This window comes from Zalophus californianus, chromosome 9, assembly GCF_009762305.2.
Source record: "Zalophus californianus isolate mZalCal1 chromosome 9, mZalCal1.pri.v2, whole genome shotgun sequence".
NCBI classification, from domain to species: Eukaryota; Metazoa; Chordata; class Mammalia; order Carnivora; family Otariidae; genus Zalophus; species Zalophus californianus.
In genome coordinates this window covers 7,251,352-7,356,736 of record NC_045603.1, presented here as the reverse complement: position 1 = coordinate 7,356,736, position 105,385 = coordinate 7,251,352, and the positions used below count along the sequence as shown (strand labels likewise).

Genomic DNA, 105,385 nt, shown 5'->3' with positions numbered 1-105,385 from the left:
TCCCCCCTCTTGTGCTCTCTCTCTCTCTCTCTCATTCTTTCAAATAAATAAACAAAATCTAAAATAAATAAATAAATAAATTTGTCTTTTACCACACTTCTGTGATTAAAACCCTAAATCCTGGCCATGGCTTACTAGGCCCCTCTCCACCAGTCCCCACCTGCATTCCAATGATAACAGCTTTACCCACCTTCTTTTTCTACCCTGAGCACACCCCAATTTCTCTAACCCCATCCATCACCCTTTGTTGGGAGTAATATACTCCACTGTTTTGCTAAGCTAACTCCAATTCATCACCTCCTTAGGGAAGCCTCCCTGATCACCCAGACCAGGTAACTGCCCCTGCTGGATGGACCCACAGCCCTGTGTCCTTACCCATTATAGCACCTGTCAACCTTGCCTTTATTTAGTGTCCACCTTTCCAACCACACCGAGAGTTCTAGGAGAGCAAGTCTTACAGATGCCTTGGGTACTTTGGATACATATCTGCTGGCACTATGCCTGGCCCAAAGGTAGTGCCTGTTGAACTTAGGGATTTTTGGTGGGAAGCAACCAAAAGGGAGTTTGGGAAAAACTCTGTCATGGAGCCCATAGATTCCACAAGAGTTGGTTGTGAGAGCAGAAGCAGCCCTACAGTCTCACTGTCAATGCCCTCCAGCCAAGGACTGGCAGGAACACACCTTATAGTGTTATTACTTATTGCATCAGGGAGAATACACACCATGCGGAATGATAAGCCTTCTCAATAAGAGGGTGTTATAAAGGATTTACTGTAGGATTTAGGTTGTATTAGGTGATTTTAGGGAGGGTTCAAGGAATTGTGTGGTTTGCTCTGGATTAGATGCCATCAGGGAGTGTGAATAATTCTGTGATTGGGCATCTTTTTTTTTTTTAAAGATTGATTGATTGATTTAAGAGAAAGAGAGCGTCCAAGCAGGGGGAGGGGCAGAGAGGGAGAGAATCTCAAGCAGACTCCCTGCTGAGTATGGAGCCCAATGCAGGGCTCAATCTCATGACCTTGAGATCATGATCTGAGCCAAAATCAAGAGCTGGCCACTTAACTGACTCAGCCACCTAGGTATCCCTGTGATTGGGCATCTTAATAATCTTATCTACAAGGTGGAAAGAATGAAGTGGGGCTAAAGCTGTAATTGATAAAGAAATAGCAGTCACTCTTACTAGCCAGGATAACGGGAATTTGGTGAATTTTGTGGTTTCAATAATGTTCATGTTTTTGTCTGTGTTCAAATGGGATTAAAGAGTGGTCTTGTTTTTGTCTCGATTATCACAGATTGGCTTTGTCTGATGTTGTTATCTATGAAATTGTTTTTGTTGAACGGGAGAATACCAAGGTCCAGCTGTGAGTGTTAGGCCAGCTCCTAGCAATACCAAGTCTTAACTGATAGAAATGGGCCAGTTCCTAGCTGTCATGGGCTGCTTTTCTTTTTCTTTTTCTCACCAACTTCCTATTCCCACCGTGAATCACTGTTCTTAGTATTTAGAGCTCTGGCTGAGAAAGCCAAGTTGGCCAAGCTTAGGTCACACCTCCATTCCTTGACTGTCCTAGATCTATGAGAGAGTATCAGGTAATAAGCTGGGGTGACATTCAGCCAGGATACATCATGTGGGATACTGGGTTCTTAAAATAGAGAAATACATCCCAACTGGTTGGTAAATAGGTGATGCCCCTCTCCTGGGATGCTTAGGAACACTTGAAATGCAGCTATTAAAGGTTAAGGCCTGGCCCATCTGACTGGCTGATGCCCCTTCCTGCTCCACTATTCGATATTTTGAATATAACCTTTGGGTGAAAGACAATCTTCAGGGTAGCAGTTATTCCTCTACCAACACTGATTTATTCCTGTAACAATCCTGAGATGGGGAATGTAATTCCCAACAGAAAACCGGAATACTGTGAGCAAAGAGGAAGGAATGCTGGGTGGTCAAACAAGAATACACATGTTCAATACAGTGTTTATTATTAAATGTTTGGTATTGGATAGACAGATGGACACATGGATGAAAGTATCTAATAGGAAGAAAGAAATCATGCAGACTACAGGTTAATCACCCCATCACATAGGGAGAAATGTAATCTCTTCACTCCAGAGGACGGGACATCTAAAACAAATTCTTCTTCCTCTTAATTCCTTTTGGGCAGTTCCCCCAATGTGTCTTACCTGCACTGAGGGCACATTAGCCAGCTCTGGTGCCAGGTTCAGGAGCTGGAACGGAGGCTGAGGCTCCTTTGTGATAGCCTCAGTGACAGGGGTACTATGAGGCAGGGGCTACTTCACCCCAAACTGGCTGAGTCAACCATTCCAGTCCTGCCCTCCAACTCCCTAACATCACCTGCTCACCTAAGCTTTGTCATGTTGTTGCCACTGCTGGGAACCTGTGCTGTGGTGGGGCCATTCCAGGGCCCTGAATGGGAGCCAGTGAGGGGCCTGCTTTCTGAGGATTGCAGCTGCAGGGACCCTCGGTGCTGTGGCAACCTGCTCGTGCTCTGTCTCTTTCTGATCTGGCAGGTCCAGCACTATTGGCAACAGGTCACCAGGACCCACCCCAGCATGAAGAAGGTCATCAAGGTGAGGGGGCCCCACACACCTCCTTCCCTCAGCACCAAGATTGTCTCATTCACTTGTTACGAGGACCCTGTACTATGCCCTATGTACCAGAGATGAATCACATGGGGGAACTTAAGACTGGTCAGGGAGGGAGAGCATCACCAGGCCCCAAACCCAAGAGTCACCCTGGTCTCTCTCTCTCTCACTCTACACATTCAATCCATTTATAAGTCTTATGGGCTCTACTTGCAAACCAGATCTCAAATCTGATCACTTTTCGAAAACTTACCACAGCCCCCTGGGCAAAGCATCCCTCATGTCTCCCCTACACTGTAGCACTGCCTTCTGCCTGGTTCCTGTGGCCTCTCTCATCTAAGCACAGACAATGTTCCACTCAGCCGACAGGATGATCTTCTTTCTTTCTCTTTGTCCCTTAAAATTTTAATCCAAGGATAATACACATATACAGACTATGTGTGTATAGATCAATGAATTTTCACAAACTGAATACATCCATGTGCAGCACCCAGATTAAGAAACACCATTACTGCAGCCCAAAAGTTTGCAGTCACAACTATGCTAATTCCTAATAACAGAGACTAGTTTTGCCTGTATGAAATCATATGGTAGGTATTCTTTCACACCTGGCTTAACGTTATGCTTGTGAACAAGAACCAACTTTTAAAAACTTTGCCCCTCAAAACCCTGTAAAGGCTCCAACAGATATACTCCCTGTCAAACTCAGCATAAAATCCAAACTTCTAACTATAAGTCCAAGGCCCAGCATTACCTGTCCTACATTTCTCTCTGACCTCATCTCCCAACACTCTCTTAGTCACCTGTTCCATTCTGGGCATAGGGACCCCTTGAGATTCTTATACACATGACCTTGTTCTGACCTCAGGGCCTTTGCACTAACATCTCCTTTGCCTTCAGTGCTTTCTCCAGATGTCACTCGGTTGCCTATCATTTCATTCAGGTCTCCAGTCAAATGTCACTTCCTCTGAGAGGCCTTCTGTGACCAGCATGTCTAAAGGAGCTAGCCCCATACCCATTCTACTTTTATTTCCATCAGAACACTTTTCAATATCTAACATGTTGTATACTTGGTTATTGTGTCTTCCATGTCTGGAAGATAGCTGCCGACAAGGACTTTGTCTTGTTTATGCTGGTAACCCCAGCATCTAGAACCCCAGCCTGGCCTGGAATAAACTCTTTGTCTTTCTTAAATGAATGGCTTTAGGGAAGTGATTCCTTCTTTCCTGAGCCCAGCTTCCTCATCTGGATAATGGAGATTGTAATTCTGATCTGTGAGAATTAGATGAGACAATGTGTGAGCAAGGATTTTGCTTCTCCATTCTCAACTACAGGTGCCACCGCAGAAGTGGGCAGTGCCCTCCGTGAGACATGACACTTCTTTCCAGATGACCCCTGGATTCTTCTTTAGGCCTGGTGATCTCAGTGGCCTGGATGCTCATGTCCAACAATGGGTACAAAAGAAGAGACAGGAATACCCGAGGAGCCTCCAGGAATCATGGACCCAATACCTGTTCTCTTGGCAGCACCCATGTCAGGGTCCACCTTGGGATTTCCACACTCCTTTTGAGCCCTTCTTTTGCACCACCTCCCTTTCAAGCACCTGTATGCTCCCCCAGGACAGTTCTTGGGAAGCATGGCAGGTACCCTGGTGTCTCAGTGATGAGCAGACTCACCTGATTTGCTGCTGGTCCACTCCCAGGAAGAGTTGGTGCCACTGGAGCCTGTTGTCAGCATGAGGTCTCACCTCACATCCATGATTTTAGCCCCCTCTCTCTCAAACCTCTCTTCATCTCAGAGGGTGCAGTCTGATCCTTCCAACCAACAAGTGGGAATGTCCATCTGGAAGTCCTGGGAATGCCCACAAGAGGCCTGGGTACCAGGGAAGGAAAACCAGATGCTAAGCAGAGAGGTTATAAGGTGGGTGAAGCAGACAGAGAGCAGTGGGGAGGATGCTTGGGAGATTCAGGCAACTGGAAGGCAACTCCCAGGGAACTCTGAAATGGAGGATGGTGCAGAGACTAAGGTCCTGGCATGGAGAAGTCAGACACTAGTAATAAGTAAAACTGATGGAGATATCCTGACACCAGGGTCAAAGAATCAGGACCAGATGGGAATTGAGAATAGAGCCAAAATTCAGGAACTAGGGAATAGAAACAACAGGGAGGCTGAAGGTGAGAATCCTCCTGGAAACCAGGCACATATAGTAGAGAACCAGGAACCGTTAAGATGTAAAATTGATGCAGAGACTCAAACACCAGAGTGGGGGAACTGGGACAAAAGTAGAAATGAGGAGGCTGTAGAGACCCAGGCAGTTGGGAAGAAAAAGGAAGAGGCCAGAGGAGAGGATGAAGGAGAGACCAAGGCCCAAGAATTGGGGAGGCAGGGCCAGACTGGAAGTGAGGATGGTGAGGAAATCCTGGTTCCAGGGTGGGGAAAACAAGACAAGATTAGAGATGATACTGGTATAGAAATTCAGGCACAGGAAAGGAGGGACAAGGCTCAGGTTGGAGGTGAGAATGATGTGGAAACCCAGGAATCTGGGAGCGAGAACCTGGGAGAAGTAACACAAGAGGAAGGTATGGAGACCCAGGCCCTGGGGTGAGAAAAACAAGAATGCATTGGAAGTGAGAATGTTATAGGGATCCAGACGGTAGGGTGGGAAACGCAGGATCAGGGTGGAAGTGAGAAATCTGGGAGGATCCAAGCATCTAGGGAAGAGATCTGGAAACAACTAAGACATGAACTTCTAGTGGGCTGGAGAAACCGAGGCCTGAGAAGGGGGGAGGATGCTGGGGAAACCCAGATGTCAAGAAGGAAGAACCTCAGGGTGATAAGAGAGGAGGACTGGGTAGTGATCCAGGCGCCATGGTGGGGAGACCAGAGAACAGTAGCAAGTGAAATTGACAGAGAATGCGAGATACCATGTTGGGGGAATCAGGATCAGATTGGAGGTGAACTTAGAGCAGAAACTCAGGCACCAGAGAAGAGAGACCAGAGAAAAGATGGAGATGAGGATGGTACAAATACCCTGGCTCCTGAGGCAGAGAACCAGGAACAACTAAGACATGAAACTCATGTAGACACCCATCCACCAGAGGGGAGGAACCAGGAGCAGTTTGGAGATGAAAATAGAATAGACATTCAGGCACTAGGGAAGAGAAATCTGAGAGGGGTTAAAGGTGAAGATGGTAAAGAAACCCAGGAACTTAGGGAAGAAAACCAGGGTCAGTTAAGCAGTAAACTTAATGGCGAGCTTCATACGCCCGAGTGTAAGAATCAGGAATACATTAGAGGCAAGGATGGTGCAAACAACCAGGCAACTGAGGTGGAAAACGGGGGAGAATTAACAAGTCAAATTGACGGAGAAACCCATTCAGCAGAATGGAAGAAAGAGGAACAGGTTGGAGATGAGAATGGTGGAAACACCCAGGCTTCTGAGGCTGAAAACAGGGGAGAATTAACAAGTCAAATTGGTGGAGAAACTCATTCAGCAGAATGGAAGAAAGAAAAGCAGAATGGAGATGAAAATGGTGCAGAAATTCAAGCTCTAAAGAAGACAAGCCCGAGAGAAGGTGCAGGTGAAGATGATACAGAGACCTGGGAGCCTGGAGAAGAAAGCCAGAGCCAGTTAAAAGGTGTTATTGATAGACGGACCCATTTATCAGAGTGGAAGAACCAGGAGCAGACAGGAGGTCAGAATGGAACAGAAATTCAGGCTGGAAGTGAGGATGCTGTAGAGACCCAGAGGCCTAAGAGAGAGAACCAGGGACAGTTAGTGAAACTGGAGAGAGCCACTCACCAGGGAGGACCAATTGGGAGCAGACTGGAGGAAAGAAGGAGGAAAATCAGACATTGGGGAAGAGAAATCAGAGAGAGGCTAGAAGTGAGGATAATGGAAAGACCCAGGGACTTAGGGAAGGTCTCCAGAGACTGATAAAAAGCAAAGTTGATGAAAAGAGCTGTTCATCAGAGTGGATGAACCAGGAGCAGGTGGGAGGTGAGAATGCCGCAGAGATTGAAATACAAAGGAAGAGAAACCTGACAAGGACCACAGATGATGATGGTACAGAGACCGAGGCTCTAGGGGCAGATGACCAGGGACAGGTAAGAAGTGAAGTTGATGGAGAGACCCAGATACGAGGGCCGGGGAACCAGAACAAGGATGGAGATGAGGACGCTGCAGAAATCCAGGATGTCGGGAGCCAGAGAGAGCGCAGAGCTGAGAAGGCTGGAGGTCCTCACGTTCTAAGGGGAGGAAACGAGGAGCAGGTCAGAGGAAAAGATGCTGCTAAAGGCAGTCTCTCAGTTGACTCTTCCGGGGGCTCGGGGCTCGGATGTGGGGCCATGCAACAGAAACAGGCAGTGGCCTCCGCTCCCTGTCCTGAGATAAAGCCTCTCCTCAACTGGAATGGGGAGGGAGAGCATTTGGTCAGCCAGAGCATGGCCTCTGCCAAGAAGCATAGAGCGAGGGTCAGTCTAGCCTCCCAGCAGGCCCCACCTGAAGCCCAGAGAAGCTGACAAAGGGATAAAAAGGTGGATCCAGGGAAGACTTCTGGCCTGACTTGGAAGCTCCAGAACTTACATTCTGGAGAACTTCTGGCTGCTTCCCTGGGCCTGCCCTCTGCCTGCCCCTCTGTCTCATGTGGCCAAGCCTCTCAAGCTGCCACAGCTCTAGTGGGTCCTCCCACTGCCCTCACTGTCCTGCCCAAGTGGCCAGTCCTCAAAAAGAGCCAACGGCTCCTCCTGGAGTCCCTCATGCGACGGAACATTGCACACCTGAAGTGGGGCCTCCCCCAGCGGATCCTGGAGTCCCGTCTGCTCCTTAACATGTTAGGACCGTGCCCACTACCCCCTGCTGGGGTGAGGTTCCCTGGATTATACACAGCCTATGAGCTCCAACCACAGCAGGAAAGACCTTGTGAGGCCCAGGGCCTCAGGCCAGGCCTTAAGTCAACTGAGAGATCCCAGAGAGTTCAGCCCCTAGAAAGAAAAAGCTCAAAACTTCCTACACGGGCCAGAGCTCTAGAGAAATGTGGGTCACACGGGTGCGAGCCCTTGGGCATCTCCATCCATTCTGAAAAGCCTGGGAGAGTCAGGCCACCGGGAGGCACCAGAGAACCACGGGACGTTCAGGCAGAGGCTCCTCCTAGAGCCAAGGCTGTTGCTGCTCCCAGGAACTCCAGGCCTGCAGCACAGTCTAGGAGCTGGTGTGGCCAAGAGCCTTCCAGTGAGAACAGCATGGACAGGAAAATGGTCAGGCCAGGAGTCTCCCAGATGGCAGAGATGGCTCCCTGCAGAGTGAGGACCTCATAATCCAGGGGGGGCCATGACTACTGGAGGAAGGAGTGCACATCCCAGGAAGTCCTTAAGCCCCCCAGACTTAAATATCAGCAGGCTACACATGGGAGAAGAGGAAGCCTGGAGGCTGCAGAGGGCAGAGGAGCTGGGCAGCAGCCTTCCTCCTGTTTCACAAACACCTCCAGCTTCAAAGATAGTCTCCACTCTGCTGCAGCAAGGTTGAGCATGACCCTTCTAAACAAGGTATCTTGGTCCCAACACCTGGCCAAGCCTCAGCACTCAGCCCCCAACCTGAGCCTGAGGGTTTCTGATACTACCCCGCTTCCCAAAGTGGATGACCAACATACAAGGGAGGATAGCATTGGAGTGTCTCTCTGAAGAGAGACCTTCAGCCACCAGGTCACTGCTGTGCTGAGACTGCTCTTCTCAAGAGAGAGCGCTTCCAGGGTCAAGGGGAACCTGAGAACCTACATGGAGCCCTACAGAATCCATCAGCCCCCAAAAAGTTTGGTTTTATGAAGCATTTGAGATGTTTTCCGCTCCAGCATGGCTTTAGAAAGTAGGCCGCTGGCCCAGGGTCCTCAGAACACATAAGAGAAGGCATGAGTGGTCTGTTCACCTTCAAAGCTTCTAATAAAATTGGTTATTTGGGCCCTGTGGGGTTCTGATATTTCTGGCACATGTTTTCTGAGTGTCCCCTTTTGGAGGTTGGGATACTTTGTGGGTAGGGTATAAGCCATTCTACTCTATGGTATTGAAGGTCAACCCAATGTCATCATCTCCTAAATACATTCCTTTCCCTAGCTCCTCACAGTAGAGTTTACTGAGGTTTCAATCATGGCTCCGTCCTGCTCTGGTCCAAGCTAATTCTGATTGAGGTAGGATGCTCAAACTGAGCCTCCACTTTTTGGAGGGGGTGGTGCTCTGTACTGGACGCTGATATTTAAGTCTTTTGGTCACAAGGAAGGGAACTGATTACGGAGCATTCCCTCAGCTGGAACTCTGTTACCCATGAACATACTGCATGGAAAAACCATCTCCCCCCTCCACTTCTCAAGCTCTGTCAACCATAATTACTTGTTGCCTTGTCTGTCTCACCAGTGGGATATCCTGGCGTCAATTATTTGTTTTAATTAAGCCTGAAACTTCTGAGCCAAAAGGCATTATGTCTTATGATACTTCTGTAGGCAGCTTCAGCATGTGGAAGTAGATTCACAGAGCCTAAATCCATGAGTGCTGGAGTTGGAAATTTAATTCAGGTTTTCTCCCTCCCTCTTCTTTATCTTCCCTTCCTCCTCTCCTTTCTCCCTTCTTTTCTTCCCTTTCATTTAACTTTCCTATTAATTCATTGTAAAACCCATCCATGCTCATTGAAGAAAGTTTATAAATTCAGAAAAGGAAAAATAATCCATAATCTTATTACCCAGTTATTGTTTTGATGTTTTTCTTACTATGCATTGCTACCTGCACGGTGTTTCCCATAGCAATTCATGCTTACGTTTACAACAGCATTTATACTATGGTAGGAAGGCTCCCAATGCTCCCTACCTCCCAGTATCCTTGTCCTTGTATAGTCTCTCCTTGAGTGTGGATTAGATCTAGTGGCTCACTTCTGACAGGATACAGCAGACATGATGGAATGTAACTCCTGAGACTAGGTTATAAAGTCTGTAGCTCCATCTTGGGCATTTCTCTTGCTTCCTTGCTTGCTCCCTGAGAGAAGCCATCCTCCATGTTGTGAACTGCCCTATGGAAAGGCACATATGGCAAGGAACTGAGGAGATCACTGGAAAACAGTTGTCAAGAAAGTGAGGTCCTCACTTAGCCTTTGAAGAGCTGAATCCTGCCACCAATCAGGTAAGCGAGCTTAGAAGCAGATCCTTCAGCCCTAGTGAGTCTTGAGATAGCTACAACCTTGTGAGAGACTTTGAACCAGGGTCACTTAACTAAGCTGTGCATCAGGAATCCATATTTCTTGTTTTAAGTTGCTAAGTTTTGGGGGCATATTAGTTTTCTATGGTTACCGTAACAAGTCACCACAAACCTGATGGCCTAAAACAACTTCTGGAGGCCAGAAGTCTGAAATCAAGATGTCAGAAGGCCCTCCAAAGGCTCTAAAGGGCCATCAGTTCCTGGTTCTTTCCAGCTTCTGGTAGTTGCAGGTGTTGGTTGGCTTGTGGCACCACCACTCCACTCACTGTCTCCATGGTCACACTGCCTCTCTTCCTTTTACTCTGTGTGTGTGTCTAAATCTTATTGGATTTGGGGCCCACTGTATACTCCAGGATGATCTCTAAACATCCTTCACTTAATCACAACTGCAAAGATCCTTTTCCAAATAAGGTAACATTTACAAATTCTGGGGATTGGGATGTTTTATAAGTCTGCTCTGGCTGCTAAAACAAAATACTAGAGACTAGGTGACTTAAACAACAGAAATTTATTTTCTCACAGTTCTGGAGGCTAGAAGTCCAAGATCAAGATTCTGGTTGATTCGGTTTCTGTAAGAACTTTCTTCCTGGCTTGCAGATGGTTGTTTTCTCACTGTGTTTTCACATGGTCTTTCCTTTGTAAATGTATATGGAGAGAGGTGAGAGAACTTTCTCTCTTTTTTTAAAAAATATTTTTATTTTTAAGTAATCTCTACACCCATTGAGGGGCTCGAACTCACAGCCCTGGGACCAAAAGTCACATGCTCTCATGAGCCAGCCAGGTTCCCCTCTCCCTCTTCTTAGAAGGCCACCAATCCTATGGGATTAGAGCCCCACCCTTATGACCTCTTTTAACTTTAAATACCTCTTAAGGCCCTGTCTCCAAATACAGTCACATTAAGGATTAGGGTTTCAACATTTGAATTTGGGGGACAAGAGTCAGTCCATAGCAGACATGGAGATATATTTTTTGAAGTTCATCATTCAACCCATCACATGGGGTCATTTGTTACACAGCAATAGATAACACTCTATTGCAATAATTTGCTCATTTGTCTCCTTGACTGACCTTGAGGACAAGAATGGTCTCTTGCTCACTTTTTTTTTTTTTTAAGATTTTATTTATTTATTTGACAGAGAGAGACACAGCGAGAGCAGGAACACAAGCAGGGGGAGTGGGAGAGGGAGAAGCAGGTCTCCTGCCGAGCAGGGAGCCTGATGCGGGACTCGATCCCAGGACCCTAGGATCATGACCTGAGCCGAAGGCAGACGCTTAACGACTGAGCCACCCAGGCGCCCTCTTGCTCACTTTTGAATCCTCTAGCTCCTAGCACAGTTTCTGGCTCAAAACTTTGTCAAAAGAATACATACTTTGTTGACATTTTAAAAACATAAAGGATAATATTTAATGATATGGAAGATGTACATGATATATTTTTCTCTGGGAGAAGCAGTTTACAAACTTTTGTATGTTACTGTTGTAAAACTTTACAGACTAAAAGAAAATATATCAAAATATTATTTTTCCTTTCATTGTCTTCATTGAATATGCACTACTGCTATAATGTACTTAAGATATGTTGAATAAATGTTTTTGCTTATTGATTTTACTTCCTTTATATATAAGTCTGCATCTTTTGTGCACAGAATTTTAACGAGAACTTGTCCATGTTAATACCTACTTCTCTCAAACATTACTTCATAATGCTGCCTTGAACAATAAACCATTGTTTTCTAAACTATTTTGCTACAGAAATAATTTTTTTTTGGCACTCAGTCACACTGCTTCTAAAAGTAGGAAACACCTCCTGAACTTACCTCTTTCACCATTAGCCAGTTGCTGGACACTCAGGTGCTAAATAAATCCTTGTAATCTCTTTCTACCATTAAAAAATTAAATGATTTGGGGCGCCTGGGTGTCTCACTCGTTTAGCGTCTGCCTTCCGCTCGGGTCATGATCCCAGGGTCCTGGGATTGAGCCCCGCATCGGGCTCCTTGCTCTGCAGGGAAAGCCTGCTTCTCCCTCTCCCACTCCCGCTGCTTGTGTTCCCTCTCTCACGCTGTCTCTGTTAAATAAATAAATAAAATCTTAAAAAAACAAATTAAATGATTTGAGGTCGCCTGGGTGGCTCAATCTTTAAGCGTCTGCCTTCGGCTCAGGTCACGATCCCAGGCTCCTGGGATCGAGTGTTCCACTGGGCTCCCTGCTCGGCGGGAAGCCTGCTTCTCCCTCTCCCACTCCCCCTGCCTGTGTTCCTTCTCTTGCTGTCTCTGTCAAAAAATAAAAATCTTAAAAAAATAAATAAAAAAGAGATTACTTCCTTCCCTTCCTTTCTCAAGGCTAATGTTAGCTTTTTTTCCCCAGGACCACGACCCGAGCCGAAGGTAGACGCCCAACGACTGAGCCACCCAGGCGCCCGTGATAGCTTCTTTATAAATATTTTTCAACCTATAGTGTGGTGAAGCCAAACTCCTACGGACTCAAAGGGCAAACTGCTTTGTCCTTCGCGGGACACTCGCGAGTCCTCGCACCTATCACACGCTCTCAACGGCGACGGCTCCCACGAGATTGCGTAGCACTTGCTTTGCGCAGGCGCCTTACCCGCCTCCCCACTTTTCCCTTTGGCGCGCGACGGAGGGGCGCTCTTTCAAGTGCGCTTGCGCACACGCTGCGCGGGACAAGGTGCTGGTGTACGTGCGCGCGGAGACATGGCTGTGAGGGACACGGCCGCAGGCCCTCCCGGGCCTGGGAGGGACGAGGAGGCGGCGCTGTTCTTCGAGAAGGCTCATTACAGGCATGACCCGTGCTGGCTGCTGCCCGTGCCCCCACGCCTCTGTCTGGCCTGCATGATGGAGCTGCTGCCGGAGCCTTGCGTATCGGTGCGAACGGGGCCCCGGCATTTCCTTCACCAAGCTGGGCCTTCCCTCCCCAGACCAACTCCCTCAAACCGGACGCACCTTCCCTAAACCGGGCCCACCCGCTTCGTTAAATCTACCCTCTAAAGAGGCCTGCTCCCTCAGCAGATTGGAGCGGCCTTCTCTGCTATACTACTTCAGCCTCAGTTTGCCCCGCAGGCCGTCCTGCTCTGAGCGGAGTACCCTTTTCCAGACTAACCCCTGCGCCTGGCTCTGGGCCTCAGCTGGGCCTATTCCTGTCCGCACTAACCGCCCCCCGCCCCCGCCACCGCCCCCCAACTCCAGGACTCGCTGGCACGCATGCCTGCCTTCCCTTCCCTTCCCTTCCCTTCCCTTCCCTTCCCTTCCCTTCCCGTCCCGTCCCGTCCCTTCCCGTCCCTTCCCGTCCCTTCCCTTCCCGTCCCGTCCCGTCCCGTCCCGTCCCGTCCCGTCCCGTCCCGTCCCTTCCCTTCCCTGCCCTTCCCTTCCCTTCCCGTCCCGTCCCGTCCCGTCCCGTCCCGTCCCGTCCCGTCCCGTCCCTTCCCGTCCCGTCCCGTCCCGTCCCGTCCCGTCCCTTCCCTTCCCTTCCCTTCCCTTCCCTTCCCGTCCCGTCCCTTCCCTTCCGTGTAGCTGCCCTGCCGTTTGTTGCCCTTGCCATTTCTCCAGGATTTAGCCTTGGCTGGGCCCACGGGCCAGGGCACGCGCGGTGGAGGCTCCTCATTCCCTTCAGATTTCTTAGGGTATAAATGTGGAGGAGGGGGCTGCCCTGGTCTCTATGATGGCAGGGGTGACAGGCAGAAGGTACAACCAGGCAGAGTGGGAAAACCTTTCTAATAAGCAGAGCTGGCTGAAAAATGGGCTGCCGTTTCCCTCACTGCCTACCCACCTTTGTAGTGAGTTTTTTGTCCATGGAGGCGTCCAAGAAAAGTTTGGGGGATCACTTTTCTCTCACATTCATGAGAGGGGAATTCATGCCGTGGAGGGAAGGGGAGTGGGCTAGATCAGTGGGTCTCAAGTTTTTTTTTTTTTTTTATTCTCAGGATGCCTTTACACTTTTAAAATGTGTTGAGGACCCCAAAGAGCTTTTATGTGGGTTATATCCACTGATATTTACTGTATTAGAAGTAAAAACAATTTTAAAATACTAATTTAAAAATAATGGTAAGTCCATTTACATATTAGCATAATTGGTTTTATTGCGGCAAAATACACATGACATAAAATCTACCATTTTAAGTGTACAGTTCTGTGGCATAAGTAAGTAAAAATAATGATATTTTCCAAAACAAAAAAGATATGAAAGGAATGGTTTTGTCTTACATTTTTGCAAGTCTCTTTATTTTTTTTTATTTTTTATTTTTTTTAGATTTTATTTATTTATTTGAGAGAGACAGCACGAGAGGGGGGAGGGTCAGAGGGAGAAGCAGACTCCCCGCCGAGCAGGGAGCCCGATTCGGGACTCGATCCCGGGACTCCAGGATCATGACCTGAGCCGAAGGCAGTCGCTTAACCAACTGAGCCACCCAGGCGCCCTGCAAGTCTCTTTAATGTCTAGCTTAAAAGAAAGCTGGATTCTCATATATTTCTGCGTTTAATCTGTTGTATATTACTTGTCATGTAATCTTTGAAAGATTTCACTGTACACTTGTGAGAGAATAAGAGTGAAAAGAACAAATTGCATCTTAGTATTATATGAAAATAATTTTGATCTTTTGGATTCTCTGTAAGGGTTTTGGGCACCCTCTGGGGTTCCCAGGCTCCCCTCTGAGAACTGCTGGCTAGCTGATATTTGAGATTTCATTGAGGCCAAAAGTTCTGAGGCTGCCATTCCTGGATAGTGAGTCAGAGATAAAGAGATAACTAAGATGGTTACATGGAGGAGAAAATGAGAAGGCTAAAAATTACTGGGAATTTAGTAGGTAGATATATTTGCGGTCAAGTGCTGTTGGGATGAGGGAAATTGGGAAAGCTTTTTAGAGGAGGAACCATTTGAATTAGGCTTGAGAAGATGAGTGAGATTTGGACCAGAGGAGGTGGGGGAGCTTATCCCAAAAGGTAGGTGTTAGCAAGGATGAGTTTGGGGAGGTAATCAGAGTGTTTGAAAGGAAGTTGAGAGAAGTGAGATTGAAAAGCCAGGTTAAGATGAGTTCCTCCAAGAGTTTGAATCAAGCTAGAGTTTTGACTTAATCCCACAGGTAAAAGAGGGTCATCGAGTTTTTTTGAGTAACTCATTTATATCACTAGCTTAATGTATTATGTAGGAGGGACATGAGGGAATACATGAGATTTGCAATAGCACAGGTTACAGGCAGCCGAGATGCACCTTCACCGTTTATTGAATGCACTTTTTTTTTTAGCTTCGGCTCTCACCAATTGAAAGGGGGATGTAGTTAGTTGTACCCATGTTCCTGCTCTATCCTCAGTGCGTACGCCCTTTCTTTACCTAACTTTTGCTACTGTCTTGAGCACTTCACACAGCTACTACCCAGTTCCCTGTACAGGGAGGTGAATTGAGTGTGAAGATTTACGTCTATGTTGAATGGAAGGATGCATTTCTCTACCGACCTCTTCGAGGCTCATGCAGGGTCTGCAGAATCACTCTCCCGGACTTTTGAAGTGGAAAGGGCGCTGACCTTGGACAAGGCCTGGTTGGAGACAGATTTGAGTCCTTGGGAATGTCTCTGGGCTTCTGTTTTCTCATCTATAAAATGGTGACAATAATACCTATTTTTGCTTGCTTCACCAAGTTGCTAGGCTTAAATGAACTAGTAGACAAAAGAGTGATTTGTGAATAGTACAGTGCTCTGTAAATATAGGGTAGTGGGAACCTTAGCTCATGTATAATCCTCTGTATGAACACATGGATTCCTTTGTGTAAATGATGCCCGTTTTCATGCTCCCTTTAGGGATATATGATCTTACTATAGTCTAGGTGAACCCTCCAGTATCATCTTGCAAATATATTTAGAAATTATAATTGTTTGGGTTCAGAATGGCTGAGACTTGGTTGTTACGGAATATTTTTTTCATCTGCCCCAAGTTGGTGCGCAAGAAGCACGTGCTGTCCTGCTTCCGAGATGCTCTCTTGAGGCATGCCTCCCTGGTCATGCAGTTGGTGGCTCAGGATCAGAGAATCTGTATCCACTTCATAAGCATGCTTTTCGGTGAGATTAAAAGGGAAACTTGGCATGAATTTTGTATGTATAGCATGTATATTTGTTTTGGGGTTTGGAGAAATGGTCTTGGAAAGACAATTTAGGTTTTTTGCCACGTAACAGTCTAATTTATTAGTAAATTGTTTTGTCATATGATGAAGAAGTGATCCCCTTTCTAAGATACATGATGCATTGGATGGTAACTGGCTTTGCTACAGCTAAGAGGTTAGTAAAAGTGTGAATATGAATATGGGAAATGTGTGATCTTTCAGAAAGTCCACTCTGACCCTTGAATAGGATCAGAAGGTCCAGACTAGACTCCATTGACCTGGTGACCCTGATTGAATTACTTTCCCTCTTCTGTGCCTGAGATGGATTAAAGGTCCCTTCTTTTAATATAATTATAACGTCCTATGGAAAGAGCCCTTTCAGGGAGGAGGGGAGCTAAGTCATATTGGGTACTTTTCTCTGCTAGAGGCTTTTCAGGCTTTTAATTGCCAAGACAGTTCTTTAAGGGAGAGAAGATGGTCCCCAAGGCTAAGGGAAGTCATGGTTAACAACTGGCAGAACTGGAATTTTACCCCACGTCTATTACAGATTCCAGAGCACTCAGTTTTTATGCTGTGCCACACTGACTGTTTTTATCCTTTTAAAGCCAGAGTGGGTCACTGAAAGTCTAGGTGTTTGGTGTTGAGGATAGCATTTATCTGGGACATTGCTTAAAGCTGCTATTAGTCTAGAATTTATAGTGTACCTTTGTGGGTTTGCTTCTCTTTTAACTATTAACCATCCCCCTCTCTTCTCCCTCGGCTCCAAGGGCTGTTATGCAGTGTGGAAGGTGGGAGTGTAACAGACCTCTGTATTGAAGGTAAGGTGAAATTGTGTGTACCTAGCATTTGAAGCTGAGGATATTAGCCTGAATTGCAGCTCTGGTTATTTGAGATCTTGATGAAATAAATGTTTTATTTTAGACACATATCAAGAAAACTCAGTTGTCAGTCACTAAGCCTGCACTTCTCTCTCAGGCACCTGCTCTGTGCCAAGTACCGTATCAGATACTAGGGATATATAGACGGGTAAGACATGGTTCCTGCCCTCTAAGGGTTTACAATCTGGAGGAGAGATTGGCTGGCAAATAATGAGAGCTGATGAATACTGTTAGAAAGGCGTGTACAAACTCTGTTTTCACTCCATCCATGACACTGGTTGGTTGGAAGTTGTCTGCACATAGGTGATGGTAAAAGCTGTGGAAATGTGGGATGGGTGCCTGGCTGGCTCAGTCAGAAGAGCATTATGACTCTTGATCTTGGGGTCGTGAGTTCTAGCTTCATGTTGGGTGTAGAAATTACTAAAAAAATAAACTTTAAAGGGCTCAAGGAGAAAGAAGACGAGAGTTGGGATAGGAGGATTCTTGCAGAAAGAGCAATTGTATGAGTTAGGGTCTAGTCAGGAAACAGAAACCACACAAGTTATTTAAACAGGGAAAATTTTAATATAAAGAATTATTAACTGGGTAACTGAAGGCAAAAAGAGAACACCAAGTTTTCACAGAGGTAGCAATTTCAGAAAGCAGCTTCCATCCTTAGAGATTGGGAAACAAAAGGAGGTTGGAATTATTAAAACGTAAGTTTTCTCTGTGGAGAGGATGCTGCTTGACTGTTCCTGGGTCCATGACCATCTAGCCATACGGTTAGCAGCTGTGACAGATCATAAGTTAATAGGATCTGTATATCCCTCTGACCATCTCTCAGTCTAGAGAATGTGGACAAACAAATATACCACTTGAAGTTCTGACCACTGGCGGGAATGGGGAGATTTCCCTTCACCATTCAGCCACTCTTGAGTGGGGCTCTAATCCTAAAGCCATCCACTTCTGGTTGGTGCCAGCATAACTTGCAAATCTTCATCAGACCCCAGGAACTTTACTGAGGCGGTAGGCTCTAGATAGAGACTGCAAAGACAGAGAAGAAGGACTTGCTCCTTCCTCATTGTTTCCTGTTTGCTGCCTGTCTTCTTCCTGTTTCTATTATCCTGGAATGCTTCCTTACCTTGGAAGTGGCAGAGCCTTTCTGCCGCAGATGCTAAATCTAATTTAGAGCCTTTCTGCAGCAGCTGCTAAATCTAATTTGTAGCTTTTCCCAGACTTGCAGAGCCAGCCTCTTCTTCACCGCTCCGCAAACATACTAGCAAACATCACAAATGATTGTATAGAAGGACAGGTTTGGGGTTGAGAGATAATATTGTAGGCAATTATTGGCATGGGAACTCACCCATAATTCTGTTTTCTAGTATACGAAGGAGCAAATTGTGAGGAGGAAAAAAGTAGAGATAATATAAAATAGTAGTTTTCAACCTTAGCTTCACAGTAGACTTACCTGGGTAACTTAAAAAATATCCAAATGCTTAGGCTCTTTCTCTAGAGATTCTGATTTAATTGGTCTAGAGTGGGAGTTGGGCATTAATATATTTTTTTAACTTCCTAGATGATTCTAATGTGCAGCCTCATTGTGAACCACTGATATAAAACAATGAAGAAGCCAGAAATCCTTTGGTTTGGGTATATACACACAGTTTAATTGGGGAGATAGAAAAGACTATACTGGTAACACAAGCAAATGACTTTGAGTAGGAGGGCTATGAAAGGTGAAGTGTGAGCCAGGGGTTGTCTTCTGGTTAGTAATGCTACTGTGTCTGTTCAGTCCTCATCCAGCTTACAACTCAGCTGAAGTTAGAGCACATCATACATTGCCTGCTGGATGAGTGCCACAAAGAGGTCAGTAAATAGATGTGGGTTCTTGAGTACCCCTCAGAATCTTCAGATATCAGAGCTGGGCCCACCCTTCTTTGGATAGATAGATGGGGAGGTTGAAATATGGAGAGAAAGGGGCCTGCGTGAGGTCACTGAGTCAGTGGCAGAGCCAGCGCTAAGGCTCGGGTCTTCTGATCCTGCTCCACTACTGTTTGTAGCCTCCCTCCTTCCCCTTTCAATCTGCCAAATGCTACCTCCGTGTGATGAAGTCCCGTCTTTCTGACATAATCATCCATGGTTATTCTCTATGTCCTAAGTACAACATGGATTTTCTTGATCAATTTATCAAGGAAATATGTTTACTATGTCTTGCCTTGGTCTTTTTATTTGGTTTAGATTGTATACAGTATTTTATACTGAAGTCATTTGCTTTTATCTAAGCATCTAAGGCAGGCACCGAGTAGGTATATTTAACCTGCCTTCTCCAAGGTAGTCAAAGATACCAATTCAATAAGTAGCTTTTGCATTGTGTTTAAGATTTAGGAATAATATCAGAATCACTCTTTATTTTTTGCAAAAGGAAGACATGTTTATCTTAACCCCAAGAGCAACATGTAATTATAAATTATACTAAATTATCATTTCATTATAATTACTCTGCATATGATTAATATATCAGCTTGAATTTATAATTATATGTATCAATACTTATCATTATGATGGTGCCACTTTTGAGTACTTTCAAATGCTAGGCACTGTGTTAGGTGGTTTATGTGCAGTATCTCATTTAGTCCTAACAACCCTATGAAGTTGATACTATTATTATTTCTCACCAGAGGAATTAAGAGTCTTGCTTAAGATGCTATAGTTAGTTGCTAGAGAAGGGAAATATATACTGTTGACTCTCCCTGTAAACCATCAAGCATAGGGCCTGGCAAATAGTATTCAATAATGGCTATGATAATATAATAATAATAATAATACCTTTTTTTTTTTTTTTGCACTGATCCAGAATTCTGTCTTTATGATGTTCCCAACTTTCACCCCCCAGTTTCTGGCTCTATAGAAGACAAAATATGCTAATTTTAATTCAGTTTAACAGTCATGTCCTGAGCTAGGTACTGAGCACTCTGAGAGGAATCTGGTCAGAGCCTTTCCCCAGGATCTTCCCAGTCCAATAGGGGAGATAGACACTTAGTTAAAGAGGCTGATTACTGATTGTGTTGAGAGACAGATACAAAATAGGCTTTGGTCTGGATAGAGCAAGATACATTTCGGTGGGAGATCTGTCCTCGTCCTAATAATAGAGCAGAATGTGTTCACTTTTCTATAGCTGTGTAACATGCCCTCCATGAGAGGCAGCCTGGCCACCCTGACCCTTCTCGGCAAGTTGGTGGATGCCATCCCTCCCCTGGCAGACAAACTTGTAATGGAGCACCGTGAGTGACCTCTGGGAAAGAGCTGCCACTACCCTTTTACCTGCTTTGATCACACTTCCATCTGGGTGGTCCATTCAATATATATACCTGGGAAGTCATCACTTCTCTAGGTTTTAGTTTTCTCACCTGCAAAATGTACTCTGTGTTGGCCAAGTTGAAAAAAGTATTTATTGACTCTGGTCTTGAGCTATTTTGATTCTTTATGTTAACACAAACTAATTAAATACCTATTTTTGAACCTTCCTTTGGGTGAAAGGAGGAATTAATTTTGGAATATAGAAGTATTTTTTCTATCAGTGAGATGCAAATAAATATCTCACAGAGTATTTACCCCAGAGTAAATCACTGCACTTCTCTAAGCCCTGGTTTTCCCTTTTGATTAAGTACCCAGAAATCATTTATTAGGGGGATTATAGATTACCATTACTACCCTACTGGGCACAATAGTTTGGAGTTTCATACAGCAGTTGACATTGTGAGGTTTCCCTGGCCCCTTGGCTGTTTTATGGACAGGTGACCTGATGGAGCATCTGTTGAGAGGTTTAGTGTACCCCAGTGAGGGGGTGCAAGCTTCTGTGTGTTACCTCTATGGGAAGCTGTACTCCTCACCAGTGGCCGCTGAGATGCTTTCGGGCCATTTCCAGGAGAAGCTGTGTCCTCTCTTCCTTTCCACCCTGGATGGTGCCCAGACAAAGGAGCTACAGATCAACTGTTTGGGTAAGATGTAGGACTGGAGAGAAAAGAGAGAAAGCTTTTGAGGTTTTGCTTGAGGACTTGAGATGTTGGCTCTTTAGTGGTGGGGAAGTTTGCTGCTTTGCAAAGGGTAGAAGTCATGGTTTTGGGAGCTAAAATGCACAGACTGTGGTAGATGACTAGAGTTGGTGTGGCATCTTAAGAATGTTGCCTTTGGGCACGTGGGTGGCTCAGTTGATTAACCATTTGTCTTCTGCTCAGGTCATGATCTCAGGGTCCTGGGATTGGCCCCATGTTGGCTTCCTGCTCAACAGGGAGTCTGCTTCTTCCTCTCCCTCTGCCCCCCCCCACTCATTCTCTCTCCCTCACACACTCTCTCTCAAATGCATAAATAGAATTTAAAAAGAAAAAGAATGTTGCCTTTGGAAGGAAAAGAAGAAAGTGGCACCAACAATTTTCTATCTCCGGTTTTTACTGCCTGCCCTAGTGTATCCTGTTTTTGCTGTCAAGTTAATCTTCACACTGCACAGCTCGTGTTCTCTCCCTTTCCTATTTGAAAAATCATCTGTCTTCCCTCTGGCCTCCTGGGTGTTGTGCAGGTGTTTCTACTTGTTATTTGAGGCTCCTTAGGAGCCCCAGCGTACCCTTTCAGCCTCTTCTGCTTCTTTACACAGGTACACAAGATCTATCAAATGCTTCTGAGTAGGGAGCTTTCACATTTTGGGTGGAGCACATGGGCACTATGATTGGTGACTGGTGAGGGCCCGCTCCAAAGCAGGAGCAACAGGGAAAAGCATAGTCTAAGTGACAACAGTTTCTTTTCACAGTTTAGGCCAAGAGTTCTGTTATGAGCAGTCCAGTCACACATAGTGAGTGTTCATTTGGGGCCAGGCCCTGTGCCAGGCCCTGGGGTCATAAAGATGAGCAAACCCGAGCTCTATTCTGAAGGAGCTCATAGTCTAGTATGGAAAACAGATGTGGACAATTAGAGCCCTGTGTGGTAAGTGTTGTCATGGAGGTTGCCCAGAAAAGTGTGGGATTCTATCCAGCATTGTATTAGAGGTCCTCGCCAGAACAATAAGGCAAGAAAAAGAAATAAAAGGTATCAAAATTAGGAAGGAAGACGTAAAATTGTCTCCGCAGATGCCATCATTTTGTATATAGAAAACTTAGGAATGTCACCAAAAAACCGTTAAACAATGAATTTAGTAAAGTTAAAGGATATAAAATCAGTTGTTTTCTATACACTAACTGAATTATCTGAAAAAGAAATTAAAACAATCCCATTTATAACAGCATTAAAAATAACAAAGTACTGGGGCATCTGGTTGGCTCAGTAGGTTAAACGTCTGACTTTGGCTCAGGTCATGATCTTGGGGTCCTAGGCTTGAGCCCCACTACAGGCTCTGTGCTCAGTGGGGAGTCTGCTTGTCCCCCTCCCTCTACCCCCCTCCACCCTGCTCATGCTCTCAAATAAATAAAATCTTAAAAAAAAAACCAAAACAAACCTACAAAATACTTAGGAATGTTTAAGGAGACATGAAGAAGTTTCCAGAGGATACTTGCGGGGCTACCTGGGGTGTACTCTGGTACCTATACTCCTCTTGCCTCACCTCCTACCCCTTTCGTTTTCTAGGTTTGCTGAGGCAGCTGCTGAAGTATGATCTCTTTGTGTCTGTGATCATGAACAAGTCTGCAATGGTGGAAAGTACTGAGGTTGTTGAGGGGCCACCAGAAAAGACCTCATTGCCTTTGGTGCTCAAAAAGGTGATTGTCTTGTGATTCCTGGTCTCTAGGTTCAATAACAAGGGAACCTGAATGGCTCCTGGCCCTTGTATCACTACCATCTAAGATTGTCAAGGTGTTTTCTTCTTGACCCAAATAATATGCTGTTAGAGTACTGAAAGTACAGTTGAACCTTAAACAACACAGGGGTTGGGGCGTGACCCCCCCCCCCCAAGCAGTTGAAAATCCACTTAAAACTTTCAACTCTCCCAAAACTTAACTACTAATAGCCTGCTGTTGACTGGAACCCTTACTGATAACAATCAATCAATCAACACATATTTTGTATGTTATATGTATTATATACTTTGTTCTTACAATAAAGTAAGAAGAAAGAAAATGTTATTAAGAAATTCATAAGGAGGAGAAAATATTTGTGGTACTGTACTGTATTTATCGAAAAAAAATCCATGTGTAAGTGGGCCTGTGCAGTTCAAACCCATATTGCTCAGGGGTCAACTGTAGGTTTTATTTCAGTTGTGAATCCTTATATACGTATCTTCTCCTTAACATCTAGGCTGGCTGATAATGTAGAATACAGGCGGCAACAGAAACAAAGCTATCTCGGTTGTTTTAGGGATAAAACTCAAGCTTCCTAGCTTGGTACCTAGAGCCCCCTTTCTCTGGATCATGCTTATCCCTTCAGCCTTATTAACCCGTCTCTTCCACCCCACCACCCATGCCCCAGCCATATGTAGCTTCTCCCTGGCCTTGCATGTGCTCGGACGTCCTGTCTCTCTGCCTGTGTAGATGCTCTTCCCCTTTGCCTTTCCCCTCTCCTTTGTCTATTGATCCTTCAAGGCCTATAGGGTTCCCTTTTCCTCTTAGTTCCTTTAGGTCGAATGTACCTTGTGTCACAGCACTTACTTCACCATATTGTGGTTGATCTGGGAGTTTCTTTAGGGCAGGACCTGAATTTGGCTATACCTCTCTGCAGTGCTCAGCACAGGGCTTGGCAGAGCTACTTATCCTCATCTGATAGTGGAGATAATCATTGATTGACTAGACTGTGGGACTCCTGCAGGAAAGAGGAGGAGCCCTGATCAAAAGTGGGAAAGGGCAATTGGGGATAGATAAGGTAAATATTAAAAACCAGCTTAAACTGCTCCTCTTTGTTTCCCTGGGATGCCTCTAAAAAGGTCCATTCAGGGCCTGTGAACTCTGAGGAGCAAGTCCTGTGACTCTGAACCAGAAAATCTCATACTGAATTCTTTTCTGTGCTCATTTTGTTGCTGCCATCCTGGAGTCCATGGTAACATCTAGTTAGAACATTTGATCTCAGGCTCAGGAGGGCACAAGGTTTTGTGACCTCACAGTGCACCAAGGAAGCATAATGGTGGCAGGGACAGAGCTTAGAGAGCACTTCCCTTGGGGGACAGTGCATTGCAGAGATAGGAATCTTGGTTTAGGGGTCCTATCCTCCATTCTTATGTGGAGACTGTTATTCTCTTGACAATTTTGGATGATCAACATATTATTTTACTACAGCAACCAGCAAGGTTGCAGCTATGGTGAGATGAGTGAGGCACTTGCCTTAGGTGCAAAATTTAAGGGGATGCTAAAAAACTCAGCAATCAAGATAGATAGTATTTTAATGCAATATTTTTTTAAAAAATCAATTTGATTTTTTAAAAAATCAATGCACAAACTTCATAATGAACAAAATACCAAAATTTTAAATAAAGAGAAGACTGACATGTATCCTTTTACCTCTGTTCTGGCGTTTTTGTCAGATTCTGATGCTATTCCTTCCCGCTTTTGGCTGATAATCAACTTATTCTTCCAAAATTTAGGTCCCTGGGAATAGATTGCCAATGCTTGTGTCCCTGCTGTTGCAATGTTTATTCATTCATTTAGTCAGATACATACTGAGCGCTATTGCGATATGTCAGTCACTGTGTTAGGCACTGGGAATATCATGGTATGTAAATAGATGAATTCCTTGCCCTTGCACGGTCTAGTGGGGAAGGCAGGTTATGAACAGGTAAATGGACAAGCAAAGTAATTCTTGTTTTGCTACAAAGGAAATAAAGAGGAAATGAGATAGTGAGGAAGGCCAGCTATAGGCTGGGTGGTCAGGCAGGGCCTCTCTGAAGGGTTGATGAGTGAGCTGACACTTGAAGAATTAACGAAAGCCAGTGATCAGTTATACCTCGGCGAAGCTGTAAAAATTAATTAATTAAATAAGTAAGTAAGCCAGTGATATGAAGAATGGGTAGAAAAGCATTTCAGGCAGAAAGAATAGCAAATAAAGGCCAGAGGAAGGGGGATGCTTGACATGTTCCAGAAGCAGACGGAGGCCAATGGGATGGATGGTGGGTAGAATGTGAAGTGGCCAGAGATGAGTCTAGAGGTTAAGCAGGGAAAATTGTGCAAGTCCTGATGGGTCATGGTAAATAAGACTTTTTTTTTTAAAGATTTTATTTATTTATTTGACTGGGTGTGGAGCACAAGCAGGGGGAGCGAGAGAGGGAGAAGCAGGCTCCCCGCTGAGCAGGGAGCCCGATGCGGGGCTCGATCCCAGGACCCTGGGACCATGACCTGAGCTGAAGACAGATATTTAATCAGTGGAGCCACCCAGGTGCCCCAATTAGGACTTTTTTAAAGATAAATTTTCATAGGTAATTTTGTTTATGATGGAAAAGTAGGATTGGAGCGTTTCTTTCTCACACAATAAGGAATATACACTTTAAACCAAGAATCATCGTTTTGCGTAAGAGTTGAATATCATTTTTCTAAGATATATTCTATTTCATATTTTAGCAGCTCGGAAATTGGGAGACACTTTACCATCAATAGTGTGTCATAGTTTAATTATAGCTCTTTTTCTTTTAGTGGCGTATAAAATAATAGTTTGCCTTACATCAATAGCATCTTGAAATACATGTCATTTCCTGTATAAAAGAGAACAAGATAAAGATTAAGACTATCTAGAAGCTCCTTTCCATACTAACGGAAAGGGCGGTCCGTCATGTGTCCATTTTTAAGTCTGACACGACTGAGATGCGTTTAAGCTTGCGTCCTCAGATGTGTCTCTCCCAGATAGGAGTGTGACTTTGTCCTTTTCCTCTGAAGCTCTAAAACCGGACACACTCTCTTTTGTCTCATGATATATGTTCTACTTGCCATTTTCCCATAGGAGGCCAGTTTCTCCTACACTTGTCTGCAGTTGCAGTTAACCCTTTCCTTGATTTCTTTTTTTAAAGAAATTTTTATTTTTTTTTAAAGATTTTATTTATTTATTAGAGAGCAAGTGACCAGGAAGGAGAGGGAGAGACAATCTGAAGCAGACTCTACATTGAGCAAAGAGCCCAGTGTGGGGCTCGATCCCATGACCCGAGATCATGACCTGAGCCAAAACCATGCTTAAGTGACTGAGCCACCCAGGTGCCCCCCCTTTCCTTGATTTCTGAAAGTATCATGGGACTCCTAATAGGTATGGTGTCCCGTAGGAGTCTGGATGTTATTCAGAGTACAATGGAAATTCATTGAAATGTTTTGAGTAGAGGAATAACCTGATCTAAAACTTTGGTGGAGGAGGTGTCTGCTGTAGGGAGACTCCTAGATTTGGACATGGCTGACCTGGGTTTCTGCCTTAGCTTTGCCACTTATTAGCTGTGTGGCCTGGAGTAAGTGACTTAACCTCCATGAGCTTTAATTCCTTCCTCTGTATGTTGGGAGTCTCCAAGACCACCCCCAGGTTCAGTGATTCACGAGGAGGACTCACAGGACTCAACAGATAATCATACTCACGGCTATTATTTATTACAGTGAATGAATACAAAGCAAAATCAGCAAAGGGAAAACACATATGGGGTAAAGTTCAGGGGAAAACTAGGCACAAGATTTTGAATCCTCTCCCAGTGGAGTCAGACAAGGATGCACTTTATTCCTCCAGCAATGAGTTGTGGCAACACGTGTGAGATGGTGCCTGGCAGGGAAGCTCATTAGAGTCTCAGTGCCCAAAATTTTTATTGGGGGCTGACTGGTCACGTCAGCACCCTCTGCCTAGCACATGCCAAAATTCCAAACTTCCAGAAAGACGACAGGTATTCAGCATAGACTACATTGTTTGTACAAATAATTTAGTCACAAAGAGTCACTCTTATTGGTTCTGTGAGTGGTGGGAGCCCTCCTGAAATCCAGCTTCCCAAATCCAGGCATTGACCAACTTTACAGACGGGCCTTTCTAAGGATAACAGCCTCATGCCTGCATTGTTAGTTCTTTTCAGCACATTCTGTAAAGTGAGACTCACAGTAGAACCTTCCCATGTTATCTTTTAGGCTTGTTGCAAGCATCAAAACCAGATGAGGGCTGTGAAAGTACTTTTGTCAATGAAGGCCCAAAGCTTTCTTGGTGATGGTTTTCGTGTTCTTTGATGCCATTGTGTTCTTTTGTTCTGTTTCCCACCTGCTGTTCTTCATAGAAACCCCTTCCCATAATCCATAACTGCTGTCCCTGAGCACCATCCTTGTGCCTGACGCTGGATAGGCCCTGTCAGTGGTGTGACTGCAGTACCTCTTGTTGCCTGTTTCTCCAGCTTCTCCTCTCTAGAGATGAGACTCTGCAGGTGGCCAGTACCCACTGTATAACTGCAGTGCTGGTCCACTCCCCAGTGAAGCATGCCCCAGCCTTCATCCATGCCGACATCCCAGGTAGAGAATTCCTTCAAATCTTTTCCTCTGAAGACCCCAGAGTTCTGACTGGAGACCCTGGAGTCCCAGTAGCAGCAGCTGTCCTACTGGGGTTCTTTGATAATGCGTACTAGAGAGACAGGTTGATGGCAGGCTCAGCTGTACAGGACAGGCTGTAAGAAGTAGGCCTCATAAAGTGATTCCTCTTGCTACAGATCTCTTGGATGACCTTGAGCAATCTGTTACTGATCTTTGTCATTTACTTGACCATCTAGGAGTAACAGGTAGTGTAGAGTGATGGAAAGACCTGTGGACCAGGAAGGCAAAGGGAACTAAGGTTTTTCAAGGGCTTGTTATGACCAGGAAATACGCCCTGAGGTGCATTGTAAGTGTCGCCACATTTAGGTCCTCAACTTGGCTGTTTTATGGATAAGGAAATTGAGGATCAGAGAAGGGAAAAATAACTGGTGTAAATTTACAAGGCTAATCACTGGCAGAGAAGGGTATGCAGTCAAGCCTCTCTGGCTCTAAAATCTTCTCTCTGCATCATGCTGTTACCCATCCTGGGAATTAAGAGACCTGAGTTCCAGTCCCACCTCTACCATTAACAATAGCTCTCTCTGGGTCTCACTTTCCTCACCTGTTAAAAAGGTGAGGTTAGACCAAACCCTGAGGTTATTTTTCGGGTTTATCTGTGAATTCATGATCATGTCTCATGGAGAGTGTGTGTGAACAGATGAAGTAACAGGTGTTAGATGCTGAATAAATCCAAGGCCCTAGATTTAGTGAGGGGACTGTGATCACGCGACTGTCATTTATTGTTTTCTCCCCTCTCCCGGCCAGAGTTCCTCTTTGAACACCTTTCCTCTTCCAGCGAAGTGCTTGTCTGGTCCAGCTACAACTGCTTGATACTCCTGGCAGAAGAGCCACTCTTTTTTTCCAAGTGCCACACGGTGTACGGTTTGTAGTGGGAGTCCTACATAGTTCTGGGTAGGGTGGTGGTCAGCACTTTTTGTTGTTGTTGTTAAGTAGGCTCCATGCCCAGCATGGAGCCCAATGTGGGACTTGAACTCATGACCCTAAGGTCAAGACCTGAACTGAGAACAAGAGTCAGATGCTTAACTGACTGAGCCACCCACACACCCCTAGGGTGGTCAGTACTTTGAAGTTGGGTAGAAGTAGGAATGATGGGGGGCTAGCCTACACCTTGGAGGGGAGTGCTGGGTCTGGTCATTTCCATCAGCCCAAACTCATTACCAGATTCCATATGCAAGCCATGATATCCAGACAGTTGCCTTCGCTGATTAGCAGAAGTCTATATGTTTGGCAAGAGAAAGGTACTCCTATTAGCCCCTGAATGCATTCTTCCTGTACCTTAAGAACAACTTTACTCAGCTTTGGATTCAGTCTTTTCCTCTCCCCCAGGTAGGTGTCCGTCTAGTTAGTCCCTAAGTTTAGCTGATTCATTCTTTCATGGTTTCTTGAAACTGTCCCTTCCTCTTCCTTCCTGGTGATACTTTTTTTGTCTGGGACTTTTTATATCATGTCTGGATTTTTAGACTGGGCACATTTAGTCATTCATTTTATATTCTATATTCCTGTTCTGTGCCAGGCCCTAGGCTGGGACCTAGAGATTTAGCGATACATATAATGTGGTCCCTGTCCTCTGGAAGGAGAGAGAGATATAAACGAGCCAATTAGGGCTCTGCCAGAGGGAAGTATAGGAGGTGTGGGAGCTTAGTGGAGGCCCATAGCTCTGCGTGAGTGGATTAGGGAAGGCTTCCGGAAGGAGTGGAGGTCTGACCTGATTCTTTGAGAAGGAATATGAGTATGTCTAGTGGAAAAGGCACAACTCAGTCAATAGTCATTTACTAAATACCTCGAGTACCAGGGCCTGTGCTATGGCTTGTGCTGAGTTTCAGGGAGACAGAGATGAATCAGATAAGGGCCCGCCCTCAAAGATCTCACAGTCCCATTCCATCAGTTCAGTCTTGTCAGGGCCCCTCCATGAAGGGCCACCAGCAAATATGTGCTGTCCAGGGCCTCTCACTTCTCCTGGGCAGGCAGTGAAGGAACTACCAAGCACTGATCCCTGGCCTCTGCCATGTCATTTTGAGATAGGAATCGAGTCCGTTGTGAGGAGCCTACAGGGAAGCCTGAGGATGAACAACACAGAACTCCATAAGCAGGGCCTGCTGCTTTTTGCTGAGATCCTGACTCGGTGAGCAAAGTGATGGGGTGTCAGGCCTGTAGGGGCCAGACTGGAGAAGGAAAGAAGTGTTTATTCTGGGTGGTGTCAGTGATAGGCATTCACTTACTCATTGCTCGTTTACTATTTCTCAGGCAGCCAGAGGAGATCAAGCTCTTCCCAAGCTCAGACATGTGTCGAGATGCAGGCCGTGCTCTCCAAGAAGCAGTAAGCAGCCCTGTGCTGGAAGTGGCTGCTGAGGCAGTGAAGGCCATTTCTGCCTTTCTGAGGTGAGAGACCTAGGCAGGCTGAACTTTCTACCTCTCTATGCCCTGTGGGCCAGGTCAAGCCAGGGGAGCTTCCAGGCTGTACTTATCCTTTAGGTCAGGGAAATTTTCTTGAATTTTTTTCCAATACTCTATTTACTCTGTTCTCTCTTTCTGGAACTGCTGTTCAAATGTTGGACCTGGACTGGTCCTCTAATTTTCTTTGTTTTCTGACCGTTTTTCATCTTTTTGTCATTATGCAGTCGTTTCTGGAAAATTTTCTTGACTTTATTATCTTTCAACCCTTCTACTGTGTATTTTATTTTTACTTGCACATTTTTTTTTAAAGATTTTATTTATTTGACAAAGAGAGACAGTGAGAGAGGGAACACAAGCAGGGGGAGTGGGAGAGGGAGAAGCAGGCCTCCCGCCGAGCAGAGAACATGACCCGAGCTGAAGGCGGACACTTAATGACTGAGCCACCCACGCGCCCTACTTTCATATTTTTAATTTGGAAGAGTTCTTCCCAATTCTCTGCATGTTTTTAAAAAAAATTTTTTTTAAGGTAAGCTTTATACCTAGTGTGGTACTGGAACTATGACCCTGAGATCAAGAGTCGTGTGTTCCACAGACTGAGCCAGCCAGGTGCCCCATCTGCATGTTTTTTGTTTTTTTTTTTTAAAGATTTTATTTATTTATTTGACAGAGAGAGACAGCAAGAGAGGGAACACAAGCAGGGGGAGTGGGAGAGGGAGAAGCAGGCTTCCTGCAGAGCAGGGAGCCCAGTGTGGGGCTCGATCCCAGGACCCTGGGATCCTGACCCGAGCTGAAGGCAGACGCTTAACGACTGAGCCACCCAGGCACCCCACGCATGCTTTATTTTATTTTATTTTTTAAATTTTATTTTATTATGTTAGTCACCATACGTTACATCATTAGTTTTTGATGTAGTGTTCCACGATTCATTGTTTGCGTATAACACCCAGTGCTCCATGCAATACGTGCGCTCCTTAATACCCACCACTCGGGTAACCCACCCCCGACCCGCTCCCTCTAACACCCTCAGTTTGTTTCTCAGAGTCTATAGTCTCTCGTGGTTCGTCCCCCCCTCCGATTCCCCCCCTTCATTTTTCCCTTCTTACTATCTCCTTATTTTTTTTTTAACATATAATGTATTATTTGTTTCAGAGGTACAGGTCTGTGATTCATCAGTCTTACACAATTCACAGCACTCACCATAGCACATACCTCCTCAATGTCCATCACCCAGCCCCCCCATCCCTCCCGGCCCCCACCACCCCAGCAACCTTTGGTTTGTTTCCTGAGATTAAGAGTCTCTTATGGAGGCTCCCTGCTCCTTGGGAGCCTGCTTCTCCCTCTGCCTCTCTCTCTCTCTCTCTCTGTTTCTCATGAATAAATAAATAAAAAGTTTAAAAAAAAAAAAAGAGTCTCTTATGGTTTATCTCCCTCTCTGGTTTCATCTTGTTTCATTTTTTCCTCCCTTCCCCTATGCTCCTCTGTCTTGTTTCTTAAATTCCTCACATCAGTGAGATCATATGATACTTCTCTTTCTCTGACTTATTTTGCTTAGCATAATACCCTCTAGTTCCATCCACGTCGTCGCATATGGCAAGATTTCGTTTTTTTTTATGGCTCCCATGCAGGTCTTAAAATAGAATTTTATTCTATTTATTTCATGGATGTAATTTTTTAAACATCTCAGTCTTTTGTTTTAGTCCAGACTTTCCCCCTGTTTCAATTCTACAAATTGTTCTTTCTGCCTGAAATGCTCTTCCCTAAAATCTTTGCACAACTGGCTTCTTCCCATCATTCAGGTTGCATTCAGAGCATCTTTCCCTAACTGACACATTAGGCTGTTATAGCACCTACCAAACACTTGATGGTTCTTGTTTATTCATTTGTTTTGTGTCTCTCCCACTATGATATAATCTCTGAGAGATCAGGGACCATGTCAGTTTGTTCACTACTCTACACCTCACTCCTGAAAGTGTATGAATGAAGGATATTAAAATGGGTGGTAAGACTAAGAGATCCTAACATCAGGATGGGAAATTATTCCTTAGCAAGATGCTTGATATCTTGAAAAAAAAGTAATGGAGAAAACTTATATTTACTTATAAAATAACTTTTATTTTATTTACATGTTTTCCTTTCTAAAAATCTAACAAAGTAATATATTCAAATAATAAAAAATAAAATATACAGGTTTATAATGAAACAGAACAGTTCCCTGTCCCCACTTTCTAAAGGAAACTAAGTGTAACTCATTTTGGTTTCAGTTCTGGTGATTATATCCCTGCATCTAAACAATATGCTTATAGTGCTATCACTTTATTTATCAATTTAGGACATTATTCATTGAGTCACTGGTAAGAAAGACCAAGATTTAGGTCATATTATTTTGTCTCCTCTACATTTCCTTAGCATCTTTGCTAGTTAATATTTTATGTCTTCAATCTTTAAATAGTATACTTAAAACTTGTGTTTCTTGTTCCCTCAACTTCAAGGAGTATCTCTTGACTCCCTACTTGGTTAGCTAGATATATTAGCATCCAACTTTTCCTTTCTCCTCCCCACCATCTACTTCTCAATGTCGGTCAGCTGTACCTTTAATTTAATTTAATTTAATTTTTTTAGAGATTTTATTTATTTATTTGAGAGAGAGAGAAAGCACATAAGAGGAGGGAGGGTCAGAGGGAGAAGCAGACTCCCCGCCAAGCAGGGAGCCCGAAGCGGAACTCATGACCTGAGCTGAAGGCAGTTGCCAACCAACTGAGCCACCCAGGTGCCCCTATACCTTTAATTTTACATGGTAAAGGTTGTTAATATTTATAGTCTCTTTTGTAACCATATTTAAGTCTTTGTGATTTGACTCTAGGTTGGTTCTAAAAATGGAAACAAAAAATAACATTTACATTACAATAACTTCAGTCTGTCTCCTTTCCCCCTCTGTCCTTTCCTGGATTTGAATCTCTAAATCTGGGACATGAATCCCAGTGAGGGGGAGATGAGTAAACCAACAGGGTAACAAAAGCACAGAGGAAGAGCAGGTCAATTAGAGGTGCCCATCTAGAACTAGAAGTCTCCCAGAAGGCCAGTGCTATGAGGGACTCGTAGCACCTTCCAGGAAGGAGGAGGGTCAGGTTTGAGCTGTGCTAAGAGGGATGAGAGAGATTTAGGTTTGTGGAAGGACCATGTAGGTGGGAAAGTTTAGGGGTTACTTAGGGTACAGTCAGCAGTCTGGCCAGCAGGTTGTGTGAAGGCGAGTAATACATCAAGGAGCTGGGAAAGCAGGTTGGGTCAGAATTGTGGAGAGTGCTAAGTAGGAGGCTGGTTACTAATTTAGATGACTTTACTTTTCATGTTAATTTCCCAGAATGTTTACTGAGGTGGTCCCTCTGAGGTGGAGTGGTTCACTGGGTCTCTGGGAAGCACAATTGGAAGGGGGAATGTGGAATGAGAACTGCTGAAAAGAATTTAAAGATGGTGGGGACAGGTCTTGACAATCAGTGTAGGGTCGAAACTTAGAGCTTCTAGAAATGAAGAAGGAAAGGGGAAATCAAGCCTTAACTATGTACAGTGAACTGAGTGCCTGTTAGAAGGCCCAACAGATTACTCTCAGTGTTCAAAAAAGGCCCAGGGATGAGGGTTGACATAGATTTCTCTTTAGTTACTGCACATGCCCACCTATAACCTGTGAAAGTGACCTTATTTGGAAATAGGGCCTTTCTAGATACAGTTGAAACGAGGTCATACAGTGCAGGCTCGTAAATCCAAAGACTGGTGCCCTTATGAGGAGAGGGGGACTTGGACAGTAACACAGACGCACACCCGCAGGGAAGATGGCATGTGACGAGGTAGAAGGTGGGATGATGCAGCGATGGTGGGCAGCGATGACAGGATTGCTGGCAGCCACCAGTAGCCAAGAGGCAAGACGGGATTCTTCCCTAGAGCCTTTAGAGGAGCCAACAACACCTTGATTTCAGACTTCTATCCCCCGGAACTATGAGAGAATAAAGTTCTGTTGTTTTAAGCCATGCAGTTTATAGTAATTCGTTGCAGCATCCCTAGGAAACAAATACAACTACCTAATACCCTGTCAAGTAGTCATTCATTCATTTAACATCTTTTCAGATTTATCATCTGTTTATAATGCATCTAGCTCTATTTAGGTAAAATGAAAAGGCTGAGCTGGTCTCTGGCCTCTTGGAGCTCACTATTAGACTAGTCTATGACTCTTGCCTCCCTGAATCTATGGAATATGAAAGTTCAGATGGACCCTAAATATTACTTTCCACATTTACCCCACACTCAGAATGATTGAATCTCCAAAACTAGTTTCTAGTCTTTGCTTATAATTTCTAAGAATGAGGAGCTCACTCCGCCTAGAATTTCCCTTTTATCTCTATAGAGTTTAACTCTTAGGAAGTTCTTCTCTATTCTGAAACAAAGTCTGAGTCCTGATAACATTTCCCTATTGATCGTGGTTTTCCTTACCAAGGTAACAGAGAGCAAATTTGATCTTTCTTCCCCAAGAGAGCTTATTACTAATTTGAGGACAGTGGTCATATACATGTCTTGATGCACCTTCAGTTCTAGATAATACTTCTTTCACCAGGAGGTCCTTCTCTGTGAGAAAGCCCTCTGTCTGCTTAATAACAGCAGTAATAGTCCTAGCTGTCATTTAAAAGGCTTACTATCTATTAAGCGTCATGCTAAGCGCTTGGCATACATTATCTAATTTGATCCTTAAAAGATTTTTATGAGGAAATTACTATTACCTCTCATTTAATAGATGAGGAAACTGAGGGTATGGGAGGATGAGGAATGTGCACAAAGTCATGCAGCTAGACAAGTGTTGGAGCAAGGATTTTTATCAGATCAGATCCTGGACCCATGTTCTGATCCATCACACTGTCCCCCATTGCCTGAGAACCTGAGGGTATCTTGGAAAACCCTTACCTTACCCTAAGCCTGCCTTTGTCTGTCTGGCTGCAGGAAGGACCATCAGAATGTTCCACCTGTGCAGTACAGGGAACTGCGGGCCTTGCTTGAAGCCATGCTGAGCCGCTGTGCAGATTTTTCCCAGACCCCGCTGAATAGGAAGCCCCTGGTCAGTACACTGCATGCAGCCTGTTTCTTCTGGAGATCATGCTATAATGTGTTTTAAGAAGATAATTGTCTTACCTTTGTATGCCTCTTTATAACTTTTTCTCATGCACACATATCTATAATGAGATGTTATTTTTCTCCCCTAATGGCAGAACTGTGAAGCTTAATAATTGTTGTCCTCATCTTTGCAGATTTGGAAACTGAAGCCACAGGGTTACTTTTTCTCTAAGGTCCCAAACTAGCAAGTATCTGAGTTTGTATAGTAAATCCCAGGGTGTTTGTACCCAAACCTACTACGCTATACCACTTTGTCTTTTATATCATCCCGGCAGTTATGGTAAACATGCTCACAAAATTATGTAAGGCTGGATTCATTAGAATCTTCAAAAGAATCTGACCAATGTGCAATGTGTTGTAATTGTTGGCTTTTAATGGTCCATGGACTTAAAATATCAGAAAGGATATGGGTAATGTGAATGCTGGTTATATCTTTCAAAATTAACTTTGGAAACTAAGCTTATCACACCTGATGGGGTGGGATTTTCGTGTGTTTTGGAGCAACTGATATGGGCATTAGAGCCAGTGAGGCTAATGTCCACCAGCCTGTGACTGCTTTCGGCATATAATAGAACAAGAGCCAGTCCTGTGGTTCACAGGGAGATAGATAGTTAATGTTCCCCCTTCTGCCATTTTTAAAAGAGCTATTAGATGACTGGATTTTCGAGGATATAACCAAGATCTCCTGAAAAGTGTTAGGTTTATGGGAACACCAGACGCCAGTGGGGGAGGAAGAGGCCTGTGGTCCTCCAGGCACAGATTGGGACACAGAATAGGTACTGGACTAATAGATGCCCCTCTCTCCTTCTTACTGCAGGGCCATGCCTCCAGTAGAGATTCAGAGAAGGCCATTCTTCGAAGGGGGAAGTTCCTCCTGAGCACTCTGGAGGGATTTAGAAATGCCTGCAGGTAAGGGACTAACCCTTTGTGGTCTGAGGCAGTATTATGGAGGGTTGGGGTGCAAAAGAATCAGACTAAGGATGGAGTTCTAGAAGGAATAGTTGATTTCTGATGCTTTGCTGCATAGTGAGAGCACTTTGGCTGGGGCAGAGGTTGGGGATGTGTGTGTATGGAGGGGTGTGTAGAGAAGGTTTGAAGAAGAGGAGCTAGAGTAGGAGGTTTCCAAAGATTCCCTCCTGGTGAAGTTTTTGTTACCATACAATGAGTTTCTGTCTCATTCAGCTTTGTTCCTCTTGCCAAATAATGAACCCCTATAGGTGTTTGCTGAATGCTTGTTGGACTAATTTAGTTCACAGTAACAAATGTTTTTTGAATCTACTCTGTGTCAGGCCTGTGGCTAGACAGTGGGAGTAGAAAGATAAGATCAGATTGACTCCTGCCCACAGGAGCCCACAGTCTCTGGGGAAGAGGCAGTTTTGTATATATATGTGGAATTCATTAGTTGTCACAAATCTGGGGAAGGCATTCCTGGTAGAGAGAGCAGCATCTGTGAAGGCAAAGAGACGTGAAACAGCAAGTAGCATGGTACGTTCAGGGAAGTACATGTAGTAGGGTAGAACAGTCATGTGTTATGGGAGAGGGGGTGGGGAGCACGCAGCTGAAGGGGTAGCCAAGGACCAGGTCCTCCATCACTGAGGCCTCTTGAATTTTCTCCAGATCTGCTGATGGGAAAGGCAGGTCTGGAGAACCCTGAGCGCAGGCATCCCTCTGGGAGGATGCTTCTAACCTTTGTGTTGTATAGGTAGTAGTGGATATACTTACACATTGATTTCTTAGGTTGGCTGTGGAATTCCAGAGTGAGCCTTCAGCCCAGGAGAACCCATTTACAGCTCCCAGTGCTGAGAAGGAAGACACTTTGGAGGCCTTCTCAGAATTTCTTCTCAGTGCCTGTGACTCCCTTTGTATCCCCCTGGTGATGGTAGGTTCCCCTGAGCTACAGATAGCATGAAGTTTGGGCAGAAGGATGTGAGACTGAGCCAGGCCGAGAGACACAAGGCAGCGAGTACTCAACTGGACCTTCTGAGGGTCTCAGTGGTGTTGTTCTTCAGACACTTTTCCTTTGGTTTTAAAAACAAAGTGTGGGGGCTCCTGGCTGGCTCAGTTGGTGGAGTGTACGACTCTTGGCCTTGGGTTGTGGGTTCAAGCCCCATGTTGGATGTAGAAATTACTTAAAAAATTTTTTAAAAAACTTTAAAAAAAACAAAAAACAAACCCCAAAACTCTGAAGTGTGGTGTTTCATTGTACACTAACAGAGGCCTCTCAAGAAAAAGTAGAAAGCAGTAATAGTAAAATAATAAATAGATAGTGTTTATGGAGTGATAAATGCTTCATATTCATTACCTAATTTATCATCCCAGTGACTGTGTGAGATGGGTGCTATAATTATCCCATTTTAAAGACGAGGTTGTCATGTTCTAATAGTTGTGAAGCAAGTGCACGACAGTGCTGAGATTTGAACCCATGTGTCTTTATGATTAGTAAAGAACAGTGGTGAATGTCTATGACTCAGGCTTCACTAAGGAACACACATATATTTTGTAAAATGAGATTTGGCCGCTCTGAAGAGAGACCTGGTCTGGAAGAGCTTCACTTTGAGTTGACTTGAGATGGAGGTGGTAGGAAGAGCTGGGTCCAGAACGGCTGACTGCTTGGTTGATTTTGGGTGAGTCCTGTCCTCTTGGAGGTTTGGACATCTTGAGTGCCTTTTAGTCAGGGCACCTCCAAACACCTACTGGGAACAGTAGGTGGCAGCAGGCATAGAACCAGGCATCCTCCGGTCCTGGAGGCATAGACCTCTTGGAAGAAGGCTTTGAGGCAGCATGCCAGGGTCTTCAGGTGGGTAACAGTCAGGAGCCATGGACTGCATGCGTGCTCTGATTGGCACTCACTAGCAGTAACACTTGGGCAGTTCACGTTGGTTTCCTCATCTGCTCTGCCCTCTTCCTAGACTTATAAATTGTTAGAGTCAGATCTAGAACTGGATGATAGAATTATATTATTCTTGCTTTCTACTTTTCTGTATTTTATACATTTTCTTTAATGAGCATGTATTCCCTTTATAAATAAAAACATTTTTTTTTGTTTAAAAACCAAAGGAAAGGTATCTATAAGAACCATGTCTCTGAGATCCCAGCTTTTACAGGTAGGGAACTGAGACCCTGAGAGGGGAGGGGGTAATGGAAGGGCACACAGTGGCTTGTGCAGAGCTTGATCTGGAACCCAGGTTTGTCTCCTCTTAATCCAGAGCTCTGTCTGGTACATCAGGCCGCCTCATGACTGGGGTGTTCAGAGGTCACATGAAAAATAAATGTGAAGATAGTTTGTAAACTATATGATTATTACTGATGGCTATAGTCACAGAAACTTGAGTGTCAGGGAGGGGTGCCTGGCTGGCTCAGTCAGTAGAGCATGTGACTCTTGATTTTAGGGTCATAAGTTCAAGCCCTATGTTGGGTGTGGAGCCTACTTAAAAAAAAAAACTAAAACTTGAGTGTCACGCTGCATTATAGTTTAGAAAGTACTTTTTACACATCAGATCTCATTTGTTTCTGGGAGCTCGGTCTTGTTGTTATTACTGTTTTATTCCTTTTGGTACAGAGATCCAGAGAGGTAATGTGTCTTACACAACTTATTAAGTGGCAGATAAAAGCCTTGGATGCAGGCTTGTTACTTCAGGTTCTCTAGCTTTTCTTGTGCCCTTCAAGTGAAGGGTGTTAGTCTGTTGTTGTAGATTTGATGCCAATTTTGCTGATGCTTTCTTCTTCGGAGGCTCAGTCCTGGTGGGCTGTGTTCTCCCTCCTGGTTCTTTGCAGAGGCACTCAGAGCAGGCCACCCACCCAAACTTGATGGAAGTTTTCTTGTCGATTCTACACAACCTCTTTGTCATCGTTCCCCACATGAAGGAGAAGTTCTCCAAGAAGCTCGGTAGGCAGCAGGCAAGTGTGGAAGTCGGGAGGGAGGCAGGTGCTCACAGTATTCAAAGAGAGCATAACCTGTGGGCAGGAGGTTTATGTAATCACTCAGAGTCAATATCCATATTCTGCCCAGTGTTGGGTAGAAGGGAATACCATCCAACAACCAGAGGTACTTAAAGTAAGTTCTCAAATTTATTGATACTTCCCTGAGAATGTCAAGGAGTTCCAGTTCAGAGCCCCCAACACATGTCTTTCCACATTGCTCTCCATACTTGATATTCCCTCAGACCTCACAAGATGTTTAGCATCTCTGACTCCTGAGTGCTGAATGTCAGAAGTACCCCCAGTCATTGTGACACCTGAAAAACGTCCCACATACTTCCAGATGCCTTCTGGCGGGGGGGATGGCACTCCATGTGAAAGCCGCTGTCTAGCTGTACACCGAACTGCCTTCTTAAAATCGAACCCTAGTGGCTCTCGACTCCCTCAGCCTTTTCCAGGCCTTCTTGCATCTATTTATTTTCTTTTCTCACTAGTCATTTTTTCCTCTCAAGGGTAAACCTTCCTTTCTCACTTCTCCAATTGTTAACCCTGTAAATACTTCAATCTGCAGAATTAGCCCAGGAGTCAGAGTTAGAGTCTCTTTTATTTTCCTTAGAAAGTATTAGTGATGGTGAGAATGGGAAGGGGGAACAGCCAAAAACAGAAAGGGAGGAGAGAGAGGTAGTAATAAATAACTAATGGCGACTAACATTTATTACACTCTTACTATTGTCAGATACTGTTTGTGAGAGATAGAGAGCAAGAGCACAAGCTACGAGGAGAGCCAGAGGGGGAAGCTGACTCCCCGCTGATGAGGGAGCCTGATGCAGGGCTCGATCCTAGGACCCTGGGATCATGACCTGAGCCAAAGACAGACGCTTCACCGACTGAGCCACCCAGGCGCCCCTAGATACTGTTTTTTTTAAAAGATTTATTTATTTATTTTAGAGCATGCGCAAGCAGGAGGAAGGGTAGAGGGAGAGGGAGACAAGCAGACTCCTCACTGAGCAGGGAGCCTGTAGGTCTTGATCCCAGGACCCTGAGATCATGACCTGAGCTGAAATCAAGAGTCAGATGCTCAACCGACTGAGCTACTCAGGAACCCGTCAGATACTGTTTTAAGTGCTTTATATGTATTAATTCATTTAGTTCCCAGAAAAACTCTAGAACGTATGTACTATGATTATCTTCATTCTATGGAGGAGCATACTGAAACTCAGAGAGGTTGAGTAACTTGCCCAAGATTGCACTGGAAGTGGTGTACCCAGGATTCAAACTCAGGGAATCTGGCTCTGGGGCCTGCTTCTGCTTTCTGAATCTGTATGCAGTGCTTGCCTCTTATCATTATCATTTAAAGCCTTGCCTTTTATTCCTCTCACATAGCTTATAGTGGAAGGTTTACCACAGAGAAGTAGCCAGGGTTCAGTCATGCAGGGCTTTGTTGGTCATGTGAGGAATTTGGACTTTATCCTAGGAGCTTTGAGTCTTAAAGAAGAGGAGTGATAGGCTCAGATTTCTGTTTTAGAAATATTCTTTTTGGTTTGGTGTGAACCATGAGTTAGAGGGATGCAAGGCTGGAGAAAATAGTTCAAACTCTTGCATTAGCTCAGGTTGGTGATAGGAACTAAGGCAGTGTTAGGGGGTGTGCAACAGTTGGATATGGGGCAAGAAGAGGGAAGAGCTCAGGGTAATGCCTTGGGTTGTGGCTGCCATCTAGGTGGATGGTGGTGATTTTTATTGAGAGGAGTCTCACTAGAAGAGGATTTGATTTGGGAAGGCAGGGGAGGATGCGATCAGTATATGCCAGGATTGAGTATGTAATAAGTCTGGTTTAAACTGCTCTCTGCTTTCTTCCCACTTCTCCCAAGCTTCATCATCTTTCATACGACTAACCCTGGAACTGAAGGCCAGGTTCTGCAGCAACCTGAGGTATGTATGGTCTCAGGCAAAATCAGTGGCCAAGGAGCCAGTGTCCTTGACTGGACAAGTGGAAATTTCTGACTGGTATGGTTTAGTCAGAGGACCATGAGGGGATTGACACAGTGTCAGAATTGCTCAGCAGCTGGTGGTATGAACTGGACGTGCTTCTGTAGCTTTTATTTAATCTGGTTCTGCTGAGACATTTATTCCATGTGATACTTGGATGGGCACCTGTTATGTCAAAACCGGAAAGGCTCTTGGTAATCATTTGTCTAAAACCTCATTTTACAAATGGGGAAATGGAAGCCCTAGACGGTAATGAAAAGAAGTGTCCACCGAGAGTCATGTTCTAGTTGCTGCCAGCCCAGCATTTCCAGAGGAGAAACTTTTTTTTTTTTTTTTAAAGATTTTATTTATTTATTTGACAGAGACACAGCGAGAGAGGGAACACAAGCAGAGGGGGTGGGAGAGGGAGAAGCAGGCTTCCTGCGGAGCAGGGAGCCCGATGTGGGGCTTGATCCCAGGACCTTGGGATCATGACCTGAGCCGAAGGCAGACGCTTAACAACTGAGCCACCCAGGCACCCTGAGGAGAAACTCTCTTGTTCAAAGTAGATCCTTCAGTCTCTGTCTTGTTACGTTTCTAGAGTAGTCTTCTTTTCCTTTCCCATTTATGATTTGCCACCTGTCTCTGCATTTACTTGACAGATCCCATTTGTTACTGCCTACAGCCTGCAAGGTGACCACAATGCAGTGTCTAGGTCTCCTTGCATATTGTTGAATAGAACACCCAGTCTTCAGGAGGGGATACAAATACAGGGATCCATCTGGATTCAAAGTCACAATTTTGGATGTTTGTAGTTCTCCTTGACTACCTGTCTTGGGTTCAGTAGCTTCCCTTTTTTCCTAGTACTTCCAAGCCCTTTCCTGGCCTAGGAGCACTTGTATTTATTTGTTTGTATGTTTTGTTAAGTTGGAATTCAGTAGCCCTCCTTGATTTATTTTTTCAGTTTTAAATTTTTGTGAATGCCTATGTGCTAAGTTTTAGCTGTGGCAACAGGTTCCATATTAATTATTCACAGCTACCTCCAGAACTCTTCTTCCAGGGCCATGGTTAGAATTTCATTGGGCTCTGGCACAAGGCAGTGGCGCCCCAGTATATGGCAGGGATAGTGCTGTCCAGCCAAAGTCGCAATGTCCTCTCTTGTTCTCTCTTCCTTTCCACCCTCTAAGTCACTCAGCCCTAAACCAGGTATGTTCCAGTTTCCTCTTCTACATGAGCCTCAACCTCCTCTCAGCTCCAGAGAAGACAGGACCACCTTCCCAGGAAGGTAAGACGCTGCAGCTTGACCACTCGTCAGGTCCGTGGTGATCTTTTTACAGTCTGGATGCCTTTGTTGATAGGCTGGGCAGTGAGTTAGTATCGTAATAATTATAACCTCTTTTCTAGAAGCTGCCCAGAGGAACCATGAAATCATGGAGTGGTGGGACTAGAGGTTAACACCTAGGGAGATGAGATAATAGAATCAGAAAACAATAGAATCCAAGGTTACTGGACCCTTAGACTCAAAGGGTTGAGAAAGACTCCAAAGCTTACCAAGCCCAGTTCCTCATCCTGGCCATCTCTGTAACATCCCTTACGCCAGACCTTTCACTCTTTGCTTGTTACTTTGAGAGACTTCTGCTCAAAATACTTGGAATGGCCTGTTCCATTCCTTTGTTTCTTCAAGAAATATTTCTTGAGCATCCATCTACTCTGTGCCAGACTCTTTCCAGGTGCTGGTGATACAGTTCCAAAGTCCTGAACTCAGGGAATGAGAGCGGGAGACAAGAAACACATAGATACGATGTCAGAAATGAATAGGTGCTATGAAAACAATAAGACTGGGCAAAGGGATGGAGGATGATGGAGGGAGAAGATGCACGTTGGCTAGGTGGTCAGGGAAGGTCTCTGTGCAGAGCCGGAGTGTTAGCAGAGGTCTGAGTAAGATGAAGGAAGCACATGCAGAGCCTAGGCAGGGGGAACAGCAGATGGAAGGCCGAGAGCTGAAGTTCTTCCCTCTGTTGAATAGTCATTGAGCTCCTCCTCCATTCCAGGGAGGCCTCAGTGCTGCTGTGGATACGGTGGTAATTATGACATGTTCTCTGCCCCCCCCAAGAGTTCCTCTATCCTAGACCTCTTTTAGTATAACATAAAACAATTTAATCATTGTTTTATTCATTCATTCAGCAAATACGATACCTTCTTTGTAGTGCTCGCCATGTTTCCTCTTTTTACATTTATGAAGATGTGTCATGCCCCCCCATTTCCTAAACCTCACTGCTTCTTTTCTTTTTTCTCCAACACTGTGCTGAGAGAGACAGAAGCCCAGGTGAACATTTTCATTCCTTCCAACGTGGCTTGGCTCCTAGTTCTCTCACTATAGCAGCCACTCCTCTCTGCGTGGTGTCCTGCTCTCTGCCTGTTCAGGTGTGGTCTGGCCTGTGGAGAGACTAGCACAACTACTTCTGCCATGGTTGGTGCCACTGCACAGCACCTCCTGGGCTCACTCTGCTAGCCCCGCTGCTGCTGACAGCACCCTCTTTTTTGGGAATGGAAGGAGCCCCACATATCTGCCTCCTTAGACACTGAGGTCTTGTCAAATCTCAGAGCGCCAGGAAGAACAGCAGACCTTATTTACATGCAGACTGCTTCTTTCTTTTTTTTTTTTTTTAAAGATTTTATTTATTTATTTGAGAGAGAGAAAATGAGAGAGAGAGCACATGAGAGGGGGGAGGGTCAGAGGGAGAAGCAGACTCCCCGCTGAGCAGGGAGCCCGATGTGGGACTCGATCCCAGGACTCCAGGATCATAACCTGAGCTGAAGGCAGCCGCTTAACCAACTGACCCACCCAGGCGCCCTGCTTCTTTCTTTTATGTATCAGGAGAAAGGGTGGGTGGATGTGTGAAACTCAAGGATATTAGTTTCATTTTTACGGTAATAATCATAGTGTGCTTTGGTGGAAACAATCACTAAACTTAGAATTAGGAGACCTGGCCTGGCTCTGCTATCAAATTGCTGTGCACATTCTCCATCCTCACCCTCCGCTTGGCCCTAAGTCCACTGCCCTAGCAGGACAGACTTTTCACTTGACCTCTAACTTGGCCCCCTGCTTTCAGTTTCTCATCCTCCAACCAGTCTCCATCCATGCTGGAAAGATCTATCTGAAAACCAAGTCTTACCCTCCTAACACCCTAGCCTTCAGCTGTGGTCCCCAAACATCAGTCTGTGGGGCATTGTCAGACAGTGAGGAAGGTTCCTCTGATCCATGGTGAAATGTGGGAAATAAGGGTAATATAGTGAATTTCCTATAAAGTTGACTTTATTGAAAGTTTAAGCTCTAAAGTCTTTTCCTTTTATACTCTTTTGGTATGAAAATACCCTTTCTTTTCTGAAACAGAGGTTTCATAGGAAATCTGTTCTCAGGATAAAATCCAAATTCTTTACTCAGCATTCAAACTACAAATTACGTCACATAGCTTTTTGCAACTCCTGACACTCAACATCTATTCATTGCCGGTTTGGTCAGACGGAATTCCTTGCTGCACCCTAAACATGTCCTCTTATACCTCTGGGCCTCTGAACACCTTGCTTCCTTTGCCTAGGATTCTCTGCCCTCACTTTTCTGCTTGTTTTCTGCTTACCTTCCACAGTTCCCTTCTTTCTGAGCTTGTCCTCCCCACCCCAGGTGGTACGAGTCACACCCTTTTCCACACTTGAACAGGGCACTTGATCGCATGTCCTGTAACTTTGTGTCTCATTTTCTGTCTTTTCTCAGCCACCAGCTCCTGGAGATAGGGCCTGTGTGTCACAGCCTGGCCTAGAGTAGCCACTCAGTGAACTTTTGCCAATGAATGAATGAAGGATTGTATCCATGTTCTTCCACATGTTACCTTTAGTCTCTCCTGGCAGGGTGAAAGCTTTATAAAGCAATAGGAAACTGATTTCCTTTTATCCTGCATGTACCCTGCTACCCTGTGCAGTACTCGTCGTATAGTAGGTACTCCTGTGCTGATTAGCTGCTTTCCTGTGTTCTCTATGTGGCTTTCTCCTGCTTGTTTCCTCCCCAGAACTCTCTGCAGTATCTGCGTTCCTGCAGCATGGGCTGCCCCAGATAAGCAGCAGGAGCCCCGAAAGCCTTGCCTTCCTGTCAGATCGCCAGTATGTGGAGGGAACTGCTCGCCAGAGACAGTACTGCATCCTGCTCCTCTTCTACCTGGCCTACATCCACGAAGATAGGTCAGTGTTCAATGCCAGTGGCTGGCAGTGCATCCTGGGACCCACATCTGTGGCCCAGTTTAGTTCAATAAATATTCACAGAGGCATCTGCTCCAAGCCTGGTGCTGGGTACTGGGGACACAGAGATAAGTGAGAAATGGGTTGTATTCCTGAGGGGTTCACATACTGGAGGAGGGTTAAGGCAGAGGGGTTAGTCACAGTGTAGAGAGCAGAGGCCTAGAGTGCTAATGAGAATTTTTCAGTATCTTTAAAAAGTATTGTTTGTGCATAGAAAAAAATTTTTAATGGTTTACTTTGGTTTTAAGAATTACTTTACAGGAGCTCCTGGGTGGCTCAGTTGGGTAAGTGTCTGCCTTTGGCTCAGGTCATGATCCCGGGGTCTTGGGATTGAGCCCTGAGCCCTGGGGCAGGCTCCCCGCTCAGTGGGGAACCTGCTTCTTGGCCCTCTCTCTGCCCCTCCCCTCTTCTTCTACCCCTCCCCTCTCCTTGCCCCTCCCTGCCACTTGCACTAGCTCTTTCTTGCGCGCTCTGTCTCAAATAAATAAATAAAATCATTTTTAAAAAATTACTATACAATTTAAGGGGCACTGGGGTGGCACAGTCCGTTAAGCATCCAGCTCTTGCTTTCAGCTCAGGTCATGATCTCAGGGTCCTGAGATTGAGTTCTGCACTGGGCTCTGCTGGGCGTGAGCCTGCTTAAGATTCTCTCTCCCTCTCCCTCTGTCCCTCCCCCGTCTTTTAAAAAAAAAATTACTGTACAATTTATTAAAATTTCAAAATCAAAGGACTATTATTACTTAAGCTTAAAAAATAATTTTATTGAGGTAAAATTCACATAACATAAAATTAATCATTTTAAAGTTAACAATTCAGTGGCATTTAGTATATTCACAGTTGTGCAACCACCACCTCTCTCTAGTTCCAAAACATTTCCATCCCCCCAGAATAAAATTTCATACCCATTAAGCATTCACCTCCTCTTCCTTCTCGTGGCACCAACAGTCTGTGTTCTGTCCTTATGGATTTATCTATTCTGAATATTTCCTGTAGATGGCTCCTACAATAAATGACTTAGCATAGTGTTTTTTGAGACTCATCCGGTTGGCATAATATTTGTAGCACATATCAGTACTTCGTTCTTTTGCATGTGGCTTGTTTAGATGTTCCAGCATCATATGTTATTTGTATCTGTGAGTTCAGTTTTTTGTTTTTTTTTTTTAGGATTCCACATATAAGTAAGATCATACAGTATTTTTCTTTCTCTGGCTGACTTATTTCACTTAGCCTTATGCCTTAAGGTCAATTCATGTTATAAATGGCAGGGTTCCCCTTTTTATGGCTGAATAGTATTCCATTGTGTGTATGTACGTATCACATTTTCTTTATCTGTTCATCCACCAATGGACATGTAAGTTTTTTCTATGTATTGGCTATAGTAAATGGTGCTGCAGTTAACATGGGGGTGTACATATCTTTTTGAGTTTGGATAAATACCCAGAAGTAGAATTCCTGGATCATATGGTAGTTCTAGTTTTAATTTTTTGAGGAAACGCCATTCTCTTTTACATAGTGGGTGCACCAATTTACATTCCCACCAACAGTGCTTATGTGTTCCCTTTTCTCCACATCCTTGCCAACACTTGTTTTTTCTTTCTTTTTGATAATTGCCATTTAACAGGTGTAAGGTGATACCTCATTGTGGTTTTGATTTACATTTCCTTGCTGACAAGTGATGTTGAGCATCTTTTCATGTACCTGTTGGCCATCTGCACATTTTCTTTGGAAAAATGTCTAGTCAAATCCTCTGCCCATTTTTAAATTGGACTTATTTTTAATTTTTTTAAAGATTTTATTTATTTAACAGAGAGAGCGAGCATGAACACAAGCAGGGGGAGGGGCAGGCAGAAGGAGAAGCAGGCTCCCCGTTGAGCAGGGAGCCTGACACAGGACTTGATCCCAGGACCCCGAAATCATGACCTGAGCCGAAGGCAGATGCTTAACCAACTGAGCCATCCAGGTGCCCTATTTTAATTCTTTTTTTTTTTTTACTATTGAGTTGTGTGAGTTCTTTATATATTTGGACATTAACTTTTTATCAGATACATGATTTGCAAAGATTTTTCTCCCATTCAATAAGTTGCTTTTTCATTTTGTTGATGCTTTCCTTTGCTTTGCAGAAACTTTTTAGTTTGAGGGGCGCCTGGCTGGCTCAGTCGGTTAAGCCTCTGACTCTTGATTTCAGGTCGGGTCATGATCTCAGGGTCCTGGGATTGAGCCCCATGTGGGGCTCCGTGCTTGGCGCAGAGCCTGCTTGTCCCTCTCCCTCTGCTCCTTCCCCCTACTTGCTCTCTCTTTTTTTTTTTTTAAGATTTTATTTATTTATTTGAGAGAGCGAGAATGAGAGAGAGAGAGAGAGAGAGCACATGAGAGGGGGGAGGGTCAGAGGGAGAAGCAGACTCCCCGCTGAGCAGGGAGCCCGATGTGGGACTCGATCCCGGGACTCCAGGATCATGACCTGAGCCGAAGGCAGTCGCTTAACCAACTGAGCCACCCAGGCGCCCTCTTTTATAAATAAAGTATTAAAAAAAAAGAAAAAGAAGCTTTTTAGTTTGAAATAGTCCCCCCTTTTTTTTTGCTTTCAGTATAAGATCTAAAATAACCATCTCCAAGACCAACATCAAGTAGCCTACTGCCTATGTTTTCATCTAGAAGTTTTATGGTTTCAGGTCTTAATTCATGTCCTTAATCCATGTTGAGTAAATTTTTGTGTATGGTATAAGATAGTGGTCCACTTTTATTATTTTTTTTTTTTTTTGCATTTGGCTGTGCAGTTTTCCCAACAGCATATATTGAAGAGACTATGCTTTCTCCATTGTATATTCTTGGCTCCTTTGTTATAAATTAATTGACTACATATGCGTGGGGTTATTTCTGGGCTCTCTATTCTGTTCCATTTGTCTATATGTCTGTTTTTATGCCAATACCATACTGTTTTGATTACTCCCATGTGATTCTTTGAATGTTTTTTTAAAAATCATGTCAATATGCAAGTAAAATAGTTGGGTATAAAGTTAAAATAAAATACATTTCCATACATCTGCCAACATTAACTACTGTTAGGTACCCTGTGTGAACTTGTCTATGCATCAACAAACACATATATGCTTCTTTTTATCCAGTATACAGAATGGGATATTATATAAGGTCTTCAATTTGCCCTTTAACCTAACAATATATCTTTTTTTTTAAAGATTTTATTTATTTATTTGAGAGAGAATGAGAGATAGAGAGCACGAGAGGGAAGAGGGTCAGAGGGAGAAGCAGACTGCCTGCTGAGCAGGGAGCCCAATGCGGGACTCGATCCCGGGACTCCAGGATCATGACCTGAGCCGAAGGCAGTCGCTTAACCAACTGAGCCACCCAGGTGCCCCCTGACAATATATCTTGGAGATCTTTTCTTGTTTAGTACATGTATTAATAGGTCTACCTCATACTTTTAGTAGCTGTATAATGTATAAATTATACCTATCATCCGTTTTATTTTTATTTCTTAAATAAACATTTTACTTTGGGGTAATTATAGATTTATAGGAAAGTTGCAAAGAATACAGAAAATTCTTCACTAATTTTCTCCTGATGTTAACAAACTATGGTACATTTATCAAACTAAGATACCAACCTTGGTACATTGGACATTGGTATTTTTTCCATTTTTTTTTATTGTGGTAAAATACACAAAGAAAATTGATGTCTTAGCCATTTTTAGTGTACTGTTCAGGGGTACTAATTCATCAATATGGTTGTGCTACCATCACCACCATTCATCTCCAGAACTCTTTTCATCTTGCAGAAGTAAAATTTTCTGTACCTGTTGAATAACTCCCCATTTCCCCTTCCCAGCCCCTGGCAACCACTATTCTGCTTTCTGTCCCAATGATTTTGACTACTCTATGTACTTCCTCTAAGTAGAATTATGCAATATATATCTTTTTGTGACTGGCTTATTTCACTTAACACAGTGTCCTCAAGATTCACCCATCCTGTGGCATGTCAGAATTTCCTTCCTTTTTTATGCTGAATAGTGCTCCATTGTATGTATATGCCACATTTTGCCTATAGATTTGTCCATCGATGGACACTTGGATTGCTTCCACCTTTTGGCTGTTGTGAATAATGTTGCTGTGAACATGGGTGTACAAATATCTCTTTGAGACCCTGTTTTCAATTCTTCTGGGTATATACCCAGATTGTTGGGTCATCCGATAGTTCTGTTTTTAATTTTTGTGAGGAAATGCCATGCTCTTTTTCGCAGCGGCTGTACTATTTTACGTTCCCGCCAATGATGCACAAGGGCTCCAATTTCTGCGCATGCTCGCCAACACTTGTTATCTTCTGCTTTTTGACGGTGGCCATCCTGATGGATGTGAGGTTATTATCTCATAGTTTTAATTTGCATTTCCCTAGTGATTAGTGATGTTGAGTATCTTTCCATGTGCTTATTGGGCATTTGTATGTCTTCTGTGGAGAGGTGTCCTATTCAAGTCCTTTGCCCACTTTTGGAATCAGCATGTTTTGTTGTTATTGAGTTTTAGGAGTTCTCTATTTACTCTGGATATTAATCCCTTATTAGATACATGATTTGCAAATATTTTCTCCCATTCTGTGGGTTGCCTTTTTACTGTGTTGACGGTGTCTTTTGGTGCACAAAAGTTAAAAACCTTCATCAATCGGTTTGTCTGTTTTGGGGGTTATTATCTGTGCCTTTCTTGTCATATCCAAAAAAATCATTGCCAGATCTGATGTTGCGAAGCTTTTGCTTTATGTTTTCTTCTAAGAGTTTTATAGTTTCAGGTCTGGTCCCATTTGGGGAATATTCTTTCTTTCATATCATGTCAGGTGGGGGTACAAAGTCATTCTTTTGTATATCTGGTTTTGCCAGGACCATTTGTTGAAAAGCTTGTCCTTTTCCCCCATTGAATGGTCTTGACGTTCTTGTTGAATTTCACTAGTTTTTCCTCTGCTGTCCCTTTTCTGTTCCAGGACATTATGTTGTATTTAGTATTACCCATTTTAAAATGTTTAATTTTTTTAGGAACTTAATCTGATAGGTGAGAGATACACATGGTAGAAAATTCAAAAGGTATAATAGGATATATGCCTTTTGTATTTTACAAAAAAAAAGTCAGTCTCCTTCTCGCCCCTCTCACCCTTACACGTACAAGCACAGACAAATCCCTTCCCCAGAAAGTAGCCCACTGAACACATCAATGTTTGATGATAAAAAGGAGTGGACTGGTGGCCAAAAAAGGGACTCCTAAAGCCTAGAAGTAGCATCCTTCTCTTTCATAGTGCTAGTCTAGTTGGCAGACACTTCACCTCCTAATTGTGAGTGAGGAGTCTCTGGCCCCTAACAGGGCCTTGTATAAAGTGCAGAACCTTGTGCTGTGTGTGTATGACAATGTTTTGTAAGTACATGTAGCATGCTCTTTGTGGAAGGTGTCATGAAGCCATGGACCTGCTGGGGCAGAAGGACAGAAGGCAGAGGGAGGATGTGGCAAAACAGGGTAGCCATTTCTGTCTTTTTCACTCAGACCCTCCTTGGTCAACAGGTTTGTCTCAGAGACAGAATTGTTCGTGGCTGTGCAAAGCTTCCTCCTGTCTCTGCAGGACCAGGGTGAGCGCCCTCCACTGGTGGTCTTCAGAGCCTCCATCTATCTGCTTGCAATCTGCCAGGACAAAAACGGAACACTAGATGAGGTATGGACCAAAATGCCTGTGGCTCTTCCTCCTCCTGCTGCCCCCCTTTACGTCATGGCTCCTTGAGAGACCATGATGATGTATATAGAGAGAAGGTAGGTGGCAGAGAGAGAGAGGAAGAGAGGGAGAGAGAGAGTCTTGGTGGAATGGGGAGTGGGAGGGGGCTGACATGCAGATTTAATGAATTCTCTCAGTAGTCCTGAGAGGTAAAGATTATTATTTCCACTTTTTACAGGTAAGAAAATCAAGACTTGGGTTAAAGTAACTTTCTCTAGGTCACACAATTAATTGATGGGGGAGCCAGGACTCCAATTTAGACTTAAGCAACTCCCCAAGGCTCTTTTCTTAGTACCAGCTCTGGTTTGAGAAGGAGAGAAATGTGAGGTATATCCTTCTGTTAACAGTTTATCAAACAAGGTGGGTTGCTGGGACGCAGAATATTGTTAATCAGGCTGATCTTGGATCGCTTTGACAGTGGTTGTGTGTATACAAGTTTTCTCTTTCCAGATTCTTTATAAATTCTTATGGGTCAAGGACTATATCTGATTGATCACTGAATCTCTCGCCTCTTTCATTGAAGATTGCTTCTACTCCTTAGATATGGACACTTCAGCTTCAACCTAAGGATACTTTTTCTTCACTGACTAATAATTTTGCCTCCTTTTTTTTAAGGTTTTTTAGAAACTTACTTAAGCAATCTCTACACCCAACATGGGGCTCAAACATGACCCTGAGATCAAGAGCCACACGCTCCAACTGAGCCAGCCAGGCACTCCGTCTTTTTGATTACTGTTGGGGCAAACATGTTGTAAGCAGACCTGGTTTAATTTGAATGGAAGCAGAAAGTTGTAGTTGAAGTGCATGAGTTTTCAAGTAAGATAGACCTAGATATACAGTATCCCATTGTCTCTTTTTTGGTGATATTTGAAGCCATTGGTGATCATTCCGACTACTAATTCATTAGGGGTTGTAAAATAATAACCTTGATAAGTGCATTTTCAGAGATGTGGTAAGGTTGAAAGCTTCACTGGGGTAGGTTCAAGAGCAAATGGGAGAGCAGGAAGTGTATACAAGCTTAAAGCATCTTGTCATAGTAGAAAACCCAAACTCTGCCAAAGACTACTAGGGTTGTGCCAAAAGGACTCAGACCAAAGATAGGACAATTGGAGCTTCAAAAGGATAGTAACTACAGTGGATTGAAACATCAAATAATTCTGTCATTCACTCTTTATTAACTGGGATACTTGCATAAAAGGAAACTTCCTTTATCAACTACTCAGTTACTCTGAGTGGTAGATTATAGAGGAGGCGTAGGTTGAATGTTTGATTCTTTCCCTTTTTTAAAAAAGATTTTATTTATTTGAGAGATAGAAAGTGAGAGAGCATGAGCAGGGGAGAGAGGGAGAAGGGGCACCCCGCTGAGCAAGGAGCCCAACCCGGGGCTCGATCCCAGGACCCCGGGATCATGACTTGCTTAACCGACTGAACCACTCAGGCACCCCTGATTCTTTCCTTTTAATGACAGTTTTTACAAGAAATGAGTTGGTTTTCTAGCATTCCTCAAAGGGGACCAAAGAGATTTTTTTTTAGTGTCATTATGTACTCATGGATTTAAAAATATTTGATGTTTCAATCCACTGTAGTTACTATCCTTTTGAAGCTCCAATTGTCCTATCTTTGGTCAGTGGGAGCCTATTCAGGGTAGCTCCTGAGTCCTTTTGGCACAACCCTAGTAGTCTTTGGCAGAGTTTGGGTCTTCTACTATGACAAGATGCTTTAAGCTTGTATACACTTCCTGCTCTCCCATTTGCTCTTGAACCTACCCCAGTGAAGCTTTCAACCTTACCACATCTCTGAAAATGCACTTATCAAGGTCACCAGTAACAGATACATGACTGAAGCCAGTAACCAATGTTTGCCATTATCTTACTTGACAAATCAACAGCATCTCTTTTCTTGGAAACATTGCCATTATTTGGCATCTAGAATGCTGTGTGCTCCTGATTTTCCTCCTACCTCTCTGGCAGTTCTGTCTCAGTGTCTTTTGCTGATTTTCTCTTCTCTCCCTGACCTGTAAGTGTTGTACTGCCCCAGAGCTCAGTCTTTGATGCTTTTCTTTTCTCTTTAAATTTATTTCTTTGGTGATCTCATATAGTCCCATGGTTTGATTCACGGCTGAATTGAAAAGGATGACTCTGGCTTCTAGGACAGTAGACCAAGAGACCACGAGGTGGAAGTGCAGAAACCAGTTAGGGGGCTGCAGCAATAATGTGGACACGAAACAGTAGAGGAGGTGGTGAAGAGCATTAACTTCTGGACGTATTTTGAAATGGAGCCAATAGAATCTTGATGGATCAGTGTGAGGTGTAAGAATAAGAGCGAATAAAAGGATGTTTCCAAAGGTTTTGGTTCTGATGGGGGCCAGAGAATTGTTGTATGGAAATACCAGAGGGAGTGAGCTGGAAAATAGGGGGTGGGTGGTAAAGTGGGGTGCTTGAATTGGCGTTGTTAAGGAGCATGCTGTTCTTGGTAATGATGAAGCCTGGGGGCATGACCACGGGCAAGACTGGCTGAGGCAAGTGGAGGAGATTAGAAGGGGGAAAGAGAACTTACAGGCCGCATTCCGGAGCCAGGGAGGCGGGAGCAAAAATAGCCGCAACTCGAGAGGTTGTAGGCGAGACAGGGTTTTGGAAGAGGACCCAAGCAACAAGGTAAAGGGAGTATTCAAAGAAGAGGCACGGGACAAGGAATTTGCTGATAACTGGGAGTGAGTCCTAGAGGACACTGTGGAAGGGTTTTGGGAACCAGGAATGAGTGGGAGATGGGGACAGAAAAAGGCATGTTTTGAGCCATATGGGATGATCTGAAATTTCTGGGCTTCCTGAGGAGAAAAGGACATGACAGGAATAGTCCTGATGGCTTCAAGACTAATAATGGTGGTAAATTGGATTTGGGGGGCCTCTCTTCCATATCTACCGGTGGTGGTGTAGAAATGTAGAAGGAGCCCATGGAACTCCAGGCTTTCCCTCTAGGGTGTGAATCCATAAATGATGTATAACGTTTTGCATGTTTAAAAATTATATACAAATGGTAATATATAATCACAGCTTGATTTTTAACTCAGTTCTGTTTTTCTATTTTTATGCATTATTCAGGATTTTTTATTGTGGTATAATACACAAATAAGATGTATCATCTTGACCATTTTTGGTAAATAGTTCAGTGGCATTAAGTACATTAGTATTGGGCAACTACTGCCACCAGTCATGTCCAGAACTCTTTTTATCTTGTAAAACTGAAACTCTATACCCATTAAATAATAACTCCCTGATATGGATTGACCACTTGACACGTGTCAGGTGCCGTCTGGGCTCCTGTCAGGGTTGGGGTGAATCAAACATGTTCCCTGATCTCAGGGAGCTCCAGTTTGGCAGGAGAGACAAAAAGATCCTCTACAGGCAGGCAATAACAGTGCTCTCCTGGAGCTGGAGGACTGGTCAAGAGGTATGAAAACACAGAGAAAGAGATTGTATCTGATTATGGCATCGGGAGAGGCTTCATTGAGGAGAGAATAAAGATACAGAAACGGGCAGTTTCCCAGTCTGTCCCTTCAAGGAAGAAAGTCTAGTGTAGTGTGCCTTAGCTAAGTCATTTGAGAGACAGACTGGAGAGAAGCTCGAAAGGTAGACTTAAGACTTTAACAACATGCCCAAAAATGAAATTAAGGAAACAATTCCATTTATAATAGCATCAAGAAATAAAATACATTGGAATAAATTTAACAAAAGAAATACACTTCTGAACACTGAACATTATAAAACATCGTTGAAATTAAAGAAGACCTAAATAGAAACAAATAGAAAGACATCCTGTGTTCATGAATCAGAAGACTTAATAGCCACTTAGAAGATAAAAAAAAGTTCTGGGATACAATGTACAACATACTGACTATAGCTGATGATTCTGTTTTGCATATTTGGAATTTGCTGGGAAAGTAGAGCTTAAAAGTTCCAATCACAAGGAAAAAAACTTTGTGTGAGGTGATGGATGTTAGCCAAACTTGTGATCATTTTACAATATATACATTTATCAAATCATTACATCACATACATTATACTTATACAATGTTATATGGCAACTGTATCTCAAACTGGGAGAAAAAGACTTTATAGTGTTCAAATGGCAGTGCTCCCCAAATTGATCTGTAGATTCCACACAATCCCAATCAAAATCCCAGTTGCCCTTTCCTTCTTTCCTTTTGTCCTAAACTTCATATGGAAGTGCAAGGGACCCAAGATAACCAAACAATCTTGAAAAAGAAGAATAAAGTTGGAGGGCTCACACTTCTTCATTTCAAACTTACTACAAAACTAGAGTAATCAAGGGAGATGCTGGAGACCCAGGACCCGGAGCAGCTCTGAGGTGGTGAATATCTCTTCAAGTCTGCAATAAAAAAAATGGCCTCAAGGGCCGCCTGGGTGGCTCAGTAGTTAGACTTCTGCCTTCGGCTCAGGTCATGATCCCAGGGTCCTGGGATCGAGCCCTGCCTCAGGCTCCCTGCTTGGCGGGAGGCCTGCTTCTCCTTTTCCCACGCCCCCTGCTTGTGTTCCTTCTCTCGCTGTGTCTCTCTCTGTCAAATAAATAAATAAAATCTTAAAAAAAAAAATGGCCTCCAGTTTACAAAAAATGAGAAAGAAACAGAATGAAAAGCGTGAAAAAGTAGAAGAGGCAGAGCCTGAAAAGTTTGTGGCAGAAGAAGTACTGGACCAATGTGTAGTGAATGGGAAGGTGGAATATTTCCTGATGTGGAAGGGATTTATAGATGCTGACAGTACTTGGGAACCTGAAGGAAATTTAGATTGTCCAGAGTTAATTGAGGCATTTCTTAATTCTCAAAAAGCTGGTAAAGAAAAAGATGGTACAAAAAGAAAATCTTTTTCTGACAGTGAATCTGACAATAGCCAATCAGAGAAGGAAAGAGATGCTGCTGATAACAAGAGGCTTTGCCAGAGGTCTTGATCTGAATGAATAATCAGTGCTACAGACAGCAGTGGAGAATTCATGGTTCTCATGAAATGGAAAGATTCAGATGAGGCAGACTTGGCGCTGGCAAAAGAGGCAAATATGAAGTGTTCTCAAATTGTAATTGCTTTTTATGGAGAGAGACTAACTTGACATTCTTGTCCGGAAGGTGAAGCTCAATAATTGTGTTGCTTTCTTATGTATGTTTTTATGTATACATTTATGTGTGTATATATATGTATGTATGTGTGTATATATGGGTCTTGGTTTTTTTATTTATTAGTGTGAAGAAATAACATTCTAATGAAAAACCAGTTTGATAGGTTCGTTTTGAAGTAGTTGGAGTTCTTTTGCATCTAATAGCACTGGTTACTTTGAACAAATAAAAGCTTTCTGTAGTTGCTTCCTTTATCAGAAAAGAATATTTGAGACCATGGTATATTATTCCCCTGCATTCAAGAACACCTTTTCTAAATGTTGGGGGAAGTCTTCATAGTTGTTAATCAGAATTTGTGTTTAATTCCCATATGCCCAAGGACCATTCTGGGTTTTTTGTTGACTTGGGGTTTTTTGGTATGTATACATAAAATTACATACGTAAATGGTTTCCTTCCCTCCCTCCCTCCTTTCTTTCTTTCCCTTCCTTTCTTCCTTCCTTCCTTCCATTCATTCATTCATTCATTCATTCTTTCACATTTACCAAAACAAAAACAGCATTTCATAACCAAGGATAGGTTCATGTTTTTGGGATGCCATCATTTTCAACACCCTAAAAAATAAATCACTTGGGGCGCCTGGGTGGCTCAGTCATTGGACATCTGCCTTTGGCTCGGGTCGTGATCCCAGGGTCCTGGGATCGAGCCCCCGCATCGGGCTCCCTGCTTGGCAGGAAGCCTGCTTCTGTCTCTTCCACTCCCCCTGCTTGTGTTCCTGTTCTCGCTCACTCTCTTTCTCTGTCAAATAAATGAATAAAATCTTTAAAAAAAAGAAAAGAAAGAAATCACTTAAAGTTAGATTGAAAATTTTCCTGAAACCTTAACCTTTCAAATTTTGTAATTAATTGGGTAATTTAAATATAATAGAAACAATTTAAATTGGACAATGTAAAAGCAGGCATGTCAGAATCCATATCCATGTCTACCGTTAAAGAAATGCAAGTTTATTTGCAAAACCTCTGAAAGGAAAATTTTATCACAGCTTCCCCACCCAAATGAGAAAACTAGACAAGTCCTGGTGTGTTTTAATTAGGTAAGCAAAACTTAGTTAAATGGACATTTAAATTTTCCTTCTAGTGAACCATTCTTTTTCAAGAAGTTGAAATCCCTGTGCTGTATTGGATAAAAGGTCATGATTCATGGAATGTCTGGACTTCATTCATGGAAACAGTCATAATCGTATGGTTAGAGATGTTGGCAATTTAGGATCTTCTGAAATAAATGAGTGAACAGACTTCTGTAATCTAAATTCTTGAGCTGCATTTTGTTTCTTTACCCCAACTCATTCCTTACGTGTAGGCTCAATCTTCTCAGTATTTGGGTTACTGGTTCCGCAGAAGCCAGGAAAAACAATAACTTTGTAGTGAATGTTATCCAAGTGTATATTGGATGTTGTTTACTTTATTGTAAATACTGGTAAATAGTCATCAGTAGTTTTATATTCCTTTTATTTATTTTTTTAAAGATTTTATTTATTTGACAGAGAGAGACACAGCAAGAGAGGGAACACAAGCAGGGGGAGTGGGAGAGGGAGAAGCAGGCCTCCCGCCTAGCAGGGAGCCCGACGCGGGGCTCGATCCCAGGACACCGGGATCATGACCTGAGCTGAAGGCAGACGCTTAAAGACTGAGCCACCCAGGCGCCCCCGTTTTATATTCCTTTTAAAAAAAACTAGGATAATCAAGACTGTGTTTCTGACATAAGGATAGTCATCTAGATCAATGGAATAGAATTGACAGTCCAAAAATAAACCCACATATATTTTAAAAGGATGCCAAGACAATTTAGTGGGAGAAAAAATAGTCTTTTTAACAAGTAGTGCTAGAACAACTGGATGTCCCCATGCAAAAGCATGAACTTGGACCGTTATAGTATATACAAAATTAATTCAAAATGGATCAAAGACCTAAATGAAACAGCCCAAACTATGAACCATAAAACTCTTAGAATAGTATATTAAGGATTAAATTTTGCTATATGTGCAATGGGAAGAGATAGGTTTTTGAGGGTTAATAAATGATTCAGTACACATGCCCTTTGCCCGCTCTGTGCCAGGTCCTATGCCGGGTGAATCTGCATCAGTCTGTTCCCCCAAGCAGCTCAAGTCTAGTGTGGGAGGTAGACACCTACACTGATCATTACAACACACCCTAGTAAATATCATTATAGAGCTGGGTTTCTCAGCCCTGGCACTATTAACATTTTGCACAACATAATTCTTTTCTGTGGGAGGCTGTCCTGTGCATTGTGGGATATTTAGCGGCATCCCTCCTCTCTCCCACTAGATGCCAGTAGCACTCCCTAGATCAAGAAAATAAAAAATGTCTATAGACATTTCAAAAAAAATCTCCTGGGGGAACAAAATCACTCTAATTTGAGAACCACTGTTGGAAGGTAAGCACAGTGAGTTTTCTTCTCACTGGAGGGCACTGGGATGAGCCAGTGAAGATGTCCTGGAGCACTGAGATGCCAAGTACATTTTTCCCAGTTATGTCTTGGCTATGTTTGTTGGGCTGTGTTGGGTTCTCTGCAAGATTTATTTAGTTCCTTTCTTTTCTTTCTTTGTCTCCAGGCTGTGGTCAGTGCCATCAGAAAATTTTTAGAGGACATCCCTGACCTGCACCTGGTTTACATCCACCATCCCCTCCTGCTCAGGTTCTTCCTGTTGTATCCAGAGCTGATGAGTAGGTTTGGGCACCGTGTCCTGGAACTTTGGTTCTCCTGGGAAGAGAGCAGCTATGAGGAGCTGGATGATGTCCCTTCTGCTGGGCAGTCCCCTCTTCCTGCTAGCTTAGCAGCCCTGTTCCACATGCTCAGAAGCAGCCCCAGCATCCTGCTCATTTTGCTAGTAGGTAGACCACTTACTCATTTCTACATTCAGAGATGGTGGGTTCTCTCTCCCTGGGAGTTGGTTTACTGAGGTCAGGAGGCAACTGCAGTTGCTTCTGCCTGCCTCTGGATTTATTGCTGTTTCCATGTGAATGGGAGGTCCTTTGCCTAGCAGGTGCCTGGGTTTCTATGAATCCATACTCTTTTCTAAGTCTAATGGAGGTTTGCTAACTGAGAGATCTGTCCGTCTCTACTCCTCAGGGGACAGAACTATGAAATGCTGACCCCAGTCACCGTTCCCTCTCACCTCCCTGTCTTCTCTCAAACAGATTCTAACAAGGGTTTAATGTCAGAGGAGACCCTTGGGGCATGTGAATGGAGAATGGCTGATTGTAGAGAGACCAGGCATTTTTTATGCCATGACTCACAGGATAATGTTACATGTGCAACACACTCGGGCAAACCCAGAATTGTCAGAAATTCCAGTGTTTTTTTTTTTTTTATGAATTAAGACATTCCTATAATTCTTATCAGGTGTATCAGATAAGCCAGCTAGCTGCAGTTTCTAATACACTAGCTTTAGCTTCATCTTTTCTTCATCCACTCAAGAAAGCATGTTGGAAAATAATGAGAGTGACATTACTTTATTGTAGAGGTAACTGCTGTAAGTTGTTAATTTATTTAAAAAAGAAAATCATTTGTACCATTTGGCACCTTGTATTTAGTGAGTGATTACTAGTGGTAGGTGCCAAACTGACTTCAGCATAGGAGACATTTAGTTTAAAACCACTGCTTTCAATGATATAACCCATTAGGGAAGAGTGGGGATTCCTTTGATGTTCTTAATCATCAGCAAACATGATTTATTGAGTGTTTTTTTATTGGACTGACTTTATTAGAGTGATTGTTGTAGAAATAACACCTTCATGTTGTATACCTCACTTCCTTGAGCACATAGTTCTGTCCATATTCACACACACATGCACACGCTCCCCCCTCAGACTTTAATCTTCACCTTCCATCCCTGTGATCTCTTATCCTGGGAGGTCACACGTGTTGGCTTGATAGGGGCTGCATTCATGCTTTGGCTCAAATTCTTCCTTGGAGGAGGAAGAAAGGAGAAGGAATGGATTAAAAGTAAAGCATTAGTTCGTAGAGGAGGAAGGCAAGAGGGGTGCCAGGGAGAGTAGCAACGGACAGAGCGAAGATAACTGGATTTGCTTTGCTAGAGGAAGCATTCGGGGTTAGTTTCTCACACAGAGTAGGTTGCTGACCTGTTGAATTAGGGTTCTGGACAGAAGTCTCTCTCAAAAAAAGCAGACCTTCTGATAGAGATATTTATGGCATTTTTTTTTTCTTTTTAAACAAAGAGGTTTGGGGAGATTTTCCATAAGTCACAAAAGTTGAGATTAAAACCCATGTTTTGACTCCCTGTGTAATGTATTCTTCCCAGTAAACTGAGCTAACCCTCAGAACAAGAGAGAAAACAACTCTGATCCAGTGTTCCATCTAACAGCAGAGCTGTTTATTTGAGCAGTGGCGATACAGGGAGGAACTGGACCTAGAGCCTGCTGCATGGGCCAGGGAGGGAATCAGATGCAACAAACCACTAAGACCTGTCCTAACAGTGTGGCAGTAAAGGTCAGGCAGAGCGCTTGGGTGGCAGGGAGGGCGGAAAGATGTCATATATTGCAAGGGATTTGACAAGTGACAGTGTTAGGGGAGGATCCTGCCAGGACAGCACAGCAGCACGCAAGTGCTTCCTGTAATTCAGGGACGTGGGTGGTCTGGTGAGGTTTTGGAGCATGGAGGGTATGTCACAGGAGTTGAGGTTGGAGAAGGATAAGGAGGAGCAGGTTTTTAGAGGCTTTGATTTTAGTTCACTTTTTCTTTTCTCATACATTTATTTGGTACTTACTAGGCACTAGGCATTGGGGATACAAAGATCGTTCAGATATGGTTGGTCCCTGCCCTCGAGGGAATCACAGATGCTTGTTTCATATGTCACCTTGTAGAGACTTCTAAAGCATCCCTGGAAGGAGAGAATCAAAGAATAGTGAGGCTAGAAAAAAAATCTCAGATCATGACACTGGGCTATGGGAGTGGTAGGAGAGTCTAAGCTCCTATAGACTTACTTCTGGTTGCTCTGGTTGTCTTCTACTGGGACCCAGACTCTCACTGGTCCCTGCCTTCCTAACCCTTTCCATGTTCGTGTCCTTCCCTTTACAGCCAAACCCCTAGAAGTCTCAAAATTGTCATCTCCCTTATTGCTCCACCCATGGGCTTTTGCCTCCATAGCCACTTGAAACCATTCTTAGCAGGATCAACAGCAATGTTCCTGTGACTAACTGCAGTGGGTCAGCAGCAATGTTCCTGTGACTAACTGCGGTGGGTCAGCAGCAATGTTCCTGTGACTAACTGCAGTGGGTCAGCAGCAATGTTCCTGTGACTAACTGCGGTGGGTCAGCAGCAATGTTCCTGTGACTAACTGCAGGGCACTTTTTGGTTCTCATCTTACATGACCTATTATTATTTGACGATTGTCCACTTTTTATTGACACATTCTTGGTTTTGGCAATACCAGCTCTCTAAATTTTCCTCTTACCTCTTTTGGCACTTCTCCCAGGCTCTTTTATAGTTTTCTTTCTGGCTCGTGCTTGAAACTTGATGTTCCTCAAAGTTTTGTCCTAGGCTCTCTTTTTCCTCAGTGTCTTCTTTCTGGGCTATGTCAATAATTCTCATGGATTTGGTTGCCTCCTGCTGTATGCTGATGACTCAACTCTTCTCCATCTGTGACCTTTCTCCTGAGCTCCAGACCCATATAGCTAACCATCTATTTGACATTTCTGTCTAAAATGGAGCTCATTATCTTCCTCCCCCAAGTTTTCTTTCTTAGTCTGGGTCTTTCTAGGGTGGAGATCCCTCCCTAGATGAAGACTGTCCTAGGCCACTAGCTTCAAGGAATGTAAGTACTTAAAGGAAACAAGCCAAAGAGAAAATGAAATCTCAAGAGACCACATCCTTAGAGAGACCCTGTCTCTGGCAAACTGGAGCAGGTACCCCACCCTTTGTTGTGGTGACCCAGTTTTTGTCCTTGAATGTGAACCACCCTCACGACCCTTCCTTCCTGGGCAGAGAGGAAGGAGCCTTGTGTTTTGCTGGCCTAGAGTTCAACAGGAAGGCTCTATCCTGAGGGCTGGAAGCTACATAGAGACCCAGGAAGATGAAGACTTTTCTTTCTTTCTTTCTTTCTTTTTTTTTTTTTTTAAAGATTTTGTTTATTTATTTGACAGAGAGAGACACGGTGAGAGAGGAAACACAAGCAGGGGGAGTGGGAGAGGGAGAAGCAGGCTTCCCGCTGAGCAGGGAGCCTGAGGCGGGGCTCGATCCCAGGACTCTGGGATCATGACCTGAGCCGAAGGCAGACGCTTAGCGACTAAGCCACCCAGGCGCCCCAAGTGAAGACTTTTCTGAGCTTCATTTTCCTTGTGTATAAAGTGGAGATAACATACAGATAAATATATGGGAATAATATGTGGAAAGAATGTGTAGGGGACACTCTTGCTATCCTGTACACAGTAGACTATCATTCACTGATCATTGACGGACTCTGAATCAGAGAGAGAATGGTAATCTCAGAGCAGCTTATTGAATTGCTCAAGGTCATATAACTAATAAGGGTCATGACTATGGTTGGAGCCTAAAAGTTAATGAGCTTTTCACTAAATTAGATCCTGGAAACATCAACATCGGTGGTGAAAAAGAATAGCAAGGAACAACGTTACTGTGTGTTTATATATATAATTCTTAACATTTCTCCCCAGCTTCTAGCCATAGGAGGGGAAAAGAGTCTAAAAATATGTGTTGGTACCAATTTCTGTTTTTGATATGGGTAATTAACAGCTGAAAACAAAGCTGTTAATTGCCACTCTTATCAATGGGTGGTCTTTCATGTAGGTTGTTTAAATGTGAAAAACAGTGATGTCCCGGAAGCTCTGTTTGTTCCCTCCTTAGCCACATCACCCTACTTGATCCAACCGCATAAAATTCTGGACAGCTCTGGGCAGGAGAGACTGCAGAGTGGGCCATGTTCCATCCAGAGCCTTCCCCACTGACCCACGCAGTGGGGTGTGCCCCTTTCCCCCAACCCCGCCCCACCCTGGCATTCACCATAGTCACCAAAGGCTGAGTAGTCCTCTTCCTTTTGGACTGTTAAAATTTAACTCAGGGTTCTGAAGGACCAGCTCTCTGGTTAGGCAGCCAAGTGCTGGTGAAGGAGCAGGATCAGGAAATTGGCTTGGCTTGTTTGGGCAAATCATAGCCACTCTGGACTTTAGCCTCATACCCTGTAAAGTAAAAGCGTTGATGTAAATGAACTGAGAGTCTCTCTAATCCTCCTAATCTGTGATCGTCTCCTTCCAGAGATGTTTTCTGAGTCCCTATAAGGTGACAAAAACAAACCTCATCCTTGTTTTTCATTAACTCCTAGTATAGTAGAATTTACAGTGCCACTGCTGTCTTAATAGGCAGGCTACTTTAATCTGCCTGTTTCCTCTTTTGAAAAATTAGGGTAAGCCCTAATAACCATAACCCAGAAGAGTTATGAAAATACAGATAATATATCAACAAACATACAGCTACAGTTTGAACACATCACAGTACCTGACATTATTAGTCCCTAATTGAGCAACTGATACTGATTTATAGTTGTTTCTCTGGCAGCTGGGGACGTTTGTGAAGAGCCAAGCCCAGATGCTCCCATGTCACCCAGTGATCACATCTGGAGTTGTCTGGCTGGGTGCCCTGTAGCCATGTCTCTCTGTGGGTCAGCTGTCCTCCCTGGAGAGGGAGTCTGTGAGTGACCTTGGATTCGTAGCACCAAGCATGTTAGCCTGTCCAAAGGAATTGGCTTGTTGGAGCCGGTAGGTGCCAGGAGCTATCAGTAGGATAGTCTCTGGTGTGGCTTCTGACTGGCTTTGCCTTTAACATATACTCATTAAAATTACTCTGAAAGCAAATAAAAAGCAATGTCCTTTCCTACCTTCTGAACCCAAGGCCTTTACAGCTTGGGGCAGAAATAGCCAGATGCCATTGAAGAGAAGGGGCCTGACCTGGTCCTCGCTTCCCTTCCTGTGCCCCGAATCTGTCCTAACCCATCGTCTTCCTGCCCTGTGACATCTCCATCCCCCTCTCTTTTCCTCCCTTAAGGCACATTCAGGTCCCCTGTCCTGAAATAACCTCTTCTTGACCTTAAAACTTATATTTGTCAGAGAGAGGCATCCTGGAAAGTAGAAAGAGCTTTGAGCTTGGAGGTAGGAGATTCAAATCTTAGCTGTGCCACTAACTGGCATGTGTGACCTTTGGCATACCACATAATCTCCCTGAGTCCCTGTTTCTTCCTATTTAGGATGGACCTGTTCAACAGACTAGTACATAATAGGTGCCAAATAAGGGAGCACTCCCTTCCCCAGGTTTTGTGACACCATCATCCTGGGTCCTTCCCCAGTCCCTCTCTTTTTCACTGTCTACCTGTCCCCAACTGTGATGTCCTCTGAGCTCTGGCTTCCTTTTCTCCTGCTCAGGATCTCATCTATTCCAGCCCAGTGGACACAGCCCGCAAAGTACTAATTGTCCTAAGGACCTTTTTGAGGAAGAATGAGGATGTTGAAGTGAGTGGTCTCATCCGAGGCCACTTCCTGCTGATCCTACAGCATCTACTGGTGGAACATGGAGCCTCTCCCTCAGGAGGTCAGTCTGGAGCTGTCGGGGGCATGTTTTTACCTGAAATTCAGGAGTGGGCATCTCTGCCCTGATGAGGTCTGCTCCAGGAGAAAGAATCAGAGTTTTCTCTGCAAAATATAAATCAGGCCAGTGTGGCATCAGGCTACACTTTACCTCCTTCCTCTCATCAGAGAATGAGCACTCAATGTACTTGATATATGTGTGTGTGCGCCTGTGGAGTGCATGTGTTTATGTTTAATGTTTCTGTGTGTTTAGCATAGGTGGGTGGGTGTGTTCAGTCTATGCATGCATGTCCCCACCCTGCATGGCGTGTGCTCAGAGCTGTTTGTCACAAGAATGGTAGCCCCCAGCTGGGGAGAAGAAAGCAGGAAATAATAGGGGAGGCCAGGAAGGCAGCAGCAGCCTGTAGGGGCTGGGAAGGGGGTGGATCTGAAATGTGTTAGACGCTGCCAGTGAGATCCAGAAGGATAGTTTCCAAATCTGGAATGGGACTCCCTGGAGTCAAGGAAGTTTGATGTTTGGTACAGTTTAAAGACACTGAAAAGGTTGGCATTTGGCTTATCTTTTCCTATTTTTAAAAAGTTAAATTTTAAAATTTCCAAGCAATTAAGAGGAAGTGGGAGGAGAGCTATGGTTCACTTGATCCAGTCCTGACTGAGGATGGAAGTTTGGAGGTAGATTTAAGGGTGCCTGGAGGAGCTGAGTCCTTCTTTTTCAGGGAAGGATAAGTCACATCTAACTGATAACGTATAAGAGCCATGAGATTTCGTGGAAACATACTTGAAAAAAGTGGGCATTGAACTCAGATTTAGGTTCAAGTCCTGGCCCTGCCACTAACTGGCTGTGGGAGCTTGGAGAAGTCACTCAGCCTCTCTGAGCCTGTTTTCTTAACTGCAAAATGGAAATAATCCCTATTTCACAAGGGGGATTAAGTGAAATATTAAATTTCTGGTACCTAGCCCAGAGTTGGCACTCAATATGTCAGTTGCTCCTGTTCCCAAGGAAGAAGGCAGGAGGTAGGAGTGAATCCCAACACAAACATTTACAGTGGGGTAGGATGTCTGTCTGACCTTGGGGTGATCTGAGTATTAGGTCTCCTGACCAGCCCTCCTTGTTCCTCACAGCCTCAGGGAACCTGCCATTGCTCCTGAGCCTCCTTTCTTTAGTGCAGCTGAAGAACACGTCAGAGCAAGAACTGGACAGTATGGCCATGAAGCTTCTTCACCAAGGTGCTTGGGCTTGGGACAGTGCCTGAGGGCCCAGGGCTGGGCATGCTCCTTTATTCCATCATTCAGCCCTTTGGAAGAAGCTAGTGGGTCACTGTTCCTATGAGCTTCTTGCTATGGGACCTTTGAGATCTTTCTCTAGTTGTACTGTGAGAGTGTTTGGGAAATGAAACAAAAACAGAAACAGAACACTGTGTGTGACAAGCACAGCTCTGGAGTCAGGAATGCCTGGGTTTGTTCTCAGTCACTAGTTATGCAACCTTGGGCAGTCACTTAGCTTTAGGTTCCTCATAGGTAAAAGAGTACTACCTAGTTGATTTAGGGTTGAGGTAAGGGGTAACTAGTACCAAATGCTCACAATGCTTGGCGCACAGTAGACCTCCAAAGCAACTCTCTGTGCAGACTCCCTTTTCCTGGCACAAGCTCAGTTCTCACTCCACCTCACTCCACAACTGACTCAGGGTCTGATAATCCACTTCACAGTTCTCTAGGCCTCTTCCACCCATACCCAAACCTCATTAGGACCTTTCATTGCTGATTAATGCAGTTGCCACTTGATAGGCAGCATCCTTAGGAAGATTTATTGAGGAAATACTGAAATCAATAGGAAAAATGGTGTGTCTTCAGTACCTGTGGAGTGTCGGGGGCTCTGGCCACAGGTGAGGATGGTTCTTTACCTGGTTGGAGCCCAGGCCTCCTCATGAGATAGGTGTCAGGCTTAAAAAGGGCCTTCAGGCCTGGCCTGGTGCTGGTCCTCCCAGACTGTCTGTCAAGGGTAATACTCAGCTGGGAGGGAAGAATGCCTGTGACAAAATCAAACTGCTGTCAAAAGGGCCTCTGAAGGGGGTAATAGTGACCTGAAACATACATGTGAAATGTAACATACATTTATATATAACCCTTTTATTTGAGAACATTGCGAGTAGAGGACAGGGGTGAGGAGGGGACTGCTTGTCTGGTCACTTAGAAATCAAGTGTGATGTGGCCGCCAAAACAGTGAATGGAGACTTAGGTAGGTTTCATATTGAGGCAGTGTGGGTCAGGGGAGCAAAGAGTGCCGAATCCTAGGAGAAAAGGGATATGTTCTGTAGGTATCTGCTCTACAGAGTAGTAACTACTCTGATGAGGGCTGGGGGAGCATGAAGAGGCATCACATCTTGCCTTGAGAGGTTACAGAGGGCTTCATGGAGGAGGTGAACTTCGAGCTGAATCTTGTTTGCTGAATAGGAGTTAAGGAGTTAGCCAGATGAGGGTGATGTGAGAGAGAATATGGCAAATTCAGGGAACTGCACACTGATGGTGATGGAGTTCCCTGGGAAGGTGGTGAGGGACCCATTGCTGGAAGATTTCAGAGGCTGGATCTTTTCCTGCTAGGGGTGGCAGGTAGGCCTAGATGACCTCTGCAGACTCTCCAACCTGGAGTCTTTGCTGGCATGAATGCTGTTATAGGATGCCTTTAGATCACATAAACTGTGTAGTCTGTTCTAAGCAGTGGTCTGTTCTGAGCTGTGGGCTGCTTGCCTTCAGGTTTCTCTTCCTTGTTACTGTGTTTCTCTTCCTTGGCTGTATTACCAGGGACATTTAGTTTGTGCTTGGTCCCCAAGGCTGGTAGACTGACATCTGAAATTAGCCAGTTGAAGGCCATTATCTGAAAATTATGAGGGCTGGTGTGCATGAAACCCATGGAGTGCTATATGATGGGGTGCCTGGGCACTCTCCTGCAGTGAGCAAGCTGTGTGGGAAATGCAGCCCTGCTGACGTGGACATCCTGCAGCCCTCCTTCAACTTCCTGTATTGGAGCCTTCATCAGACTACACCAAGCAGTCAGAAAAGAGGTGCTGGGGCCCCGGCTGACACAATGAAGAGGAAGGGTGCTGGGCAGTGTCTGTGGCCATTGCTGCCACAGTTTTTTCCACTTTAGTTTTTTCCGCTTATGAAAATACATATGGGGAGGATGTTGATGGGCCAGACGGTCCTTTCTGTTTCTGATAACCTGTGGTTCTAGAATGAAGCTGGAACCCTTAGAGCCTAAAGCTGATCCTTTTGTTCATTCGCCATGTGTGCATGAAGTCCCCGTCAGGTGCTATCCACGATGCGGCACCGAGCAGGGGCTCCTGTGGAACTCATGGCCCTTGCCCCTCTACGCCATCTCCAGCTGCTGCAGTGCTCCTTAGCAGCACGGCCCTGATTGAGCTTCTGGAGAAGACTTTGGCACTCACCTGGACCGAGGTGGGCTCTCCCAGGACCACACTCCTTTGCTCCGCCTGGCTGCTCACGGCTTCCTTCTCTGCTAAGCAGCACAACGGCAGTCTGCAGGTGAGTCGCTAGCCCCTGTGGCTCAGGGGCATGGGATGGCCCACAGAGGAGTGACAAAGTTCCTGAGTTCTGGTTCTAGCTCTGTGGCTTATTAGTTGAGTAACCTTGGCAAGGTTTTTAATCTCTGAGCTTCAGTGTCCTTGCCTACAGAATGGGGAAGAAAACATCCAGGGTTGTTGTTAGGTTGGTTTATATTAATTTATACATGTATAACCTACATGCCAGGCTGTGTTCTAGGCACAGAGGAATAAGAAATAAATATGTACCCCATGTACCCCACACTTGGGACACTTATATTGTAGTCTTTAAGCAAAGCCTCAAAAGGTAAGTAAGTTTGTACCAGGCAATGATAGTAGGGAAGGGCATTCCAGGTAAGGAGAACAATTTGAACAAAGACATGAAACTGCACAAATTTAGGACAGGGTGTACATATTTGGAGACTGGTGAGGTGCTGTGTGACTAGAATGTAGGGAGTGAACTGTCAGGTTGGACAGGAAGGCAGAAGCCAGCCTGTGACCTTATAGTGCTGGGTGGTAAGCCGTGAAATGCCAGACATGTGTAAGCTGTCATTGTGATTGTTGGGGAAGGTGATGCAGGGAACAGGGGAACAGTGAACGTATCCACAGAGCACCTCTTTCCTCTCAGTCCCTCCCCACCCCCTTGTATGGGACCTTGTCATCATAGTGCCCTGCGTGAGCTCCTCTGTGGGCTGTGCCACATTCAGGTGTCTCCTTCCTGAGCCTGACTGCTCCTTGTGGATAGAAACCATCTTCTAGCCTTTGAGGTGTCTTTGCCCTGTGCCCAGCCCTGTGCCATTCAAATGCCATTTGTGTAGAAGTGAGGTCATTTTTAAAGTTTGGCCTCCAAAAAACCAAAAAACAACAAAAAAATAAAGTTTGGCCTCTAAGGTGGCATCAGGCTGTGGCAAATCTATACTATAGTAAGTCATCTGGTTGTTGCCCACAGCATCGATTTGAGACATGAACCTTTTTTGCTTTTCTGTGTGAGGTTGTTGGGCCCACCTGTACCCCTGCAGGCACCTGCCTGGGTGGGAACCTGTACCGTGTGCCTGGCTCTGCCCTGGTTTTCAGCTCACACCCAGCCAATTACCTACTAACCACCTCCGCTCAAGTCCTCCCCACTGCCGTAGCTTAGGCCTGATGGCTCGTCCTCACCACTAAAGTGGCCTATTCAGTCTCCTGGTCCCTGCCCTTTCCCTTGCTCCATATCTCCTGTCCCTGCAGCCAGTCTGTCTGCACTCTCCACATGGTCGCGGAGACCCTGCTGACTTGGCGCTTCTGCAGCCTTCCTTTCTGCCATTCTACCCTCCTTATCTGACCTCTGACCAACTGTTAGCTCTTCTCCAGATCAGCTCTGCTCTTTCACATCTCCATACTGTTGATGGTTTGACTGATTGATTGATTCTTTATTTTTTAAAGATTTTATTTATTTATTTGACAGGGAGGGAGAGAGAGAGAGAGAGAGAGAGAGAGAGAGACGAGCAAGCACAAGCAGGGGGAGTGGCAGAAGCAGAGGGAGAAGCAGGCTCCCCACCCAGCAAGGAGCCCGACGCTGGGCTCGATCCCGGGACCCTGGGATCATGACCTGAGTCATCCAGGCACCCCTAATAGCCTTTATTTTAATTAATTAATTAGTTAAAATTTAAAAGATCTTATTTATTCATTTGAGGGAGAAAGAGAGGGAGCACCAGCAGGGGGAGAGGCAGAAGGAGAGGGAGAAGCAGACTCCCTGCTGAGCTGGGAGCCTGACCTGGGGCTCAATCTCAGGACTTGGAGATCATGACCTGAGCTGAAGGCAGGCACTCAACCATCTGAGCCACCTAGGCACCCCTATTTTATTTTTTTAACATTTTATTTGTCAGAGAGAGAGAGAGGGCAAGAGCGCACAAGCAGGGGGAGCAGCAAGCAGAGGGAGAAGCAGGCTCCCTGCTGAGCAAGGAGTTCAGTGTGGGACTCGATCTCAGAACCCTGGGATCATGACCTTAGCCGAAGGAAGCCACTAAACCGACTAAGCACGAGGTGTCCCAATAGCCTTTATTTTTAAGACAGTTTTAGGCATACTGAAAAATTGATCTGATAGCACAGAGAGTTCCCAAATAACTCCCACACAGTTTCCTCTATTAACATCTTACATTAGTATGTTATCTCAATACCTTTGTACAAATTGGTTCTTCTGCCTAGAACCTGCTGATTCCACTAGCCAACAAGCATTTTTGCGGAACTGCTTTGTGTCAGACTGTGATAGATCCAAGCGGAGAAGTAATTCCTGCCTTGAAGCAGCATGTGTTCTGGGTGAGGAGAGCAGAGCGGACTCAGCTCTGAACCCTCCACTCCCAACTAACCCCTCAGTTTGGACATTGCTTTGACTTTAAAGAGCATGTTCCCCAGTGCTCATCCTCAGCTGTTCTTCACAATAGTTCTGGAGGAAGTGAAAGCAGGTGGCATTATTCCCATTTTATACATGAAGAAAATAAGGCAGGCTGGGAGAGGAGGTCTCTCTCTCTCTCTGTCTCTCTCTGTCTCTCCTGAGCTTCCAGGATGGTTTATTCAGCCCTGTTTTGATTCTGGGCTGTCTGACTCTAGATCTGTGTTAGTTGGATGGTGGGCTGAGGTGGAGCCTGAATCACAGATGAGGCCAGGGAGGCTCCCTGGTGGAAGAGTTCATTGACGATGGGGGAGATTTGGGAGAAGAAGGGTTCTCTGTGTACAGGTTAATTTGCCTCCTCACTCTCCTGAATCCAGGACTGGTGGGCTCCCGAGACTGTGTGGTCTCCTCTGTCCCCCTGGATAGAGTGGGTATGTGCAGGTACATAGGAGATATTAGGACAGGTTATTTTCTGCTCAAGCTGCCAGAATGTGGGAACTTGTGCCCTTACCTCTGCCCTACCAGGTTCACCAGACACTGTCCGTGGAACTGGACCAAGTATTGAAGGTCCTCAGCTTTCCAAAGAAAAAGGCTGCACTTCTCTCAGGTATGGCCCCAAGGGCCTCTAGCAGGAAAGGAAGAGCTTTTCCCTTAGACTGTGAGATGGGACCACTCCTCGCAGACTAGCCTGTGGTCACCCCATTATTATCTCCACTGTCTTCCCTTGTGACAGAGCTAGGTGGGAGGTGGGGAAGGAGGCAGGAACTGTGTATAAAGATTTTCTTGCTTTCAGCTGCCATCTTATGCTTCCTGCGGACAGCCCTACAACAAAGCTTTTCCTCTGCCCTTGTGGTCCTGGTGCCCTCAGGGGCCCAGCCACGACCTGCCCCTGAGAACACTGTCCTAGCTCCCCTGAGAACATCACAGGTGTTGTCCCTGGTCATTGGACTGCAGAACCTTTTGGTGCAGGTAAGGCCCTTGCTGAGTGGGACCCTGTCAGTGGAGCCTGCTTCTCCCAGAACAACAGTAGGAAAGGGTGGCTGCCTGTTAAGAACCTGGTATTTCCTCCAGGACTGGAGGATGGATTAACTGGGACTCTTAAAGTTATAGTGACAGAAATGAAACTCAAAATGGCTCATAACTGAGAAGGCCAGAGGTCAGCACTGGCTTCAGGCCCAGGTGCATCCCAGAGGCTCAGACAATGTCATCAGAACTCTGTCTCCATGTCTTGGTTCTGCATTTCTCTCAGCTTTGCTCTCATGGGATGGTAGGATGACCAACAGCAGCACCTTTCCAGCAGCAAGAGACTTTCTCTTTCCCAGCAGTCCCCAGAACTGAGTCTCGTTAGCCTGGCTTGGGTAACCTCCCAGTCACTGTGGCTGGGCCATAGGATGCTCTGGTTGGCCTGGCTTGGGCCAGCGCCCTCTCGCGGAGGCTGGGGCATATAGTCAGCTCTCTATAACTCATGTAGACTGAACATGAAAGAGGAATGTTCTGCAAAAGAAAACTGTTCACAGAAAAAGGAGGAGTGAATTTCGTGTAAGCCAAAACAATAGATGTCTACCCCAAAGGATTTTATGTTTCACAGCTTAGAGGACTTTTGGAGATCATTGTTTATCCAGCCATCGAATACTGTGAAGAGCGGTGGGGGCATGGAGATATGTCAGATGCCTGCGTTTGAGGAGTGAGCATTTGGTGGGGGGCTGCCATATAGACAAGAGGTGATAACACAGTGTGGTGAGTTTGAGGCTAAAGGGACACACTGCACTGTGGGAGTACCGGGTGTAACTAATAGGCTGGTGTAGGGTTAGTGAAGAGTTGCTGTCAGGGAAGGTTTCCTGGAGGAGGTGCTTGAGCTGGGCTGGAAAGACCACGTGACTTGTCCTACCTCCCCAAGGGCAGGGTGGGTAACAGAAATGGCATTTATCTTGATGGCAGCACCATTTTGCTCTCTGGTATGGACTCATTCCCTGTCCCTGGCCTTTGGGACACCCTTGATTCCCCAGGACTTTCTTCTCTTTTAAGAAGCTTATTGGGTATTATTTTCAAATAGGAGCTGGTCACCATAGGGTGACTGAAGCCCTAGATGTTTATGCTGCTTTAGTTAGACTCGCACTCTCTTTTCTTGCCCTTTGGAGCTTGTCCAAGGGAGACAGTCAGATTCGGTCTGATCTGATGGCAAGTCATTCATGAGACAAGAGGAGGGAGGTGGGGGGAGCCAGCAAATGAGTGAAAGGAGTTGCAGAGACTTCCTGGGGGTGGGATGGGGGCCTTGATTTGAGTAGACACTATTTGGTGTCCAGATGATTACTGCACATATATGATACGGCTGTTGATTGTGGGAGATTATATCCAAGGATTGATCCCCACTGGGCCTGTGCACAGTATGGGCAAAGTTGGAAACGTAAGGAGATAGAGGATGCCCCAGGAGTGGCCCTTTGCTGGCGCTGCGGTTGCCGAGACTTGTTCCGCCAGCACGTCTATGCACAAGGCTCTATACACTTAGCTCTCTCTGATATAAGTTCCCATTTTCCTATCAGTCTTCCCCAGTCTGTGAGCTCCTTAAAGGTAGGAACTGTGTGTGACTAATCTTTGTGTCTTGTTCCCCCTGTGGGTTCAAAAAAATCAGGAATCAGATGAGAACCAAAACATCAGCTTTATTTCTGGTAAACACTGTAGGAGAATGTAGCTGGGACTTCAGGTCATACTGGGCTTTTTTTTGGTCTGGAGTTTTTCATATACAGCAAAGGTGACAGAATTTTCGTGAGAGTCCAAGTCTAACTAAAACAGCATATACCCACCACCTAGATTCTACCATTAACATTTTAGTATACTTGCTTTATATCTATCCAAAAACAGCTTATTTTAATTCATTAATTCCTTCATTCATTTTTTATTTTTTCTTTTTCTTTTTTTTTTTTTAAAGATTTTATTTATTTATTTGAGAGAAAGAATGAGAGAGAGAGAGAGCACATGGGAGAGGGGAGGGTCAGAGGGAGAAGCAGACTCCCCGCTGAGCAGGGAGCCCGATGCGGGACTCCATCCGGGGACTCCAGGATCATGACCTGAGCCGAAGGCAGTCTCAACCGACTGAGCCACCCAGGCGCCCTATTTTTCTTTTCAAAGAGAACTTTTAAACCACCCTCTTTTCCCCCAGGCTAGACCAGGAGCCTATAGGCAGGGAAATTATGTTTACATTATGGACACTTAGCCACCTGGTTGCGATCTTAAGAGTTTAAGTTCATGGGAGCATGACCTTTAATACCTTGATCCTGTCCTGATGGCATAGACAATGTTAGGCTAGTATTTTACCTGTTAGATAAATCTCTCCTTTGGTGAGGAGCAGCCAGTTAAACGTGGGAGGAAGGGCAAATGCTTTCTCTCCAATGTTTTTGAAAGGGCCAAAGTTCTTATTGTAACATTCAGAACATAAGAGAAAAATTATTTTATACTCAATATCCAGCGTAAAGCCTGGCACCGAATTGGCATCCAATGTTTGTTGAATGAGTGAATGAGGACACAGAAATGAATATGATATGGTTCTAGCCATTTAAGTACTCAGATTGTAGGAAATACTAATAATTACAATTAATGTCAAAATAACCTATTATTTGAATCAAGAAAGTCTCTGCAGGAGAGGTTGCATTTGAACCAGGCCTTGAGTGATGAAAAACTTTCCTCAGACCAGTAGCCTAAACACTAAGGGGTTAGTGACTTCCTGTAGCACCATCACCATTCAACTCTCCTGCCCAAGAGCCTGGGTGTCACCAGGCCTGTGACACTCTTCTGTGCCTCTGGCAGTTTTTTTCTTTTTTAATCATGGTAAAATATTACATAACAAAATTAACCATTTTAATCATTTTTAAGTTACAGTTCTGTGATAGTAAGTACATTTACACTGTTGTACAAACACTACCACCTTCTTTCTCTAAAACTTTTTCATCTTGTCAACCTAAAACTGTCTCCATCAAACAATAACTCCCTATTACCCCCTCTTCCCATCCCTTGACAACCACTGTTCTACTTTCTGTCTCTATTTGGCTATTTAACTCTTCTAGGTAACTCATATAAGTAGAGTAATATACTATTTATCTCTCTGGAAGTTTTTGACTCTCCTCAACAGTCCCTGGGAAGGGGAACCACCTGGAGTAACCCATGAATTCCTCATGAGAGGCTACTGGGTCTGTGTGGGGAGTTGCTCAGCCTCGCAGTCACTGTCCCTGCCACTGCCTGATGAACAGGACCCAGTAGCCCCTTCCTCCTTTCTATCACTGACACACTCCTGAGAAATTCCCTGACCTTTTGTTTTCAGCCATAATGACCTTTCTGTCACTGCCCTTGACCTAAGGAAGTATATGGAAGAGTCACTTTGTTTCTCTGTCCTCCCCCCAGGGCTGGAGCTAAACCTCCTTCAGACCCTTCCATAGGTTTGCTGTTTAAAAATAGTTCTTTATTTGTTCAGTCATTCATACATCCAGCAAACATTCCATAGCAATCCAAGAATAGAGGAGGTGTCTCTCTCTCTCTCTCTCTCTCTCTCTCTCTCTCTCTCTCTCTCTCTCTCTCTCTCTCTGTCTTCCCAGCTCCCGGAATGGTTTATTCAGCCCTGTAATAAGGATTGCATTTATCATATTATATAGTCAGTGGTCTGCATTTCTGTCTTCTTCCGTAAAGCTGTGAATTTCTTTCTTTTTTTTTTTTTTAAGATTTTATTTACTTATTCGGCAGAGAGAGACACAGCGAAAGAGGGGAACACAAGCAGGGAGACTGGGAGAGGGAGAAGCAGGCTTCCCGCAGAGCAGGGAGCCCGATGCGGGGCTCAATCCCAGGACCCTGGGATCACGACCTGATCCGAAGGCAGACGCTCAACAACTGAGCCACCCAGGCACCCCAAGCTGTGAATTTCTTTTAGGCAAAAACTTCTGCTGCTTGCGGGGGTCAGAGGAGGCCTCACAGAGAAGATGACATTGAATTCAGCCTTGAACAGTGTCTAGGCAGAGGTAGAGGGAAGGGCATTGCAGGCAGGGAGGACAGCATGAGCAAAAGCATGTAATGTAGAAGTGTGCAGTGGGGCCTGGGGGGCAGCGAGAATTAGAAGATGACACTGAGGAGCTGGGCAGGGGCCATACCCGTCAGTACCTCACGTACCAGGGCAAGAAGTGTTCGGGGAGCCATGGAGGGCTTCTATCAGACGGAGTTTTTGAAAGATCACTGGCAACCCCAGTAGGGAAGAGGGGTGGGGAGAGAAAGCCTGAAGGCAAGGGGACTGTTGAGCAAGAGATTGTTGCAGTGACCCAAGTAGGTGACAGTGAGGCCCATTTCACACCCACTGGGAAAGCTAAAACAAAAAAGATAATATCAAGTGTTGGTGAGAATGTAGAGTACGTGGAACAGATTGTTGATCGAATGAAAAGTGATGCAGCTACTTTGGAAAACAGCCTGGAAGTACTTCAAAAAGCTAAACGTGGGATTACCATATGACCCAACAATTCTACTCCCAGGTATCATGCCCCAGAAAATTGAAAGCGTTTATCTACACAAAAGCTTGTATACAGATGTTCATAGCAGTACTATTCATAATAGTTCCAAAGCCGATGTTCACCAGCTGATGAGTGGATAAATAAATTGTATATACACACAGTTGAATACTATCTGACCATAAAAAGTAATGAAGTAGTCACATGCTACAACATAGTTGAACCTTGAAAACATGCTCAGTGAAAGAAGCCGGACATAAAAAGCCACATCTGATATGATTTCCTTTAGATGAAATGTCCAGGATAGGCGAGACGGAAAGTAGATTAGTGGTTGCCTAGGACTGGGGTTGGGGGGCAGGCAATGGGGAACAACTGCTAATGAGTAATGAGGTTTCTCTTTGGGATGATGAAAATATTCTGGAATTATACTAAAAACTACTGATCTGCACTTTTAAAAGGATGAATTTTATGGTTTATGAATTATATCTCATTAAAGCTGTTATTTTAAAAAGCAGTATCAAGGGGGGAAGAATGACAATACTGCCATAAGCTAGGGCACTGAGTGCTGGTCCTCCTCGACATCTCTGGGCCAAAGCAGCCATGCAGTATCGGCACCACTGAGGGAGTGCCGGGCAGCATGTGCAGAATCTGCAGGTGTCTGACAAAAGGTGGACCAATGGAGTGCAGTGGAAGGTGCACTGGCCAGAATCACAGAGATCTGCATAGTAGCCCCTGCCCAGCTCCTAACTCTGAAGGGGTTTAGCAAGTCAGTCTTCTTATTGATTCTCCATTTCTCTATCTGCAAAATAAAAGGAGTCTTTCAGCATTAGGTGATTTGGGCCTATGAGAACAGCTTCTGTTCCCCCAGGAATGGAGCACAGCAGAGAAGTGTTGGTTGCAGTGAGGATGGAGACGGTGTCCAGGGTTCACCATGCTGGGTTACATGGGGGAAAGAGGGCAGGTTAGTAGCAGTGGAAGGATCCAAAGAAGGGCTGTGGTCACTGGTGTGATTTGCGTGGCGCTGGAGTAGGGCAGAGCCAGGGCAAACTTCCCTTCTGCTTAGTTCTTAGAGGAACCACAGGACTGTAAGTCTCTGAATGTCTCCAGAGTAGAAATACAGTAGGTTTGTTCTGGGTTTTTCTGTGGAGATGGAGACCTTGGCCAGCAGGTGGAGCTGCAGGAAGACAGGAGGGGGCCTTTTCTCATGTCCAGGACTGTCTAACAGTAGAGCAGGCTGCCTTGGGAGGAATGGAGAAGAGTGTCTTGTGGCTGGGGGTCTCCAAGCAGAAACCAGATGTCCCCAGCAAGAACGGCTGCTGGATTCCAGTCCAGTTGCTACACCTCTGTGGAGACTTGGGAAAGGATAAGTGTGGTGTGAGCAGGGAAGAGACAGTTATCCTTGTGCTCAGACTTGGCTTTGTGATTGGGGTGGGCATGGAATGTTATCAGTTTGGAAATCAGTGAGCTAATTAGTTTTACAAGATGCGAGGTTTTGATCTCAAGGATCATTCCTACTAGAGCAGAGGTTCATGTCAGGTTAAGATTCTAGGAGACTAGGAGGTGGAGAGAGAACATTTACTGAGTGCTTGCTCTATGTAAGCACTTGACATATGGTATTTATTCATCACAACTCCTCTATAAGGTAGACATTATCATCTCTGTTTTTGTTTTTTTTTTAAAGTAGACTTCATGCCCAGCATGGAGCCCAGTGCAGGGCTCAAACTCACAACCCTGAGATCAAGACCAGAGCTGAGATCAAGAGTCGGATGCTAACCAGCTGAGGCACCCAGGTGCCCCTCATCTCAGTTTTATAGACAAGGAAACAGAGTCCCAGAGATATTAAGTAACTTACCTGAGGTCACACACTTTTAGGTCAGAATTTAAACCTAAGTGTTTTTGGCTACAAAATCCATGTTCCTTCAGTGTCCCAAGAAGTGCATCCTGTGAATAGGAGCCATTGTTACCTGAGTGGTAGTACCTGGCTTTTCCTAATGCCCAGCAGCCCTGGCTCCTCATACGTCATTCAGCCAGTCCTCACTGGGTTTACTAGGTAATATGGACAGGGGGGTCAGAGGGTGTCCCTGGGGCCCAGCGCTTGACCAGGTGGGGAAGTCAAAGCATGCTGGCCCATAACTGTGTGATCATGCGTACCTGGGAAGAGGCTGGAAGTTCCCACTGGTTAAGAGTTAATTTAATTTTTGTCTTTTTAAATATTTTATTTATTTATTTGAGAGGGAGAGATAGCAAGAGCCAGGGGAGTGGCAGCGGGAGAAGTAGGCTCCCCACCGAGGAGGGAGCCCGACAAGGGGCTCGATCCTAGGCCTCTGGGATCATGACCTGAGCTGAAGGCAGACACTTAGCTGACTGAGCCACCCAGGCGCCCCAAGAGTTAATTTTAGACTGGAGGAGAAAAGGCACAAAGCCTAGTGTTTTGTTCTAGACCTGCCATCTACTGATATGTACAGGTGTCTTCAGGTCAAGTATTTTTTTCTCTGGGCCTCATTTTCTCAGCTATTAAATAGGTAAGTGGATTAGCTCAAACACTTCAAGCTGTGTGCCTTAGAGGCCTTAGGGGCTCTGTGGAGAAAACCCAGGGGTTGTTAAAGAGGGGTTTGTTACCTCTGTAGTGCATTTCATGAAGCTGCTCTCACCCTTTATTGAGTGTTTACTCTGTGCCAAGCACTGGCTGAACACTGTATATCCATTCTCATCCAACCCTCTCAGCAACCCAGTAATTTTTTTTATCCCCAGTCAGCAAGGGTAAGTGACCTTGGCCAGGGTCACATAGATGGTAAGTGACTAAGCAAGGATGCAAGCCCAAGTCTGTCCCATATTCTTTTTTTTTTTCAATTTTTATTTTTAAAAAAGATTTTATTTGGGACATCTGAGTGGCTCAGTTGGTTAAGCAGCTGCTTTCGGCTCTGGCCATGATCCCAGGGTCCTGGGATTGAGCCCTGCATTGCATCACATTGGGCTCCCTGCTCAGCAGGGAGTCCGTTTCTCCCCCTCCCTCTGCCCCTGCTTGATCTCTCTGTCTCTCTTTCTCTCTGACAAATAAACAATAAAATCTTTTTACAAAATAAAAATAATAAAAATAAAAGATTTTATTTAAGAGAGATGAGTTGGGGGGGAGGGGCAGAAGGAAAGGGAGAAGCAGACTCCCTGCTGAGCAGGGAGCCCAATGCAATGCAACGCAGGGCTTGAAGCCAGGACCCTGGAATCATGACCTGAGCCACCCAGGTGCCCCCTTTTTCCCCCCAAGATTTTATTTATTTGAGAGAGAGCATGAGCAGGGCAAGTGGCAGAGGGAGGACAAGCAGACTCCCTGCTGAGCAGGAAGCCCCATGACTTGGGTCTCTCAGTCCCAGGAACCTGAGCTTAGGACCTGAGCTGAAGTCAGACACTTAACCAACTGAGCCACCCAGGCGCCCCTGTCCCATATTATTTTCTTTTCTTTTCTTTTCTTTTCTTTTCTTTTTTTTTAAGATTTTATTTATTTGACAGAGAGCGAGAGCAGGAACACAAGCAGGGGGAGTGGGAGAGGGAGAAGCAGGCTTCCCACAGAGCAGGGAGTCCGACGCAGGGCTGGATCCCAGGACCCTGGGATCATGACCCAAGCCAAAGGCAGACACTTAACAACTGAGCCACCCAGGCGCCCCCTGTCCCATATTCTTAACCACCACATTGCTACCTTCTGAAGAACAGTGTGAAGAGAGTTTAGCCTTTTTTGTTGTTGTTAGTTTTTACCTTTTAAAAAATCAGGTTTTTTTGAGATATAATTACATGCCATAAAATTCACTGATTTTAAGTGTACAATTAAATGAGTTTTGACAAATAGTTTTGTAAACACTATCACAATCATGATGTAGAACATTTCCATCAACCCAGAAGGTCCCCTTGTGCCCCTCTGCAGTCAGTCTCTTCTCCCCATCCCTGCCCCTCAGTGAACCTGCTCAGCTTTCTGTCACTGTAGTTTTACCATTTCTAGAATTCATATAAATGAAATCATACAAAGTGTGGTCTTGTGTGTCTAGCTTCTGTCAGTTAGCTTAAGGCTTTTGAGGTTCATATTGTCATGTGTGTCAGTACTTCGTTTCTTTTTATTGGTGAGTAGTCGTCCATTATATGGCTGTACCACAACTGTTTACCCATTCACCTATTGATTTGGGACTTCCAGATTTTTGGCTATTGTGCATAAAATTATTCTTAATACTAAAGTACAGGTCTTTGTTTGGACATACGATTTCATTTCTCGTGGGTACACATCTAGGAGTGGAATTGATGGGTCACACGACATATTCACTTTCTAATGTGTGTAACAAGTTACCACAAATGTAATGGCTTGGCACCATACTGTATGATCCCACAGTTCTCCACATCAGAAGTCTGGGTAGGTTTGACCACGTTCTTCACCCAGGGTCTCACAAGGCTGAAATCAAGGTGTTGGCCAGGCTGGGTACTTATCTGGAGAATCTGGGGAAAAAATCCCCCTCTTCCTCAGGGTCCTCTTCTAGCTCTTTAAGGTTGCTCACGTTCTTCCTTACCCGGCCCCTCTATCTTCAAACCACCAATGCATGCTGAGTCCTTTTCACACCCTCGGGTTCTCTGGTTCTTCGGCCACCAGCCAGACAAAACTGCTTTTCAATGGCTGGTGTGACTAGATTGGGCCCAAATAATCTCTCTTTTGCCATATATTATAGCATAATCACAGGAGTAACATCTGGGAGCAAAGTCATGAGATAGTCTTAAAATTCTGCCTACCACTATGAAGTATATGTTTATAGGGGAGTATATGTTTATAAGAAACCATCAAACTTTTCCAAAATGACTGCACCATTTTACTTTTCCATCAGAAGTATATGGGAGTTCCAGTTGCTCCACATTCTGGCCAACATGATATTGTCAGTCTTTTTAATTTTAGCTATTGGTGGGTGTTGTAGTGGTATCTCATAGTGGTTTTCATTTGCATTTCCCTAATGACTGATGACAATGAGATCTTTTGATATGCTTATTAGAGCATAAAATTTTGTTTGATAAAAGGTTCTGCTTTTTAAAAAAGGTTGAAACCTACTGGCTTAGATAAACTGTGAGGTTCTTACAGAGTCTATAATCTGTGAATCTCTTAGTGGAGCCCAGGGTTTAACTCCTTTTCCGAAACAGTCTATCTTTTTTTAAAAAAGGTTTTATTTATTTGAGAGAGAGAGCAGGAGCGGGGCGGGAAGGGGCATGCTCAGAGGGAAGGGGAAAAGCAGACTCTCTGCTGAGCAGGGAGCCCAGCGTGGGGCTGGATCCCAGGACCCTGAGATCATGACCTGAGCTGAAGGCAGACGCTTAACCATCTGAGCCATCCAGGCGCCCCTCCTTTTCTGAAACAGTCTCTTGAATTTAGGTAGAATGTAGGTAAATCATCAGTATAAGCACTATGCTCTATGTGTGAGTTAGAGATGAAAGCAACAAACATTTTTTTAAAAGATTTTTTATTTATTTATTTGACAGAGAGAAAGACAGCAAGAGAGGGAACACAAGCAGGAGGAGTGGGGGAGGGAGAAGCAGGCTTTCGGCTGAGGAGGGAGCCCGATGCGGGGCTCGATCACAGGACCCTGGGATCATGACCTGAGCCGAAGGCAGACGCTTAACAACTGAGCCACCCAGGCACCCCAAGCAACAAACATTTCTTGATTATCTACAGTGTTACAATCCCAAATCTGAAATTCAAATACAAATTATTCTGAAAACCAATTTTTTTTTCTTGGTTGGCACTAATACTCATTGGTAGCAAAACCTGACATGAAGGGGTTTTGTTTGTTTGTTTGCAGAAGGACCCTCTGTTGTCCTATGCCTGTGTTGGCTGCCTGGAAGCCTTGCTTGACTACCTGCATGCCCGGAGCCCAGACATCGGTAGAAACCTTGCGCATTCTCTGATGCTCCCATAGGGGTGGCCAGCCCCTGCCACCTTCCTGTCCCAGACTCCCAACCTCTGTTTTTTGATTCAGACTCATTTTGTTTAATTCTTTTCATAACATGCAAGGGCATTGTGATTTCCATTATATGGATGAGGACGCTGCAGTCCAAAGAGGTCAAGTAACCTGCCCAACCAAGGTCACAAAGCTCTGAAGTGGCAGAGCCCTTCCTGTTGCCTGCTTTCCACAATAGTGGGATATAGTCTCCCTGAGCCAGGCAGCATAGGTGGATAGAAGCCCAGGGAAGAAAGAAACTTCCAGTGGTCAGTTTGTCCAATGCCCTGCCTCTAGCTGAGCAACCCCTTTTTGAGTCAATAAGAGAAAGTCCTCTTCAGCAGTGTTCCAGGGCCTCTGGAAAAGCAGCAGTAACAACCCAGGGTGACTCATGTTTCCTATAGCATTCCATGTGGTCTCCCAGCCCTGGAATCGGTTTTTGCTGTTTACCCTCCTGGATGCTGGAGAGAGTTCCTTCCTCAGACCTGAGATCTTGAGGCTCATGACCCTGGTAAGTGCAGAATGGATGGTCCTGTGGTGTGAAGAATGTCATGAGCTGGGTGGTCCTGAAGAGGCCAGGTAGAGGGGTAGAAAGTAGAGGGGATGGGTGGGCCTACTCAGAGAATTCCTCTAAATGGCAACATCTTCTCACCCCCCAAAGACCCAGATACTCTTTCTAATTCATTAGCATGTGAAACATTGGCCAGGGCTTGTCTGCTACATCCAGATCCTATGCTAGGGACCAAAGATGTCACTGAGGCAAATGCTCTGCCTTCTAAGGGTCCCTCAGTCTAAAGAAGGAGATAGACAAGGAAACTAATAGTTAAAACATGATGTTATTAGTGGCATAGTAGAAGATATGCTAAGTGCCTGGCACACAGTAAGTGCCCATTGAATAAACAACAAAGCAGTGAGCCTGTGAATGATAGTGAAGTGAATCAATGAATAAATCAGTGGTGGTTGTGGGAACACAGAGAAGAGTACAGTTGACCACTGAATAGCGTGGGGGTTAGGGTCAACTGTGCTGACCCCCACACAGTTGGAAATCTGCACATTAACTTTTGACTCCCCAAAACCTAACTACTAATAGGCCACTGTTGACTGAAAGCCTTACTGATCACATAATCAGTTAACACATATTTTGTATGTTATGTGTACTAAACACTGTATTCTTACAATAAAGTAAGCTGGAAAGAGAAAATGTTATTAAGAAAATCATAAAGAGAAAATACTTTTACAGTGCTGTACTATATTTATCGAAAAAAATCTGTGTATAGGTGGACCTGTGCAGTTAACTCTCGTGTTCAAAGATTGACTGTAATTGCTTCTGCCAGAGCCAGGAGGGAGAGGTGAATAAGGGTGCAATAAGCATTCAGTTAATGCCTCTATTTCTTTAATGAAATGAAAACGTTCAGCAGGAAGGAAACATTTCAGGTGAGGTTTGAAGCATTAATAGGCAAAGTGGAGGAAAAGTATTCCAGGTAGTGAAGTGAAGTAGCAGGTAAATGAGTACATGCGGGTGTGTTTGGATAACCATACCTAGTCCTTTTTGGCCATGAGTGTGAGGTGCAGGGCCAAGCAGTGAGGGGAAGGATACTGAAGGGGTCAGCAGGGCCAACTCTCTTAGGGTTTCACAGTCTGCCTCATTTACCCCACTCTTCTATGACACAGCCCCACCTCCGCCCACCAACTCTGAGCTCCTGAAGGCAGGGTTCTCTGGGCTTCAGATCTGTGCCCCCAGCCTGGTGCCAAACACAGCAGGGGCACCGGAAATATCTGTGAAGGAAGGATATGCCAAATCACTGTGTGTTTGGGGCTTCTTTCCCTGGCCTAGTTTGTGCGGTTCCAGAGCAGCAGTGTCCTGTCTCAGGAGGAAGTGGGTCATGTTCTGCAAGGTGCAGCTTTGGCTGACCTCTCTACCCTGTCGAACACCACACTCCAGGCTCTGCGTGGCTTCTTCCTGCAGGTGGGTGGGAAGGGGATGCTGGGTAGCCGCTGTAAGGCCAGACTGTCCATGCCATCTTCTCTGTGGAGGATGCATGCTCTGGCCACAGCAGCCGTGGGAGGTAAGGAGTGCAGAGGGTGGAGGGTTGAGAGGGCCTGTATGGAGTGGCTGCTGAGAAGGCCTGTCTTCCCTGCCTTCTCTCCTCAGGTCCAGAGCATGGGTCTCCTGGCTGATCACAGCACGGCCCAGACCCTGCAGGCCTCCTTAGAGGGCCTTTCCCTGAGCACCTCCTCCGTCCAGCCACCCCTGGACATGCTGTATCCTTTCTTGCATCTGGGAGCCTTGGCCTGGGCAAGGTCACCCAGGCTATGGGAGGCTGTGGCATCATGCTTCAGAGGGGTGACAGTGTCTACAGCTCTGTCCTTTAAAGCATTTGCATCAGTGAGAATAATAGTGGATAGTAATGACACTGACTTATTCTGTTTAAGTTCCTACCAAGGGACTTGACTTGGTAGGAACTTGTACTATGACTTGTACTATGTCTAATCCTCACAGAAGCTAGGGCTGTTAACGTAGGTATAACTTACACCAGAGAGGTTAAATGATGTGCCCAGGATCACACAGTAATAGCATCAGGATCTGACCCCCATTTGTCTGTCTCCAAAGCCACATCACCAAACTCAGGAAGAAGCCAGTCCTTCCCCAAGAGCTTTGGAGAAAATTGCCCAAACCCAGTTGATACAGGTGCTTCCCTCAGCCCAGTGGGGGGTGCTGGCTGACTGACCTGTCCCTAAGAAAGCCTGGGGCTGTGGGCAGTGGCTAGAGGCCCTCTGGGGGTGGTTGTGGGGCTCCAGAGACAGTTGAGTCTGGGTGTTCAGTCTGGTGCTTCCTCCCCATCCCCACTGGCTACCTCCCTGGCTCTCCTTCCCTGGTGCCTGAAACAGTTCCCTGTTGAATACCTACCCTGGTGTTTGGGTCCCAGATTTAGAATTCAGCCCACTATTCCTAAGAGCACCTTTGGGCTCTGGAAGTGTGGTTCTCCCACGGTTGGCTCCACCTTTCTGCATTTTCCTCTCATGTTTTGCTGCCAGTTGCCTGGGAGGGGTGGCTGTATCCCTGTCCCACATCAGAGACTGACCCTCATAACTTGAAGGCCCAGAAAGAGAGAACTAAGACTTGGAGAAGAGAAAGTCAGAATTGTTGGGGAAATGGATGACAAATGTAGCATCTTACTCCACTGTTGAAATGGAGTCAGGAAATAAAATGATACACTCACATGTCTCTGTGGGCTCCAAAAACATTTCTGTCTCAACTTATCTTGGCTCCCTGGAGCTGATAACTCTGCCACTGGCATGGTGGATTGCTACAATGAGGAATGGATGGCCTCCTCAGGGACAGGGGATGGGATTTGTTCTGGTAACATGTAAGGAGCACCAGCTGGCTGCCTCAGTTGTACCCAGAAAATACCAGTCAGGCCACCCACGGGGCTGGAAGTGCAGAGAAAGGCCACGTGTGTGGTACCCATGTGATCCAAGTGCTCTGAGGGGCACTTTACCTGCTGCCTCACCTCAGGTGAAGGTGGAGAGAGGTACAATTTCCAGGCAAGGAAGCTGAGCAGGTCAAATCCTGTGCCTCGCTAGCTGAGCCCAACTGCTCCCTGGCTAAAGTGGGTACCTTGTGTTTCTTTCCGTGGGCCCTCCCCAGAGCTTGTATTTGATTACCACGTGTTCTTCAAAGGTCTGCTCTCCACAACTGTGCCTGCTCCCTGTGCCCAGCTCAGCCCACTGCGCCTCTGGCTCCCTGTCCGCCTGCCGAGCCCCCTGTCCCCGCCCCCCACACACCTGGGTGCCGGTACCTGGGCAGCCCACCCTACTCCTCGGGCTTGGTTGTACGGACCCTGCACAAAACTGGTCTGAACTCCGTCCTAATGAACGGGTAGGGAGGCCCCTAACGAACTAGGTTTAGAAGCTGGTGGACTGGAGAGGCGAGCAGGGGATGCACCAACTTCGCACTGCCGATTTCTTAAAAAAAAAACAAAAAAACTGCTAGTCGTGACCCACCAAACTGATCCTGTCAACTACAGTTTAAAAGACACTGTCAGCTGATGAAAAGTTTCGGTCAGGGCCCCAGTCCGCAGACGCGCCCTTTGCGTCGGGCCCAGACTCCCGCAGACTTAACTTCCTCCAATCTGACAGTGACAGAGTGACAATCACGCCCCGGCACGAGGTGGGCGGGACTAGACTCCGGTTTACGGAGCTGGGGACGGGGCGGGGCCGGAAGTGAGGTCAGCTGAGGGGCCGTCGCGGCTCGCGCTCATTGGCCGGGGGCGGTGCTTGGAGGTTCCTGCGATGCTGCTGGCGCCTAGTGTGAGGTTCCGCGCCTCTGCTGTTCGCCCCGTGGACCCTAGAGCCGGGCTGCGCACCGCCGTCTTATCCGCACGCCCCTTCCCGCACCGACCTGCCTGGTAGGTGGCGGCGGGGGTCCCGGGAGGGCGGGCTCCTGGTGGGGCTGGGGGGCAGGGACCAAGGGCCTGGTGGGGCTGGGGGGCAGGGACCAAGGGCTGCTGGGGGTAGGGGATGAGATTCGCGGCCCCGAACGCTTCTGTTTGGAAGGACTCGTTCTCTCCTCTGGGCGCCCCAAAGGCTCGGGGCAGCAAGCTGGGTCCGCGAGTCCCACGTAGCCGGCTCAGCCCGCCATCGCCATGTCACCCTTACAGAATGGGTTCAGAGTCGTGTACCCGGCCGGGAAGAGCTCTGGAAACGCACCGGGCGGGGAGCGGGATTGGGAGGCAGGGTAAGTGGGAGTAACAGAAGAAGCAGGATCCGTCTCCACGCAATCTGCTTTTTCGGTTTTCCTTTCCCACTTTTCCCGCTTCGGTCATTACCGGCTGTCTGATAGCCCCTGGCTTCAAGTTCTGCCCTAGCCCGGGTCTGGTTCCCTTGAGTCTAGAGTATGATGTTGGAAGGCAGGTTGTCCTGGGTGAACTTGGACTACTCCTTCCCATTCTTGAAGCTTCAGTTGTCTCATCCTCGTAGGGTGGCACCGGGGCGGTTCTCTGAATGACCTCTGCAGGCTCTCTGTCAATCACTGAGCGTCTTTCCCCTGGAGCAGGTGTCCTGCTAGTACAGTGGCAGCTTTGAGGTAGCCTATACTCATTTAGAATCTCATTAGCCCGGGAATAGCTGAGTGTCTTTGGGCAATCACCTCACTTTTCTGTGCCTTGGTTCCCACATTGGTAAAATTGGGCAGCTGTCATCTGAGCGTGAGGCCTCCTCTGACCACTGTGTTTCAGTGTGTGTTTCACCAGCTCCCTCATCCTTCTGTGCTTGTTTTACAAGTTGATTGATTGTTTGTTTCCCCTACTAGGGACATAAGTACCATGAATGCAGTGATTTTTGTTGGTCTTAGACACTGCTGTATTCCCAGGTCTAAAACAGTGCCTTGAATGTGGTACTTAAAAAATAATTAGGGAATGGTGCTTGAATAAGAACAGGTGGTGTTTGTGGTGCCTGTGGTTCCAGAGTGAGTGAGTGGCAGGCAGCCTTCTTACCCAAGACTGTGCCTCCTCCTTTCCCGCCCCAAATCCCTTTTTCTGTCTTTTTTGTTTTTTAAGATTTTATTTTTAAATAATCTCTACACCCAGTGTGGAGCTTGAACTTACAACCTCAGGATCAAGAGTTGCATCCTCCACTGACTGAGCCAACCAGGCAGGCCCCTTCTTCTGTTCTGAGGACAGAAGTCAGAGAGGGAGAGAAACTGCAGAAGTTTCACAACTCCCCTGACTGCCTGGGCGTCCTTAACCAGACACCTTCCTGGGGTCCAGGATGGGGTGTGTTGAAAGGGAATAGTAATGACCAGCCCCTTTCCCCAGGCATAATGCCTCACCCAGTTCTTTCTCCCTACAGCAAGGAGGGGACTTCCTTATTTCTGTTTTACAGGTGAAAAAACTGAGGCTCAGAGAAGCTGAGCACTTTGCCCCAGGGCCCACAGACAGAGGCAGAGCTCGGACTCTAGCCCAGGGTTCTAGACACTGACCCCTGTGTGCTAAGCATCCTTATATTGCCAATATTATCTGTTTTCCTCCCTTCTACCATCCCACGGTGTTTATTGTGTGTCTGGTGGTCACAGGCCCTGGGCTGAAACTGGGGCTCCAGGGCTCCCCAAAGCTGGATTCTTGGTATTTGGAGGCCATGCCATGTCAGGAAGTTGCTGTTTACCTGCACTCTTTATTTTATACAACCAAGCTCTGGATCTCACCTCTCTCTGGGTTGCTTTCCTAGCTCTAGGATCTTGGATATGGATCTTCTTCAGTTCTTCTTTGTCCTGCTGTTGTCTGGGACGGGAGTCACAGACACCCTGAAGACCTCCCTGGACCCGAGCCTGCAGATCTGTATCCTTTGGGGTGGAGGTGGGGTTAATAAGCTGTTTCTGAGGGGGTCTATAAACAGTCTTTCTGTACCCACAACCCCTTGGATTCCAGGGTTGGAGCAGACCCAGACTGTGAGAACAGGGGAGAAAAGGTGAGGTGCTCTAACCAAACCTTGATCAAATCAGTTCTCTTCTGATCCTTAGTTTCCCCATATGTTAAATGGAGAAGGCAAGGCATACTTCTCAGAGCCACAAGGGCTCTGAGGATTGTGCATGTGCTTTGCATCTTGTGGGTGAGACCCTGGGTGGAGAGTCAGGCCCTGGCATACTGGGCTACCTGCTCTGGGCCAGACCTTAGGGACACAAAGAAGAGTTAGGACCAGTCAATCCCTGGCTTTGAGGAACTCACAGACCTCACGCTGTACTCTGTAGTCCGCACTTTAATGAACCATGGCTGGGGAAGAGGGGCAGGGAGAAACATGGTGCTGTGGCTTTTGAACTGGGTCTTGAAAGAACAGAAACTCATGGAGAAGGGGGGGGGGCAGTGGCATCCCAGGTGACATGTACAGTGTAAGCAGAGGAGTGGAGGTTCTGGGAATAGGGAATGGTTGCAGCAAGTAAAAGGAAGACCATGGGGAGGGGAGGGCAGGAGCCAGGTCCTGAGGGTTGTGTTCAGGTGTTGGATATAGAATCCTATGTGAAATGGACGGAGGATAGGTTGCAGGATGCCCATGCCTCTTAGTTTGTTTCTTCCCCGGAGGTGTGGGGAGAGGGGGAGTGTCTCAGCCATGGGCATCTGTGGCCCTTGCAGATACTTGCTGGTTGGGAATGGGCCCTCTGGACTGAGGCCACTGGATTGTCCAGGCAGGAGTATGGGTGCCAGCCCCTTAACTTCATGCTGCTCAGACAAGAAGATGTTTGAGGTGAAACGGCGAGAACAGCTGCTGGCCCTGAAAAACCTGGCACACCTAAACGATGTCCACCAGCAGTACAAGATTCTTGATGTCATGCTCAGGGGGCTCTTTAAGGTGCGTGTGGGTGTGGGGCAGCTCACGGCAGGCCCAGTCTTCGATCTGGGCACTGACGGATGGGTAGGAGTTCCTTAAAGTGCTGGTGTTCACTGAGGGGAACTACATGCACAAAAGATTGGAAATAGGGTTTAAATAAATAGGACCATCTGTGAAGGGCTCTGCAAAGCCACTCAGCCCGGGTGGGGTTCCCTCAGGTGCTGGAGGACTCGCGGACAGTGCTCATTGCTGCAGATGTGCTCCCAGATGGGCCCTTCCCCCAGGACGAGAAACTGAAGGATGGTATGGTCTTCCCATCTTCCCCTTTCCTCTTCCCCACCACCTTGATCTTCTCTAGCTGCTCCTTCCCTCCTATTCTTCTCGCTCTCTTTTTCTCTGGAAGTATCCTCTTATAACACCTTCCAAGTGGTCCCCTTGGGTGTATGGATACTTAATCCATATTTCTCTGGGCATTTTCTGGGCTTCAGAGCCCGTTTCTGGGCCCCTGACATGGATATTTCCTTTGCACTGTACTGTGGTTGGGGCAAGCGAAACAGGGAGAAACCTCTACCCGTGACCCTACCTCAAGGATTCTTGCCCTTTCTACCATCCTGACCCTTGTGGTAGAGAAGGCAAGGGTTGTTCCCATTTATAGGAGAAAAAAACTGAGCTCTATTGAAGAGACTGGCCAGTGGGGGCAGTTAAGAGTGCTCTTTACTACTGTTTTTTTTTTTAATACTTCTTTTTTTTTTAAGATTTTATTTATTTATTTGAGAGAGTGAGAATGAGAGAGAGAGAGCACATGAGAGGGGGGAGGGTCAGAGGGAGAAGCAGACCTCCCTGCTGAGCAGGGAGCCTGATGCGGAACTCGATCCCAGGACTCCAGGATCATGACCTGAGCCGAAGGCAATAGCTGAACCAACTGAGCCACCCAGGCGCCCTTTACTACTGTTTTAAAGCCCCAACCCCCTTAAATCCTTTCTGAGACAAGGTGGGAAGAACAGATAAGTAAGATAATGTTCTGTGTGTCTGTTCATCCCCTCTTCCAAGAATTGTTCTGTGGTAATTCCCCCTCTCTCCGGTTAACTGGTTATATTCTAATAATAAAACTTGTTAGGTTACCCTGTCTGAGAGAGGATGAAAATAGCGCTTATATATTAAATGATGGGTACTTTACAAACACCATCTCAAATCTCCGCTCTGAGGAAGGCACTGTTGCCTCCGTTTTCCAGATAAAAGAGGGCAAGTGGTTTGCTTTTGCTAACCTGTAAACCAGGCTAACTCCTGAGTTCTTTGAGGTTCAAGATTGTTCTGAAACCCAGAGGTCCCTATTCCACTTGTCTTGGACCCAACCTGACATATCTTTGGAGGAGTCCACTTATCTCTCAGTGTGGCCTGGCCAGTGCTGGTGAGGGTTGCCTGGGCCTTATCTGCAGGTATGGCTCAAACAGGGACTTACAGTAGGGCTGGGTATGTAGTTCTATTTCATGATAGCCAAGGGCGGGGGGACCTGCTGCTGTGATGGGCACACTAACTTAGTCTGAACTGATCTGTCAACTAGAGGAAGGACATTAGTAGGAAAATTGGTGAAATTCAGTTAAGGTCTAATGATTAGTATCGATGTTAATTCCCTTGTTTAGATAGTTGTACAATGGTTATGTAAGATGATAACATTAGGGAAAGCCAAGTGAAGGAATTTTATGATGTATGATGGAAGTCTAAAGTTATTTTACTATAAATCTCAAGAAGCTTTTAAAATAAAGGGGCGCCTGGGTGGCTCAGTTGGTTAAGCATCTGCCTTCGGCCCAGATCATGATCCCAGGGTCCTGGGGTTGAGTCCCACATCGGGCTCCCTGCTTAGTGGGGAGTCTGCTTCTCCTTTTCCCTCTGCCTGTCCCCCGAGCTCATGCGTGTGCCTCTCTCTTGCTCTCTCAAATAAATAAATAAAAATCTTTTTAAAAAGTAAAAATAAAATTGGAAAGCTTTAAAAACAAAAACAAACCCTATTGTGTTCCCTGGTCATCCTAATAGACCTGCTCCTCCCATACACTGCAGTTGTGTTAACAATGGAGCCTGGCTCTGGATAGTTTTTTTTTTTTTTTAAGATTTTTATTTATTTATTTGACAGAGACATAGCGAGAGCAGGAACACAAGCAGGGGGAGTGGGAGAGGGAGAAGCAGGCTTCCCGCCGAGCAGGGAGCCCGATGCGGGGCTCGATCCCAGGACCCCGGGATCCTGACCTGAGCTGAAGGCAGACGCTTAACCGACTGAGCCACCCAGGCGCCCCTGGCTCTGGATAGTTTGAGGCCAAGTTGGGGAAGTCAGACCCAGCCAAGCTTCATGTGACACGTGTCGTCTTGTACAAAAGAGGCATCCACCTCTCTGGTCCCCACAACAAATGAGATACAGCATGGCCTTTGGAATTAAACCTGGGTTTGCCGCCCAGATTTGCCACTCACCAGCCATCTGAGCCTCAGTTTCCCATCTGTGCAATGGGAATAGTAGCTATAGCTCCCTCGAGGTGGTTTTGAGGATTCAGTGATCTGGTGGACATAAAGCCATTAACATGCACTGCACACGTGGTCAGCACCTGTGGAGAGCGGGCACAGTTCCCTTCTCTCATTAGTAGGCTTAGTGGGCTTCCGTTCTCTGAAGGGTGGCTGGGGCTGGCCAGGCGGGCAATAGAAGGGCATGTGCCCAGGCCACTCATCAGGATCCTCTCGCCAGCTTTCTCCCAAGTAGTGGAGAACACGGCCTTCTTCGGTGATGTGGTGCTGCGCTTCCCGAGGATTGTGCACCACTACTTTGACCACAATTCCAACTGGAACCTCCTCATCCGCTGGGGCATCAGCTTCTGCAACCAGTCGGGCGTGTTTGACCAGGGGCCCCACTCGCCCATCCTTGGCCTGGTAAGGACTGACTGGGGCAGAGGAGGTTCAGGAGCCCTCTGCCTGGTGGTGTATCATGAACCTTGCATCTGCCTTCAATTGGGCCTGAATGTCAGCCCTTGGTTGTGTTTTCTGTGATAAGCCTCAGGGCACCTTGAGATCCCGTCTGTGATGACCTGGGTCCCTAGGGGTCATCACCTGTTCCACATCTGCCTAAGCCTTGGGCCTGGGTCCCACCATGGAGAGAGTGGCCGTGGGTAAGGAGTCAGGAGAAGGCAGACGATGACTAACTTTTCCTCGTCCACAGATGGCCCAGGAGCTGGGGATCAGCGAGAAAGACTCTGACTTCCAGAACCCATTTAAAGTAGACCGCCCAGAGGTAAGCTGCTGGGGCCTATGGCCATGTCTACTCTGCCTCTGCTGGGTCATGGGAAGCCAGGTCATATAGAGGCTGGGGCACCGTGAATGGAGCGTGAGGGCTTTCGACTTGGAGCCAGACATGCTTGGGTCTGGATGCACGTATCATCACTTGCTCCTTGGTGCCTTTGGGCAAGCCACTGCCCCTGTCTTAGCCTCAGGCTCCCTATCTTTTCATGGGGTATGGACCCCAGCTGTGGGGGGGGCAGTCAGAGGCTGTGAACACACCCATCCCAATGTACACTAGGCATCCAACATCAAGTGGATGCCGAGGAGGTCAGGCCATGCTTCTCTGCCCTTGAGCCTCTGAGTGCTCAGCCAGGCTTCTGTCTCACATTCCTGCATATACTTTCATCCTAGGGGACTGAGATGGGCTCTGAGGGCTGAAGGCTGCAGGGTAGGGTGACAGATGGGGACACACACAGTGGGTCGGGGGGGATTCAGAGGTGGCAGGGCAGGGCAGCAGGGGCAGGAAAGGCTGGAGGACTGGACTTGACAAATCCCAGGTTCTCCTCTGGTATAGGGGAGTGTCAGGGTCCGTGAGGGGTCTAGGATTTTAGCTTGCTACTGTTTCATGGATGCTGACAGGTCAGAGACATCAGAGTTTATTACAACAAAAGCAATATCCAGACTGTTGGCCTGGTCATGTGGGTTCCCCATGTTCCCCAAGTCACCCAGGGGTGACCCAGAGGGGCCCAGGCAGATGCCGTGCATGCGGTGGGTTTGCATGAAGCTGTGAATATCACAGCCTTTATAGTGAACAGAAGCAAACCTGCTCTTTGGGGGCAGTCATCATGTCACCCTTCCAGGTTGTTCTCTGCAAGCTGTCCTGACAAATGGCCCAGACAGAGGTGATCAGGGCTTTGCTTTCTTGGTGTACCCAGTGAGAACATTCAGGGATGCTCAGGGCTGTGGTTGATTGCCTCCCCCACAGTTCACCCCTCAGCCCTCTTGGCTTAACTTAAATTTCCACATGAATGTGTTGTTCAGTCTGATTGGTCTGATAGGTAGAGGCTAGGATCAAATATGTTCAGTTTGTCTCATACTGCCATTTGATTAAGGCTGCCATCAACAGGACTCTAAGCAGCAGGATGAAGCCAACCTGCGGTTTTGATCTCAATCCTCCAGCATGGCAGACTCAGCCAGCCATGATAAGTCCTGGGCGGGCCAGTAGGTCTTATATTAGATAATCAGAACGTGGTCTGAGGCCAGTCAGTTACCCATTACCGTCCATGCAAGAGTTTAGACTGACCTGCTGATCTTTGATGTCATTGTCAATAATTACAGGGAGCAATAGATGGACCCAAAGCAGTCCTCATCCCCAGTAAAGGGACATTTCTTTTTTTTTTTTTAGAGAGTGTGCGCACATGCATATGCTAGTGGGCGGGGGGCGGGGCAGGCAGAGGGAGAGAGAGAAAGAATCTCAAGAAGGCTCCACGCCTAGCATGGAGCCTGACATGGGACTCAGGGCTCCATCTCACACCCCTGAGATCAAGAGCTGAGCCAAAATCAGGAGTTGGTTGCTTAACTGACTGAGCCACCCAGGCACCCCAGTAAAGAGACGTTTCATGGCCCACTGTTTCCCACATGTTACTACTTGATTGGAGTCACCATTATATTATCGGCCTGAGCCCTGAGGGCAATGTCCCTATGGAGTTGCAGCCTCAGTTGCCCTACTTGGCATAATGGAAGGTCACTTAGGCATCAGGAGAAGCAGATGCATTTGTATCTGTCAGATTAAAACGGTCGTACTGCTGCGTGTGTCTGCACAGGGTCACTTCGGGAGCTGCTTTTGATGGCATCAAGCACATTAGAGTAGTTCACTACCAACCATGTCCGTGTGAGTTTTCCTATCACAAGGTTGAGAGTGACGCACCCAACAGCTGATCAGATTGTCAGCTGCAGCTGCCACTTGGCTTGGGCAGATCCTAGGATTGTTTGCCAAGTGGCGGTGCTGGATCTAAGAGACCCAGATTAATTGTTCCCTCCCCAGATACTAAGATTATTGCTACAAAATCAGGGTGTCACATCCCAGGACGTATAATTCCACTTTTTCTCCAATCCTCGCCTACTCTCACCTGGACCTTTCTTTCATCCAGAAGGGTCAGATGTGAATGGGACAAGGGCATTTTTACACAACATTCAGAGACACATTGTATCTTCCATCTTGGGTCCCATGAGCCACTGTAGGGAGACCTGGAGGGAACATATTCAACCAAGTGGTCATTATCCTAATGATCTCAGGTCATACCATCCCAACCAACAGGGACTCTAGGCAGTCAAGCCAGAAATACGGAGTCCTCTGCTCTGTGCCCATCCATGGTGGCAGGTATGTTGCCACATCTAGGGCAATGATGCATTTAGGTGGCAGTGCCAGTTAACTGGGCAGTGTAGTCTTGATCAGTGTTTTGATTCTGGTTGGTCTCATCAGAGAATGGGCCTTATGATGGGCATCGAAGCAAGTGACCTGGACTGTTAAACTCTCAACCAGTTTGTTTCCATAGTTTGTGGCCCCAGAGAAGAATGGTTGTCTTTGATCTGCCGGTCTATAGTCTTTTGAGCGGCAGGCCAGATGGCTAAGAGCTAATGACAGTCCGTAGAAATATAATGTGCATGGTGTTAAGAATATTATCTAGGCAAGGGTGGTGTGGCTTCTAATTCAGATCATTATCTTACTGGCCTTGATGGCAGTTAGTCTTCCAGCATTGTCACTGGGGCTGGATGGCTGCCGCCGCCAATAAACACCAGTGTCCAGGGTTCCCAAAAGCGTCCCCAGGTTTGATGAGGACTGAGTGTATAGTGCTCATGGCTGTAATTTATTACAGCGAAAGGATACAATGCAAAATCAGGAAAGGGAAAAGGCTCATGGGGTGAAGTTTGAGGGAAACCAGGTGCAAGCCTCCAGGAGTCTCTCCCAATGGAGTCCCCCAGGAACATACTTCATTCCCCCAGCAATAAGATGTGACCTGTGAGAAGCTGTCTGTCAGGGAGGCTCATTAAAGACTCAGTGCCTAGAGTTTTTATTGGGAGCTGGTCACTTAGGCACCCTCTGCCCAGTGCATACCAGAATTCCAGACCCCCAGGAGAAAAGCAGGTGTTCAGCATAAACCACATTGTTTGCAAAGTTTAGGCTCAGTGAGCCACTCAGTACTTAGGGTGGTGGGAGCCCTCCCCAAATCCAAATTTCCAGACACCAGCCAAGATCCAACCTTAGAAGCAGGTCTTTCAAAGGATAGCAGTCAGTCTGGCCATGTTAACTCTTCTGGACAGCATCATTAGCTCTTAATTTAGGTGAACAATCAGTGGACCAGGCGCGAGTATTTAGGGGAACCTCTGAATCAAGGGCTCCCTTGAACCAGTGGCTTTGCTTCAGGCAGCAGAATGGGAGATGTGGGTTTCCCTCCTAGGGTTACTGTCACACCATCACATAACATCCCTCGAGGTTGCTTGCTTCTATTGCAACCCAGATAAATGGCCAGTATAAGAGCAGTCAGGGCATACCCAGCAAGAATATGCAAGGACACTTAAGGCCATGGCAGGTTGCCTTTCCCGGCGAGGGGCCCCCACCGAGATGCTTTATTGCTGTGACGCTGGCTCTCCTTGCCCTGTAGGTCATGAATGCCTCTGACACAGAGGAGGGTGAGAGCATGCACCAGAGAGAATGGGTTCTAGGATAGATTTAGTTTGATTTTGTCCCAGTGTGCTCTGCTTGGAAATAACCATAACAGCAACATCCTTGCCTTACTTCTCATTGGCTGGGGACAGTCTAAAGATTTGACTCACTGTTTGGCCTCCAGTGTGGACCTGTCCCACCAGCAGTAGTTCAGGTTTACTCAGCTCCCCGCATGCACTCTCCACAATAGGGAGTGCTCTGGGAGTCCTCTCCTACTGCTTATGTACCCATCACTAGAACGAACTTGTATCAGGCTGTATGCTGGCCACTGCCCCCATCCAGAGGGAGCTGGCCCTCTCCCTGCCCTTCATATGCTTACAGTCTGTTGGGGAAGGCAACAGGGAAACAGTCCTGATCTAGCGTGATCACTGTACCAGGGGAAGAGGAGAGCGTGAGTGTGGTGAGCCGTAGAACCCCTGACAGGGAACCTGACCCTGCCGCAGCAGGTGGGTGGTGGAGGCTCTGGGATAAGGTAGACTTGCCCGGGGCACCATCTTGGGGAAAACCTTCCAGGCAGAGGGACTAGTTGCACAAAGGCTCAGAGGCATAGCACATGCATTTATTTATCATTCAGTGAGCATCTACTAAATCCCAGCCATGAGAGAAGCAGACTAGCCCTGCTCTCCTGGGAGATAGTCAGTAAAAAACATACAATATGGTAGGTGGTGAAAAAAAGCAGGGGAATGTGGTGAAGGATTCGGGGATAAGGTGGAGGTGCAATTGCTACTTCATGTGACTCAGACACAGAAGGTCTTATTGAAAAGACCTGAACAAGGTGAGGGAGCCAGCCGTGTACCTGGGGGAAGAACATTCCCAGCTGAAGGAGCAGCAAGTGCAAAGGCCTGGAATTGGAAGCATATTTGGGGGAAGGGAGGATGTGAAAAGGTAAGGTCAGAGTAGGCCAGATCACAAGACCCTTGGGGGGCCTCTCCTCGGGGCTTTGGCACTTACTCTGAGACACATAGAGAGCAGGGTGACGGGCTCCGACTACCCCCTTTAAAGGATCAGCCTGGCTGTTGGGTGGAGGGTAGTTTAGGGGACCAGGGTGGGAAACAGGGACACTGACGAGGAGGCTACTGTGCTTGTCCATATGGGAGTTCATGGTGGCTTAAACCAGGGTGACAACAGTGAGGATGGTGAGCTTCTGGTTGTTTAGAAGGTAGAGCCAGTAAGATTAGCTAAGGAAGCAGATGTGGCATGAGAGACTCATTAGGAAGGAGTAGAAGACTTTTGGCCTGCACACATGGAAGAATGGGGCTGCCGTTTTCTAAAATGGGCATACTGTGGGTGGGACCAGGTTGAGGCCTGGATTGGAGATCAAAACTGTGTTTCTGGACCCGGTGAGCATCTGAATGAAGATATCAAGGAGGCAATCGGAAATACGACTCTAGATTTGAGGTTGAAGCTGGGGCTGCAAATACGAGTCATGCCTGTGAAAGAAGGAACGCAGAGCCACGGCACAGGTTCTGTCCCATCACCCCAGGGCAGATAGAGCACTGCCCAGAGGGCTGAGGTCTGGGATGTGCCTGCGGGTAGAGGAGGGAGGATGGGGAGGAACCAGCAAAGAAGTCCCAGAGTGACAGTCAGTGAGAGAGTAGAAACGCAGGAGAGGATCGTTTCCCAGAGACCCTGTGAGGAAAGCGTAGCAAAGAGGGAATGAGCGACTTGTAGAATCTGCTGGTTGGCTGAGGAGCATGAGGCCTAAGAACCGGCCACTGGATTTAGGAACATGGACAGTGGCCATCAGAGATCCTAGTAGAAGCTGTTTTGGTGGAGCAGTGGGGACAAAGATCGGATTTCAAGAGAATAAGAGGCAAGGAAATGGGCACAGCAAGTGCAGACTACCTTTGAAGAGCCTTCCTTTCAAGGGGAACAGACCAGTGGGAGAATAGCTGGAGGGGGAGATTTTCATCAGGTGGGAGAGACTCGGCATGTTGGTGGGGACAGCGCAGGAGGGAGGAAGAATTGATGGTGCAGGGGTGCGAGGGCTTCATCCCTGAGCGAGTAAGGCAGGGGAGAGTTGCTGGGCGCCCAGGGGAAGGGTCGGCCTTGCCTCCAAGAGCAGCTTGGGCACAGAAGCAGCTGGGGTGGCGGGTGTGGAGGTGAGAGCTTGTGGAAGTTGTCTTGTGAGTGCTTCTGTCCTCTGCAGTGGTTTGTGGGGAAGGAGTGGAGCAGGGTTGGGGGCTCGAGAAGGTGTGTCTAGGAGAACGGCTGAGTGAGCGGGCCAGGGAGACATCCTGGATTGCCAGGCCGCATGAAGGGCCTGCTTGAGGTTAGCATCAGGAATTTCAAGTAGGCATTAGTTAGGCCTTGTCGGGAAGGGGTCTGGGAAAAGGAAAGGCAGTGTTTTTCTTCTGACTGAGCCAGGTTTGGGCTTTCCTGGTGAGGCTGAGCCAGCTGGGGTTGGAGGGCCCGGATCTTTTGACTTGCTCTACCCCAGCCAGAGCCACAGGGTCTGGGATCCTCTTGTGACTGGGGGGTGGGGGTGGGGGTGGGGGTGTGCTTCCAGCTCCCAGCTGCTCATCCCTCCCGAGAGGATCAGCGTTAACTCCTAGACACAGGAGGCAGAGTGTGGTAGGGGGGACACTGGCCGGGGAGGTGGAAGGCCTGGGGGTTAGTCCCAGTTGTACCTCCCACTTGCTGTGTGACCTAAGCACATCACCTACCCTTTCTGGGCCACACTTCTCTGATTTCACCCCATCTTCCTGTCTCATAGTTCAATCTAACATGGCAGGTAGATTGCTCCACAAGGTAGAACTTCTAGTTTGTTTTTAATGTCTACCTTGATGAAACATTTGTCACATTTGCCCTAAGAACAAATAAGATGGGCATCTTTCACAGCATAGTTAACCTGAGTTTGGGGTACTGTTACAGCATTTCATATTCTAACATGATTCATTCGTTCATTTACAAAATACATACTGAGTGCCGTCTATAAGCCAGGCAGGTCCTGTGCTAGGGAGTGATGGCACAGTGAGCAACACCTGACATGATCCTCCCGTCCTCAGAGAGTGTTCTCCAGTGGGGGCGACAGGCACGAAGCGTGTGATCATGAGGGAGGGGCTAGCCCCAGCCCCAGCCAGGAATCCGGGCAGATCCCTGAGGGTGGAACTAACGTGGCTAAGGGCGCAGGGGCTGGAAAGAGCATTCTGGGCCCGGACCACAGCACCTGCGGAGGCCTGGAAGTGGGAGCAACAAGGGAATCCGAGAACCCGAAGCGGGGAGCGTGAGGGAGGAGCAAAGCGGTGGGCAACGGGGGCCTGCGGATGCAGCGTGTGGAACTTGATCCTGAAAGTAATGCAGAGTCACAGAAGGGTTTAAGCAGGAGTGTGTCATGGTCAGATTTGCATTTTTGAAAAGAGCTAACTGCAGTGAGGAGAATGGCTCGAGAGGGAGCCAGGTGGGTGCAGAGAGCCTTGGAAGGCCCCGAGAGTCATGGCGAGGGAGGTGGAGGTGGCGATGGGGTTAGCGATAGGAGAGACGGAGAGAAGTAGATGAATTTGAGAGAGACTTAGGAGTTACACTGAGCCAGGCCTTGGCCAAGGACTCCTGTGGAGGGAGAGAGGTGGGGGTGTGGAGCCCTGCTGTTCGCAAGGACAGGGACACTGGAAAAGGACTGGGGCTTGGGGAGATGGAGCCGTGCCAAGTCTGGGGCTTGTTTGGGACATCTAGCGGCATTTAGATACGGAGATGCAGATGTGAGCGGTAACTGACATCGGCTCCTAACAGAAGCCAGGGTTTAGATGAGCCAGTCTGCAGACAGCAGAAGCCCCGGGGATTGCAGTTGAGGAATGCCTCCACCGAAGTCCTCCTCCTCCCCCCTGGCTCGCCCTGTGTTCCTGTCTCCTCACCAGGACCACCATCCATGCACCGTGGAAGCCATGAGCCTGGGCCCTACCGTCTTCTTTTCCACCTCTTTTTCAGGTTCTGCCAGTTTGACCTCTGACCCACTGCTTCCTGTGGGTGTACTCCGTTGCCTGGGCTTATCTGCGGCTTGTTCGCAAGCCACGGGATGCCTGTGGTCTCTTGTGCTCTCTGGCTGCCCTCCCCTCCTCAGGGGTGTGGCACAGGTGGGGGGGCGGCTGTCCATGGTTGTCTTGGGCACTCAGCCCCCTCACCCTGAGAGGAGGAGCCCCATGCAGGTTCACACCCCAGCACGTGCCCCTCTGCCTGGAATGTCCTTTTCTTCCCTCACCCTGTTTGCTTGGCGAGCTCCTGGCTATCTTTCAAGGACCCTCTAAGCCGCTTCCCCCAGGCTCACTGAACCATCTTGTCTGCGGGCTCCCTGAGGGCAGGGCCTGTGTCTAGGCAGTCTTCCCACCGCCACAAGCCCATAGCAGCCTAACTCAGAGCAAACTCTTCGCTGCTGGCGGACTAAACCAGACTGCTCTGTTCTTCTCTCAGTTCATTTCCAGCACCGACCCTTTCCAGAAGGCCCTGAGGGAGGAGGAGAAACGCAGGAAGAAAGAGGAGAAGCGGAAAGAGATCCGAAAGGGCCCACGGATCTCAAGATCCCAGTCGGAGTTATAGCTGGGAACAGCCCAGGGCTCAAGGGGCCAGGAGGAGACAAGTCTGGAGGAAGAGGCGGAGGCATCGACTGGTGGTGAGAGCTGGCCCCTGTGAAAGGGGAAGTGGCATTTGCTCAGCCCCCTGGAGCCGGCTCTGCGCCGTAACAGAAGTGACTGGGCCACAGAGGACTGAATTTGCTTCCAGGGTCCTCCCTGGAGAGGGTGCCAAGGGCGTCTTCAGAGGATGCCATGCTGCAGATCAAACCATGTCGAGATGCTGGGCGAGGCTGGAAGGATCCCAGGCTGGACTCTCCCTTTGGGTTAGGACTGCTGGCCAGCTGGCTGCTGCCCTTCATGAGGAGGGAGCAGAATTGGGCTCTGAGCCACTTGTGGAAGTGCCGTGCCTGCTGCTGGCCCCACTGTGGCACTGAGCTGCCCAGCACAGGTCCCAGCGCCCTGCAAAGACACAGTAAAAGCCAGCAAACCCTCTGGGCTAATGGAGGCCGGTTTGGGCCCCAGGGAGCTGTGAGCCCTTTCATGGGGCAGGGGCCTGGCAAGGCAGTGAAGCAGGGCCTTGGCTTAGGTCTCCTAGTCCTTTCTCCGCACTGTCCTTCATGAAGGAGTGTCCAAAGGTGTTCACCCAAAGACCGTAGAGCAGCATGATCTCTGTCCCATCAGATGTTGGGGATAGTCCCTGAACAGGTGCAGGGTAGAATCAACGTGTCATCTCTGGCAACCCCAGGAGACCCTTGGCCTGTGGGTAGGGGATAGGCTCTAGCTCTGCAGGAGGCTGTGCTTTGTAATGGCAGGGCTGCCCCAAGCTGGACTGGTCAGAGAGCTCCCCATGGCAGAGACCAGGGGCCACAGAGCAGGGAAGCTGCAAGGGAATTAGGCCCTGCATGGGCAGCTACCCTTTAATCGTGTCCCTCCCAGGCAGGGGAGGGAGGGGCTGCGGTGGGAATTCCAGTTCAGTCTCTTTGACCTTGCCAAGCTAGGTCTGTGTCTTAAAAGGGGAGAGACATCTGACCATCCCAGAACCCTGCAGCCCCCCATACTGAGAGTCCAAGAGAGACTGGAGTCTTGGCTCAGCCCCTCAGACTTGCTGAGTGACTCTGGCCCAGCCCTTCCCTGTGCCGTGGCTTCATTGACAAAATGAATCTGATAATGTCTGAACCCTCTGCCCAGCCCTAAACTGCTTCTCTGAGAGGCTGGGGCCTGCTTCTCAGTGACAGATGCCCTTCTCTGATGGTTCTTCTATCATCCTTTAGGTTTGCTGAGCATCCCTGTGTGCACAACTAAAGAGAGGGGCCCAGTCTTAACGCATCTTCATCTCTGTCCCATCTGGCTCCTCTCTCCTCCTAGGCTCTTCCTTCTACACCTTCAGCCTCTCCATCTTGGTTGATTCCTTCCTCTCCATCCTCAAATGGGCCCAAGTTTTCCCATCTGACACCTTCATAGAAAGAAACAGAACCGCTCTGCTCTCACTCTCTCCTTCCCTTTGATGCCATTGTTGTGGTTATTAGATCCTGGAACTCTGTCTTACGTCTTACTGCAGGCAGTTTTCCCACTTCCTCAGCAGGAGGTGTAACGAGGGCACTTGTTTGTCAAGCTTCCTTGCAACCAGGATTCAGTCCTGTGAGCCCTGTGCCATCAACCAGATGTACCAGCCTGTGCGGGAGTTGCGCTGGTAGAGGTAGTGGCTGCTGGGACCAGAGGTAGCGGTGGGGCAGGGGATGGGGGCGGTTCTAGTGACCAGACTAGACTAACACCAGGGGTGCCCAGTGGTGGCGACAGTGATGTCTTCAGTGGTGTTTTCAGCATCTTCTTGGATGCTGTTCCCGTTTGCTGAGCTTCCAAGTCCAATCTGAGGCGCCCCTGGAGAGTCTGGGAGCTCCCCTATATCCTCAGAGGCAGGGGTTTTCAACAGTGGCACTATTTACATTTAGGGCCAGGTAATTCTTTGTTGTGTATATAAGGACGGCTGTCCTGTGTGTTGTAGGATATCCGTAGCATTCGGAGCTTCTGCCCACCAGATGCTAGTAGCAGTCTCTAGACATTACCAGATGACCCCCAGGGGCAAAATCTCCCTGGTCCACAGCCCTTGTCCCTCCTTATCCCAGCCCCGCATCTTCCTCTCCTGTCCCGTCACTGCCCCCAGAGAAATGTTGTTGGAAGCTCTCTGAGATGATCCTTCCAGGCTTCTGGGCTGCTTTGTTGTCCTGGTTCTCTGTACTCAGTCTGAGTCAGCTCTGTCTCTTCCCGATTCCTCCTCTTTCCTCACCTGCCCCTTAAACGAAGCATTTTTTTTTTTTAAGATTTTATTTATTTATTTGAGGGAGAGCACAAGAGCATGAGCAGAGGGAGGGGCAGAGGGAGAAGCAGACTCCCCGCTGAGCAGGGAGCCCACCGTGTGTGGAGTGGGGGGGTCGGGGGGCAATCCCAGGACCCTGAGATGAGATCATGACCTGAGCTTAAGGCAGATGCTTAACTGACTGAGCCACCCAGGTGCCCCCAAAGCATTTTTTATTTTTTAAGCCTAGTCTCTCCTCTCTGCTCTTCTTGGCAGCTGCATCCTCTTGAGACCCCAAAGCTGATGGCACCTGCCCTCTTGCCACTGATAACCCTCAGTCCTTATGTTTCCGCTTATCCAAAAGCAAACTTGTTTCCCATCCCCAAGCTTAATCTCTGTGGAAACCGTGGGGTACACGTTCTTGCCTAATCCTGGAGGAAGTGACGACTAAATCGTGCAAGATTGGGGGAGGGAGAAGGTGACAGGCACTGTGAGCAGAGGCCTGAAAAGGGAGGCGTCAAAGGTAGTAAATGAAAAAAAACATATTCAGAGCTCACTTCTCTGACCTGTAGTAATTGCCCAACCTGTGGTAGATCTCTGGGTATGTGGTTGTCTGGTCCCTCCCTTTCCAGGTGAAGAACCCAGGTCCTGAGGAGTGACTTATCTAAGGCTGCTCCAGCCCTGAGAGCCAGTCTGTGTTCTCCCAGCCGGAGCAAGGCGCCAACTGGAAGAGATGTTTAATGAGTTGGGATCCAGGGCCATAGGGAGAATGCCAGTGTTTTGCTGAGGCTGGATGTGGCGCAGCTAGCTTTCTTCTGCAGTTTCTACTGAGCCTTCGTTTGTGCCCCCTCGGGCCACTTTGTTAGCACCGCAGCCTCTGGGCAGGTCCAGAGGGGAATTGTGGTGAGAGGTGCTGTGCCCACTTACCTGACCTGCTGCTCAGGCAGCCCTCTGCAGGGGGTTACTGAGGCTCTGGGTTGGGAGAGCGCTGGACCAAAGTGAGTTACGGTAGGCCAGCAGACAGTCACCCCTCGGTGTGGGGAGCCCTGTGAGAGGCACAGTCGAAGGTGGCACTGCCCAAGTCAACGCCTGGTTCCAAGCAGAGCAGCAGGGTTTGGTTTTGTTTCAGGGTGAGACTAGTGGGTGTAGTCTGCATGTAAACAACGAAGAAACATTGTCCTTTTTCCCCCCAAAATAAGTCAGTTTTTCTTATACATGTTCATTATAAGAAGTAACTTAAACAATACCAAAATACCAAGAAGAAAATAAAATTCACCCTAAATCCAACCACTCCGTAATCATGACTGACACTCAGCTGTTGGGCCTTCCAGCCTTTTAGCCCTTAATGTGAACACACAGATCCCTATTTTTTCAATTACCATAGCTATTGTGTATGGGCACATCCTATATGTCAGGCCTCATGCCAAGTGCTGGCTGGGCAGCAGCTCCTCCTGCCTCAGGGCCTTTGCCCGTATCATCTGTTCCCCTGGCTACACCAGACATGATTCTTCAGAATTTTAGGTTTCATCTTAAATGTCAGAGTCCTTTGTTAGTTGCATCACACCCAGTACATTCCCTTGATTACTTGTACCGTTGTCTGCTTTTTACTTGTTTAATGTCTGTTCCCTTCACTACTGGAAGCTCTCAGAGGTAAGGAACTGCCTCTTTTTTGCCTGTCAGAGATGTTTAATAAATACTGTCAAATGAATGTGCAAATGATTTCATTTAATCTTCAGAACTCTGAGAGGACATTATTTTCCCTGCATTTTAGAGATTTTAAAACTGAGGCTTAGAGCAGTTACTCAGGCAGCGGGAGGTCACACTGCATACATAAGTGGATCCATGTCTGGCCCCACGTGGCCTGTGTGCGCTCTCTTAGGAAACAGACGGTCCCTTTTTAACAATGTATTGTGAGAGTCGTCAGTAGACATTTGTGTACCTAATCTTTAATGATGCCATGGCATCCCATTGTGTGTATGTAATTTGTTCATCCACTCCTTTATTGGGCTTCCCAATTTGTCCCAGTTACGGAGGACTTTGTGGTGAACGTCTCTGAACTTACATATTTGCGCACTTGTTTGAGCGCTCATACTTTGATTCTACAGGATAAATTCCTATTAGTCTGCACATTTCTTTACATCGTGACCAGCTGCAAGATGGGGCAAGGAGGTGCTTGAAGGAGTGGGTATCTGCGGGCGGGGTGCGCGTTAGAATCTGCGGCACTGTGAAAATGCTCCTGCCCGGGTCACACACACCCCAGGAGGCCTGTGGTGGTCTCGGGCACTAGCATTGCTTTTAGAAAGTCTGCAGGCTGTTCTGAGGTACCCCGGGTGAGGACCGTCGGAGTTGGCGCGTGGTTGCGACAGGTGCAAAGGCGGAGAGATTGTAAAATGCACTCCGCCCTCGGGACAGTTCGCGG

The 105,385-nt window shown here is 46.3% G+C and overlaps 2 protein-coding genes and 1 pseudogene across 3 annotated transcripts; all 3 read left to right on the top strand.

Annotated features, from left to right (window-relative positions):
• Positions 1 to 12,539: 12,539 nt before the first annotated feature.
• MEI1 (meiotic double-stranded break formation protein 1) lies at positions 12,540 to 85,153 on the top strand. Its single transcript, XM_027593874.2, has 31 exons — positions 12,540 to 12,715; positions 15,771 to 15,894; positions 16,703 to 16,753; positions 18,585 to 18,658; positions 19,968 to 20,073; positions 20,587 to 20,790; positions 22,403 to 22,533; positions 27,093 to 27,207; positions 28,030 to 28,146; positions 29,308 to 29,407; positions 29,530 to 29,664; positions 34,660 to 34,774; positions 35,648 to 35,739; positions 36,568 to 36,709; positions 38,605 to 38,716; positions 40,617 to 40,677; positions 41,901 to 41,998; positions 44,778 to 44,946; positions 50,556 to 50,703; positions 58,513 to 58,788; positions 64,352 to 64,517; positions 65,636 to 65,740; positions 67,462 to 67,572; positions 67,893 to 68,053; positions 70,964 to 71,045; positions 71,232 to 71,407; positions 81,732 to 81,813; positions 82,274 to 82,380; positions 83,704 to 83,835; positions 84,022 to 84,131; positions 84,906 to 85,153. Exons 1-31 carry the CDS (start codon positions 12,545 to 12,547, stop codon positions 84,949 to 84,951), a joined length of 3,819 nt encoding a protein of 1,272 aa, XP_027449675.2. The 5' UTR covers positions 12,540 to 12,544; the 3' UTR covers positions 84,952 to 85,153.
• LOC113922095 lies at positions 55,369 to 55,908 on the top strand (annotated as a pseudogene).
• On the top strand, positions 67,959 to 103,093 carry CCDC134 (coiled-coil domain containing 134). Of its 2 annotated transcripts, none has more exons than XM_027593876.2 (7): positions 67,959 to 68,053; positions 88,095 to 88,204; positions 89,089 to 89,210; positions 89,408 to 89,492; positions 91,918 to 92,099; positions 92,386 to 92,457; positions 100,573 to 103,093. In XM_027593876.2, exons 2-7 carry the CDS (start codon positions 88,111 to 88,113, stop codon positions 100,696 to 100,698), a joined length of 681 nt encoding a protein of 226 aa, XP_027449677.2. In that variant the 5' UTR covers positions 67,959 to 68,053; positions 88,095 to 88,110; the 3' UTR covers positions 100,699 to 103,093. The 2 variants fall into 2 exon arrangements, with proteins under 2 accessions (XP_027449677.2, XP_027449676.2); XM_027593875.2 differs by lacking the exon at positions 67,959 to 68,053 and adding an exon at positions 86,035 to 86,278.
• Positions 103,094 to 105,385: the final 2,292 nt, after the last annotated feature.

Excerpts from the sequence above, each read along its gene's own strand:
- MEI1 (XM_027593874.2), top strand. The coding sequence starts at position 12,545 with ATGGCTGTGAGGGACACGGCCGCAGGCCCTCCCGGGCCTGGGAGGGAC. Across the intron at positions 67,573-67,892 it reads ACCAAGCAGTCAGAAAAGAG|CTGCTGCAGTGCTCCTTAGC; the intron begins GTGCTGGGGCCC and ends CGCCATCTCCAG. Across the intron at positions 81,814-82,273 it reads TGCCCGGAGCCCAGACATCG|CATTCCATGTGGTCTCCCAG; the intron begins GTAGAAACCTTG and ends TGTTTCCTATAG.
- CCDC134 (XM_027593875.2), top strand. The coding sequence starts at position 86,163 with ATGCTGCTGGCGCCTAGTGTGAGGTTCCGCGCCTCTGCTGTTCGCCCC. Across the intron at positions 88,205-89,088 it reads GGACCCGAGCCTGCAGATCT|ACAAGAAGATGTTTGAGGTG; the intron begins GTATCCTTTGGG and ends CATGCTGCTCAG. Across the intron at positions 92,100-92,385 it reads ACTCGCCCATCCTTGGCCTG|ATGGCCCAGGAGCTGGGGAT; the intron begins GTAAGGACTGAC and ends CCTCGTCCACAG.